The 144,179-nt window shown below is 41.0% G+C and overlaps 1 protein-coding gene and 1 pseudogene across 1 annotated transcript; one reads left to right on the top strand and one right to left on the bottom strand.

Annotated features, from left to right (window-relative positions):
• Nucleotides 1–934: 934 nt before the first annotated feature.
• On the bottom strand, nucleotides 935–120,825 carry LOC117488635 (cadherin-18-like). The gene is made up of 11 exons (XM_034137645.1): nucleotides 119,911–120,825; nucleotides 88,778–89,072; nucleotides 80,195–80,314; nucleotides 52,395–52,562; nucleotides 51,405–51,592; nucleotides 39,273–39,526; nucleotides 34,827–34,963; nucleotides 22,941–23,065; nucleotides 7,419–7,533; nucleotides 2,488–2,754; nucleotides 935–1,614 (listed from the first exon to the last, which is right to left on the bottom strand). The coding sequence occupies exons 1-11, from the start codon at nucleotides 120,823–120,825 to the stop codon at nucleotides 935–937; spliced, it is 3,264 nt and encodes a 1,087-aa protein (XP_033993536.1).
• Nucleotides 120,826–135,821: 14,996 nt separating this feature from the next.
• Nucleotides 135,822–137,966, top strand: LOC117488636 (annotated as a pseudogene).
• The last annotated feature ends 6,213 nt before the right edge of the window (nucleotides 137,967–144,179 follow it).

Here is a 144,179-nt window from a genome sequence, read left to right on the forward strand (position 1 = left end):
TGTTGATGTAGAAGAGACATGAAGAAGAGGGGACACATGTTGATGTAGAAGAAACATGAAGAAGAGGGGACACATGCTGATGTAGAAGAGACATGAAGAAGAGGGGACACATGTTGATGTAGAAGAGACATGAAGAAGAGGGGACACATGTTGATGAAGAAGAGACATGAAGAAGAGGGGACACATGTTGATGTAGAAGAGACATGAAGAAGAGGGGACACATGTTGATGTAGAAGAGACATGAAGAAGAGGGGACAACATGTTGATGTAGAAGAGACATGAAGAAGAGGGGACACATGTTGATGTAGAAGAGACATGAAGAAGAGGGGACACATGTTGATGTAGAAGAGACATGAAGAAGATGGGACACATGTTGATGTAGAAGAGACATGAAGAAGAGGGGACACATGTTGATGTAGAAGAGACATGAAGAAGAGGGGACACATGTTGATGTAGAAGAGACATGAAGAAGAGGGGACACATGTTGATGTAGAAGAGACATGAAGAAGAGGGGACACATGTTGATGTAGAAGAGACATGAACAAGTCGATCTTGCATAATAGGTGACCTTTAATGAATGTGAAATTAGTGAAACTTCCTGTTTCCATATTTCAAGCCAATGACACATGTCTGATAATCGGATCACTGGGCTCCTAGCTTATATAGTATTGATCTCCAGGGTAGCTGTGCAAGGGTTTTTAAACGTTTTGGTAACAGTGAAGATTAAGGCCAGAATCCTTTGTTCTTTGAACCTGTCACACATAGAAAATGGCTTTTCTTATTCTCGGGTTTCATATGACATCTCAATTCCTAATTGCCAGTTTTTTGTGGCAGTCTTTTGCTTCTTGGCCCTCAGGTTGAATACCACAAGTAGAAAGCATCTGGTTCAGAAAGTCTTGCCAACAGTAACAAAAAAAGAAAAAGACAAAACGTCTTAGTCAGTGTTAGCTTGATCTGTACCCAGCTGCTCTCCGACCATTTGTTCCAGTCTTTGCCTATCTGACTCCCATTCTTCCAGGAAGGCATAGTTTAGTTCGGGCATTGCACCGGTCAGGCCCAGAGAGCTGACGGACCCTGTCAAGGACCCCCGGCCCTCATAGGCGTACGTCTGTAGCGAGTCATAAGGTGGACCCCGTGTGTCTGCGTCTGCCTGGACAACCTTCTGCTCCAGGATCTGCTGAATGATGTCCTGACCCTGCAGCAGAAGGGAGGGTGCCGATTGGCTGATCTCTCGAGGAACGCAGTCAAGGACAAACCAGGACGTTTCTGGCCCTGCTTTGTAGTTCCCATAATCCACCTCCTGAGCTGTCCCCCTCCTCAGCACCATGACCCCGTCCTCGTCATACTCCATCTCGTCCTCCTCCAGCTCGTCCTCCTCCAGCTCGTCCTCTTCGTACGGGCTTGGTCTGTAGCCATGGTAACTGTGGAACTTCCTCCGGGTCTCTGAGTTTTTGGGATTTCGAAGTGCGGCAATGTCAAAGGCCTCCGTGTCTTCCTCTCCGCCTCCCTCGTCGTCATAGGTCACCACGTTTTCTCTGATGTCCTCTTCGGAAAGAATTAAGGGCTCTTTACTCGCTTTCTTATTTCGGAGCTGGGTGAATAGCATCACTATGGCTGGAGGGAACACAAGAAAGGGGAAAGACACGTAAATACAAATCAACAAAATCCTTTTTACCAAAACGTGAATGATTGGATAATAAACATTGACTGATTGATTGATTGGATGGTTGCATCAGATTCTTGTAAAAACGTAAGATGATTTGTGTCTAAGAAATAAAAAAGCTTTTATCCTTAGTTACTAAAACGTCATGTTATATTTATTGACAAAGACTGATTGAGAAACTTCTCAGAAAAACAGTTTCTGACGTTTAAATGCATCATGCACTGTGATTGAATCAAGGAGACATCCAACAGAACGGGACAAGACCTATCCAACTTCGGTGAACGAAAGGAAGCTACACCAATCTTCGTTAAAGCAAGGAAGTGCATTCTTGAACTCTGGGATTATAACCAAAGTATCAACAACATCTTTAAGTTGTTTATCTTTAGGAACTGTCCTGTTATAGTTTGGAACCAGTTGATAGGGTAAGAACACCAACGTAAACAGACTGGTACCTGTCGTCGACTTTTTACTTCTTATTGTACTAGTAACACTTGTTATTAACACAGTTTGGAAAAATCCAATGAATCCGTGATCTGATTGCCGGACAATCAAAGAAGGCACTAGTCTAGTATTCTGTCACTCGCAATCTACTGGTACGAAAAACTTCTGGTAAGAATCATGAAGTTGTGTATATGCCAATGAATGGTTTAAAATCCACACAACAGCAACACTTTTTCCCAATGTCTTTTTTCTATGCAATAGGAATAATTTACAAAATATATATTATATACAAAATTCTACACATAAAATCAGCACAACTTCCACTTCCAAGCATGTGAGATGTACAAGACAAGGATAGACCACATTTCCCCCCACATACTTACTTATTAATATGACGATACAAAGCATAATAGCCACAAAAGCCCCGGTGCTGAGACCAGCTGAGGACAGGAAGGCCTCGGCCTGACAGACGCTGTTGTGGCGCCCCCTGGTGTTCCTCTGACACACACACACCCTCAGGGAGAGCGTGGCAGTGCTGCTGAGAGGGGGCTCCCCCCCATCAGCCACCACCAGCACCAGGCTGAAGACCTCCTGGTCCCGGTCCTGACTGAAGCCCTCCCGCCGCTGAGAGATTATACTGGCAGTGTGGTCTGGAGAGGACAGACAAGGGAAGAAGGAGACACATCCGCACTTTAATAAAGTACAGTAACCTGTCCCAGTCACCTGACTCTCTTTCCACCCCCTGCAGCCCCTTTGCTTCAATGCCAGGCCCTTTAACCCTGTCAGATCTGCTTTGTGTCATTGCTTTGGAGCTTCTATCATCTGCTGAACCTACCACCTACTTTTACTGCCTACCTGTCTGCACTTTCCCATGCACTGTTCCTACTATCCTGTGGAATCAATAGTACATTGACAAGGTATAAGAATGAGTCATACATGACATTGGATGTTACTTGTTAGACGCTTTTATCCAAAGCGACTTACATACTCAATACTGTGGGCAATCCCCACAGGAGCAATTTGGGGTGAAGTGTCTCAGGGACACAACGACATGCTGACTGCAGTGGGGTTTGAACCTGTGCTCCCCTGATCCCAACACCAACGCACTAGTCCACTGCGTCCACTGCGCCACACGCCTCCCATTGTCATCAAACGACAATATGGTCCAATAACTTCAACAAAAGCTGCATTGTCTTTATATGTTTAAGCTTTTTAATGTATGTTTTTTGTGGTTCAAGGTTCAAGGTTCAAGGTTCTTTATTGTCAATCTGGCCACATTTAACTATATTTTGGTCTCCACCAACTCCCAAAGATCCACCTGTTTCTTTAGTTACCTAATGCTCCACCGTTCATCATCTAGTATGGAACTATGTCTGTCTGCGGCTTGCAGCTGGACAGCTACATTAGGTTCATCTGAGCCTTTGGAAAATAAATAAGAATTGGGTGTCCTTTTGAATTGGTTCATCAATTTGAGCGAACCCTTTTACATTACAGTCTTTTCTGCTAATGATGAATACTAATTGTTGAGACTCTTACAGTGGGGTGTTATCTTTGATTTCAGAAATACGGAGATCATACTTATCCATTATGAATATTAGGTTTTACGTGAAGTTTCTTTGAAATCACATAGTCATTTATTAATTTAACTATAAACATTTTTTGCAAACTTAAGCATGCTAAATTAAACAATATGTCTGTAAAAGCATGTCATAATTGGTCTTTTAATCTTTATTATTATTTTTCCCATTTTTCTTACATTGTTTTATGTGTATGATTGTTTTAATATTTTATTGTTTTTAATCTTTTTGTCTAACTTTGTGGGTAATCTGTTGTGAAATTGTGTATTATTATGTATTCAATTTGAACAGCCTATTTCACCTCCTTGTATTCGTTATACAGTATATATTACATATATTAAAATATATGTTAAAGCACGTTGAGCTGCACCCTGTGTATGAAAAGTGCTATAAATAAAGCTTTATTTTGACTCCCTAGGTGACCTAAGTGGTTCTACATTGTAGCTGCAGCCCTCTCTGATATTCAGGCATCGACTCTGGTTATATTGACCAACATAGTTAGCAAACACATGGAGGCAGTGTCTGAGAGAAGCTGACAGAGAAGCAGCTGATGAATATGTATGAGGAGGCATCTCCACATCAGTGAGAGTCCAACCTTCCCTGGGGATCTCTGAGCCACGATGAAGCACGTCAGCAGTGGCATGTGCATATATGTGTGGATTTGGTAATGTGTTCAGGGTATGCCAACAGGACTAGGCACGGCACAGAAGGATATCTTCATTTACATAGTGTGTTTCCTGTTGACATGCATGAGGCCTCTGGGTGTGCACACAACACAAATCCCAACACACGTAAACCGGCAACGTTACTCTCATCACCTGCGGAGGGAGGTAAACAGGAGTCAAGGATCGTTAAGTCATTACGCAACACAGCGTTGCACGACAGAATGCAGAGTGGTGCAGGGATGGCGTGCTTTTATAGGCCCAACAAAGAGCAATGGGATTTTTCCATTGGATTTCAGAATATTGCAGAAAATAGGCTTCCCACACGTTAATTGCATGTTTTGTTCAGCAGTATAATCTCAACATATTAACACCACTTTTAGGATTTTTGAAACATAAATGTAATAACCAGAAGCAAACGTTGGCCTGACCCTTGAGATCAGAAGTACCCGTATCTGGGCCCATAGGGTGCGCACTTGCATTTTGCTCTAGCCCCGCCTCCAATCTGAAGCGTCACAGCTGATCTTGACTCAGTTAAATGAAAGGAGAGGGAACATAACTCTGGATTCGGATTTTAGCGCTTTTTAAAAACGTTTCGACCCTAATGACTATAAAAGTGTTCATACTGGGTAGTTGATTTAGTTTTAAGAAAATGTTTGATTAAAGACTATTTCCCAATGAATATCAATGGGAAAGAGTATGTTTGGGCCTATTGACGACACAGATGTTGAAGTACCCATTGGGCTACTACGAAAATTAGTTTGGCGCACTTCCTGGGGGCTTAGATATGTGTGTTCCCTATCACGTACAATGTGTTGGAGCACTAGCCATTAGAAGCGCAAGTGTTGGAGGAGTTTCAGGCAGGGGGGAGGGTGTGTGGGAGTGAGAACTCCTTTGCACACTATTAACATGGACAAAAACCTATATAACACACTACAGGAAAGGGAAAAACCCCCAAAACATTATAGGGCCCCTTTAAATATGTTTTAAGCTAAATTCTATGTTTTAGTATATACATATATTCCAATATGTTCAAACATTAGACTTTATGTATACAGGGTATATGTAGGAATCCTGAAGTCAAATGTAATACCTTTTAAGACCTTTTTTAAGACCCTTTCCATACATTTTAAGACCTCATCGCCACTTGGAGTTTTAACCGGTTACATTGGCGACACACTTTACCTCACATTGACTATATACAGTATTGATTGTCCTCCTTATCTTCCAACCATTTGGACGCAAACTTGCATTTCCCCATAACGATGTTGTTTAACAACCGGCGTAAACTGACCTTTGCGCGCTATCAAGCAGTGAGCGTGCGATGTCCTGTTCAGATGACGTCAAATCCAACGGGATGCCATAAATAAACTACACAGAATCACACTACACACCTACGCAATGATTACATTCAGGCAAACTGTAGAATACAACCTCTTTGGACAATTTATATACTTATTGAAAACAAGCTACAACATGTAATACCTTGGAAAATGCCGTTTAATACTTTTTAATAGCCTTAATTTTCGCTAAATTGATTTATCAACTTTTAATACTTTTGAAGACCCCGCGGACACCCTGATATATTTTGGAATAAGACTGTCCTTTTCATTTTAAGAATAATTAAAGTAGGTTACATATCTCTCCTCATGTTGGATCATTTTCACACACCACATAGACGTGCAGAGCACCCCATATAGATTCAGATAAGAAATAAGGCTGGCCCAGTGTTCTCTGCCATGTAATGGCGCATTTCCATTGCAGGGCCTCGCTCAGCTTAGTACGGTATAGTTAGGCCTTGTTAGGCTTTGTTAGGCCAGGCTCACTTTATGCTGCGTTTCCATTACAGTTTAGTAGCTGGGGCAGTAACTATAGTAACGCAATGTAGGCGGAGCCGTGACGTCATCTTCAATGCGAACCACAGAAAAACAACATCAGCCGTTAGCTGTTAGCACTCAAGCTCACAGCTCCTCATATCTGTTCAGAAACTAGACAAAAGTTAAACAAGTACAAACCACAGACTGTCTGTGTCATGGCGAGTACAGTCGCTGCTTTATTTATGTCTGTATAGGCCGTTGTTGTGAGTGTGGACGGTCGGAGCATATACTGCGTTAGCTTAGCCGATCTCCATTCAGAAAACACGCATTTTAAAAGGTTTTTCGCCTGCCGTCTGTCTGCAGACTTGACAAAGCATTAATTCATGGTTTTTACTAACCGGTATCAGTATGTTGTTACTTCGGCATCATTTTGAAACGTGTATTACAATTAAATCACGGTCAAATATGTTCATCTTGTTGTAGTTGTAGCCCCCTTGCCAGCGATTCTCTCTAGTTTAGCATACTCAGCCCGACTCAGCCTGGTTGTTGGGCTGCTAAGAACCTCGATTTTATGGGGCCAGAAAAACTGTGAAATAGTACCCGCTAGCCGGAACTACACTAAGTGGAAACGCAACCAGAAACGGGCCGTGCACGGCACGGCACGCTTAAACCGCGCTGTAGTGGAAATGCGCCATTAGAGAGAGACACTGATCCTCACTGTATCTAGTATTGTGTATCATATATATATATATATATATATATATATATATCATGACACGTCACAAAGCGCTGATAATGATTTACCAATAAAATGTTAAATGACAGAGTAATCATCTGTTTCTAAAAATAAGAAATGGTCCTGGACACATTCACTGAGTACTTTGGACCCTGAAGGCCTGAATGAGAAATATGAAAGGAACCTTTTTTGTAACTTTACACTAATTATTATTTTGTCTTTGTTGTGTCCTTCATATTCTTGTTATGTTTGATTTACATATATTTCCCTTTTTGTGTTACATTTTCTGCCACAGTTCAATCGGCCTCTGGGGTCATGGTCTTTGAGAATCACTGGACTATAGACAGTGCATTTATATTTATTTTGTACCAATTTATAATATAATAGATTTAGCCACCCAGCATTATATACATGTATGGTAATTTAAAGGAACTTTACCAATTGCAGCATTATGTCTGTAGTATACCCTTGTGTGTTATATTTGTTGTCATGTTTAACGAATGATGTGTTCAGTATTTGTACCTCCATTGTCCTTCACAGTAAAATCTGGGTTGGTTGGAATCCCAGCAGGAAAGTAGAAGGAAAACTTTCCATTTGCAAAGTTGTCCAGATCTGCAGCTCGGAGGGTCTGAATCAGCTGATGGAGAACAACAGAAACAGAAGTGTGGGTCAGAGAAACGTACACAAGTTGAGAAACAAAAAGAAAAGTATGAAAAGTCATACAATGAATCAGGGGCGCCACCAGGGATTTTGGGCCCCATGAAAAGATAATCACATTGGTTACTTAAACATTTTTTTCTTAATGTTCTAAAATAGTTTGGGCCCCTGTCAGTCACGGGCCCTTAGAATCGTCCTAACTTTTCACCCCCTTACGGCGCCCCTGCATTGAATACTCGATTACTTGATTGACCAGTTTGATCATTCAAGGTGCACCGTGCAGCCATTATTATGTTCGTGGGGGTGATGGCACGCCTCTTAATTATTTTAAAACACAGGCACAGGCTTAGTGGATTCAATCTAGAAGAGCCCAAGTTTAGAGTTATATATGAATATATTTTACATTATATTACTTTTCTACAATTTCTTATAAAATGGGGGTCATTTCAAATAGCTTCTGTGACAGGAACTACTGTAGTATTGTCCTTTAGACAGGTCATCACAAAATCTGATTCATATTATATATATTTTTACAAGTGAGGTATGGCCTATATTGCTAATAACTGATGTTAGGAACTGTGAGCCAGGTAAACCATCGGCCAGTTAATCCTCCTTACTTTAAAATCTGTTAAAATAAAAGTTAACCTTTGCAGAAAACAAGGTATAAAAAAGAAAAACGATTTATTTTTATTTTCTATAATCTTAAGAAAAGTGAATATTAACTTTTTTGCTTCCCCCCCTCTCTTTTCTCCATGTTATGGCTATATTGCGTATTCAACAATACACTTTTTTGCTATTTGTCTCATTCAAGGTAGAAAGTGGCTTCCGACTCAAACTGAACATTTGGTGTATTTTAGGAGTTATGCATGACCGATAATTTGGTAAATTAACATTTTTCAAATCGCAAATACTCCCTGTAGTACTCCTAAATACCCCTAGGGGTCCTAGTACTCCTGTTTGAGAAACACAATTCTTACCTATTGAAAGCAAGAGGAAACTCCAAGTGTTGGAGTGTATTTTAAGCCCTCAGGGTTTGATCTGCCATTGTCTCCATGATGTTAACACAGCCCCACAACTTCATTTTGAAATCAATAGTTTAAATATACACACAATATACAACTCAATACATGAATGAGTCCTGTCAGAGTGTTTGGGTCAATTTGTTGCATTTCCAGCAAGATCAAAAATATTCTTCGCTTGATTTTAACTGTGCTGGTGATCAGGCTTGCGAAGTAACAGATTACATGTTACAGTATTAAGTAATCAGGATACAAAAAAAGGTAACTGTATTCCCTTACAGTCAGGGCCGGCCCTTGGCATAGGCAGTTTAGGCGAATGCTAAGGGCGCATCAAACTATGGGGGGGCGCCGACATTTTTTTTCCCATAACAACACAATTTCTCGATTTTGGATCAACAAAGTACATCTTATTATCTTATACTAACAGAACTACGCCTATATTGCGTACATATACCCCCCCCCCCCCCAAATCAAGTTGAACTGCCCCAGCCCCAGTAAAAACCAGAGGTTTATGTGAAATAGTTCTTTTTTTGAAATAATGGTTTTAGTGTGCAATTATAGGTTTTAATTTTGTATTTGTGTTAATTTAAAATAAATCAAACTCTCAAAAAACGTATACAGCTTTTATTAACATTGGAATTTACTGTGTAAGCGGCCGCGGGGGGGGGGGGCTCTGATAACCTCAGCTCAGTGAGGTAAAGGCACATCTTTATATGATCATTGTAGTTATAAAAAAATAAGAGAATAGATTTTCATCTATTCTCTTATAGTATAAAATACTATATGACAGTAAAACAAGTTGTTATTAATAAACAAGAATACAGTTTAAAAGGGGAGTGATTAGTAAAATATCCATAAATAAAAAGAAAATCTGTTTTCAGTTCTGTTTCATATCGTGTTGAGAGATGTATCCATAGATCTCTAATGTTGCTCTCAAAGTGCACCAGATTGATGCTTTTAACTTCAATATTTAAAAAAAAAAATCTTCCCGGGGGAGCATGCCCCCGGACGCCCCTAGAGGAGGTTAGCCCCCCCCCCCACTTAAATCATGTCCACATGGATAGGATACTAAATACAGTTGCACACATCTTGTGTCCATATCTTTCTGTTTTGGTGGTCATGCCACAACCGTGCACGTAAATGCATGCGCGAGTCATAGTGAGTGTCTGCATTTGGGGGGGGGGGCGCCAGCTAAAATCTTGCCTAGGGGAGCAAATTGGTCAGGGCCGGCCCTGCTTACAGTAGCATTAGTATCATAAATGGGGCGAAGCCTGCGAGCTAGTTCAGGCAGTCAACTCGAGCACCAATCAGTGTTGGGCAAGTTACTTCCAAAATGTAATACATTACATATTACTGTCTTTTTTAAGTAATAAGTTACATTACAATATTACTGTCTCTGAAATGTAATGAGTTACACTACTTTTATATTACTTTTGAGTTACTTTCACCAAAATAACCGCAAAATAATGGCTAGGTATTTTAAATGCTAAAATGTAGTTTAGTGCAGCAACTGTGTAGGCCCTTAATTTAATCGTTTATTTCGCAGGGACAATGCACTGTAATGAACACTTAAAACAGGGGTGGGGAACCTTTTTCCTCTCAAGGGCCATTTCAATTTTTACAACATCCTCCGAGGGCCGTACAAATTATTGGCCTCTGCTTAAAAATACTAAAATCACAGCATTCATTTGGCCTTTCTTTCATGCTGTGCAAAGAAAAAGCAACCTCTTAATCCAGATATCTTACCATGACTCGCGTATGCATGCACGTGCACAGTTGTTAAAAGCATCAATCTGGTGCACTTTGAGAGCAACATTAGGAGATCTATGGATACATCTCTCAACACGATGTGAAACAGAACTGAAAACAGATTTTCTTTTTATTTATGGATATTTTACTAATCACTCCCCTTTTAAACTGTATTCTTGTTTATTAATAACAACTTTTTTTCACTGTCATATAGTATTTTATACCAGTTTTTACTTTATTCTCCTGCTTTTTTTATAACTATAATGATCATATAAAGATGTGCCTTTACCTCACTGGTTGTAGAAAAAGCTTCTTATATTCGTTAGCATAGTTAGCTAACCAGATGCTAATAACAACCGGCCCACCGGGAAAACTCCCGGTATTCCCAATGGCCAGTCCGCCCCTGCTTACAACTAAAGACACAGCCACGCAAAAACTGCGCCATGTGTACAGTACGGCTCCTTATGGGTACTGCAATTTTTGAAGCACCCGAGCTGCGTTCCAATGCTCTCCGTCAGCACTACACCCCTTTCAGACGAGACATATACCACGTGATGACACGTAAAGGCCCGGACACACCAGCCCAATTTTGGGAGTCAGAGGCCGTCAGAGGCCGTCAGAGGCCGTCAGAGGCAGTCGGGGCATTCGCGGCGCCCTACTCAGGTTTGTGTGTCCCGCACCGTCGTCTCTTTACGGCACCTTTTCACACCTCCCGACGCCTCCCGACGCCGATTCAACATGTTGAATCGGCCGCGGGAGGTCAGAGAAAGTCGGCCCAAGCAATCACTCTGATTGGCTGTTCACACTACCGCTGCCTGCTGGTAAGGACAGTTATTGCCACTCGTCGACTGAAGTATTTGCGGTGTGTTTGTAGGCGGGCGGCGTAGCGGGCGACGTAGACGACGCAGCCGACGAAGCTGACGTAAAAGTCGGGACGCCTTCGGTACGCGTTCTTTGGTCTCAGGTGGGTGTGTAGCGGCCTTTAGGCTCGTGTTGTGTTCAAGGGCATAGAAACAGGCACTCGCTTTTTTCATTATTTTGCGGGCTAGATTTCTTTAAAAAAATGTTTTGCGTGTGTATAAATTACCTCGAGGGCCGTATACAATGGTCTCGCGGGCGGTATATGGCCCGGGGGCCGGAGGTTCCCCACCCCTGACTTAAAACATTAAAATGTGTCAAGCGTAACAGTGCCAGATTTAGCTTTCAGCTAATTTCCATCTGCAGTGCCTCACATAAAAACATTTAAGAAATTTACATTTTACAAACATTGTAAAAACAAAATACATGTTATGCAAAAAGTGCAAGAGAGCAAGAGCAGCATACACAAGTATTTATGACATGGTAATACAATATAGCAGCAACGACATGTAAAGTGCAAGAGAGGATACAAGTGCTACCTAAAGTGCAAGAGGAGATACCCCTGTGTTAATGTGCATTTAGCGGTGATTGCACGTCTGTTTGTTTCTCAACCATTCTTTGAGTTGACCTTTAAAACTATTGAGAGTGGAACAATCCCGTGTCTCAGTTGTTCCAGAAAGAGCTGCCTTTAATGGAGAGGACATTTTGTCCAAAAGTGGTCCGTCTATGGTGGACTTCACAGTCTCCTCTGGTTTCTGACCTAGTGCAGCGTCCAGTGTGTTTTCTGTGGATGAATTCCCCTAAGGGAGGGAGGGCCAGTCCATGTAAACATTTATAAATAAAACACATACTTTTAAAAGACTTAAAATGGTCAAAACCCAAGAAATTGTGTTTTTCAAGGATGGTACAGTGGTGGAATGAATGTGGCTTTCTGTCAAACACCTTGATATCTCTCTTGTACAGCTGTTCTATCGGTTTAAGGCACAAGCAAACGACCAGTTTGTAAAACAGTATTCAATGTGGGATAGAAGAATCATACAGTGGAGGTATGACTTTGCAGCATTGACAGTTAAGAAAGGTCTACTAACAACTTTTATTACAAGGCTTAGTTGAATACTCGATTCTGATTGGTCAATTCCGTTGCTAAGGAGGATCAAGAAAGAGAAAGCAAAAGAGGGTAAAAGACGGAGTGCTGGACGTCAGATAAATGAACAGAAGAAGACAGATAAGAAGTAAACACGAACAGGAACACCAGACCCGGCGCCAGAACAAATCTACAGAGAGGGCATATGATTTTCATGGGAGGGCACACAAAACCGTCATGTGCCACGGCCAGTAGTGGCGCCAGAGATTTTCTTTTGGGGGTGCTGTGGGGTAGCTTGACGTTTCATAGAGGCTGCTCAAACATGTAGGGTTTCCCATTAATGTACCGGGCGCTACAATTTTCTACTGCAACACTCCCCAAACGCACATACACAGTGTACCCGCGACTGTTACAATGAAGGCTCGATAATCAGCTCACGGCATATAGGTGTAAGCAGGGGTAAAGTGCTATTTTTGGGGTGGGTGGACCTAACATCCTCTAGGGGGGTCCGGGTGCATGCTGCCCCGGGAAGATTTTTTTTTAATATTGAAGTTAAAAGCATCAATCTGGTGCACTTTGAGAGCAACATTAAGAGATCTATGGATACCTCTCTCAACACCACCCATATGAAAAAGAACTGTAAACAGATTTTCTTTTTGGATATTTCTATTCTTTTTTTACTGTCATATAGTATTTCATACCTGTTTTTCATTTATTACTCTTATATTACGATCTGACATCACATACATCGTAGCCTTAAAGTTCACCGTTTATTTATAATTAAAAAAATAAAAATACTTTTTAAAGAAAATGTTATAAATAAAATAAAACATGTTTATTCGGGGAGGGCAGGAATGTTAAATGGGAGGTGCGCCATGGAACGGAATTGTTTTTTTTCTTAGCGGAAGAAATACGATCATTTTAAGTCAATAAAATCATTTCAATTAATATTGGGAGTCGATTCCTTAGTTTGTTTAGTATCTGGCCGTGTAATAAGTGGGATAATGTGCAGCGACTTGGTCATTATGGGGAAAAGAACACCCTTCAGGCTCATCAAGATCAGCCTGACTGATTACGTAAACACCAGGTTTACTAATCTACCGGCACAATTTTTCTCTGGTGTTGGAATGTCTCGCAATGTTAGTGAATTCTTAAAAAACAAAACACCATTTCATTTCGGGTTAAAATGAGTTGTAACTGAGTTACTGAGAATTGTAACGGGTAGTATATTACCCACATTTCATTAGTAATGCGTTACATTACTTCGTTACAGCAAAAAGTAATACATTACTGTAACTCCGCGTTACACCCAACACTGGCCCCAATGACACGTGACGCACCTCGTCCCTCTTACAACCAACCAATCACATTCTCCTAAATATGCTGCTCTATTTAAGATGCCAGATCGGCCTGCCTCTGCCTCGCTATTGCTGCTGCGTTCGTGCCCTGCTATTGCGTTCACATTGCTACTGCTGCTGTGTTTCATGTTGCTGCTGCCTGCCTGCCCCACCACCACCCCAGCTTCCATCCCAGCATCCACCTGTAGGCTCGGGGGGGTTAGTTATCTAATCATCACTCAATGTTCTTTGTAAATGTGTGGAGTGATGAGGCCCAAGCCTAGACGCCAAACTCAAACTATATGCTGCTTCTAATAAACATATAAAGAGTTGTCTGACTGAATTAGATTACTTTTACATTTCTAAAACTTGGGGATTACTATCAGGTTTACAATGTTCCTGAAAACTAAACGAACATATAGTGTTTGTTGTAAAGGATCAGATGTTATCTCTTCTCTGTAAGCTGTACTGTTCTGTAGGATCATACTTTAAGTGTGAATCAATACGCCTACTGCCTTAATCTGCTTTATGGTTTTCACTTTCTTTGGTTCATTTGTTCTGTTTTTAATTCAGTAGGTGAACCTATAAATACATAAAATAGTGTGTGTGAGCTTAAACTGTAGTATGTGCTCATGTGTTTCAGTGTTGGTGTAAAGGCTGCTGCCTGAATATGCTTCATGAAAGGCAGCTTTTCCTATCAATAAAATCTGTTTTGATGTTAAATATCTTGGTTTCTTCTTTTCTAAATTCACATTGCTATGATGTGTTATACATTTAAAGGTGGGGTAGGTAAGTTTGAGAAACCGGCTCGAGATACACTTTTTGTTATATTCCATGGAATGCTCTTAACATCCCGATAGCAATGAATATCTTAAGTGCTTTGACAATAAATCCATAAAGAAATGTCATCTGTGGAAGCCGTAGTACTGTAAAAAGCACGACCAATCATTTTAGCCGGCCCGGCTAAAATAACTGGATGGCCTACCTGCCTGTCAGCCTTCCATCTGTGCACAAACTTATCTCGTGCCCTCATTGGTCATGTGCGCGTTCGTGTGTGTTGGAGGAGGGGCTCTGTAAGGAAGTGGCAGATTTTTTCCGGCTGTGTATTTTCAAATTCTAGCGATCTCGAGCTGGTTTCTCCAAAATTACCTACCTCACCTTTAAGTAAAACACATCTTATTGATATTTCCTTTCTTTTGTTTTTATTTGTATTGCATTTGATATTGACTAGGGCTGTCAAGTTAACGCGTTAATGCAATTTTTTTTTAACGCCACTAATTATTTTTACGCGATTAACGCATGTGTATTTTTTGTCCTCGGCCGCCCCGCCCCATAGTTTAAAATACCATCTACAAGCTGATGCTGACAGCCCCGCTCCTGCCGCCCGCTTGTGGCAGACCACACTTCCACGCTCACCGGCAGGCCCGGACTGGCCATCGGGAGGACCGGGAGGGTGTGTGTATGTGTGGCGCGACTCGCGAGCGAGGCACACCTATGTATGAGGGGCCGTACAGGCCGTAATTCATACTGGTCCTCTCACGCACATACATTCTCCTTTTACATACATATATTTTCACTCTTACACCCATATATTCTCCTTTTACATACATACATTTTCACTCTTACACACATATATTCTCCTTTTACATACATACATTTTCACTCTTACATACATACATTCTCCTTTTACATACATACATTTTCACTCTCACACACGTATATATTTACACTCACACATTCATACATTCTGCTCTCATATTATCATATTTCAATGCACACATTCATACATTGTCACTCACACATTTATAAGTTTTTCACTCACACATTTTTACATTTTGTTCTCATATTCATATATTTTAATGCTCATATTTATACATTTTGCTCTCATGCACATTCATTCAAAGTTTACATTTAATATTATAAATAATATATGCATGTATGAAGACAATATATGTATGCAAGAGAAGAATGTATGTATGTGTGAAGACAATATATGTATGCAAGAGAAGAATACATGTATGTGTGAGAGAAAGTATAGTGGAAACGGAAGGAGTATGGTTGAAACGGAAGGCAGGTCATTATCGCGCTGTGATTGGCTCAGAAGGTCGAGCGGGGCGGGCTCATGTTCAGAACTTCTGATTCAAATCAACATGATGGAGGGAGGTGAATCCGTGTATCTACGGACCATTTGTTTTTCTTTATTGAACAAGTAAACGGAAGAGTGTCTGCGAGGCGTTTTTGCTTTTTGTTTTTTACCTTACTAAATGGTCTAATGGTCATTGTAGCGAGGGGGGAGGGGGAGGGGGAGGGGGGGGCGCGAAACTCGCGGAAGTGATTTCAAAACAAAAGCACTCCTTTGCTTGGAACGTTGATAATATTATAAACGAGGGGAAACAAGGTGAATTTAGCGATCACAACGAAAACGGCCAAGACACACATTGAGCCCAGAAAACTAATGTTATTAAGAGCTGTAAATATAATAAGCCTATGTCTAAAATGGACAACATTGTTAGGAGATTTAAACTATACAGCGATTCTGCACTGCGGTCACTCAGCCGTCTCTCCACGTTGTTTTTTCAAATCAGCTGCTCTTCATTTTTTTTTTACAAATATTTGTTACCACAAGTTCTTAATAAAACTGACACTGTTGGACTCGGTATTAGTTTGCCTGCTAATAACAATACATTGAAGTACTTTTACTGTGTATTTTTTGAGAAATACCCTGTCAAAGTCCCCTCCTGAGAACAAAAGCAAGCCACTTCTGCTAAATTTGATGAGGGAATTATTTTTTGTTGTCATTAGTTCTTCGTGAGATTGATCCTGTTGGACTCAGTACTAGTGAAACCCCCACAAGTACTATGAAGTACTTTTACTGTGTAGTTACTTTATAAACTCTGAATCTTGTGGTGCTTGAAGAAATACAGACTGGTTAAGCCGGCCAGGTTATATATATGCCCTTTTTTGCAATATTTATTAAAATGTCACTAGTTATTTAAACAAACCACTATCTGAGGATAATACAAGCAACCATAAAACGGCCTTTATCTAGAGAGCCATTGAAGCCCATGAAGAATTTATCCTTCCACAAATCTTTTCATCTGCTGTATTAATAAAGTTGCCACGTGTTTTCAAATTCAAGTTAAGGCACTATCTGTGCAGAACATGAACCTTTTAACTGCCAGACCAAGAAAAAAGCTATGGAACAATTATTTGTTTGCATTTTTTTATCAAATGGGCCACAACTAACCACAAACACATTTCTTTTTTTTGACTGACCACACAGTTGTTTTTTTTTGAGCCAGACTACCAACTGGTCGAGCTGGCCTTCTATGGTAAAAGTGCATTTTCAACAATCATCATACAGTACAGTATTTGTATGCATCAAACTCAAATAAAACACAAACTCAAATAAAAAATATTATTTTATGGAAAATTAGCAATATATAGATATATTCATAAAAGAAAATAAATTATAATTGTAAAAAAAGGAAAAAAGTAATGTGTTTTTCATAATAAAAAAAAGACTTGCTCATCTTACTGTATACGCTGAATTGGCCTAACAAGAAACCACTGGCCTAACAGCAAATGTCTATATCCTGTGTTGGCCTAACTTGCTCATCTGTGTGCAACTTCGGGCTGAATGCCATGCATGAAAGCTGCTTTATGAATTATTATCACTCTTTCACTCTGAGAATCATAAGGCAGTACTAGATGTAGTAATATTACCACAAATCTAGCCATTTATTTACCATATTTTATTGAAAAACATCTCTGAAACTCTGAAAAAGTCATATTGCTAGTTTACCATAAAAGGCCAATTCGACCGGTTAGTTGAGCATATTTTCAAAAAAATAATTACACCCTTGTTAAAACTTTGTTTGTGCATCAAGTTATCTGATTATGTTCACTCAGTGCTCTGACACTAAAATATGTCAAAAATGACATGGTTACCTTACAAAAGTTGACCAAAAAGAGTGATTTCGTCAGCAGTGATTTTTAGCATGCCAACTTTCTCAGTTGAAGCCATAGACTGTATATATAAATACAAGTTGAAGCCAGCTGAAGGGCTTTCTATTCGAACCACAGTGACATCTAGAGGTTGTTTTGTGCATAACATGTCAACCAAATTGTAGAGCTGGCTGAATCAGATGGAGTAAAACTTTTTTATTTATTTTTCAACAAGATATCAAGACACAAAATGAGCTCTACCAAATGGTGGCGCTGGCTGTTAAAGGGTTACAAATATTCTTCATTTGCAGTATTTTATTTTAAAAGTGTTCAGAAAGACTGCATCAATGATATGCTATATATATATATATATATATATATATATATATATATATATATATATATATATATATATAATATGAATATTTGTATTAACTTCAACCAAAGTCAATTTAAATAGCGGGCAAAAATGGGTTAATTACCATGGATGTGGTGTTTGATATAGTTTACGTTCAATTTAAACTATTTTAGGCAGAAAAACGTCTATTGACTACACGCTTTTTAATAATTTACTATTTAGAAAGGTTTTTGTGAGAAATCATTTCAAAAGTAAACTTTTTTTTCCTTTTGTATTTAAATTTGAAATGTTTGCACCAAACATTATTCATTTATACATTTTTATCAATTGTTTAAAATTATGAATCCATTTATTTTTATTGTATTTCCTTGAGGCTGGGGAAGATATCCAGCATGTAGTTCAACATGCAAATGTTCTAATCAGAGTTCATACACTTTTTCACCAATGCTTCTCCATGACTTCTCCATGACCTATACCTAATTTTCCATGACCAAAAACATTACTCTGTCTCAGCGGTACCACTGAAAATGGTTTATTTTAACATGGAACAGGAAAATAGGGTCTGAAACATGTTGTCCCTTTCTAAAACAAATCCAATAGTAGGCTTACTAGCTTCTACAGGCTAAAGCAACTAAAATCTCTCACCAGCAAAATACCTCGTCAGTTAAATGCCATTTTACGTTTCATTACTATACGATACAGTATTTATTATCATTATAGTATTACTATTTTGGCGATTAGATAAAATATAAATTATATTTGATGCAATTTTAGTCACATTTCCATGACTTTTCCAAAACTTTGGGGAAAATATTGTTTTCCATAACTTTTCCAGGGCCTGGAATTAGCATTTTGAATTTCCATGACTTTTCCAGGTTTTTAATGACCATAAGAACCCTGTCTAATACAAGTAAGTATAAGTATAATGGAAAAGTAAATAAAAAAAGTTTCATAGGAGGATGTGGAATTATTTTCTCTCACCGTACACAATCAAACAATCTATAATTTAGCTCTGGCCTTCACTCACAAAAAAACATTTAGTTGAATTGGACACATTTTTCGAAGCTCTGACATGCAATGACTGGGACTGGTGGAAGAATCTGCGAGGAATTAACTAGGAGCAGAGAAATAATCATATTTTAAAAGACAGCAGCCAACAAGAGTCACAAGGGTGTGTCACTTTGCTGAAGGATAGACCAGCTGTCCAGGCCAGACTCTAAAGACTTTGCATGGTGTAAAATGCTGCTGCTGCAGTACTAGTGCTGATATCATGTCTACCATCCTCTTAAAATACTCTGTCCAACAATATAAGTCTCATGAAGAAAGGTGTTTTAACGCTTATTCAAAATAGTAGAGAAACATGCATTCTAGTACTCAGGAGGGGACTTTGACAGAGGATTACTAAAAAAAAAGTACTTCATTTTATTGTTGGTAGCAGTCAAAATAATACCGAGTCCAACAGTGTCAGTTTTATTAAGAACTTGCGGTAAAAAATATTTGTAAAAAAAAAATGAAGAGCAGCTGATTTGAAAAAACAAAGTGGAGAGACGGCTGATACCCCTTTCACACCAACGGTGTTTCAGGGCCGGTTCGGTGCTGGTGCTTGAAAAGCACCGGGTTTTCCTGTTCACACCGCAGCGGAGCAGCGTCATAGCTCCGGAATCCGGTTCGTTTCGAGCACCAAAAAGTTGTCCGTCTAGAAGCAAGAACCGCATACGTCACGCTTACGTCGGAGGGGGGCGAGATTAACCTGAGCTAACACTTAAGGCGAGTACGGCAAATAAAAGTTGTAACAAGCAGTAGTGCTGAGCAAAGTGACTAGAACGCAACCACACACTTGTTAAAAAAAACACACTTTATAAAGTCAGGCAACACTAACCAGGCTTCGTGTGATTCTGTTTATTTGTACCTTACTTTGACCATCCGTTCGCTGTTATTGATCATTGTGGAGAGCAGGCAGACGTTTTGTTTGTTATTATAGCAGCTATCGGATGGAATCAATACATGGGCTGCACAGGTTGTCATGTCCGACTATCACAAGTAGAATCATAATGAAAAATACGTCGGTAAAATGTGCCTGTAGAAAACTGCTTAGCAAGTAGTCAGTTTAGCTTCGGTTGCTATGCTAACATCACCCATGTTATACCAGAGAAACTTTCATAACAGCGTTGTGATGCCAAACAGCGTCAATTCAGACTGACACCAAACAGCGTCAATTCAGACTGACACACATTCACTTAAGGGGAACTGGGGATATGTATCAGCTGCTTGTGTGACAGTCAGACAGTGAATACTTTAGAGCCGTGTGAGCTAACCCGGAGCTAACGGGAGAATACACTCCCGTTGAAGAGCAGCCAGCACTGCAGCGGTCGGTAAATGCCGCTGAAACACATTAATAAACAATGAACCACGGCACTCTGGAGAAAAGTATAAGGTTGGAGAAGTCGTTATTTAATTTAATCTGGCTTCGTATGATTAAAAGCAACGCAGTCCCCGGCCCGTTGTTATTGTGAGGTGAGCTCCGGCGTTGGGGAGAAACTCAGCGACGTAAACTGTGACGTCATGACGCAGCAGCGGCAGCACCAGTCGGGCTCTGAGCGGTGTAAAAAGAGCCGGCGCTAAACCGAAGAACCGGTTCTGAACCAGAAAAGCTCTAGCACGGAGCTTGAACCGGAGTTGCGTTGGTGTGAAAGGGGCATGAGTGACCGCAGTGCAGAATCGCTGTATAGTTTAAATCTCCTAACAATGTTGTCCATTTTAGACATAGACTTATTATATTTACAGCCCTTAATAACATTCATTTTCTGGGCTCAATGTGTGTCTTGGCCGTTTTCGTTGTGATCGCTAAATTCACCTTGTTTCTCCTCGTTTATAATATTATCAACGTTCCAAGCAAAGGAGTGCTTTTGTTTTGAAATCACTTCCGCGAGTTTCGCGCCCCCCCCCTCCCCCTCCCCCCTCGCTACAATGACCATTAGACCATTTAGTAAGGTAAAAAACAAAAAGCAAAAACGCCTCGCAGACACTCTTCCGTTTACTTGTTTAATAAAGAAAAACAAATGGTCCGTAGATACACGGATTCACCTCCCTCCATCATGTTGATTTGAATCAGAAGTTCTGAACATGAGCCCGCCCCGCTCGACCTTCTGAGCCAATCACAGCGCGATAATGACCTGCCTTCCGTTTCAACCATACTCCTTCCGTTTCCACTATACTTTCTCTCACACATACATACATTCTTCTCTTGCATACATATATTGTCTTCACACATACATACATTCTTCTCTTGCATACATATATTGTCTTCATACATGCATATATTATTTATAATATTAAATGTAAACATTGAATGAATGTGCATGAGAGCAAAATGTATAAATATGAGCATTAAAATATATGAATATGAGAACAAAATGTAAAAATGTGTGAGTGAAAAACTTATAAATGTGTGAGTGACAATGTATGAATGTGTGCATTGAAATATGATAATATGAGAGCAGAATGTATGAATGTGTGAGTGTAAATATATACGTGTGTGAGAGTGAAAATATATGTATGTAAAAAGAGAATATATGTGTGTAAGAGTGAAAATGTATGTATGTAAAAGGAGAATGTACGTGTGTAAGAGTGAAAATGTATGTATGTAAAAGGAGAATATATGTGTGTAAGAGTGAAAATGTATGTATGTAAAAGGAGAATGTACGTGTGTAAGAGTGAAAATGTATGTATGTAAAAGGAGAATATATGTGTGTAAGAGTGAAAATATATGTATGTAAAAGGAGAATGTATGTGCGTGAGAGGACCAGTATGAATTACGGCCTGTACGGCCCCTCATACCTATGGGCACACCTTACGTGTTGTTGTTGTTGTTAGCATCTGGTGCTAGCTAGCTGCGCTAACGGATATAAGGAGCTGTTTCAATGAAAACAGAGGAGCGACATTTCGCCGACAACTGCGCCGAGCACTTGTCTTTATGCAGGTAGCCAGACAGTGGGACATTGTACGAAAAGTCAGCACACTCAGCACGGATAGTGCGCGCAACATGATTGCAGCGTCCAGGCAGCTCCCGTTCGAGCATATATGCCTTGAGCTGCACATAGCTCCAACGATCCATCACAGTGTCTCCACACACACACACACACACACACACACACACACACACACACACACACACACACACACACACACACACACACACACACACACACACACACACACACTTTGTATTGTATTAATGTATGAGAGAGGTTCCAGGTTGAATTGAGGCGAATATTTGTAATGTTCAGGTTGTTGTGTTTAATATTCATGAGAATATTTGTCATTGTTCAAATGATAATAAACAAACATATAAAGCATATTTGTCCACTCATATGTTGATAAGAGTATTAAAAACTTGAAAAATATCCCTCTAAGGTACATTTAGAACAGATAAAAAATGTGCGATTAATTTGCGATTTATCGCGATTAACTATGGACAATCATGCGATTAATCGCGATTAAATATTTTAATCGACTGACAGCCCTAATATTGACGTAGTCCAACACTAACAGAAAGTAATCAGATTAAATTACTTTTATATTTTGAAACTCAGATTAGGTGACTGAATATCTTTGTTTTTACAATAGTAACGGAGTACCAAGTAACCCTCTCAAACCTGGTAGTGTTTTATGTGTTTCCTGTAGCTTGAAGCCAAGCTAAATGATTACACACTCATTCATGCTCACAGTGACATTTGCATAACAACTACAGAGGGATGTGTACAGATCATTAGAGAGAGCAACACCTACAGTAAGACAGAGGGAGTGTGTGTGATCTTTGTTTGTGAGTGTGTGTGAGGCGACAGCAGCTTCTCTGGAGCAGATCAGAGCCTTCCTGCTATCATAATTAATTAATTTGAATTATCTCAACATATGTAAAAACTACATTTATATGTTTTTGGTTGTTCCAAATGTAAGGCCATCACATCCACATCCAACCGAACACCAGCAGACTGTTTCTTTGTTCTCTAAGCTTGAGCATAAGGAAATACTCACCTGCCCATATTTGGTGCCCTCGCACACTATGACGGCACTGTTGCCCCCGGCGATGGCTGGAATGTTGTCATTGACGTCCAGGACCTGGATGGTGACAGGGACGTGAGTCACCATACCGGGGTTATCTGAAAACAAGAAACAGTTTAAGTTCTTCGAGGATCTTTGTATTTCCAAAAGAGGGAAACAGCTCTGTTTTTATATTTGCACTGTCCTTAAGAAAGATCAGATGCTGAACTGAACAAGTTTGATCAGGTTTATCATCTCACAATAGTTAACCTCCTTACAGAAAGAATTGCACGTCAGCACCAAACTTTTACATTTGATACAACCTGGCCCCTTTCATAATGAATCTGGGGACTCATTCCCCCCCCCCCCCCTACACACACACACACACACACACACACACACACACACACACACACACACACACACACACACACACACACACACACACACACACACACACACACACACACACACACACACACACACACACACACACACACACACACACACACACACACAGTATCATACACTTTAATGCACTCAATAATGCAGCACTCTCTAACACCATAGCCCAAGTTATATATGTATAAACTATTATTATTATTGTGTATATCTTTTAATTGTTCACCTTTTATTTTGTATTGCTTAATTATCCTGCTTTTTCCCTTATTTCCCCCCATATTTTGCTCCTTTGGGCAAATCAATTTCCTGTCTGTTTGTCCGTCCGTCCGTCTGTCTGTCTGTCTCTCTCTCAGATGGAGGGTGGGAGGGAGAGGGCGGTAAGCGTAGAAGGGCTATGAGCTACTTCACTTATCTCAGTAATTTGTACAAAACTTAGAAGACTAAAAAGAATAGTAAGATGACCAATGTCAATACTATTCCTATTCCAGTTTCAAACATAAACTGTTAATAATCATTGACATGGATCAGATGGAGACTCTACTTCCTGTGCGCAGAAACCTAGCCAGATTGAAGTGCACTGCTGTGTAACGCTAACCTGAGAAGCCAGATGGTTTGTTATCCAGAACCATCTGAGAAGCCATCATTAGAAACTGTTGCAAAATGGTAGGCACTTTGAAAAATGTTGCAGGTAATTGGATCAACCATCTGTGTATAACGTCTACTGCAAATAGGAGTTAAGTTTAATGTCTGAATTTCTCACCGAACACATTTTCCATTCAGAAAATACTCTGGGGCCGTTGTGTGCTCTTTACCTTGCGGTGAAAACAGGTTAAGTTTCATTTATATGGTTACTAGCCTGCTACATACAGCTCTCATCTGTTGGTTGCGCTTTGAAAGGTCAGTGGTAAACACGGTCAAAGTTGATATAATTCAAACTTATAGCGCTCTGGGACAGCTCAATCCGTTTCAGAACACAACAGCTTCGCAGGTTGCTATAAGGCACACTTTATAAAACCATAAATCTGTGGTTAAAGGTAACTCACCAGCAGAGTTGGGTGTAAGGCGTTAACGCGTTACTGTAATAATATTACTTTTGTCGGTAACGGAGTAGTGTAACGCGTTACTTTTATAATTCAGTAATCACACTACAGTTACTAACATTGCCCCGACACGCGTTACTTAGTTACTTTTATAAAATCAGTCATAATCACACTGACAGACAAGAGGGGTTTCCGCCGCAGGTTTATATGTACGTAATCTGCGCGACTTGCGCGTCCACATCTCCGCGTGCAGTGCTGCATAAACATGGCTGAGTCAGCGATAACTTTCGAGGGGTGGAGGTATGCCCATTATTTTGAGTTCGTCCGAAGAATAGACAGGAATGTGACGGTGAGGTGCAAACTGTGTCCAGGCCAGAAGCTGTTATCCACTGCTGTAAACACCACGTCAAACCTCAACAAACACCTGCAAAGAACACATGCTAAGGTGAAGCTAATAGCTAAGGACCTCGAACCGCCGACTCCGAAGCAGCACTAATTAGAATTTGGAGGACCGGTAACCAAAGCAGAGATGGACAGGCTTGTAGCATCCTTCATAGTAGAGGTAATGTTGCCCATTTGCACAGTGGAATCACCATCGCATCGTTCAGAGATATACTGCGCAAAATACAGATAGCAGGAGACAGAGGACAGCCATAGTCAGAGCTATCTGGATCAGTCTTATGCGACAATGGAAACTGAACTAAAGAGAACATTTGAAACTTTAGCAGTCTGCGTGATCTGCCTGTAGGGAGGGGCGGGCCGGCCCTGAGAGTAAAGTAATGAGTAAAGTAACGAGTTACTTTATGTAGTGTAATATATTACTTTTTTTTTAAAGTAATATGTAATATGTAATATATTACTTTTTTTTAGTAACGACCCCATCTCTGCTCACCAGCATACCTCCCACTTGGTTTGACCATCCTCACGATATCTTTAAACAGGGGCCAGTAAGATGTTAAAAGTCAATACATCAATAACTGTCTTTCCTCAACAGTAAAGTTACTGCTTCATCACCAACATCTCCTCTTTCTATTTTCTCTTGTGTTGTTTCGCACATTATGGATCAGATGGTAGTAATGGGACATCCATCTTTTCTGTTCCTTCATCTGTCACATTCAATATCTCACACTCCACTGAGCAGACCTTGATGGCACACAGTGGGGTAACACATTTTACTACAACACTGCCACAACAAGGACTTTAATATCAAATATTATTGATATGTGATACTTGGAAACTCAAGCCAAATGGAATTTTGAAAGCCAAGATTTAATATTTAATGTCACCATAAACTCAGGAGAGTGTAGGCACGTTCAATTTCTTTAAGAAAACATTGGAATTGAAATTGTAGTCTCCTAAGCCTGATGCCAAAAGCCAAATGAAAGAACTGATGTAGATGGATAACCCATAACACTAGAATTATCTTTGTAGTCTTGTGGATCAGGATTAGATTGTGTTTCCTCATGGTCAGATTAACGTGTTTTAGGGATGAAGATAGATGAACGTATGAAAATAGAAGGCTGGTTTCTGTGAACTTCCAAGTAGTGTTAGCTAGGAAGATATGGAACAGCGTCTTTAGATTTGATAGCCCTAACCCTAACACCATTGCATTGAAACTCTATATTAGTGCTGAAAAAGTTCCACTGGAGAACGAAAAAAAGGTAATACAAAAAACATCCAAGTTTCAGATAAAGGGTAAATGTACGGTGGCCCGGAAGTGCAACACACCACAGCATTTCACAAAACACTACACCATTTCAGAAAACACAACAGCATTTCAGAAAACGCTACACCATTTCAGAAAACACAACAGCATTTCACAAAACGCCACAGCATTTCAGAAAACACCACAGCATTTCACAAAACGCCACAGCATTTCAGAAAACACAACAGCATTTCACAAAACGCCACAGCATTTCAGAAAACACCACAGCATTTCACAAAACGCCGCAGCATTTCAGAAAACACAACAGCATTTCACAAAACGCCGCAGCATTTCACAAAACACAACAGCATTTCACAAAATGCCGCAGCATTTCACAAAACGCCGCAGCATTTCACAAAACACAACAGCATTTCAGAAAACACAACAGCATTTCAGAAAACGCCGCAGCATTTCACAAAACACAACAGCACTTCAGAAAACACCACAGCATTTCACATTGGACGGAAAGGGTATTCCTTTAGGGAGAACACTTCTTGTTTGTGATTGGACAGAGCCAGCCAGAGAAGCACTGCTGTGATTGGTTGTTTTTGCTGCCAGTCAAGAAATGACGCTTCGTGATCGGTCAGCACCCGACAGCCAACATGTCCCAACACATCAACCGTTAGCTGTGAGCACACACTCAGAGCTCACAGCTCCTCATATCTGTTCAGAAACTGGACAAAAGTTAAACAAGTACAAACCACAGACTGTCTATGTCATGGCGAATACAGTCGCTGCTTTATTTATGTCTGTATGACGCTGTTGTGAGTGTGGACGGAGCAGCTACAGGTTAGTTTAGCCTGATCGATCCGCCCCCTCTCCAGCATGTCTTGTTTGAATGACAGGAGTAAACACTGACAGCTGCGGTGAAACTCGAGCGATTCGAGCGATGCGAAAAAAACATTAATTAATGCTTTATTAATTCATGGTTTTTAAGGGGCTTATCTCCATGTAAATACTATGGTAGACTACCCAATATTCGCATCGCTCTAATCGCTCGAGTTTCACGGCGGCTGTCAGCTGTGTTTGCTCCTGTCATTCAAACAAGACGCGCTGGAGAGGGGGCGGGGCGTATCTCCATGTAAATCCTATGGGAGATACCAACTACAACAAAATGAACATATTGACCGTGATTTAATTGTAATACACGTTTCAAAGTGATGCCGAAGTAACTACATACTGATACCGGTTAGTAAAAACCATGAATTAATGCTTTGACAAGTCTGCAGACAAGACGGCAGGCGAAAAGCTTTTAAAATGCGTGTTTTCTGAATGGAATCGGATCGATCAGGCTAAACTAACCTGTAGCTGCTCCGTCCACACTCACAACAACATCATACAGACATAAATAAAGCAGCGACTGTATTCGCCATGACATATACAGTCTGTGGTTTGTACATGTTTAACTTTTGTCCAGTTTCTCAACAGATATGAGGAGCTGTGAGCTCTGAGTGTGTGCTAACAGCTATATGTCCCAACACATCAGCCGTTAGCTGTTAGCACACACTCAGAGCTCACAGCTCCTCATATCTGTTCAGAAACGGGACAAAAGTTAAACAAGTACAAACCATAGACTGTATATGTCATGGTGAATACAGTCGCTGCTTTATTTATGTCTGTATGACGTTGTTGTGAGTGTGGACGGAGCAGCTACAGGTTAGTTTAGCCTGATGGATCCGATTCCATTCAGAAAACACGCATTTTAAAAGCTTTTCGCCTGCCGTCTTGTCTGCAGACTTGTCAAAGCATTAATTCATGGTTTTTACTAACCGGTATCAGTATGTAGTTACTTCGGCATCACTTTGAAACGTGTATTACAATTAAATCACGGTCAATATGTTCATTTTGTTGTCGAGTTTCACCGCAGCTGTCAGTGTTTACTCCTGTCATTCAAACAAGACATGCTGGAGAGGGGGCGGATCGATCAGGCTAAACTAACCTGTAGCTGCTCCGTCCACACTCACAACAGCGTCATACAGACATAAATAAAGCAGCGACTGTATTCGCCATGACATAGACAGTCTGTGGTTTGTACTTGTTTAACTTTTGTCCAGTTTCTCAACAGATATGAGGAGCTGTGAGCTCTGAGTGTGTGCTAACAGCTAACGGTTGATGTGTTGGGACATGTTGCGCTCGGGTGCTGACCAATCACGAAGCGTCATTTCTTGACTGGCAGCAACAAAAACAACCAATCACAGCAGTGCTTCTCTGGCTGGCTCTGTCCAATCACAAACAAGAAGTGTTCTCCCTAAAGGAATACCCTTTCCGTCCAATGTGAAATGCTGCGGCGTTTTGTGAAATGCTGCGGCGTTTTGTGAAATGCTGTTGTGTTTTCTGAAATGCTGCGGCGTTTTCTGAAATGCTGTTGCGTTTTCTGAAATGGTGTAGCGTTTTCTGAAATGCTGTTGCGTTTTCTGAAATGCTGTAGCGTTTTCTGAAATGCTGTTGCGTTTTCTGAAATGCTGTAGCGTTTTCTGAAATGCTGTTGCGTTTTCTGAAATGCTGTTGCGTTTTCTGAAATGCTGTAGCGTTTTCTGAAATGCTGTTGCGTTTTCTGAAATGCTGTTGCGTTTTCTGAAATGCTGTAGTGTTTTCTGAAATGCTGTTGTGTTTTCTGAAATGCTGTGGTGTCTTGCACTTCCGGGCCACCGTATAAATGTAACAAACTAATATGTTTTGTTTTCTGATGTGTTTTAAATGTAAATCTTCAAAGATCACATGGGTTCGTGCTTGTGTCCTGGTGGATCTTTTCCAAACCAGACTAAGTTGACTTTAACCCAAGCCGTTCCTGTAAATAACCTTTAATTTATGATATTTACAGCTGTTTCAGCCAAATTCCGTTGCTAGGCTTGGGTCCATGTTTATTGCCTGCCAGCTGATGTCACTCACAATGATGAGAGCAGCGATACATCACTGACATGGACTGCCAGTGAAAACAAAGAATTGGCGACAAGCAGAAAATATTGTTTTATATAGCCTAAAAGCTGCCATGTCGTGTATTGCATGTCAAACAACAGAAAATATCCAAAATTATAATTTTCTTTACGGAAAAATAAGATATATGTGTCTTCAGGCCATCCAAAGAGAGGATGCGTAAACATGGGAAACACTTCCTCCCAGCTAAACTATGACACTAACGAAGCTAACATGAATCGTCAAAGTAATGTTGTAATGTTAAAAGTCAAGTAGTGAATGTAGATGCTGCATTGAAATATAAATCAATGACAAGCCAAGAAAATACCAGTTAAACTATTCGCTGACAGGACCTTGATCCTTTGTTGCTTTTAATGTTACTATAACGATGCCCATCATCTATCTCCAACAACATTATGTCATTGTTTGCCTGATTGACAATCATAATTGGGCTCCTTGTAGATAAACAAACGCACAGTAATCTTAATTTTATAATTGGTGAAAACTGCAGAATTTGCATTTACTGCCAGTCAAATGACAGCCGATATTTTCCCCCAAAAAGGGGAGCGGCCGTGGCGTGGCACATTAAGAATGTTTATGTTTACAATTGTGAAATAGTCTTTTCTCCAGACAGATCCAATTTTACCCATCCGGTTCTTGGACAGTAAACTTGGATTGAAGTCCTGCAGACCTAGCGTCTCGTTCTCTTTCCTGTCTTTATCTCTCTCATCTTTTCCCTCACTCTAATGCCCTAGCCACACGGAGACGAAACGGGTCGTATCCGCTACAGTTCTCTATCATATTATAGACGGTTTGGCCACACGAGGCCGACAGGGAAACGCAGATAACGATAACGATAACGATAACGATAACGGGTCCCAAGGTGGGTAGATCTGCGGCCGCAACGCTCTGGGGGGCCAAACGGCTCCGTGATTACGCCCTATAGGCTACGATCATTTCCTGATAACGAAAATACTGACGGGCTGTCAGGAGAGGGGGAGGAAAAGAGAGACTCCGTATATTATTCTTATATTATTATATGGAGTCGTTATTCATTTGTTTTAAAGCTCAATAAATAACAAAGAAGACCTTTGACCGGCACTTTTATAATTTTGTCCGGAAGATTTCAACTTTAACGGACATGTTGACCGACGAAAAGAAATTCTAACGGAAACTCTGCCGCACGGTTCCCTCACCTTTTGGTGTATTTTGTGGCAGAAGTACAACGCCACTTACAGGCCCGGCATATGTACTACAGCATCTCCAGCGGGTCGAGCGGTCTTGTGTGGACGGACACGTTCCTGGTGCCGATTGCGTGTGGACGGAAGACTTTTTTGATATCGAATTCGGTTCGTTTTCGTTACCGTCTCCGTGTGGCTATAGGGTCTAAATCTCTCTGAGTGCTTTGCTTCGCTGGGCTCCTCTCAGCTCATCCTATTAGGGGGGGCTTATAGAGCCTGGGAGAGAGGCATTCTGTGACCTGAGGGTAATAGGCAAGGTTGAGATACCACATCTGAAAATCTCTCTATTCACCATGGAGCTGAACTTTTTTTTTTCAGCCTCAAATGCAGACAGAATGTAGATGACTTTTGCTCCTGAGCTCCAGGCTATTAAACCCTGCACAGCAGGTATAACTCCCTGCTGACTCTAATATTGAGAGAGCAGAGGAGGAGATCTGCAGCTGTAGACTGAGGAATAGACAAATTTAGAAGAATGCTTCTGTTTCTTCTGACCAAACAGTCTCCTTTCCTACTGTCTTGTCTGAGTTCACCCTACAGAGCGGTGCAGTGATGAAGTATTTTTGTAGGCCGACCCAGAAGTTAGTATTGCAAGCGCTGCCTCGACAAAAACCAATGTAATTTCCCCATCGGTTTCCCTTATATATTGCAAATAAGCTCTGTGGCCAACACACGTTTATGATACTTAACATGTTTTGTTCAGCAGGATGATCTCCACGTATCAACAATACTTTATGATTTTGAAGGGTAAATACAATCGGCAAAAGCAAAAAAAACCTGAGTCAACAGGCATGGCTGATTTGTGTCTGCGTGATGAAATATAGTACTTAGTTTAGTCGTTTTACTAACACATAAGCTTCGAAAATTCACATGTGGAGTATTTACTGATATATTTCATTTCGTAAACGAAAACGTAAAAAAATCATAAGCTTGTGTTAACCACAAACCTTATATCAGGCTTCTAACCACAAACACACTGGAAAAACCATTGACATCGAGACGCGGGAGACTTAGAGTTGAGCATTATCAGGGGCACGTGGCTTCAAGGTGGGTTGCCGTCTCTTGTCTCTAGCTGCTCGATGTCTGCTATGCTGCAAGAGGCTCGGTCCGTCTACTATGACAAGCTCCTATGGCTCTACACATTACACCACTCGGGATAGAACATATTATTAAGACCAGAGATGGGGTCGTTACTAAAAAAAAGTAATATATTACATATTACATATTACTTTAAAAAAAAGTAATATATTACACTACTTCGTTACTCTCTACATAAAGTAACTCGTTACTTTACTCGTTACTTTACTCGTTACTTTACTCGTTACTTTACTCGTTACTTTACTCGCAGGGCCGGCCCGCCCCTCCCTGCAGGCAGATCACGCAGACTGCTAAAGTTTCAAATGTTCTCTTTAGTTCAGTTTCCATTGTCGCATAAGACTGATCCAGATAGCTCTGACCATGGCTGTCCTCTGTCTATCTGTATTTTGCGCAGTATATCTCTGAACGATGCGATGGTGATTCCACTGTGCAAATGGGCAACATTACCTCTACTATGAAGGATGCTACAAGCCTGTCCATCTCTGCTTTGGTTACCGGTCCTCCAAATTCTAATTTGTGCCGCTTCAGAGTCGGCGGCGGCGACTCACAACATCCTCACTCTGGGTTCGGGGGTCCTTAGCTATTAGCTTCACCTTAGCATGTGTTCTTTGCAGGTGTTTGTTGAGGTTTGACGTGGTGTTTACAGCAGTGGATAACAGCTTCTGGCCTGGACACAGTTTGCACCTCACCGTCACATTCCTGTCTATTCTTCGGACGAACTCAAAATAATGGGCATACCTCCACCCCTCGAAAGTTATCGCTGACTCAGCCATGTTTATGCAGCACTGTGGAGATGTGGACGCGCAAGTCGCGCAGATTACGTACATATAAACCTGCGGCGGAAACCCCTCTTGTCTGTCAGTGTGATTATGACTGATTTTATAAAAGTAACGAAGTAACGCGTGTCGGGGCAATGTTAGTAACTGTAGTGTGATTACTGAATTATAAAAGTAACGCGTTACACTACTCCGTTACCGACAAAAGTAATATTATTACAGTAACGCGTTACTTTGTAGTTGGGTGTAACGCGTTACTTTGTAACGCGTTACACCCAACTCTGATTAAGACAATACAGAATTATGTCACAATCAGTCTCTAGCCTACCGCATAGACAAACAGTTTGCTATGCATTTTTACTAAATGAACGGACAACGGTTTCCTCCGCTAGCTTGCAAAGTGAATGTAGCTACAGCTAATACCATCTGAAAGTGAAAATGAGGCCTTAGTTATGCCCTTGATTATAGTATACAGTATGTATAGTGCGTCATCTGAATCAAACCCTTTTACAAACTAAGATGATAACACAACAGCCACAAAACATTGTGCTATAAAATATTTCACCTAAATGATGCATATGGTTGTTTTCTGTCCTCACTACAATCAATGTTTCTTTTCTTTATCTCTGAAACCAACATGGCCACTGACAGAAAATAAGGAAGGATGTCCCATAGAGTAACCTCTACTGTCATTAAGAGAAAAATGTAGTGCTGAAATATTTCACAATGGTTCACAGCAGGAGAGACAGGAGAAGTGTCATCTCTGATTCTTAAATCCTATGGTAGGTGTGTCTCCTGCACAGTAGCTTCTGTTCTTAGATGAATACTCAGAGACTCAGCATCAGGGACTCTGAGCCGCCTGACATTTATCAATGTTCCAGTCAGTCCATTACTCACACTTTTGTGCTGCAAAGGGTAGAAAAAAAGGGACATTTTCATGATAACCATCGGATGGAGAGAATTGAAGGAAGAAGATCTAGAAGAAAGAACCGATGAACTATTCAACAGATGGATTGAGGATTATTTCTTCTACGCAGAGATACTGTCAGATCACAATATGTGTCTTAAAGGGTATTCTACAGAAATCCAGAGGAATAAGTAGCCTTGTACAAATGGCATTCATATTTCATGTCATTAGTTTTGAGGTCAAGCAAAGCTTCAAAGACAAATGGAAATGTAATCTGAGAAGCAATTAATCTGTGCTGGTTGAGTAGATTTCTAAGTGGGACATTGTAACAGGCTACAAAGTGGTGACTACAGTCAGAGAGGCGGAAGCATCAGATCCAATAGAGCACACTTTTAAATTAGTTATTTTATGTGCAATGAGTGGCAATAAGCTGGATACAGTAATAGCTGCCCACTGCTCCTCACATTAGGATGGCTTAAATAAAGAGACTATTTGACCGTGAGCAGCGCTGTGTGCATGTGTGAGATTTCTTTGGATTCTTCCATTTCCACTTCCAATATAATGAGTATCAGAACAGAAAATACAATGTTTGTCATGATACTCTACTCAAAATATGTCAAAATGCATTCCTGTGTCAATGCTTTAGTGTTAAATCAAAAAGTTACAAAATAAATTAAATATAGATATGTTTTGCTGCTCTATCTTCAAACTGCGCTTCATCTACCCTAGTATTACACCCACAGAGTTTTCTTTTGAAGATTACAACACTTTTTTGCAATCTAGCAAAGTAATGAATTATGATTGGTATCCAGTATTTGAAATATACACATACAGGCTATTAGTTAACCTTAATATCTAACATTGATTTAACAAAAGCATGTTTATATAATGCATTGTAATAAAAAATGTACTCTACTGTGTTTTGTTATAGTGTCTTGTTTTGTTCTCACAGACACCTGATGTATTTTTATGGAGTTGTAATAGGCTATTAAAAAAAGTTTCCAAAGAATGCAAATGTACACATGCAGTAAAAAACAGAGCATTATTAGCATTAGTTTGGAACTTTGTTTGTACACCTGATCAAAAGCAGTCCAATTCCAATTGAATTCAAGTTCACCAGCGAGTTTCTAACTGTGGGTCAGAGCCTTTTCACTGAAACAGCTGCTCCCTGAAACTAGGTTCACAAAGGAAAGTGGATCAAAACAGTGAAGTAATAATGAGTTGAAGTACGCAAAATGCTCCTCAGAGCAGAGGTAACTGCTGGCTTGGTGACAACTCTCTGTTGCTTTGTTACTATCAACAACCCCTTTTCCATTACACTTATTGAGCCATTGTTAACAATAACACTATTGATTATAACTTCTTCAACTTACTTTGTAGAGAAAAAAGGGTTATTGTGATACAATGTATTACTTTATTTATTTATAGAAACGTTTTAACTTAGAAGGAGTTAAGAAATTGACAGGTGTGAAATATTCCCTTAGGCTTTTTTTATTTTAGATTGAAAACATGAAAGGTTGAAGTATATGAAAATATACTGGTGGATTAATTATGCATGGGAAGCCGTCCTTTTCTAAGCATTAATTTCCCATAACATAAGCTACATTTGTCCAGATGATGCTATAGGTATAGTAGTCATTGGTCCTGTATCCACCCGTTAGTGTTTAGACATGACCTTAAGGACACGCACAGTGGCAGATGGATGGATGGATGGAATAGTACCTTAAGGGACACATAAATTAACATCACGGGATATTTTTTTAAAACATGTAGCAACAGTTTGCTGTTGCCGTGAACTTACCAACCTCTGCAGCCATCACAGTGATGTTATGCCACGCGGTCTCCTCCCGGTCCAGAACCTGAGAAGTCCTGATGATGCCACTGTTCACCCCGATATTGAAATACAAAGGTCTTTCCTCTTCATTTTCTATGAAGTACCTGCAATACAAAATGACATAAAGAGGAAACAAATCCATTAACAATATTTGAATATTTTAAATGTGGCCAATGATGATAAATGTGAATTTTTAGAGCACATTAAGTAAACCAGAAATGTATTGATGGTGGTTTGAAGCAGTGTATTTTTGAAGTGCAATGCACAAACTAGAAATGTACTTTCCCTTACAAAAGCTTTGACAATACAACAATATATTATAACAAAACTTCACTATATTTTTAAGCCTTTGAAACTACCTGAGAATACTATGAAAGGTTACATTCAATAGCCGCGTTCACACCAAGTACTTTCCTGTACTTAGTTCCGGCACTAAGAGCCCTGGCGCTTTTAACCCCAGGGTACTTAGTACAGATCGCGTTCACACCGGAGTACTTTTCCCTGAGGGAAGATTACAAGTACAGTAGGTGGCGGTAAGCACCTTAAAGTTGTTTGCAACCCGCTACAAAACAAGAGAAGAAGAAAAACTGATACAGGATCTGTTTAATCGCCATGTCGGTTTTCTTTATTGCACTCTCAAGACATAACATTAAATAGAAATATTTTAAATGTAACTAAAGTGTCAGTTGTACATGTCAGTAAACATTGTCAATATAAAATAAAGTGTCAGTTGTACTATATAATAACAGTAATAACAATATAAAATAAACTCCCAGCTGTAGGGAGTCTCAGCAGCAAACCCACCTTTATTATATATCTTCCTGAGACCCACTGCATCCGTCTGCCATAAACACTATGCAAACATACATGTTAGTTTTGGCCCATAGTGGACTCCATGTTGTGTTGTGTGAAATGGGGGGAATTAAAAGTTTAGGTCAAATAATATTTAAAATTATATAAATTGTCATATTTGTGTATGTGCCCCTGCCATTCCCCCACAAGGTTGCAACATTGATGATAAATAAATGACAAATAAAGCTTTGCCAGTTTATAACCGATGAAACATGATGGTATCAGAATAATCACTTACATGTGATGTATAGGATGCTACACAGGTCACAAAAGATAAAGTGTCAGGAGAAATAAGCTTAATCGCCATGTCGGTTTTCTTTATTGCACTCTCAAGACATAACATTAAATAGAACAATTTTAAATGTAAATAAAGTGTCAGTTGTACATGTCAGTAAACATTATATATAAAATAAAGTCATAACAGTAATAACAATATAAAATAAACTGTCCCAGGTGTAGGGATATTCCCAGCAGCATGCACACCTTAGTGCAACGTTGTGTGTCGTGTGTCAGTATTTACAAAAACTATACCAAATAAACTGTTATTAAATGCAGTTTGTCGCTCATCCTGCCGCTGCGCCGACGCTTCCTCATGGCGCAGCGCCCACACTTCATCCTGGTGCTGCTAGCGCTCCATCTGCTGCCTGGCGCTCCATCGAGGTGAGCATCTTGTCCTCCGTTTCCTGGGCCTTGGTGAACAGCACCATCTGATCTCCACGCAGCGACTCATTCACCACGGCACGCCGGTCCTCCAACGCCTGGGCGGTGTCAAAGAAATTCGCATCCCGTGTCCGCTTTCCTAAGAGGGGAAAATAAGCAATATACAATATACAAGTTTAGTCGCCATGTAGTTTTACAACATACTAGGAATGTGTTTTTTGTATTTTCACAAATAGAATTAAGGTTTCACAAATCTGAAACTGTGTTATAAAGAATCTTTTGACTCTCTGGGATAATCCAGTCCAGATTTGATGAGTCTAGGTATAGTGGTTTTAGATCAGGACCTGGTCTAATGTGGTCTACATGTAAAAAAAGCACTGAAATCTCCCTTTTTTGTATTTTCACAAATAGAATTAAGGTTTCACAAATCTGAAACTGTGTTATAAAGAATGTTTAGCCTCTCTGGGATAATCCAGTCCAAATAAATCGGCTATGCAGCGATTTAAGAGGTTCAAACACGGAGGATTGTTCCTTTTTGAAGAGTGCTTCATGTATGCTTGAACTTTGTTTAATGTTGTTGAGGCAAGTTAAACATAAAATATGATGAATATTATGAAATAAACATGATTGTGAACATCAGTTCGATGCGTAACGTTCTTTCAAGACAAAGTTACAGTGTGTGTACCTTTGCGTTTGGTTGCTGGTAAGGAGGACGACAAAGCGCTGTGATCTAGAATGCAAAGCTCACTTGTTTCCAATCCCGAGAGTTGTCCATCCTCGCCTGAAACAGACGATTAGTGCCATGAGTTAGTGAAGCAAATTACAGAAACACTGCACAGTTATTCACAAGTCAAAACGTTTTCATACAGCGGAGAATATCTAGCTAGCTAGATGTAGCTAGCCGGGGCCGGTGTTAGCCTATTATGGCTAGCATGGCTAGCTTGATCTACTGAGCAAATAAAAGTACATCTGAGACCATTATTGTGCAGATTAAAACCCCAGTGCATGTAGTTGATTTTACCTTCATCGTGGTAGTCATCGTTGGCCACTGAATCCGCCGTTTGTAGTCCTGAGTTTCTTTATATTTAGCCGGCTGTGCACAATTCCCAGGTCGAGTGAAAGCTACCGAACTGGCTTCAGTAGCATTCCCTGGGTCGCCTCCTCGGCGTAGATCTCCAGAAGCGCCGACACCTCCTCATCATTTCTTGATGCTTGCCATAACTGCTTTCAAAAACAAACACAACGCACGGAGCGTTGTGTTTTTGTAGCGAGGAAAAACAATGGCGTCTCCACACAACATTTTCAGAGTTGTACGGGCGTGGTTTGCAATTCGCCCAGCCAATCAGCACTGGGGAACTTTTGGAGCACTTTTCACCCACAGAAAAGTACGCTCTCTGAGCTGGCTCTAAAAATGGGGGTAAAAGTACCCGAGATTAAGTACGATTTTTGGTGTGAACGCGACATAAGGGGTACTCACGGAACTAAAACGCGAAAAGTACGGTGAAAGTACTCCGGTGTGAACGCGGCTAATATGTACTAGTTGCACAATTTTTTGTTCAATATAGTGATTTTCAAAGAAACTGCCAGAAAATGTATCAAAGAACTATACTGTAGAAAGTAAGACATGGAAATCAACAGAAACCTTGATTCCCTCCAGCATGTTTTCAGAAGTAAATTCTCTGCTTAGAAAATAATTAGTGTCTGATTTGTTTTTTTATCAACTCATTAAAAATGGCAGATTCTTCTTCTTCATTGAAAGACTTTGAAAAAGGGCCAACTGTGGAAATCAAAAAGCATACAGGCAGAAAGATCCATTAATTAACTTTATACTTCAACCCTTAAATTGGCAAGTAATCTGTTTCAATGTTGTTACTGCCTGATAGAAATGAATGGATGAATGGATGGATGGATGGATGAATGGCGTGTGACTGGGTTGATGGATGGATTGATGAAAAGATAGGAGGGCGGATGTTGTATGGACGAATCGATGAATGGATGTTGGATGGATGGAGTGTGGCTGGGGGGATAAATGGGGGATTGATGGATATATGATGGATAGATGGCTGGATGATTCGATGGCTGCGGAATGGATGGATGGATAACACGATGGATGGATGGATGGATTGGGATGGATGGATGTTGGATGGATGGATTGGGATGGATGGATGTTGGATGGATGGATTGGGATGGATGGATTGGGATGGATGGATTGGGATGGATGGATGTTGGATGGATGGATTGGGATGGATGGATGTTGGATGGATGGATTGGGATGGATGGATGTTGGATGGATGGATTGGGATGGATGGATGTTGGATGGATGGATTGGGATGGATGGATGTTGGATGGATGGATGTTGGATGGATGGATTGGGATGGATGGATGTTGGATGGATGGATTGGGATGGATGGATGTTGGATGGATGGATTGGGATGGATGGATGTTGGATGGATGGATTGGGATGGATGGATTGGGATGGATGGATGTTGGATGGATGGATGGATGTTGGATGGATGGATTGGGATGGATGGATGTTGGATGGATGGATTGGGATGGATGGATGTTGGATGGATGGATTGGGATGGATGGATGTTGGATGGACAAATCGATCAATGGATGGATGGATTGAGTGGGACTGGGTTGATAAATGGGGGATGGATAGATGTTGGATGGATGGATGGGTGGATCAATGGATGAGTTGATGGATAGATGGATGGTTGATGGATGGAGGGTGGATCCAGTGGCTCATCTGGATAGACATTTTGCAAAGCAGTTGAATTCCTCAGTGGATCTGCCGGTTGAGACAAAACTATAAAATCTATTCGCCTGTAGGGACACCTGAACGCCAAATACTTCCATGATAAACAACTACACACACACACAACACATCATTTCCTTTACCGGATAGCACTGTTGGTGCTATCAGGGTCCACAGCGGTGACAATGCCAACTTGGGTGCCGACAGCTGAGTTTTCATACGTGTCCATGATGTAGTAGTCCATGGAGAAGACAGGAGGCTCATCCACGTCACCCACAATGACTCGCAGCGTGGTGGAATCCTTAAATGGCCCCAGGTGGGAGAAACGGGCATCTGGATGAGTGTTGGAACCTTCGATGTTGAGTGTGTGAACTTTTCTCTTCTCATAGTTCAAAGGCTGGGGAGGAGACAGAAAGCACAATAAGCCGCATTTCAACGATGATCACCTTAATCCTGACAATGTCATATACTGTTAATGTCATAATAGTTATCATAGAGTAATGTGACCCACCCCTTTACTCAGGTGAAGTGAATGGGAAGCTAAAATAATTCTCACACAGGGCCTGCCAGGGAACATTAGAGGAAACGTTGACATCTGTTGAAAGGTTAAATAAACCGAGTTGATTGACTAATAAACAGTAAAAAGACCTCTGATCTTCAGAAGAATTGGGGTGGGGGTTTAGTGTGATAGTCAAAGTGAAATGAGATTCAGTCGCTCTGTTAGGAATGTGACACAATGACTGGGAATCAAATGCCAACAATTTGACACAAAAGTACAAAGACAAAAGTACTTTTACTATATATAGGAAAAAAAAGAAAAGAAAATCACTCTTGGCAAAGGCCAAAAACACAAGACTATGTAAACGTGACTTTTGGTACAAACAAAATAGAACGTGGCTCGAAAAACCGCGAAAAAAGACGAATGGAAGACGACGAACTGGCATAGGAATAAGAGAGACCAGGACTATTTATAGAAGAGTTATCTGGACACAAGTGGCAACAATCAAGGGTGTGACAGACAATCACACTGGTGAGAAAACACTTAATGGCAGGGAGTCAAGGGCTCTGAAACGATAAAGAAGGGTAAGTACAAAATAAAACAGGAAGTGCAATGACATACTCAAAGTGAAACAGACATGGCTCCTTTTAAATTAACCATTGAATCTATAAAGAGTGGCTATGAGATATATAGTAGATCATCCACCATCAGGGTCGTTGTATCCTTAGACAAGACACTGCACCTTAAATCACTCTTGATGGAGTGGCACGCACCTTGCAGGGTAGATAGCTGTCATCAGGATGTGTGTGTGTGTGTGTGGGTATGTGTGTGTGTGTGTGTGTGTGTGTGTGTGTGTGTGTGTGTATGTGTGTCTCTGTGTGTGTCTCTGTGTGTGTCTGTGTGAGTGTTTGTGTGTGTGTAAATGGGAGATTTAGAGGCAATTTACAGTTCATAGTCTTTGCGTTCATATAGAGTGGTGCAGGAATGAGTCCTTAAACCAGGAAATGAGTTAGCATTTTACCTCAACGTTTTTTTGAACGTGTTTGAAGGCCTGAAATACGGTCTGTGGTTAATACAAGCTGAAGAGACTTTCATGTTTTGTTCTACGACATAAAATACGTCAGCACCATTCTATTGGAGTACTACATGTTGTTGTAGTGCATTTTCCATTGAAATGTCCAGATGGCTACCCTACAATAACACTATCTCAGCAATAAATGCCTCAGAACACCAATTGATTATTCATAACAAAAAGGTTGGACACCCCCAGAATACAATGTGTTACAAAATGCTGACAAAAGACAACTTCAAACTGTGGGGGAACAAAGAACAATAATTATGGACCCCCCTTGTGTAGAGAGCTTTCCTCTGTTCTCGTGTTTCTAAGTGGCTGTAAAAGAGAAAAAATGAAAAATGAAAAACACTTTAAACTCTGACCCCAGTAATGCTCTCTCCTGCTGAGCACAGGCTTCCCTGCTGTAGATCAAAGGCTGCAGGGGGAAATTAGACACACTCGACCGTAGAATTTCAGCTTGGCTAAAGCTAGGAGTACTGGCCATGCATGCTGGACTTTTTTTAAGGATTATTTGTGCTTGGCTTTTCTGCCTTATTCTGATATATACAGAAAATGGCAAGGGTAAGAGAAAGGGGGTGACAAAGGGCCAGGGTCTGATTTGAATCCACGGCTGTAGCAGCAAGGACTCAGTCTTAATGATACACTCTATACCTGGTGAGCTAACAGGGAGCTCCTTTTCCTGAACAGTTCATTATGCAGGTTTCAAAAGATTAAGAAAAACCGTTGAGCTGTGAAGGGAATATCATTTTGTGCCGCTTTGCGCCTGATAAAGCTGGTGCTGGTGCCTCTAATGAAAGGGTTCTCAAAATGTCTCTGGGAGACAGCCTTGAACTGAGAAATATAAACCTTGACAGAGAGGTGCAGCTTCTTTTCTCACTATTATTCAATCAAGAGACGCAGAATAAAACTAAAACTCCTGATAGTAGTAAAGTTTATTTTGTTATATGAAATGTTGCTATGTGGAGCGCAGGACCTGTGAAAGTGGCGCATGAAGCCAAAAAATGGAACTTCCCAAAATAAAATGACCTGCACCTTGCAATGATCTGCCAACGTTAAGGGCCATAAAGCAAGCACACAAGGATATCAATCTGAATTCTGTTATCAGTGCATTTAATAACTTTTAGGACCTAATGGGGAAAAAAAGATGGGAAGTTGAAGGTTTTTCTGACTTAAACACCTGAGAGGACCCAATTATGTTTGTGTATTTCATAAATCACGCTGTTAAATAATAGTTCCGTGCAAAAGGTTACATCATATGTAAATGTTTTACTGTATACAGTATGTAATTAATTATTATTATTATCATTATTGTAGGTTTTCAGGAACTGTAGCAAAAACCAAGCCAACCATATTTATTATTTAGTTGTCCAAGAGATGTTCTAAACCAGGCATGGGCAAACTAAGGCCCGCGGGCCATATACAAATATTGCCCAAATTATAGTAAAGACTGCATTCATTTAGCCTTTTTCCTGCAATACCCGGCATTTCAGTTGATCCCACTAGATGGCACACTCTAGACACAATTGACCTTTGCTGGAGTCGGCAACCCGGCAAGATCTAAGAACCAAATACGTCACGCTTACATTGGAGGGCGGCGAGATTAACCTGAGCAATAAAAGTTCATGGCGAGTACAGCGAATACAAGTTGTAACAAGCAGTAGCGCTGAGCAAACGCGACCACACACTTATTAAAAACACTTATATAAAGTCAGGCAACACTAACCAGGCCTGGTTAGTGTGATTCTGTTTATTTTACCTTACTTTAATGACCATTCAATGTTATTGACCATTGTGAAGAGCAGGCAGACGTTTTCCTGTTGTTTTGTATTATTGCAGCTATCGGATGGAATCAATACATGGGCTACATGTGGCCATCACAAGTAAAATCATAACGAAAACTACGCCGGTAAAATATGCGTGTAGAAAATGGCTTATGCCACAATATGATAGCAACAAGTAGTCAAGATAGTCTGATTAGCTTTGGTTGCTATGCTAACATCACCTGTAGAATGCCAGAGAAACTTTCATAACAGCGTCAATTCAGACTGAAACACATTCACTGATGGGGATGGGGGATATTTATCAGCTGCTTGTGTGACAGTCAGACAGTGAAAACTTTACAGCGGCCGCTGCCACGAGTTAACAGTAGAATAAACTCCGGTGGACGAGCAGCACTCGGTAAATGCCGCTGAAACACATTAATAAACAATGCACCACGGCACTCTGGAGAAAAGTATAAGGTTGGAGAAGTCGTTCTTTAATTTAATCTGGCTTCGTATGATTAAAAACTACCCGACGGAGTCCTCTATTGATGTTGTTGTGAGTGGTGTTGCGGAGAAAATCAGCGACGCAAAACGCTGTGTGGGTCATAAGAAGGCACGTAAATGGTTACGTCATGACGCAAACGATGACGCAATGACGCAATAATTCACCTTTGAACCTAATTCACCTTTGAACCTGCATCTGTAACAATGAGTGGACCAAAGAAAAGAAAAGTCGACATTGAGTGCAGAGTGTTTAATGAGGAGTGGACAGCTAAATATTTTTTCCCCGATCTGCTAATGGCCGGCCCGAGCAAAAAAGTTTGCCCACCCCTGTTCTAAACCATGGCTAGGAAAAGTCATGTCAGTTCCTGTTTCAGCCAGAGAGAGGGGAGTTGGTCCTAAAGCTTGCCGCTGTATTTAAACCCTCCACCTGAAAGAAGGAGCCACATTCAGCAGAGAGTGAGACTACAGATGGAGTGTGTAGGGGTCGCTATGCAATCAAGTCTGATCCAACCAAACATTTCAAGACATAGGGTTCCATTCTGAAATCCCTTGAAAAATACACATTTGAGTCTTTGAAGGACATCAATGATAAATTGAAGAACCGGTCAAACTTGGCTGCCATTGTAAAATAATAAATTAAAGGGGACCTATTATGCAAAATGCACTTTTTGATGTCTTTTATACATAAATATGTGTCCCCGGTGTGTCAGGGAACCCACATCTCTAAAAAACAAAAAATACTTGGGTGCTAACGAGCAGATCCAGAATTTTCGCTCCTATTACGTCATTCGACATCCGGCACACGTGACACGTCCCAATTTATCGTCTCCGGCACACGTGACACGTCCCAACCTATCGTCTCTGTATACACTTAGAGTAAAGTTGTTATATATAATACACATAATGTCACTGTTCTAGCGGTAAACACTTAAGAAAGAACATGTCAAGCTATGTGCTGTATCAGAAACAATGCGCTGCGTGTTTTGGGAGTAATATGCTCTGTGTTTACAGTAGCAAGCATGCTAACACTCAGAGCTAACGATGTAGGCTACTGGAGAGAATATGTGTAACGTAATGCCCTTGTGGTAAACCCTGTGGGAGAGAAAGGTTTGAGCTCCATACTGTTTCAGAAATAATGGTTGAAGTGGTTGGGAACATAATATGGCGTTTCATCACGGCAGCTGAGTTTCTCCCGGTAGAAAACTCTCTTAGCAGGGGAAAGCGGCGTGACGCTACAAAGGGGCGTGGCTAGCAGCAGCCGTTCCATTTAAAGCAGAATCAGGCTTTTTGGAACAGGGCTGGGATCAGTGGTGGCGCCAGGGTATGGCTGGGGTAGGCTACAGCCATACCAAGAAATGGCTTAGCCCCACCTTAGCCCCACCTTAGCCCAGAGACGGGGCGTTACTAAAAAAAAGTAATATATTACATATTATATATTACTATAAAAAAAAGTAATATATTACACTACATAAAGTAACTCGTTACTTTACTCATTACTTTACTCGCAGGGCCGGCCCGCCCCTCCCTACAGGCAGATCACGCAGACTGCTAAAGTTTCAAATGTTCTCTTTAGTTCAGTTTCCATTGTCGCATAAGACTGATCCAGATAGCTCTGACTATGGCTGTCCTCTGTCTCCTGCTATCTGTATTTTGCGCAGTATATCTCTGAACGATGCGATGGTGATTCCACTGTGCAAATGGGCAACATTACCTCTACTATGAAGGATGCTACAAGCCTGTCCATCTCTGCTTTGGTTACCGGTCCTCCAAATTCTAATTTGTGCTGCTTCGGAGTCGGCGGCGGCGCACTCACAACATCCTCACTCTGGGTTCGGGGTCCTTAGCTATTAGCTTCACCTTAGCATGTGTTATTTGCAGGTGTTTGTTGAGGTTTGACATGGTGTTTACAGCAGTGGATAACAGCTTCTGGCCTGGACACAGTTTGCACCTCACCGTCACATTCCTGTCTATTCTTCGGACAAAGTCAAAATAATGGGCATACCTCCACCCCTCGAAAGTTATCGCTGACTCAGCCATGTTTATGCAGCACTGCACGTGGAGATGTGGACGCGCAAGTCGCGCAGATTACGTACATATAAACCTGCGGCGGAAACCCCTCTTGTCTGTCAGTGTGATAAGTAACGCGTTACACTACTCCGTTACCGACAAAAGTAATATTATTACACCCAACTCTGCCTTAGCCCCACCATGAAAAATGATGTTAAAGTAAGCAAAAACCCAAACAAAAATACTCTGGAGCCGCCACTGGCTGGGATAGAGGGGTATGAGCAGTATGAGGCATGGCTACCAACCTGCGAACCTTCGGGGACAGAGCCTTCAGTGTGGCAGCCCCCACCCTCTGGAACGCTCTCCCTGCGGAGATCCGCAACATCCCCACGCTCAGTGGCGGCTCCAGAGTATTTTTGTTGGGTAATCTATGGTAGGGCTAACCCATACAGTGGTGGGGCTCAAGTCAGTATTTGCAATGTAATTACATACACGCTATATCGCCCCCCCTTGACAGTGAAACGCCATGCGTGTCATGAGGTTTAGATTATTTCCCTGTCTCAATCCAAATTGAACTGTATGAAATAAAAAGGCCGAAAATGACGACCTGGAGCCAATCCTGCAATTTCCCCACAGGTGAAAGAGTTGGCATGCTGAAAACCCAACCCCTGCAGGGGGGTCTGGGGGATTTTTCCCCCAGGAGATTTTTTGAAATACTAACATAAAATACACATTCTGGTACTCTCTTGAGAAGAAAATAAAAAATCTATTACTACACGCCATTTTTGTGTTTTGTTACTTTGTTCTGAAAGCTGAACCTGCTGCTCCTCACAGAGAGAAGAGGGAATAGGCTGTGTGAATTACTTTACATTGTGGATAAGGGTGGATAGCCCCCATTGTTCTGTGTGTCAAAATGAAAGACAGCCCACACACCTATCAATCATCAAACCGTGGGGTCTTATTTCATTACCTGTTGATTTCTATCAACACGTAATGTTATGTATCCATGGATGTATAAAGAGAAGTTCTACTGCAAAAGTATTCTCCGTCGGGACTTCCTGCAACCACACCACGCCGTTATCGTGATTCTGATTGGCCAGAAGACATTAGCAAAGATGTTTTATTGAGAAGACGATCACTACGTGACAAAAGTTTTTCAAAACCGTTTCTAGTCTTCGGCATTTCCAGACAAGTGGCTACTGAAATCAATCTTACTAACTGCTGTCTGTGCAATTTAGTCGGCGCTAGTTGGCGGACTTTTTTTTGCTTTCTTTAACATAATTTGTCATGGTGGGGCTAACGTGGGGCTAAGCCATTTCTTGGTATGGCTGTAGCCTACCCCCGCCACTGCCCACGCTTGACGCCTTCAAAAGGGCCCTCAATTCCCATCTGTTTGCTAAGGCCTTTGGCCCCAAATCTATTTGTTGTTTAGTCTGTCTGACTCTTTGTCTGACTGCCTTTTGTTATGTTTGTTTCTACTCCTGTTTTTCTCTGTAAAGCAACCTTGGGTCTCATGAAAGGCGCTATATAAATCCAAGCTATTATTATTATTATTATTATTACAATGGGTGATCTGTTTGGTATTTTAAGCAAAAAACTTCACAGACATGTTTTGTATAGGTATGGCCCTACAATATATTTTTCAAATATAGCATAATAGGTCCACTTTAAGCAAAATCCAGAGAACAAAGCTTAAACCTGCACCTTCCCCCAGAAGTGTTCCTCACAGGCGCACTTGGAACTGATGAGGTTAAAATGTTAACATAGGTTCAGGAGCATGGCCACGCCTAAAACTCCGCCTCAAACCACAGCCACCCCTATTTATATCCTGCAAAGCTTCCGGCAAACGCTTGTCTCATCTTTCAAAGATCGACAGGCAGACTGTGATTCACGCTGCGCGTCGTCACAGTTCAATACAAGCTAAACGCTACCACAAGAACATTGCTACTCACCATGGATCCCGAAATCCTGATCAACTCGCCGGAGTCAGACGAAGATCTCTTCGACATCGGCTACCCGCCATCCTCAGGTCAGCAGACGGATCTAAGCCAAGCATCCGAACGGAGCCGCGTGCGCTCGGCAATCAGTGTCCCACACACCAGCCGCCACCGCTCCCACTCAAGCTCCCCCAACGAGATCCCTCCAACTCCAGACAGGTCCCAGACTTCGTCTACTCCGCCAGCGAGGGCAAACAGCCGAGGCCGCAACAGGTACAGCCAGCTCCAATCTCCCCACCACCGGCAGCCTGCCTCACTCGCAGCTCCCGGCCACTCGCAGCGGCGCTCTCGACGCTCCACAACAGAGCCCGAACGCACTCAACGCTCCACAACAGAGCCCGAACTACGGAGGTGGACAGTCATTCAACTCCAACGTTTCCTGAAGGACAACGGCATCCACTTTCACCGAAACGACAACAAGGCTAGACTGTTCAACCTCTACCAAGCCTACAGCAGCACAACGGCAAGAACAACAACACACACAGCTCTTCCCGCCCCAGAATCAACCACCGCGCGCGCGCACCACGGGTCGTGACGTCACAGGCCTCCGTCCTCCTCCACCACAGACACAGCTCGACTCACCAGCACCCCCTGGTGGGGGCCAGGCTGTATTGCCCTCTGTGCCCGCTCTCTCTGTGTCTGACATGTCGCAGCTCATTTCAACCTTTCTTTCATCCCTGTGCCCACAGGCTTCACAAAATCCCCCTGCACATACATCCCTTCATCCCTCCATCCCTTCTTCTTCTCTACCTTCAGCAGTCCACAGCTACCCAGCTTCTGCTTACTTTCCTCCTTTAGCAGCTAACCCCGTAGCAACAGCGTCCCACCTAGTAAACCAAGGGGCAGGGGCCATGCCACATGCTAACCTATCAGCCGACTCTTACCTAGTACCTTCCTTTCCAACTGCTCTACCTTTTCCCCCTCCCCCCATCCCTACCCCATCCCCAACACCCAAATGTTTTCACCACATTCAACTGAGAATTCTCAGGACGACTAGAGATCTCCACATAGTCCAGAACAGACTAGAGATCTCCACATAGTCCAGAACAGACCTGAATCCAGTAGACTTCTCAGGATGACTAGAGATCTCCACATAGTCCAGAACAGACTAGAGATCTCCACATAGTCCAGAACAGACCTGAATCCAGTAGACTTCTCAGGATGACTAGAGATCTCCACATAGTCCAGAGCAGACTAGAGATCTCCACATAGTCCAGAACAGACCTGAATCCAGTAGACTTCTCAGGATGACTAGAGATCTCCACATAGTCCAGAACAGACTAGAGATCTCCACATAGTCCAGAACAGACCTGAATCCAGTAGACTTCTCAGGATGACTAGAGATCTCCACATAGTCCAGAACAGACTAGAGATCTCCACATAGTCCAGAACAGACCTGAATCCAGTAGACTTCTCAGGATGACTAGAGATCTCCACATAGTCCAGAGCAGACTAGAGATCTCCACATAGTCCAGAACAGACCTGAATCCAGTAGACTTCTCAGGATGACTAGAGATCTCCACATAGTCCAGAGCAGACTAGAGATCTCCACATAGTCCAGAACAGACCTGAATCCAGTAGACTTCTCAGGATGACTAGAGATCTCCACATAGTCCAGAGCAGACTAGAGATCTCCACATAGTCCAGAACAGACCTGAATCCAGTAGACTTCTCAGGATGACTAGAGATCTCCACATAGTCCAGAACAGACTAGAGATCTCCACATAGTCCAGAACAGACCTGAATCCAGTAGACTTCTCAGGATGACTAGAGATCTCCACATAGTCCAGAGCAGACTAGAGATCTCCACATAGTCCAGAACAGACCTGAATCCAGTAGACTTCTCAGGATGACTAGAGATCTCCACATAGTCCAGAGCAGACTAGAGATCTCCACATACTCCAGAACAGACCTGAATCCAGTAGATTTATCAGGATGACTAGCGATCTCCTCATAGTCCAGAGCAGACTAGAGATCTCCACATAGTCCAGAACAGACCTGAATCCAGTAGACTTCTCAGGATGACTAGAGATCTCCACATAGTCCAGAACAGACTAGAGATCTCCACATAGTCCAGAACAGACCTGAATCCAGTAGACTTCTCAGGATGACTAGAGATCTCCACATAGTCCAGAGCAGACTAGAGATCTCCACATAGTCCAGAACAGACCTGAATCCAGTAGACTTCTCAGGATGACTAGAGATCTCCACATAGTCCAGAGCAGACTAGAGATCTCCACATAGTCCAGAACAGATCTGAATCCAGTAGATTTATCAGGATGACTAGAGATCTCCTCATAGTCCAGAGCAGACTAGAGATCTCCACATAGTCCAGAACAGACCTGAATCCAGTAGACTTCTCAGGATGACTAGAGATCTCCACATAGTCCAGAACAGACTAGAGATCTCCACATAGTCCAGAACAGACCTGAATCCAGTAGACTTCTCAGGATGACTAGAGATCTCCACATAGTCCAGAGCAGACTAGAGATCTCCACATAGTCCAGAACAGACCTGAATCCAGTAGACTTCTCAGGATGACTAGAGATCTCCACATAGTCCAGAGCAGACTAGAGATCTCCACATAGTCCAGAACAGACCTGAATCCAGTAGACTTCTCAGGATGACTAGAGATCTCCACATAGTCCAGAGCAGACTAGAGATCTCCACATAGTCCAGAACAGACCTGAATCCAGTAGACTTCTCAGGATGACTAGAGATCTCCACATAGTCCAGAGCAGACTAGAGATCTCCACATAGTCCAGAACAGACCTGAATCCAGTATACTTCTCAGGATGACTAGAGATCTCCACATAGTCCAGAGCAGACTAGAGATCTCCACATAGTCCAGAACAGACCTGAATCCAGTAGACTTCTCAGGATGACTAGAGATCTCCACATAGTCCAGAGCAGACTAGAGATCTCCACATAGTCCAGAACAGACCTGAATCCAGTAGACTTCTCAGGATGACTAGAGATCTCCTCATAGTCCAGAACAGTTAACAGGCACAGCAAGCCCTCTGACCCTCGCAGCGAGCAGACGCTCCGGTCTCTCTCTCTCCGACCCTCGCAACGAGCAGACGCTCCGGTCTCTCTCTCTCAATGTTTAGCCAGATTTAGAAGTGAAGATGTAGTCACTCGTTCCAGACACGTTATCTTCAAGCCACATGTTTCCGGTCCAGAAACACTTTCAGAACATCCTGCACATTTTGGGGGGCACTCTCAGAATTAGAGCCATTTCTCCCGCATCGGCGCAGCGTCCACAGCAGCTAGACCAGGCATCTCTTATCCAACCGCCTAGGCCCTCGGCCGCTCGTCATCCCAAGCGTACCACGCTTACATCCGCAACATCTAAACGACGTCTGACATGCACATGCTTAAGTCAGCTGCTTTTAATCCGACTCTTTTGGGGGACCGTAATCAGCCCACGCAGTTCATGCCGGAGACGGAACCCCCACTCTGAGTCTCCCACAGCACGGACCATAGCTCGTCCTCCCAGATCACCTCTTCACCCCCCCTCATATCCTTCACATGTTACTTCAATAAACGCACAAACATCACACTGTTGTGGCGTGGTTCTTGCTAGTGAAATGAGGTTAAAATGTTAACATAGGTTCAGGAGCATGGCCACGCCTAAAACTCCGCCTCAAACCACAGCCACCCCTATTTATATCCGGCAAAGCTTCCGGCAAACGCTTGTCTCATCTTTCAACCCACCCTCCCTCACCCTTCTACCCATAAACATCCTCTGCCCATCACCATTTATATCTAAACGGTGCATATCTATACTGCGTATACTAACATTAAACTCCAGGTATTGTCTGGGGGACCGTAATCAGCCCACGCAGTTCATGCCGGAGACGGAACCCCCACTCTGAGTCTCCCACAGCACGGACCATAGCTCGTCCTCCCAGATCACCTCTTCACCCCCCTCATATCCTTCACATGTTACTTCAATAAACGCACAAACATCACACTGTTGTGGCGTGGTTCTTGCTAGTGAAATGAGGTTAAAATGTTAACATAGGTTCAGGAGCATGGCCACGCCTAAAACTCCGCCTCAAACCACAGCCACCCCTATTTATATCCGGCAAAGCTTCCGGCAAACGCTTGTCTCATCTTTCAACCCACCCTCCCTCACCCTTCTACCCATAAACATCCTCTGCCCATCACCATTTATATCTAAACGGTGCATATCTATACTGCGTATACTAACATTAAACTCCAGGTATTGTCTGGGGGACCGTAATCAGCCCACGCAGTTCATGCCGGAGACGGAACCCCACTCTGAGTCTCCCACAGCACGGACCATAGCTCGTCCTCCCAGATCACCTCTTCACCCCCCTCATATCCTTCACATGTTACTTCAATAAACGCACAAACATCACACTGTTGTGGCGTGGTTCTTGCTAGTGAAATCCGTCTCGTACCTGCTTCAGGGAAACGATGCCCTCCCTGCGCTCAGCGTCAGTGGTGATGGTGAAGATGGCCGCTGCATCGGCATTAGTTATTCTGTAGGTCATCTCAGCGTTCTGCCCCTCATCTTGATCGCTGGCTCTGATCCGACCCACTGCCTTCCCTACCGGAGCCAGCTCTGGAACATACAGCTGGTAGCTTCCTGCAACAGCAACACCATGTTTATATTCTGCTCATTAAACCCCTGTAAGCACATGAGCACATCATGGAAACCTGATCAAGATGCTCCATGTTCTCTCCTTGGTTTTCTATGTGGAAATGTTGTGTGTGCTCACCATGTCTATGTATTACATTTTCTTTGGAAATGGGATACACATATCAGTTGTGTGATGGTGTATGACTGGGTTTCTTTTTCCTTTTGTCAGAGCACCGACATTTTGTTTGGCTACTATTTCTATATAATGGGAAAACATCACATCCCTTGACATGTTCACTACTTCATTAGCATAATACTGTGTTCATGCTGGCCTAAATTGTAAAACATGATATGTGTGTATTTATAGTCACAAAAAGAGCTGTCACATGGGAAGTGTGCCATTTAAAAAAAGTGGCTAAACATTAAACCTTATCAAAAGCTGTTTCAAACTCCAACAGCAGGACTCAACATAATGTCTTTCAGCAGAAGATGAAATCGAAGAACAATTAACAGAAAGAAATGACTCTTGAGGATTAGAAGCCTTTAAGTATGGAAACAGCTAGCCAAGGGAAAATATTAAAGCGAAGATATTAGTGTAGCCAGCTGTCGAGATAAGTTAAACCAGAAAAGAGATTATCCTAACCAGAAAATAACTTGTCAGAGCTTCATTCTGAAATAATACATTTACAATCTCAATACATTTATTAAATATAAGGCACATTTTCCTGGATTAATGATGACTACTCTCAGTCTGACAATGTTTCTGTTTCATGATGAAATCTGAAAGTATGTGATAGGGATCACTTACTCTGCAGGAACTTTGGAGGGTTGTCATTGACGTCCGTGAGGTTGACGTTGACTGTAGTAGATCCAGACAGTCCTCCAACCGAGCCCGCCATGTCTTTGGCCTGGACCACCACCGCATACTGAACACTGGACTCACGGTCCATGTTGGAGATGGCTGTTCGGATGATTCCTGAGGCAGAGACAAGACAAATAAATCAGTGTTTAAGCACAGTTGAATACTTGATTCTGATTGGTCAATTTGAACATTCCAGAAGTATACAATAGACTGCTGTTAAGGAAAGTAGATCGTTGCCTATCATGGGACTAAAGTATAGTCATATCAATCCGCAGAAAGAAGTCCGGTCAATATAATATCCGCTGTGGACAACAAACATTCTTATTTTACATCAGAAAAAAACATGGAATACCCTTTTCATTTTATATTTGTGAAGAGCACAGCACTTTGGATTAATGATGGCTAAACTGTTACCAGCAAAGAAAATAAATACGGACAAAGAGAAGGAAAGAGGTTAAAAGACTCAACGTAGGAGAAATCAACAAAGAGAAGACCGACAGGAAGTGAACACTAAAGGGAACAGTAAAAGAAGAAAGACAGGAAGTAAGGCAAGGCAAGGCGAGTTTATTTATATAGCACCTTTCAACACAAGGCAATTCAAAGTGCTTTACAAAAATGAAAGACATTAAGAAAATGGCATTTAAAAACAGTCATTAAAAAGCAAAGATAATAAAATAAACATTAAAAGAAAAAATACATGGTAGTAGTAAACACTAACAGGAACAGCAGAAGAGGACAGACGGGAAGTAAACACTAAAGGGAACAGCAGAAGAAGACAGACAGGAAGTAAACACTAAAGGGAACAGCAGAAGAAGACAGACAGGAAGTGAACACTAAAGGGAACAGCAGAAGAAGACAGACAGGAAGTGAACACTAAAGGGAACAGCAGAAGAAGACAGACAGGAAGTAACCCTAAGGGGAACACGGCATGGGCTCTGTCATTGAGTTACTTTACTTCAGGACACACACACACACACACACACACACACACACACACACACACACACACACACTCCCACATGAGAGTGCTTAGCCTGGAGGCTCTCCGCTGCATTACTCGCTTCAGAGGCTAACAAAGCGCACAGCCATCTGGCCTTATCGGCCCATGTAGACGGAGCAGAGCAGGGAGCAGGACACACAGCACACTGTGCACCTGTATCACAGAGAGGACAGGATAAAAGCAAAGGATTTCAAAATGAATGGAAGGAACTGGCGTGAGAGAAGGGAGTGGACGAATTCTGCGTCTCTGGGATGGAGGCATGGATTCATTGACATCATTCAGGACCGAAACTAGTTTCCACTTAGTTTCAGGTTTTTTAAATGCCAAAACCAATATTTCCGTGCCACTGTGAATTGGACTCAAAGGGATGTATTACATTCCATTATTATCGGTTTAGTTGAATACTGAACTCTAATTGGTCAATTTGGACATTTATGTTTCTCGCTAACAGACCGTTGCTAAGGATAATGCGCAGTAAGCCGGTCATCACAGAGAAAGAAACCCTGACAGGGTTTAGGTTCAATCACCCTGCAGGGGTCAGAGAAAGGAGCTAAGTGGAGACAGACCCTCACAGCTTCAGGGCCGGTGCTTTTTATCCAAATGATGATAACTCTTTAGTGGGCTACATCCTTTAACAATGCATGAAATGACTAAAACACTGAATGCATAAAAAAAACATGCAGACCTCCAGCATCTTATCGTAGTTAAGTGTGCACGCTAAGCTGTGTTACGGCAGTTTCACATTTTAATATATCTGTTAATATAATTACAAAAAACAAAAACATAACTTTAGCATAGTCAAACTTTATCAATATATATGAAAAGGGTGGTGGTTATAAATGTTGTAAATGTATTATCTTTTCAATTTACACACAGCATCTATTGCACGTCTGTCCGTCCTGGGAGAGGGATCCCTCCTCTGTTGCTCTCCCTGAGGTTTCTCCCATGTTCCCCTTTAAACTGTGGGGTTTCTCTGGAAGTTTTTCCTTGTACGAAGTGAGGGTCTAAGGACAGAGGGTGTCGTATTGTCATACTGATATTCTGTACAAACTGTGAAGTCCACTGAGACAAATGTAACATTTGTGATATTGGGCTATATAAATAAACATTGATTGATTGATTGATGGTTACAACCTCATGGAAAATGCATGCTGCAGTCTACTTACTGCATGTGAACTATAAGGGGGGATGAAGGACGGTGTTTCACAACACACAGAGCAGTTTGATCCTCCATACTGTACATGATGCAGCTGAGCTCATTCAACCATATGCCACTCAGGGGACAGGACATACATTTTCATATACATGGTTTCTGCACATGATCCAGCTTCAATCACACTGTTACTGTCACATGAACTCCTGTGTCACATGCAGTTGTGGATTTGTAATAATGAGTGAATTGCTTACATAAATAAATGTCTACTGGCAAGCTCAACCATTGATTGATATACAAGTGATATAACTCGTGGCTACTTTTTTAGTAGAAGTCATTAACATAAATGTCCTTATTAATTGGTTACAGTTTATGTCATCTTTCAAATAAATAATGAATGTTTAATTCTCCGTAGATAGATTTCTGGCCAATAGGGGCAGAAGAACTCCAAAACAAGCTGACACACATACAGGCCTTATATGTTGCATCAACAGAGAAACTTTGGAATTCAGAAGGACGTTTTGTTTGAGTCTAAATCTTCACTGAAGACACACTTCTTCTCTCTGGCCTTCTAGTCAGAGCTGAGCATGATACCTGACATTTCCCTGTTTTTTGTCTTTATATTTCTGTTGTACATTTCTTGTCTTTTTTCTTTCATATGTTATTGTAGTGTGCTTTTATTACATGTACAGCACTTTGGCTCGACCAAAAATCGTTTTTAAATGTGCTTTATAAATAAAACTTGATTTGATTTGATTTGAGTGCATCTGTTATATCTCTCACAGGCTCCGCCCTCTACTGGACTCTATGGGTACTACCTTATCATGCAAGCATTCACCTACTGAGATTTCTATAGACGTAACCGGCCCCGGGGCGGGCCTACCTGAATGCGTGCACAAGCCCACCGTATATAAGGCGGCCACGCCTCCCGTTCCCGTCATCCTTTTCTCTTCAGCGAGCGAGCAACAACTGAAGCAGAGAAAGTAAGACGTTTGAAGAAGAAAGTTATCATACCTCCATGGCAACCCTGTCTCCTAAAAATTACGTTCCCACAGAACTAAACTGCATTCTCAATTACGTTTAGCTAGAAACGTATTTTCTCCCACGTTACGTTGGTTATGAACGTATCTCAAATACGTTTATTTTCTACATATCTTCTAGAAACATATTTTCTCCCACGTTATGTTTGTTATGAACTTATCTGAAATACGTTTATTTTCTACATATCTTCTAGAAACATATTTTCTCCCACGTTACGTTTGTTATGAACTTATCTCAAATACGTTTATTTTCTACATATCTTTGCCATTTATTGTCTTGCTTATAATAATGATAATAGTCATTTATAAATATCATTTTAGAGCACACATTTGAAATCGACGATCGGGCTCGATATACTATGGTTAAATTAAAATCAGTAGGCGAGGCTGTAATTTTGCCAGCTGCGAGGCAGAAAATAATAGTTTTAACATGCCAAAAAGCTGCTGTGTCGTTTATTGCACCTCAAACATTAAAATAAATCCAGAGTTACGTGTTTCTGTACTTCCTCTAAGAAGAAAGGACAGTATACAACAGAAGAGCTCTGTGGCTTCAGGCTTGATCGCCGTTCAAATGACAGCTGGTTTCCCCAAAAGTGGGTGGGGCTGTAAAGTGACGTAGGAAAGATCCTCAGCTCGCTGATTGGATGTTTTAGCCGCAATGCACGTCGGGATATGGTGTTAATGCGATATGAAATCCGAAAAAAAATCAGAGTTTAGGATGGCCGAAGACACTACACTACCCATAATCCCCAGCTATCGTTTGGGACTACAGTCCTGTTGACAAACCCTGTGATTAATCTTCAAGCTCTGGGATTGGATGTTGGAGTGGCAGTGCGCCAAGGTTACGCCGAGCGCCAAACAGCTCTTTGAAATGGAACGAAACCACGGCAGACTTTCCAAAACTGGACTCGAACGCCCCCCCAGAACTACACATGCTGGCTATTGTGTTTCGCAACATGTTCTATGGCACGTCTCTACTGGGAATTGTAGTTTTAAAAGACGTTTTCGTTTTTCCCAAAATTAGAAGTTGACAGTATTAAACTGTGTACAGCCCTGGAGGTTTAGGGGATAGGAAACAAATTGGTGTGTACACATGTAAAACATGTAATTAATAAATGGGTGAAAATCGCTTGTGTCCATAATGGGAAGCATTAATATATACCCACATGCCAGCTCATTGTTACTTTGTAATTCTACTCCACTAATATTCAGAGGTTAACCTGGTATTTTTACTCCACTACATTTATTTTAGTTACTTTGCAGATTCTGATTAATGATGTGAAATATAAACAACCACCTGTTAAGCACCGAGCCTGTTTTTCATGTTTCAGGCTCGAAAATGACATTCCCAAAACAAATGACTACAACTTAACTTCTAAAAGGGTTATATGAATAATTTCTTTTATCAAAGCAAGGTTACATCTGTGAGTTGGATGTAGAAGTGTCAGAATCAATATAAATGTTTTTTATTTTAAAGAAAATTCAGATTTTACATAGTAAAAAACTGTAAATTATAGTGTCCGTCCAAAAATTATTTTTTACAGATAGTGAAAACTACCCTTGGATGATGGGTTAGTAGACTAAAAGCTTTAGGAATCCAAAGTACAACATATAATAAGTACCCTGTATCAAGATTGATGCAAAACAAGTGAAATTTGACATTTTTAGAGAGATTTAGCCAAAAACCCCCACTTCTGGGGTCATTTGGGTGGATTTGACCTATCTCTGGCCCCCCTTACTCGATTGGGATCGTTGACACACCTTTCTGACCGTTAGAGCCAATAGAATCGAAGGGGGAGGCCCACTCACACACTCATTGTAAAGAGAAAAGGTGGGGGCTAGTGATGGGAATTCCGGCTCTTCTTGGTGAGCCGGATCATTTGGCTCGGCTCACCAAGAAGAGCCGGCTCTTTCGGCTCCCAAACGGCTCTTCAGTTTACCACATATTATACCTTTTATAATTCAATCAAATGTAGCCCTGTTTTGACTAATGATTTATATGTGTACACATATCACTTAAATTATTCAATACATCCTTTGTACTGAAGTATTCAAAAGTAAAAATTACATGTTTAATATCAATTATTTGCTGTGGCCAATTGTTTTCATTGCATTTACAGACCCTTGTATCTCTCTGATACCACCCAATGAATGCACAGACTTGCTTGTTGAACCACGCTACACAAAGCAGATGGCAACACCTATAACAAAACCCGAGGTGACAGGGCTTTCAGTGTTGCAGCTCCTAGACTGTGGAACAGCCTCCCAGTACATATCCGGACTGCTGAGTCTATTGAACTTTTTAAATCTCAGCTAAAAACTCACCTCTTTGCACTGGCTTTTAATACTAGTTGAACATTACATTTTTACATTTGTATGTGTTTTTAAAAAAATATTTTTCTAGTTATTGTGCTTTTTATCATGTTTTTAATTATTGTTTTATTATTGTACTCCCATTGTGTTATTTAATATTTATTGCCTGTACAGCACTTTGGTCAACTGAAGGTTGTTTTAAATGTGCTATATAAATAAATAAAGATTGAGATTGAGATAAAAACTTAAGCATAGACATTTTAAAAAAGGGGCTACTGTATCGACATTTTAAAATTATATTTAAAGAAAAGGCCCTGACAAAACAGCAGGGCTCTATTTCAGTATTAACTATAGAAAAAAAGACAGCAACAGCTGACATCAAATCTTTGCTGAGCCCAAGGATAATCATAAATAAATAACATAGTGAAAATAAATATATTGCAATGCTCAAAACAGCAGCATCCAACCGTCTCTAATCATAAAAAAACATAATAAAAATAAATGTATTGCAATGCTCAAAACAGCAGCATCCAACAGTCTCTAATCCTTGGATATTACATGTCACTGCATGCATGCACGGAGCAGCTGTAGCGCGGAGATCATCATATCATTCTGTCTTGTATTACTTAACAACAACAAAATAACAAAAAAAAAAACGGCTCGTTCGCGGGCGCGAGCCGGCTCCCGTCGTTCACTTAAAAGAGCCGGCTCTTTGAGCCGGCTCGTTCGCGACCGACACATCACTAGTGGGGGCTAGAAAATGAAACTATTTTTGCAGATTTTGTCCTTCTGGAGTTTGGAAATTAAAAAGCCGTTTTATTGCTTATGGATTATCAGAAATAATTTCAAAGAAGGCACAGATACATAGGATGAACCTATGGATTAACTGCAGTATCGTTTTTTTATCGTTTGAATGCCATTGAAGACCAGTTTTGACCAAGGTAAGCCATGTTAGCGTTTCTAGCTACCTAGCTCCACATGTTATGATGTACGCTTTCGTTTATAGCGTCGCGAATGTTTATCACTGAGTGTTGAGGTGGGCACCCACAGATTCAGTGTCTCCAGGACACCAAAAACGAGTGGTTGGCTTTGCATCTAGGATAAGTAATAAGGGAGTTATGAGTGAGTTTAAGTGCCGTTTCAGGTTAATTTTTTTCGCTCGTGGCTAATTCAGAGGCTGAGTGCTAGCATTGTGGGGTTTTTTTTGGAAAAAAAAATTAAAAAGATCAGTTAGCTGAGTTTCTTCCCGTTACATGGATATAAAACATTCATAGTTTATTAAATATTAACATTCCTTAGACGTTGTTTCCTGCAAATAACGTGTTTTTCCGCCCGGTACCGGGCGGGCCGTGCGTAACATTAAAGCAGACTTTAGTTACACCTGAGTAAAATTCAGGGAAAGGTGATTGTCAAGTGCCAACAATCAGGAGAGATATTATGGCGCGTTTCCACTACAGCGCGCAGCCCGGTTTAAGAGGGCTGTGACGTCAGCGGCCCGTTTGTGGTTGCGTTTCCACTTGGCCTAGTACCGGCCGGCTGGTCCTAATTCTCAGTTTTTCTGGCCTCATAAAATCGTGGGGCCAGGGCCAGAGACAACGAGGCTGTGTTTGTGACGTCAACGCTCTCGGCTGCTGATTGGTCGGAGAGAATCGTCACAATCTGCGCGCGAGATAATCCATTTTTACAAACAGCATTTTTGTTAACGGAGGAGCTACAACAATGGCAAAGAAAAGCACACCATGGTCGGTCGAGGAAGTGACGACGTCCATTATATTGCAGATGATAAGGTCCAGCGGGTGCTCGACGGGACAACTCGCAATATCAAAGTCTTTCAGGAGGTCTCTACACAGACACTGGACTCTCCAACGGCGTTACTGGAGTCTGCATGGTACGTTTTTGCTAACGCTGTGTTATTTGCTTGAAAGCTTTGTGTCCCTGCTTTGTGTCCCTATCTGTTCTAAAGCTCACTTCTAACAAATAAGTCTATTTTATCCTTACATTTATGTTCGACAACCCCGATGGAGCCCCGAAGGCTAGCTAGGCAGATAGCATTAGCGAGAGCTATTGTTTGCTAACACCATATGTGCCATTGTTTACGTTCAGTTTGTCTTTTCTATAGTTGTTGTTGCTATTTATAGTATTGTGCTGCAGTAGTTTGTGGAATTTACAAGTCATGTTTCTGTTCTAGATGATTACATTGGGACTAGCGAGGAGGAACAGTTCCGAACAACGTCCTCTGCATCAACAGCACAAACCGAGGAGGAGACGATCTGGCCCTGCAGGAACGGCAACTGGCCCAGCAGAATCAATGCCATGTCTTATCTTATTGCTTGTTGATAAATAATTGCACCCACCAGCGATCGCACAGAAAGATGGCATCATCTAGGCGTCCCTCTGCAGTCAGAAATATCATAAACACCATCGTCCACAAAGCACTGTACAGGGGTTTATGGATTTAAGAGAATACTTATCACAGTGAAACCTTTATCATCTGTTGCAATTAAAGCAAATAAGAGAATAAATACTTGGTTAAATAATACATTTTAACTCTTTAGCAGGACAACTCTGCATACTGTTTGAAATTGAGTTTGCTAGCTTGAGGTCCTCCTCTAAAACATAACATTACATAATGGTATTAAGAATACATGATAAATACATGTAGAAAAATTACTCAATTGTAATACCCTCGTTGTGCTAGACTCAAACACATTGCTTATATATTTCAAAGAGAAGAGAACAAAAGAAAACACCTATACAAAGAGAGCGGTGCACAGCGCTTAATATTTACTTGCACTATATTTCTGTTGATCTGGGTTATTGTGTTGCACTGTTGGAGGAGCCTGTGACCTAAGATGTTCATTGTCATAACTACACTAGCTATGTTCGTATGACAAAATAAAAAACCTTGAACCTTGAGGCTGTGTCTTTCAGACAAACCATCATAATCATATTATTTTATGCTGTGGATACTTTAGCCTCCATCCATGTTAACAATTTTTTACACTTGCATTTATGAATATAGTTCTGTTGTGTTTTACACTTTTGCATTTATGTTTATAGTTTGCTTTGATATTTGCTTAATTTATTAGATTATTATTATGGGGGCAGTACTGGTGAAATTCAAATATTTACTAAATAGTCAATTCTGATAACATTTTTTTGGTTTAAATAATTTGACAAACACATGTATGTGAAAAAGAAAAGATGTATTTATGTTCAATACAATACAATGAATATTTAGGTATTACACGTAGGTTTTCCTCAGGCATCCTGAAGTTCTCCACCCACTGAGTGTGTGAAAGATGGAACAATCACATTCCACCACTCGGTAGCTCGGTCGGTAACTTCTGAAATACACAAACAAAAGCATACATATTTTAATACGTAAAAGTGGTAGCTACAATTAATTAAATACTTGAAATACTTTGGTCGTATAGGGAGAGTGAGCCTAAACACATTGCTAGTTAGCGAACGTTAGCTTACCAAGTAGCATTGTAGTTAGTAGTGATTCGAGTCGTCCTGTAGTCTCTGCGGCGTAGGAGGACTGCCCGAACTCTCGCGTCAGCTTCTTCTATACCTCGTCTTGCTATACGTCGCCTCTTTCGAAACAACTCTTGTCTATTTCTTGTGATAATAAACCACACAGCAAAAAACAAGCAAACGATCGCTTTCACATCTCCATTGTTGTGTCGCATTGAAGATGACGTCACGGCAGTTTTAAGCAGCGTCGCTCCGCCTACACTGTTACTATAGATACTGACCCGGTTCCTAAACTGTAATGGAAACGCGCCACAAAGTGAGCTGGTCCTAACGAGGCCGGGCGCGGCCAAAGGAGGCCGAGCGGGGCCGAGCGAGGCTGTGTAGTGGAAACGCGGCATATGTTGGTGCTTGAGAAGACTAAACATTTATCTGCAGATCTCTATAAAGTATATTCATTACTCGTTATTCTCTACTAATAGTTAATTAAAAACGGTATATAATAGCTATTTTGCACATCCCTTTCAAGATTTTCTAAGGTTTATTGACATATCATATACACAACTATGTTGAAGTTATGCAATTAATGAAAAACTTGGGTCACAGGTTCCTCAACAGTGCATTACAAGACATCTATCAATATGTGTGTATACCTCCACCATTAAACTCAAATTCTGCACATGTCTTATACTATCTACATACATAAGAGTATAATTAATATATATATATATATATCAGTTAAAATAAGTGCTTCAACACAGTTAACATTGCAGGAAAGCAATATATTAGACGTTAAGTACTTTGTCAGGCTTAATATTTATCTGTAGATAGATACCCCCAAAGCTTTTTTCTTATTTGAAAGAAGACCTTAACCTAAAGTATTCTTTAATGTGTTAATAAAGGTTAATTAGTTTGTCTGTTTTGCACATCCTCATATTAATATCTTTGTACATCAGGCACTAAACTGTTTTATTGTAGAGATCACTTACAGTATCTTCTTGATTTTTTATATTCTATATTTCTATCATTGACCTTCTACTTTCCCCCTATGAAAGTATGTACTCTTAATATTTTATTCATCAAATAACATTATTCAACAAAAATAACATTATTCAACAAAAATAATTAAATAACGTGCTTTAACCACTAGGCGGTGCACACAAGGTACACACAGTATACTAATAATAACTTTGTGTTATTAGTGTAGGACACTGATGTATGTATAACATCTGAACATGTGTAGTTTTATTCATGTTTTTACATAATTGTACAGGATATTGCTATATTATTTCTCATGTTTTACTTCTACACATTAATATCTGATTTGTAAAACATCACAGACAGAAAGGTATATCCGTCATTTAATGGTAAGCTATTGAAATTGTGATTCCATAGATGTGTCTCCCATCACCCAAATCCCCTGACTATTCTCTCAACTCAGTATTTACATTCTTATATTCAAAGAAAATCAGTAATATCTTTAAAAACTACAAGTCCTTTTCTATCAGCTGTGCACCGTTATGGTGTAAATACAGCCTATCTACCAATTGGATCAAATATAAAGGTCAGCCGAATTACTATTGATACTGCAAGGAGACGTATTTTGTGAAAAGAAATGTAAGATATTGTTTAATTGTTGATATATTTATGATCCACGTCACGTATTCAGTTTCGGCGGCAGTTCTTCCTGTTTGTCCAGAAGTCTTCTCATCAGGGCTCTATAAATAAAGAACTACGGCAGATGTGTAATATTTAATGCAGCCGCACCGTGTATTACAATGCCGTTATGTGATGACTTTCAAAAAGAAAAGCAAGAACACTCGGAATAAAGTATTATTATTATCTTTTTTAATGTTTTCGGATTTCACATCGCATAAACACCATATCCCAACGTGCATTGCGGCTAAAACATCCAATCAGCGAGCTGAGGATCTTTCCTACATCTGTTTCCGGTATTGTTCCTGTAATGAGAGTTCACATTTATGCTACAATGAAGGGTGGAATTGACTACACATCTTCAGAAACATAATTTGCTTCAGATATAACTCATAGCAATATTGTAACCATTAAGAAAAGCCAACTGCATTAAAAACCCAGTTAACAAACACTAGGTAAAGTATTTTTCCTTCAGTAATGAAGATGTAATTCCAATGTAGACACACCTGGGGTCGCTGTTCAGTCTGTTACGCTGAGCCATGCATTGTCTGGAACGTAAAAGGGACGAAGAAGACAAAGTGAAGTGACGTACTTCCGGTTCAATGTGAAAACATTCCCAGTTAAACAACAGAAACAAATCGCTTAATAAAAAGATAAAACACTGGCATGTAATTTACGTTAGAATAAATAGAATGGTTTTGAATAATAGATGAGAGTAAAATCTACGTCACTTTACAGCCCCACCCACTTTTGGGGAAACCAACGCTGTCATTTGAACGGCGATCAAGCCTGAAGCCACAGAGCTCTTCTGCTGTCCTTAGAGGAAGTTTGAGGTGTTTGAGGTGCAATAAACGACACAGCAGCTTTTTGGCATGTTAAAACTATTATTTTCTGCCTCGCAGCTGGCGAAATTACAGCCTCGCCTACTGATTTTAATTTAACCATAGGATATCGAGCCCGATCGTCGATTTCAAATGTGTGCTCTAAAATGATATTTATAAATGACTATTATCATTATTATAAGCAAGACAATAAATGGCAAAGATATGTAGAAAATAAACGTATTTGAGATAAGTTCATAACAAACGTAACGTGGGAGAAAATATGTTTCGAGAAGATATGTAGAAAATAAACGTATTTCAGATAAGTTCATAACAAACGTAACGTGGGAGAAAATATGTTTCTAGAAGATATGTAGAAAATAAACGTATTTGAGATAAGTTCATAACAAACGTAACGTGGAAGAAAATATGTTTCTAGAAGATATGTAGAAAATAAACGTATTTGAGATAAGTTCATAACAAACGTAACGTGGGAGAAAATACGTTTCTAGCTAAACGTAATTGAGAATGCAGTTTAGTTCTGTGGGAACGTAATTTTTAGGAGACAGGGTTGTCCATGGAGTCGCCACTTCTAGAGACCTGTCCTTCGTGCCCTGGCTTAATAGCGGGCGCCGATCCCCACCACCTCTGCTTCGAGTGTTTGGGGGACCAGGATATGGCCGAGGCGGTGCCATTCACGTTCGCCATTCACGTTCGCCATTCACGTTCGCCATTCACGTTCGCCATTCCAGCGGGGCAGATGGCTCTGTTTGCCGTTGTCGGGCACTTCCGGGTCCGGCGTCCATGGAAGTCCACCGCCCAGGGCTGTAGTTCCCCCTAGGTGATGACCATGGCGGCGGAGCGCAGCTGCTCCCAGCGGGCAGCAGGCAGAGAGCTCAAAAGAGCTCTGCCCTGCTGCCGCGTGACAGGGCGGCTGCAAATAAACACGGGTGTGTTGGGCATCTCGCTCATTGCTAGAGATGCCCCCACCTCACCAGATCAGAGCGATTATTTGGCAAGGCCGAATTAGTAGCTTGGTCTACGGTGTGGCCGCCGCTGCTGCCTGCCGTGTGATGTCCCGGGGGGGTCACGCCGCATGGCACTTTCCAAAAGGACCGTGTTGATCTCCTGGGAGCCCCCGTGTTTACGGAAGGGCTCTTTGGATCGATCTCCTTGGTCACGTGGGTGAGGAGTAGTCGCAGGATGGCTGCTTCTTGCCCATCCCCAGAGGAAAGAACACTGTCCCACACTCCCCGCCCCGCTGTAAACTCCAGTATAGGAGCCAGCAGGTGGGCGCGTGCACGTGAGTGGAATAAACCGAAGTACTGTCAAAGCACTGTGCGGGTTCAAGAGACGCTATTGCCCGCGGGGCTGTTGTCAGAAAACACACCTTGCCTGGTATAATAGCTCCGATTAATGCGTTTCACCGTGCGGGAAATATAAATGTGTGATTGGATGAGACCAGGGTAGGTGGAAGTTTTCTGTAGGTTCATCCTTGTTGATGTAATTGAATTGAGGATTGGAGCTTTAAACACATGTATTATTTTTTATGTTATCAACAAATATAGAAAAAGAACAATGAATGTATTGTGTTTGTGAAATAGAAACTTTGAAAAAAGCATTAAAAGAGATCTACATGGAAAATCATGAAAGCCCCACTCGGACTCTGACCCCATTCCACTGTTCCCGGCTGACGGACTGCAGGAACAAACTGAACAAACGAGTTGAGAAGCCCCCAGAGGACGATTGATATTTATATATAAATCGGTCAATTTGGACATTCCAGAGGCCTGCTATTCTTTTGCCGGCAGACTCCTGCTAAAGACAGCAGACCATTGCTAAGTCTGATCCAGGGACTATGTGCAATCATATCAATCCGCAGAAAGAAATCTGGTCATTTTAACGTCAGCTGTGCACAACAAACAAACCATTTTTCTCCATCAGAAAATACCATCAAATACTTTTATATTTGTGGAGAAAAAAAGACAGACAATTACAACATGAGGAGGAAAGATATTAAAAGAAAGAAAGCAGGAAAAGACAGACAGGAAGTCAACTCTAAAGGGAACAGCAGACGGAGAGAGCAGGAGAACCAAGTGACTATGTGCAGTCATATCAATCCGCAGAAAGAAGTCTGGTAAATTGAACTCAACTGTGAATAACAAACATTAGTTTTCTCCATCAGAAGAAGACAGACAGGAAATAAACACTAACATGAACACGTTATGGCGGTGTTTGAAGACTGGTTACTTGAAAAAAAAATGTGAACACATTTTGACAGTTACAGAAAACTTAATTCAGTGCTGCCATCATGTAAGGGATAATGTGCAGCGACGCGGTCATTATGGGGAAAAGAACACCGACAGGCTGATCAGGAGCCCGACGTGAAGCGGAGGGATCTAGATCAGCATGAAGGTGTTCTTTTCCCCACAATGACCAAGTCGCTGCACATTATCCCGCTTATTACATGGCCACATTCTCAGCAAAGTAATGATATGACTCCCACTATTAATTGAAATGCTTTTATGGATTTAGAAAATGATTTTATTGATTTAAAAAATAGTTGTATGTATTGATTTAAATTGACATGCATCCGCTAAGGAAAATAGTCCGTTGTTACCGTTTGAAAAAAAAAACGTAGCAACACAACGGCAGGAAGGCGGAGCTTTTTGATTACAGATTTGAAAACATCGTTGCTTGCTTTAAAAGTAGCACAATTCATTATGTCAAACCTTGGAAAGTATCTAGATATCCCTGCCCTAATGCCAAAGTAACTGGCAACTGAATATGTGTCGCCGTTTGATGTCTATGTCTGGACCGCTGCGTAAAAAGGAGGGTTTCTGCCCGTTACTTCTCCGCTGTTTTCTTGTCGCTCTTGTCTTGTCAGTTAGAAAAGCAAACTGCATGCAGTTTGCTTTTCGGCCAAACTGTATACAGTTCAATCGACCGGACTTGTTTGTGCAGATGTGAGCGTCCTTAACAACGGTCAATAAATCCTTGACAGCGGTCTGTCTGTTCTGGATTAACAACGTGTCACGTGTTCTGAATTGACCAATCAGAATCGAGTATTCAACTAAGCCATGTAATAAATTTAGTTACGTTTCTGTGCCGCAGTTTCAGACGAAAACAGTATTTATATAAATATACACTGTATATTTCTCTATATGCTGACAGTAGTGCACGAGACAGACAACCGGAAAAGTATCCTGTGTAAATCTAACGTATAAATCAATATAAGCTTCTGAAATATAACGTCTGAGTGCCTCAACATCATACTTTCCATCTTCAAATGTCTCTCAGCTCAACAGTACACAGCATCTACTAACCATATTGCACAATCTGTTTCTTCCAGAGAGATTTCAGACTAAAAGGATGCCCTACACACACGGACACACCACCTTTTGTCACTCTGAATGTTTGGCTTTCATCCACTTCAGGAAATCCAAGGTTGGCCATCCTTTTCTCTCCTGATAATTCATATGCTCACACAAGCATGAAGGCACGGAGCCGGCGCCTCTTTGCAAGGCCAGAGAGCTGCACGGAGAGGAAATGACTGTGTGATATCAGCGGGGCGCAGATAAGAGCCGGGCTGTTTGGTGCAGCTTATGAGAACCATATTCATGGGGTCTTTCTTTGTTTCATACAGAGGGAGAAGCACTGGGTCTGCACCTGCTACGGGCTTGGCTTTTTGTATCCAATTATTAAATTAAATACTGAAAGAAAGAAAGAAATATGTCCCGTGATCTGCTCCAAAACTGAAGGACTTCTTCCCTGGCTAATGCTACGGAAACCACGTTTCATAGAGAAATGGGGAAGGTAGTTTTTGTCTAATTCTGCAGACAAGGAAACCAACAAATAAAGAAAGTAACAAACTGAACAGGAAACATAGCCTCATTGGATCATAAAGGTGTTTTAGCAAATACCATAAACCAACAATCAATTCTATGTGTCAGGGCTTTATTTTTCTCCTTACTATTCAAGCCTGTCTTTTTCTATATTCTCCATTTTAAGCAATAGCCGTTAGCGGTTTGAAAACATGACAAGTAAAGCCTCAGAGCCGATGTCTACACTGATTCAGATTCAGTGGTTACGACATAGAAGAGCTCATGGTTCTAAAACAGAATGGCTTTAAAGGTCCCATGTCATGCTTTTCCGATTATTACCCGTCCCCTTGTGTGTTATGAAGGTTTTTCTGCATGTAAATGGTCTGCAGAGTCACAAACCCTCAAAGTACACCCTGTAGCGAGTACAACTCTAAAGGCCCTGACACACCAGGCCGATATCGGCCGTCTTCGGTTGTCTGGCGACAAAGCGTGCCCTGTCGCCCAAAGTCAATTTGGTGTGTCCCGAACCCTCGGCCGTGACACGCCTTATTTGGCTTTTCACGGTCGACACATGGCCGATTCAACATGTTGAATCGGCCATTTGTCGGACACAAGCTATCGGGCCAAGAAACCACTCTGATCAGCTGTTCAGCTAGCAAATGAGAAGCGAAACGGAAGTGAGGGACGTAAACAAACGATTTAAGAAGGCACAGGACAGCAGCTAAACCCCAGCAGGTGATACTTAAAGACATCAAACATAGCCCTTAAATGTCCTCTCTTACCTCCCACACATAGCAGGGACATCTCTGATATCGGCGGGAGCGTCCCCGGCTGTCCTCTGCTGAGAGCTCCGTGATTTGTTTGGTCAAGTCCGGTTTTTCATCTCATCGGTTTATTTGTCAGTATAAAGTTGCAGGATTAGTCTCAAGTACCTCAACATTGTCCTTAAGTACAGTGTCTAAGTAAATGAGATACTGTCTACTGCTGTTCATTTACCTATTGTGAGTCGCCTCGGATAAAAGCATCACATGGAAATGTAAATTTAGCAAGAAGTGGCCATTATTACATTACATACATTACTACATTGCTGACTCAATAAACTACACACCCGCCAGAACACTGCGATCATCAGATGCAGGTCTATTAACTGTGATTTTATAGTATGTCTGCACTTTATGTGCTCATTTCATCATTCATGTATTTTTATATTCTAAAACATGTTTTCGATGGACGAGAGTGAAAATGGAACGCACACGCTATTTGTTTGTTTATATCACAGTCTGTTCTTCTTCTCTGTCTTCCGGTTGTTGCCTATTTTGAATGACGAATACACACTACCGCCGCCTGCTGGTAAGGAGAGTTATTGCCACTCACGCATGCGCAGTTCGTACGTGCTCGGCTGAAGTCTTTGTGGTGTGTTCGAGTGCGACACATGGCCAAGACGCAGGAGAACTCGCCGATGCAACAGTCGATGTCGGTGTCGGCGAGTTCTCTGGTGACTGCCTGGTGTGTCAGGGCCTTTACACAGAAAAGACCTCCCCAAAACGCCTCGTTGGAGATTTCTCATTTTCCATTGTTTACTTCCTGGGTACTCTGGCGTGGGGATACCCAGAGGCCACACCCTCTGCCAGCCTTTCACGTAACAAAGCTTCCCAAAACCTTTCAGGATTCATGCCGGATATGTACAGCGTAGGGCACTGAAGAACGATGCTGTTCCTACTTTGTTTGGACCAGCGGGAGATTCGGGTACACAACCTGTAAGTATTCATTGTTGTTTGTGTATTTATGATGTTTAAAACAAACAAGGTATCTACCACGACTGTTTAAATGGGTAAACGTTTTTCGGGCTATTACGTTGGGATCGCGGAGAAATGCTCTCCGCAGACCCATTCTCACAGTCTTACAAACCTTTTTCTTACTCAATATCAAGCCACACTTATAGTTTTTACTTCGGCTGTGAGTGTTTGTGTGTGCTCAGGATGAGTTTCGCTTGTTCTCGCTGTATCACCGACACGGAAGCCTGTCCGCTCCTCGCAGCAGCTGCTGCAACGAGCCTCTCAACGTCGCGACCAATCAGAGCACACTGGGCTCACAGGGAGGGGGGGCAGGAGCTCCAACAAGCCGTTTAGGACAGAGAGTGAATACACATACTTTACAGAGATGCTGTATGAGAAACCAATGTGAGTTTGGAAAATTGAACAATATAAATCTATTCTAGTAGACCTCAACAATGGAATTATGATCAGTAGAAATGGCCATGACATGGGACCTTTAATATATGGTAAATCGGAAGCATCATTTTGTTTTGTTTGCCTTTCTTTTTGAATTCCCTTTTAATTATGCAAGGTGGTAGTTGGCTAGGTGAAAATGATTACTGCCGTAACCTGCAGGTGAACATCTTAAACTCCTGAAATGATTGCAACCTTGGTGGTGTACCTAATATGATAACTTGTGGGAAGGTGTTGGTATCTTAGGGTCTTCTTCTCAAGGGAGGGTACAATGTAGTGGGAGATGGGCTAGGGAATCGGAGCAGCTGGAGAGGTATTGCAGTTGCTTTACTGCACCATAGTCATGAAGAGAGAGCTGAGCCAGAAGGCAAAGCTCTCTGTCTACCAGTCCGTCTTCGTTTCTTACTCTCAACTTTGGTCATGAAGGATGGGTTATGACCAAAAGAACGAGATTGCGGCTGTAAGCAACCGAAATGTGTTTTCTCCGGAGGTTAGCAGGCATCTCCCTAAGGGATAAGGTGAGAAGTTCAGTCATTCGGGAGGAGCTCGGAGTAGAACAGCTGGTCCTTTGAGAAGAAAGGAACCAGGTGAGGTGGTTCAGGCACCTGGTAAGGATGCCACCTGGCCGCCTCCCTAGAGAGGAGTTCCAGGCACGTCCAGCTGGGAGGAGACCGAGGGGCAGACCCAGGACCAGGTGGAGAGATCAGATCTCCAGGCTGACCTGGGACCAGCTTGGAATCCCCCAGTCAGAGCCGGTTGATGTGGACAGGGAAAGGGAGGTTTGGGGCCCGCTGCTGGAACTGGCTCCACCGCAACCAGACCCCTGATAAACAGACAATGGATGGATGGATGGATGGTGTTGGTTGTTGGTTCAGTTCATCTTCTCACAGTTATTCCTGTTCAGTCCCTTATATATATATATATATATATATATATATATATATATATATATATATATATATATATATATATCACAGAACAGTCTCTTCCTCTCGTCTACTTTCCATGTCTCTTTCCATTCCTCTTCTCCTCTCACAGGTTCCGGCCCCTCACTTCGTTCTCCTCTTCTCATTTCCTTTCCTCCCTCACATCCCCTCTTCTCCAACCGATGTCAGGTGAATTCCAGCGAACACGTTGCGTTTCTTTCCCACCTGCCTTCATCACTCAGTTCATCTGTCAGCACTCTGACATGCCCTACCAGATGTTAAACAAGCCTTCAGCATTCAGCAGCTACCCCCCAGACACACTGGAGCCTGTGTGTGTGTGTGTGTGTGTGTGTGTGTGTGTGTGTGTGTGTGTGTGTGTGTGTGTGTGTGTGTGTGTGTGTGTGTGTGTGTGTGTGTGTGTGTGTGTGTGTGTGTGTGTGTGTGTGTGTGTGTGTGTGTGTGTGTGTGTGTGTGTGTGTGTGTGTGTGTGTGTGTGTGTGTGTGTGTGTGTGTGTGTGTGTGTGTGTGTGTGTGTGTGTGTGTGTGTGTGTGTGTGTGTGTGTGTGTGTGTGTGTGTGTGTGTAATATAAAGGGGGGACTGTCATGCTAATCACATTTATCCAGATGAACAGCAAGGGAGAGTCCTATGTGGGCAATAGTATAATATAACATTCCACTTGTCCTCCCACCGGAGGTTTCTGCAGGAGAGGAGAGTGTTCCATTCTTAATAATTAATCAGCAACCAATCTCTCTGTGGGCACAGATTACATTAGAATGTCTGTGTGGTGCCAAACAGAAGATCAGCTCCACACAAGATGAATGAGTCGGCCTTGTGGTTTTATTGTTTGCCGGAATACTTAAGGATAACAACTTTTTTGCACAGCACAGAAATCACAAGAATATGAAATACCCAAGAAAACCTACACCTGGGTAGTGTCTCTATATTTGTAGCTCTTTCTCAATTACCCTCAGTCATTAGGTCTATATATGATCTGACCTGATTTATTAAAAATAGAATAAAGAGACTACAATGCTTTTCCACAGTTTTATTAATTCATGTATTTTCTTATTGTTATTTATAATTTTTTATTTTGTAATTATTATTTATTAATTCTTTATTTATTTTCCACAGAAACATTTCCTGCTGTTTTGAGTCACCTAACATACTCCTTACTTACCTCACCAGTGCCGGTCGGCGTGTGTGGGCTACAGGCGGGGGGGCTCCTGACTTGTTGGAGAAATACTAAGGCCCCAAAAATGTGTTTATGCCATAGCCATAGAATATGTCTGGACATGTCCAGTCCTGCACATCAGAGGCCATGCCCAGTTTCCACAAATATGGGTATGGAGGAGGTGTCTTTAGGTTTTTCTGTCCTGTTTTGAGCATAAAAACACTGGCTGAGAGGGAGCAAACTCGAGAGAGGGGGGGTTTTCCCCTGGTAAGCTCTCTCCCCTGGTAAGCTCTCTCCCTGGTAAGCTCTCTCCCTGGAGAGCTGGGTTTTTCCTCGGTAAGGTTCTCTCAAACTTGGTAAGATCTCTCGAATGTATTTGTTGAAGGCTGTGTGAATTGTTTGTTGAATGTTGGAATGTTTAGCACCCAGTCACCTATGAGGACGTTCCTCTGAATTCATGCAGGATATAGGTGTGTATGAGAATTGGTTTGTTGAATGAAAGTTTGAATGTGCTTTTTATTATCACCGGCCATTTATGAGGAGATGCCTCTAAATTCTGTCGGACGATTTTAAAGGTCACAACTGAATTGGGCAGTTGAAGTTACAATTTAGGGTAATAAATGTAAAACTGTGAATTGAGGTTCTATATTAGCAAATGATCACAGCATGATATGTTTTGTAATGATTGTCATATTGTAACGAGAGAAGGTAAAAACCCTGTACAAGTGTGGACCATTTTTCTTCAAATAAACTGATCCCACCTTTTGGATTGGGACAACTTAAAAATAAATCTCTCCTGCTTGAAAGGTAAGATTGCACAACTGCCACACTCACACTAACGGACCATCCACACAGCAGCGTTAAAAAAATCTTGGAGGTTGGCGTATCTGAAGCTTGGGGATTTTTTGCGAGCAAGGCACCAACAACCAATCACATGAATCTCCCGCCCCCGACATACGAAGCAAAAAAGCCCGAAGTAAACTGGATATAAACTCCCCAAACAGGCGAAAACATACCACTGTCTCTGCCACCTCCCTCCATGCCTGGCTCCTCCGGTTTATATCCCGGTAGGTAAATAGGGACTGGTCATAAAGCACCGGGTGATTCCCTACCGCTAATTTCTCCTCCATTTTTTGGAATATGAGGAAATGACCTGCGGTATGTCTCTCCCAGCATACACGCGGTTTGATTGGCTAGCGCTTGAACTGTCAGATTTGTATACACGGGGTTTGATTGGCTGACACTTCCACCTCAGCTTCAAAAGTTGAACATTGCTCAACTTTGAATCCTGAAAATCCTGAAAATCTCCGCTCTGCTTCCCACAATGCAGTTCGGCGAAAAGTGAGGCAAAGTGACGTCACCCCATTCAAAGTGAATGGGCAGAAGCGTTCCAAGATTTTTTTAACGCTGCTGTGTGGACGCTCCGTTAGGTAGGGCCACATCTCATTACTGATATCAAAAATCCTTCGGGATCGCTTAAACAGATTTAGAGGGTCGTCTGAATTGAAACAGCAGTTAATGGAACCTGGTTCTTCAGGAGTTAGTAGAGGTGAGATCTTGCTGACGTTGGTGGATCTGAGCCAAGCAGTAAACTTACATAGACTCAATAACTTCTGTTAGGTCAATTAGTAGGTCTGTAATTTGCCGGAATAAGTTAACAGGCCTCCCGACTCCAACAGCTGGAGTCATCTTGATTTCTAAATGTGTGTGTGCATGTACTCTCGCAGTTGACTTAGCAAAGGGGGCTCTCTGTGAACCCCCCCCCCCCCAATTCAGGACAGTAAGTGTGTCTGACTTTGTTCTCCACTCCTAATGGATCCTCTCTCTACATCACTCTTTTACCCCTTAATAGCCCTACTTCTTCAAAAGAGAGCAAATCACAAATCCCTGCAGGTGGTTAGCAATCCTCTGCTAACAAGGAGACAGGAGAGGTGGTTAGCAATCCTCTGCTAACAAGGAGACAGGAGAGGTGGTTAGCAATCCTCTGCTAACAAGGAGACAGGAGAGGTGGTTAGCAATCCTCTGCTAACAAGGAGACAGGAGAGGTGGTTAGCAATCCTCTGCTAACAAGGAGACAGGAGAGAACAATGGATGATGGTTGTTTTTTTGGGGGGGGGGGGGGGGGGGGCAGATGGAGATTGGACAAATGGTGTATTAGGAAAAATTGCCTAGCCCCTTCAATGTGATTGTCGTGGAACATGTTAAATTCACCTTGTCATTGTTGTTCTTTTCTTTTCTTTTTAGATCTTTACATATGCGTTACATTTGTTTTATTTATTACAAGGCTTAGTTTAATACTCAATGCTGATGGTCAATTTCTAGCATTATGATGTCTGCTCTTTTTCATAAAGAAAAATTAGCATAGTATCCCTTACATGTTTTACATGTTGTCTTTGTTTTTAGCTCTTTATCAATTCTTGTGTACCTGAAAGCTGTTTTCACCAACCCTGCATTGTGTTGTTGCTGCTGTTTGTATTGTGTTCCTGTGGATGGTTAAATATAGATTTATTTCCAGCACAGCTGCGGCAGCTAATACAGAACAACAAGAATCAGAGGCAATCTTTGCAGTTCTTGTTCACACAGGTTCTGCCTTCTAACAGCCACTTTAGGCATTAGGATGGTATTATAATGACTCTTCTTCTGGCAGAAATTAACGTTTTTTTTGCTGTTTTACTAAAAATAGGCTGAAAATAAAACTAGATGAGAAAGGGCTACTAACAGCTACAAATAATAGCTTATAGAGCTCTATATTGGGGCCATTTATTTGTGACACTTCTTAGAGCGGGATAGGGATTGTATTCAAATGACCCCGTAAGCATGACAGTGAGCCAACATGCCGCCCAATACCAGGACCTAGAAACTGAAGCAGCAAAATGGGACTCAGCCATCATTCATGTGTATTATTTACCACTGTGCTCATCCCACTGTAACATGTACAAATGTCTTCTAGACCTGCAGAGGTTCAAGGTTCAAGGCTTTTATTGGTCATATGTGCACAGTGTAGTTATGACGATGAAAATCTTAGGAGAGAGTAATATGCAACAACATCTATGTATACACAAAATGAGAGTTCCATTTTGTTTACGGTCACATGACTGTATGTGTGCCAGCCACACATGAGGAATTGACAGCAACATCCTCTAGATAAAAAATCATTTTGATGACCTTGGCCAAACGAGCCCTCTCCTGCCTGATTGTTATTGAAGTGTATGGAAATATACAATATGACCACAACAAAGAACTGTGCTGGGTGTGAAGGTGCCATATCATCATCATTTATAATGCCAGAGGTAGAAATTGAGAACACAATAACACCTGCATGGCTATTTGTGAAATTATGCAGAACTTAGCATTCATCTTAAAAAAAAGCCCTATTATGCTTTTTGGGGGTTTTCCCTTTTCCTGTGGGATGCAAAGGCTAACATTCCTAAGTTCAATCCAGAGGGAGTTTGTCTCCCAAACCCCCCCAGTGCATGAAAAGCCTCGATTGGACTCCTTTGATTACTTTAGTAACATAGTGACATCACTATGTAACACTCGCACTTTTGGTTAAGGTGTCGGATATCTCTAAGCGGTTGGCCAATCACAACAGAGCCGGCCAGCTAACCAATCAGAGCAGACTGGGCTCTGGTTTCAGACAGAGGGTGAAAAGAGGTGCTGCAGCACAGGCAGTATGAGACAAATGAAGAGCTTTTGGAACATCAAAGCATGGAGACATGTCACAGGAGAGACACTACATACTGATCGGAAAATGTGCAGAATATCCTCATCCGGAAACACACATGAACACCAACACACACACACACACACACACACACACACACACACACACACACACACACACACACACACACACACACACACACACACACACACACACACAGGTAAACACAGGTTGGTGTAGCTTGTGTACTGAAACCTCTTCTCTGTCACTAGTTACATCCTTATTGTCTGCATACTGTCTGTGCAGGGCCTTTCATGTGACTTTAATAGATAAGTCTCATGTCTGGAGAAGCTTTTGTTTCAGAGACAGACAGTTGGGTGGGGGGGGTTTATACAGAGACATGTCTTTGGCAGCATTTATTTTACAATGCATTTAGTTCACTGCTGTGTCACAAATCACTCAGAGAAAGTGACATTTAAAGGCTATTATTGATAAGACCAGGGAGAAATATCAATTTCATCTTTAATTAAAAGACGTGCAACGCTTCCTTCTCTTCACATGTCCCAATGTGTGGGGATTTAGCTGTGAAATTGTACAGCATATAATTCAATTTGATTTGAGGAGAAGTGGAAAGCTTCCTCTGATGAGACAGAGCAGTAGGTATAGGGAGGCGAGTGGCGCAGTGGATTAATGCGTTGGTGTTGGGATCAGGGGGTCACAGGTTCAAACCCCACTGCAGTCAGCATGTCGTTGTGTCCCTGAGACACTTCACCCCAAATTGCTCCTGTGGGGATTGCCCACAGTATTGAGTATGTAAGTCACTTTGGATAAAAGCGTCTAACATGTACAGTAATGTAATGTATGAGAAGTGCTAATCCAGTTTCTAATAGAATGATAGTGTAGAGAGTTGTACCTGGACCACCATACCCACAGAACTAAGGAAACTAACCTCTATCAGCTCTTTTTCCAAATCTGTCAAACAGTGGTTATTGGACAATCAACCATGCTGTGATGAGGGTGATATCATATCATATATTTCATACTGCCTGTGCCTATTAGCTCTAACTTTGCTAATGTATGTGCTTTTGTGTCGTTCTGTGTGTTTATGGGTTTGCATACATTGTCTTATTTTAATAGGACATATGTGCTTGAATGTGTGCTCTAATTGTACTTCTGTGTTTTAATTGTTCTCATGTGGTTTTGTCCGTGCTTATGTGCTCTTTGTGTTTCAATGCCATTACCCTGCCAGGAACCGCAGAAGAAAATTAGCCTCTGTGGCTTAATGTGGCCCGTTTACATTATAGACTCATGTTAATTAATGTGCATTACCCATTCTTAAATACAAAGTACATGTACAAACAGACTCACTTGACCAAGACCAAGTTAGCTACATAATACACTATTTTTGGGGGAATAATGTAAAAATAATTCCTTGAATACATGAATGAATACAGATGAATACATCTGTGCCCTAAAATGTCAATGCAATATAAAGAAGACTGTCATTAAAACCAGGCCATTGTTCCTGGGGGGCAGATTGCCAAATCGACAAATGTAATTTTAAGAAGACATTAAACTGGTTTTGTGGAATCAAATGTGTATGATACATCTTTCCTGCAGTAGGGTGGTTATATAACAGCCTCTGTACAACAATTAAACCGAGGATTAGTGACAGTGTTATGACTTCAAAGGTCCAAAGTTCAATGTATTCATCCATAAAATCATGCAGATTATAGTGCTACCGTGCCAATAAAACGACGCTCATCATGTGCTTCACATCATCCACACAACCATGTAGCATCAACTCCTGGATGGGTGGGTAATTAACGGTACAGTTCAATGTAAAGAAGCAGCACCTACAACCTGGCTGCACCTCTGTTTACTGATGAATCTCAACATCACATGTGTAAAAGTCAAATACAAGTGCTTTGATTCAAGTATGTGACACTTTCCCCTGTGTGTCGATAGTGACACTAGAGAGAGGACACAACATGAGGGGTTAAAGAGAATGGTGTCGTGCAGAAAACCAGGTTATGAGTCAGCATGTGAGCTCAAAGTCAATGGCTTTTTGAAAATGCTTTTGGTTAGAAGCCTGAAATAAGGTCTGTGGTTTACAAAAGCTGAAGAGATTTTCCCGGTCTGTTCCATGACATCAAATTGACAGTAAATACCCCACTTGTGACTGTCTGAAGCTCATATGTGTCATAAAAATGGCGGTTTCTAACAAGTGACTAAATGTCTACTCAACGCCATCCCGCCAAAAATGTGCCGCCTTTAGCTTAGCGGTGGTGATGTGCAGCCATGTGACCATGCTGTAGTGTGTTTATAGCCTAACGTTAGCTTTTTACTCCTGAAAATTGTATTTACTCTTCAAAGATTATAAAAGTGGCATTAAAGGTCCCCTATTATTCTGTTTTTCATCATTATATTACAGGTCTCAGATATATACAAAACATGTATCTGAAGTGTTTGGCTCCAAACACCAAACAGATCATTGTAGCATCCCATAATCCCCTCTGTTTCAGCCCTGTTTCAAAAGTGCTGATTCTCTGTCTGTTACTTTAGATGAAAATAAGGAGCCCCTCCCCACGCCCCTCTGAGAGATATTTGGTTAAAAAGAACACAATGGTGCTAGGTGAGATTCAGGTGATAAGGTGGGGGTACATGTGAGTACCATAAACCTGTTGTTGCCTTAGATTTTATTTGATGTTATATTTCCAAATCCAATGTAAAAATTCCATTCCTTTTTGATGAAGTAACCATTGCAATACTAACATCCCGGTCAGCCTGCAAAAATACGTCATCATTGCACCACTCTATTGAAGACATCCAAAAAAAGTCCCTTGAGGGCCACCAACCTGGGACACAGCGTTTCATGTGTCTTGACATCTAGTCATGTAAGATGTCCCCGTGGACAAAGGTGAAGACACTGCACTATAAACACCTGCAACACTAAGGAATTCCCACTGCTGATATCACATATCACATTAGACGGCTCAAGTCATTATCAAATTCAATCTGTGCTGTAATTCATGCTACTCATTAGTGACTAGTTTCAATCCATGCTCAACAATATAACATTACATAACCTGTGCAGCTGGTTTTATTTGAGCAGCGTATCCACTTATGAGAAGGTCGCCGGTTTTCCTTGCCCCTGCTGTCTACATGAAAAAGCCATCTGCGAAGCTTTGAAAAACTAAAAAGTTAGCGCTGAGCTTCAGTCTGCAATGTTCAAAACAACAGATGAAGCCAGAAATCTAGGTGTAGTCATGGACTCTGAGCTGTGTTTCAACAGTCACATTAAAACAATTACTAAATCAGCCTACTATCACCTAAAGAACATAGCTAGGATTAAAAGACTAATGTCACAGCAGGATTTGGAAAAACTTGTCCATGCTTTTATCCTCAGTAGACTGGACTACTGCAATGGTGTCTTTACGAGTTAATCATTTAGCAGGAGATCAGAAATGTATTTTGGGCCTAAACCATTCAAAGCTTTATAAACCAGCAACAATATTTTGAAATCAATTATTTGACACACAGGAAGCCAGTGTAAAGACTTCAGAACTGGACTGATCCACTTCCTTAGTGTTAGTGAGGACTCGAGCAGCAGCGTTCTGAATCAGCTGCAGCTTTCTAATAGATTTTTGAGTGAGACCATCCAGAACGCTCAGGTCTTCAGGGACTGGTCAGCTTTCTGTCCCCAGAGTCAGAACTAAACATGGAGAAGTTCAGTTATTATGCTCCAAATATCTGGAACAAACTCCCAGAAACCTGCAGGTCCGCTGCAACTCTTACTACTTTTAAATCCAGGCTGAAGACTTTTCTTTTTGCTGCTTTTAATTGAACTATTCACATCTTAAACTGCACTGTAACTTGTATCCATGTATTTCATATCTGTATCATATGTCAGCTTGTTTTATGTTTATTTTCTTCTGTTTGCTTTTTAATGACTGTTTTTGAATGCCATTTTATAATATGTTTCCGCTGCACTACTTCTTAATGCTCTTAATGTCTTGAATGTTTGTAAAGCCCTTTGAATTGCCTCGTGTTGAAAGGAGCTTTATAAATAAAATTGCCTTGCCTTGCCTAAAGCTGCATTCACCTGACCAGCGGTAAACCGGCTCTGCGATGACGTTAATGTTGTAATTCTATGGAGAGAATCAGTCTTTACAAAGTACAAAATATTTCCTTCTACAAAAAATATGACCAGGGATCCTGATATTTACTGAGTTATATAATGTAAACAACCCTTAGTGCACCTGCCATGTATAATAATAGTGCAGCTGGAGGCTGTGACCCTAACATGCCTGGCTCCACCTGCATCATCACACACTATCTGGAGAGCTCCTCCATAACAGTTTTCCTAAACAGAATATTGCTGGCTTTTGGCATCACCAGCGTGTTTACAGCACTGCTCAGATGTCAGAACTTCTCCTCCACAGCAGTTAGAAAGCAGAAGCAGGTCCTACCTGTGTTGGGGTCCACAGAGAAGAAGGGCTGTCCCTGCAGGACGCTGTAAACGATCTTGGCGCTGTTCCCGTAGGTCGGATCGTCTGCATCTGAGGCGCTCACCTGAAAGACTGACGTTCCTGCACAGAGAAGAGAGCACACAGTCAGTCAGACAGGGATATAGCCAAAGCAACAACCACCAAAAAGATAAATGACAGTTTGTGAATATTACTATTATGACTTACTTGAATCATTTTAGATTCTGAAAAGCTTTTTTTTACGCCTAACAAAAGTGTCATTGTCACACGGGTGTATTAGCACAGGTACATGCTCGAGAAGTAGTAACAAACAATAGAATATTTCTTTACATCATTTTGTTCTACAAAATCTAAAGACTTGACTTTGGTTGGTTAACTTAAGTAACTCAACAATGCAGGCTATCACCGATGAATAGCTAGCTTGTTAGTAAGAAAACAAACTGATAAGCTGCCCTGTAGATTGCATAACATTGTGACAATATTTTTATAAAAACAGTGAGTTAAGACAGAGTTAAGTTCATATTCAAACAAATATTGAAGATCATGATTTGCAAATCAAAACTGCGGAAAAAGACTAGCAAGTCCCCATTGAGTTGAGATAATTTTGTTAGACATCATTCTTTCCTGCTTACTTTAATTAAATCTGTATTTTCGCTTCTTGAGACAGAATGTTTCCTAAACACTAAACATAATGTTACTGTTACTGCTGCACTAGCCTAGGAAACAGAGCAACATCTTGTTATGACACTCTTTACTCTGAGCTGCAGTGAAACACAGTGCGTGCGTGTGTGTGTGTGTGTGTGTGTGTGTGTGTGTGTGTGTGTGTGTGTGTGTGTGTGTGTGTGTGTGTGTGTGTGTGTGTGTGTGTGTGTGTGTGTGTGTGTGTGTGTGTGTGTGTGTGTGTGTGTGTGTGTGTGTGTGTGTGTGTGTGTGTGTGTGTGTGTGTGTGTGTGTGTGTGTGTGTGTGTGTGTGTGTGTGTGTGTGTGTGTGTGTGTGTGTGTGTGTGCAGAGATTCTGTGAGCAGCCATTAGCCTGTCAAGTAGCTGCAGACTGGAGGGTAATTCTCCCTCATCATCATGGACCTGCGTTGGATTTGTTTTCATGGCAAAGAAATGTTCACTTTAAAGGTCCCATGTCATGGCCATTTCTACTGATCATAATTCCATTATTGAGTTCTACTAGAATAGATTTACATTGTTCAATGTTCCAAAATCACATTGGTTTTCTCATACAGCATCTCTGTAAAGTATGTGTATTCACTCTGTGTCCTAAACGCCTTGTTGGAGCTCCTGCCCCCCCCCTCCCTATGAGTCCACTGTGCTCTGATGTGTGTTTATGTTTTACAATGGCGTTTGTTAGCAACCAGAAAATGACACCAATAATGACAAACAGATGAGAATGCTGCGTGGGGTCTGGGTGCCGTGTTGGCGGGACGTTGCGGGGCTCGCTGCTCCGCCCTTTGAGACTCGAGGAGCCGACTGTGTGAGCTGTATTACTGGTGTCGTTTCCTGGTTGCTGCGTGGGGTCTGCGAGACAGCGAGACACCGCGGAACTCAGCCTGAGCACGCACACACACTCACAGTCAGGCACAGTGTGGCGAACTGTGAGTGGAGATCCACGGAGCCGCGGCTGAGAAAATATAAGGCTGAGTGAGTGTGTGTGTGTGAGGAGCTCCACGGATTGGTCCAGTTGGACCTGTGTATCGTTACGTCACTTTACTCAGGAAGAAAAAAATTGAAAAAGAAAAATCTCCAACGAGGCGTTCTGGGGCAGCATAGACAGGTCTTTTCTGTGTTAGAGTTTTACTCGCTACAGGGTGTACTTTGAGGGTTTGTGACTGCAGACCGTTTACATGCAGAAAAAGCAACATAACACACAAGGGGACGGGTAATAACCAGAAAAGCATATGATGGGACCTTTAAGTCAAATTGAGGTTTGAAGTGTCTAAAATCCTTCACTAACACATATATTTTTGTATTATTATCATTTCCTTTTGTTGTATTATTGGTTTTAGTGGAACCACACTCTTCCATTTGATAGACGACCACATTACATTACATGGTATTACATGGCTAGGGGAGCAATTTTGCATTAGCTTTAATTGGTAGATCAGCACATCAGGGCCCTGAGCCAACAGCTCACATACAGACGCTTATAGACAGTCCATACCATTGACATACCATTGAATGGAGGACATGACAAAAGTGAAACAAAAACATTTTGTCGACAGAAAATACTGCCTGAATCTGGAGGGGTGGGTACTATTTCTTATTTCTTCCTCTGTAAATCTGGATCCACCACTGACCAAATAACATTATGTACATTTGGCTGTTAATTCTTACTCAAGTAGGTTTGGGGATGTTGGGCTATTTCCTCCATCAGCAGTTAATCCTTCTGCTCCTGCTGCAGCTTGTTATTTCAAAGGTCTAGCTTGAGAAACAGCTGCCTCTGTTAATTAAACAGCCTTCATGTCTAATACTGCTGCGTCTCATCTCAAATAATGCTTGACAGAAATGCCAGGTTCGGATATCAAAATGTCATTGGCTTGTTAAATGTTGTTTACCAAACTCCCAAAATGTATTTTCCGTTTTATAAACACACATATGAGTATATGACAATTCTATGGCCGCTTCCATCATATTGACTACGGTGGCCGACAGGTGAAAACGCTGTACAATGGCCCAAAATACATCCATAGGGAGGAACATGCTGCAATTTAAAAACAATGCAATTATAAAAACACATGCGCAACATTCGGAAAACAGTCACCAAACTGACAAATCCTGCAGCATTTACTGAAAGCCCTGAATAAACCAGTTAAAATACATGCTGCAACTAGCTCACAACAGAAACAAGGGGGACACTGACAGGTGACGCACACGGCTGGAGCGGAGCGCTTGTTGACGTTCAGGGATTATAAAGCAGGCCAACTGTCACTGGAAACTCACTTACAACTTATCTAAAATGTTAGTTTTCTTCTTATTTTATCAATGTGATCACATGATTCCTTCTGATATTATTGCATATCTGCTTTAAGCTAGCTAGCTAACCTAGTTTACCTAGTCTTATTAAATATATTAGAATCCACTTCAAGACACTGGTACTTGCGTACCATGATCTGGCCCTTCCTACACCCAGGACATGGTTAAACCATACACCCCAGCACGTGCACTCCACTCTGCATCAGCCGGCTCGCTGCACCCGCACTGCGAGGGGGACCCAAGTTCCCATCAGCAAAAACACGTCGGTTTGCTATCCTGGCTCCAAAATGGTGGAATGAGCTCCCCATTGACATCAGGACAGCAGAAAGCCTACACATCTTCCGGCGCAGACTAAAAACTCATCTCTTTCGACTCCACTTCGAGCAATAAAATGACTAACAAAGCACTTAGACCAGAGACCCACCCATTCATTTTTGTCCTCTGTGGACTTTGAGGTTATACATGCCACAGCATTAAGTCCAAGTGTACTCCACAGAGGACATCCTGGACTTTTCAAACATATGACATATGTGGGGGTGTGGCTTTGAAAAAGATAATTTCATTGTATTTCAAAATGGCGTCCATCAACACAAGCACTATTTATAGAAAGAGAAATGGTAAGTTTGTAATTTTGTAATTACCAGTGTTGTGAGTTCAATATTTTAATTAATTATAGTAAGGGAAATCTTAGGAGTTAGTGTAGTGAGCAGTGTAATACTTATTTGACCTACTGTACAACTAAATGTTTTTATGAATGTCCTCTGAGGAGGACATGGGGATTTGCTAACTTTTTATTTCCCCCATTTTACACAACACAAATGAAGTCCACTATGGGCCAAAACTAACACCTAGGTTTCTGTAGGTTTCATGGCAGACGGATGCAGTGGGAAAACATACATCAAGTGCCTCAAGTGTCAGATGTATCTCTGCATTTCAAAAAAGGATGGAGTTCTACAAATAAGGGCTCAATATTTGTTGTATTGAGTTGTTGTGCTCTAATGTTGTCTAAATGTACTTGTATGTTAATGTTGTTTGTATACTATGCTTCGCATAACTAACACCCGATGTCCTCTACAAAGGATACACAATAAAACAAAAATAAAAATATATTTTTTTAGTTTTTGTTAGTCATTATGTTAATACCACCCTAGAGACTTGTGTGATCAAAAAAAAAAGGAAATTTGAAACATTTTTCTTTCTGGGTCTCAGGAGGATACTAACAAAGGACTGGCTTATCTAAAGCTAGTTAAGTAGCACTTGAAATGTTTTGGCTCTATGAAACCTGATGCCTGTACTACGAAGCCGGATTTTCGCTTAGCCGGCTGACTTCAGGGAAATCTCGGGCTTTCCGGTCCTACGACGCTGGTTCTCTTTTTAGCGGGCTAGATCTCCATGGTAACTTATGCTGAGCGGCTAACCTCCTCGGGAGGAGGTTAGGTTGCAGGCTAAGAGATCAACTCAGTGAAAGCACCGCCTGCTGACCAATCAGAGCTCCGTGTGCGGAGTTTAAAGCTATCAAGTCATATTACAGGATAGAGGAAATACAGAAAAACTGCCGTTGCAGGAAAGACGGCCGGCAAAAATCAACTGACTGTGTGAACGTGAAAATTAATAGAATATCCCCTCCCATCTTCAGAGCAATCTGACTATTATAACATTAGCGTTAAGAAAGCTTACTTAAATATCTGCCACAACATAAGTAACCGGATCAGAGTAACATTAAGTACAGTCCGCGGCACTGTGAGTGCAGACGTCGATGTGTCCCATTATCATTCATATCACATCATATCACATAATAATGTATCATATATTTCCTTATCTGAGTCAGCTTCTTGAGCCGTATCTGGCCGTGCAACACTCACAGTGTCACATACTGTATGCAGAAGTATTATTTTAAGCAACACATTAAGTTGACGAAACACTCGAGTCAAATTTAATTAAAGTCAGATCCACTCGTGTCTTAGACGGGCAGTGATATCATAAACCTGTTAATGTACGCATTCAAACGCTTTTTCTTTTACCAGCTGTATTCACCTTGCAGGTGCAACTATGTGGCTTTTATCCTGGATAAAGTGTTTAAGTCATGGATGTTTAAAGTTTAACTTCTTCATATTTGACTAATATTAAAGTTCACTTTTCATTCAGGAAGTATGACGCTGCGCTGTCAGTACGCTTGTCCATGTTTGAGATTGGTCGAATGCTCCAAATACCACCCCTTTCATGTGAACGCGCACCTAACTAGATAGGACACGGCTGGCTTGAGCGATCCACTTGATATCCAGTGTCGTAGTACCGCTTAGCGAGAGCGCGTATGTTTTGGATTGGGCCAACCGGCTAACTCAAACATATCCAGGTTAGGTTGAACCAGCTTCGTAGTACAGGCCTCTGATGTACTTATATGATTCTGTTTTCTTCAAGTTTGTATCTTCTTGGTCGAATGCACTTATTAAGTAAGTCGCTTTGGATAAAAGCGTCAGCTAAATGCAATGTAATGTAATATACTGACAGATACTTACAATTATTAAACAGACTAACTCTGCTAACAGTGACAGTTGTCCAACTTTATAATCCCCGAACGTCAACAAGCGCTCTGCTCCCAGCTGTTTCATCACATATCAGTGTCCCCTGGTTTCTGTTGTGTTTTCAGCTTCTTGCAGTGTTTTGTATTTACAGAAATATGTATATCCAGGGTTTTATGTATGCAGTGGTTTAGTAAACCCTGCTCATGGGTTGTCTAGTTAGTGAGGATGTTTCTTTATTTGCATGTGTCTTTGCCCATTTGCGTTTTTATAATTGCATCACATCTGAGGCTGCAGCGCAGTTAGGCCTAACTACAGATATACACAAACCGGCATCCGATCAGTTCACAAGTCCCTACAGACTGATCTACTGCCGCCCCGATTAAGAATTGACATAGTCAAAGTGAATGGTCAAGTCTTGACTGATCGTCAATTATAATTTGTTTTGCTCATTGATCCACCTGTTAATAAAAAGCTAAACTAACCAGATGATTGCTGGAGATGAATGTGACATCGCTTAGCTGTTGTTTTAGAGATCAGCAGACAGTGAGACTTCTTAGCCTGCTTACTTTTCTTGGTTGTTAAAAAATCTTTGGCCCTAATTCCATTTCCCCACATTAAAGCAATCCACAGAGAGAAGGGGGCAGACAAGAAGAGAGAAGATGGAGAGACGAAGGAAAGATTCACAGACAGGTTCATAAATGAGACCGAGTTGGGAGCTGCATGTGATGAAGAGCAGAGTGGGTGGGATGGAGAGGGATAAAAGACCCAGAGATAATGATCAATGTAGAGGGAGACAAAGACAGGGCCTGAGCAGCAGGAGCTAAAGACACACAGTGACAGTCCTGCTGGTCTTTATGTTCTGTTAGCTGTCTGCTTTTACAAGGTCATGTTGTTTGATTGATGATGGAAATGAGTGGGAAGCTGGGCGACTAATCTCTGAGGTAGGAGAAACCTTTGGAAGCATTTCACAGTAAAAATCCTTAACAAAACAAAGACATTCAACAGAAATGTCCAAATAAAATAAAATGCTACACAGCCCCAGTCACGCTTTTGTTTGCCAACCACTTTTGGCTTCAAGAGCATAAAGTATACTTTCATACTTTGAGAGGTTTTTAAAAAAGTGTTTTGTCATTTGCAGTTGTTTTTTGAAGCACACTGCTCTTGTTTGTGGCTATGAAGGTAGATATGGTGCAAAATGCGAGAGCTTGTAAAACCTGATGAGAGCACTTGCAGAAAATAAATCAGAGCTTGTGTGCACACATTTACACTTGTATAAAAATATCCACGCATCTGTGAACCAAATTTGAAGTCACAGGAAAACATAAAAGTTTTGTAGCTTGTAGAAAAAAATGAACTCAGTGATGAAATGTTCACTTGCAGAAAAATACATATTTTTAAAATATATTTTCCATTACAACTGCAACTTGGTTATTACAACCTCTCAAATCAGTCATTACAACTTCACGAATCTGCTCTGTGGCAGTATAAATCGACAAATCTGCGGCCTTGACTTTTGCTACACTTCTTGCGATGAATGTGTCGCTAAAGTAATTTTCACCTGTAGATGTGGGGGGAGGGAGGGGGGTTGGAGCGAAGGGGCGGAGCTATCAGAACGACGAGGCGCAAGCTTGGGTCAGTCACACACAAGTCACAGCCATAGTCTGCTGTTGCCCCTTTCACACCAACGCAGCTCCCGTTCTAGCTCCGTGTGAAAGGGGCAACAACAACAATGGGGGACTGCGTCGGGTCGATGATCGTGTTACTTTTAATATATAAGCCAGATTAAATTAAATAACTACTTCTCCAACCTTATACTTTTCTCCAGAGTGCCGTGGTTCATTGTTTAATAATGTGTTTCAGCGGCATTTACCGACCGCTGTAAAGTATTCACTGTCTGACTGTCACACAAGCAGCTGATACATATCCCCAGTTCCCCTTAAGTGAATGTGTGTCAGTCTGAATTGACGCTGTTTGGCATCACAACGCTGTTATGAAAGTTTCTCTGGTATAACATGGGTGATGTTAGCATAGCAACCAAAGCTAAACTGACTATATTGACTACTAGGCCATCTGGTCGTGCTTTTTACATCGCTACAGCTTCCATAGATGAATTTTTTTTATGTATTTATTGTCAAAGCATTTAATATATTCATTGCTATCGGGAGCATTCCATGGAATATAACAAAAAGTGTTTCTGAAATAAATTACATACCCCACCTTTAACTGTGTGTATTAAACTGAAACGGAGCATTTTCTGTCAGCTCAGATTTTACTTCAGCTTTTTTAAACTGTAGTATGTGCTCATGTGTTTCAGTGTTGCTGAATGAAAGGCAGCTTTTCCTATCAATACAATTTCTGATCCTAAATATCTTGGTTTCTTCTTGTCTAAGGTCACATTGTTCTGTTGTGTTACCTAATACACTGAAGTAAAAGATAGTTGATTCAAAAGTAACAGAAAAGTAATAAGGATACATTACAGTCATATAATTATACTAACTCGAGACGACACACACACACACACACACACACACACACACACACACACACACACACACACACACACACACACACACACACACACACACACACACACACACACACACACACACACACACACACACACACACACACACACGTTTCATTCCATACCCCGCAGTGTTGATGTGAAGAGACTTTGATAGCCATTGTTTTACTGCTTTTCCTAATTAATTATGTATTATTTCACCCATCCGCCATCCTTCCGATATTACTCTGATGATCTTATGACCCCGTCTGGTCTGTGGATTAAACCTGCGGTTATGACTGCAATCTACGCATCACTAGTGAGAGCAATGGAAAAAGTCAAGGTCCTTGTATGTGTGCACCAAAAAAGCTAATTTGGAATCTTGTTGATATTTATTTTGTCTTGTATTTACTTGCATTTGTCATTGAGGTAATCCAAAAGTAACGGAAAGTAACTTTTACATTTATATTGTGATTATGTTACTGATTACATTTTTTACAGTTAATTAGTAATTGTAATGGGTTACATTTTTAAAGTAACCCTCCCAACCCTGCTTACCAACTTCCGACCTCTCAGGCACAGTTGCATTGAAGGGTCCTTCAGGGAACGTGGGGGCGTTGTCGTTGACATCCTGGACCTTGATGATGAACTCTGACTCCGCCTCCAGGGAGTGGTTGTTCTGCCGCTCCACGGCCCTGGCATGGAGCACATACTGAGGCTTCCTCTCCCGGTCCAGGCTCCTCGCTGCGTGGATGTCACCCGTTGTCTCGTCAATGATGAAGATGGACCCAGCCCCCTCCCCCGACAGGATGTAGCGCACAGAACCATCAGCCTTGTCGGAGTTGGAGTGGAGCTGGAGATGAAAGGAGGAGAAAAAGGAAGAGAGGGAGGGGGGTGTTAAGTGTCTGACAAGTATGATTCAGAGTAATAGCCAAGTGTCAGGCTGAGTGGTCAGTTAATGGTGAGGGGCAGGAAAGGAGGAGCACAGCCATCCAATCAGGGAAGGAAAAATTAAAGTCACTGTCAAAGTATACGGGAAAAAGGAGAACGTTTCAAACATGCAGTCCTTCCTCAGCGGGAATTTTCACCGAAAAAATTGTAGACGGAGAGAGAGAGATAATTACCACGAAGGGGAAAGTGAGAGACCCTAATAAAGTTAAAGAGCCTGTGACACGGGTTTCCCCCATCATCCAAACCCATCAATTTTAGTAAATATTGTCCCCTTGAAACCGTTACTGAACTGATTTGGGATATTTGTACTTTGATAACCATTAATCTCCCCTTCAATGTTGACCATATTCTGGATCTTCTCGGGGATTCTTCAAATCCCGCCAAATTATGTGTGACGTAATTGCGGGCCAAGAGCTCCAGCTGCACCGTTCCAGATCCCAGTATCTGCATGTAAACACACGATGGCGCACACAGCAGCAAGCTCAGACAGCGATGACAGTTTAATTTTGAACGTGTCTGAGAGCTCATATGAGGCTGAAGGATCGGAAAGTGATAGTCATGACATCGTAGACGATATTGGCTATATGCCCTACAGATTCGAACCATATGCCTCTGAGTCTGAATCGGATGAAACGAACTCCGAGTCGGACAGTGGAGACGACAACCCGCCCGACGATCGTGAGATACCTCTCGATCTACAACGCTTGAACAATGTGGAATGGTTTGTAAACTATTTTATTTACGGAGTTTGACTAAATAACGATTCTAACTAATCAGTTTATGTTTTATCTGTTAGAAGTTTAGGAATTAAGTGCGTCAATATGGGCGATAATACGGTCATGTAGCCAGTGGCGGACTGGGACTAAAAATCAGCCCAGGACTCTCGACCGGCCAACTTTGGTACCGCTAGTAAATTGTCAACGGGGGGAGTGGGGGATGTGCTAGTGACTTATCCGACCGGCCCACTTCGGTACCGGCCCATCGGGATTCGTCCCGATGGCCAGTCCGCCACTGCACCCAGCCCAGCCCACGTAAACTGTCAACGGGGGGAGCCTCGCTGCGGGGAAACGGTGGACCTATGTGTCCCGATCGGAGTGGGAATAATAATAATAATCATGATCATAAATCATAATCCGTGCATTTTATCCATTAATTTCCCCAACATTGTGGTAAAAAAAACACACGTTTAATCCACGTTGGTGTACTACAACTACAAAAAGCATCGGTTTGTTTTTTCATCAGGAAATGCAGACCGGCTCAAACAAACGATTTTTGATCATCATCCTCACGATCATTTAATGTATCATATGTTTGCCGAATTGACATGAAAGCACGAATAAATGTAGTTTAATCCACTTGAGTTTACAACTACAAAAATAATCGGTTTGTTTTTATATCACGGGAGGAAATTCAGCAGCTCTCACTACCGATTTTTAATCCTAATTTAATCATCATCTTCACCACGATCATTTATGTTTATGTTCGCCGAATTGACATGAAAAGCACTAACAAATATGAATATACTGTAGTCAACTTCATTAAAACGTTATTAACGTGCCTAAACTCAGTAATTCACCATTTCTACGCATGACAACACACTTTGTCCGTGTTTGGCTCTCTCGCCGCACAGTGAAGCATTCCCGCATTAACGTCACTTCCGGCTTCCCCCAAAACTTCAGAATGAGTTGAAGGAATTTCCCCGCGATGTTCGAAATTATTGATATTTATCGGAACGGTATCGCACCTTCTTTTTTAAGCTGACGGTTCGAGATTACTAGTAGCCCAATATTTCATTGCACAACAGTTGTTGGGAGGCTGTCACAGGCTCTTTAAAGTCAGACTGTGTTTGCTCTGGGTTTCATTAAAAAGGCCTTTCATTTCATTTCAAACCTTTATTTAACCAGATTGTCCCTTGAGATCATAGATCTCTTTTTCAAGGGAGACCTGCAGCCTCGCCTGTAGTGTGTTATATAGGTATTTTTGTGTGTAAATGGTCTGCAGAGGCTAACATCCCTGTGTTTCCTTCCGAGGGAGGTTCTCTCCCACACACTCCCCCCCTGCCTGAAACGCCTCCCTTGTAATCCTTTGTTAACTTGTGTTACATAAGGACATCACTATGTAATACATGCGCTTCTATTGGCTACCGCTCAAACACATTGTAGACAGGCGGTATGAGAAAAATAAAGAGCTTTTTGAACATTAAAGCATGTAAAAATGTCACAGAAGAAGCACATAATAACATAATACAAATATAAACCAGAACTTGAGAATAACCCTAAAAGGAACCTTTTTGCCAAATCTATGGCAGAGAATCCAATTCTAGGGGACATAGCAATTTACAGACAGAAGACAAATGACAGACAGCCGCCCTCTATGATTTTGATGGATCATTTCTATTTTATTTAGCATTGTGATAGTGCCCGATTCTTATGTGAGTAGCCTTATGTTGTATGTCTGTTGCCTCCTTAGTCTTATTCTAGACTAGAGACAGCAATTAAATATTTGCTAAAATAAATGATAAAAGTAAAGGTAAATAGATGTAAAATGTATAAATAAGAATAAATACATACAGCACACAACAACACTAGGCAGTGTGGGACAGCGTGGGGTTCATTGACAGCAGTCAGACTGCTGAAGGGAAGAAGCTGTGCGTAGTCCTGTATTTCATACCTGTTTTTCATTTATTCTCTTATTTTTTTATAACTATAATGATCATATAAATGTGTGCCTCGGAAATAATTGTTTACATTAATCGTGACCAAACCGTTTGAGACCCACTGAGATAACTTAGACTAAAGTTAAAGGGGACCTATCATGCAAAATGCACTTTTGTACGTCTTTTATACATGAATATGTGTCCCCGGTGTTCCAGGGAACTCACCAAGTGTCAGAAAACACAACCCTCTCTATTTTCCTCCATACCCAAATCTCTAAAAAAGGGGCTGCAACGGATCTGATAAAAACTGATCCAGATTTGAACACTGTCCTGACGTCAGGACGGTGGCGCTACGGCTATTGGGCCAACTCCACCAATCAGGAGGAGACAGCTACGGCCATTGCCATTCGAAAGCGCTGGAGACGCTGTAGTACATATGCCAGGCCTGTAGATGGTGCTGTTCTCACAGAATCAGCCCTTGCAAAAACAGGGCTAAAAAAGTGCAAATTGAGCTAAATGAGGCATGGCTAAAATGCATGATGTTTGATATTTTGGGGGAAAAAAAGTATAAATATGCCTTATATAGGTATGGTCCTACACTATATTATTATAATATAGCATGATAGGTCCACTTTAACTATCTAAACACTCAGAGAGTCCTTTAGTTCACTGAGCCTCTCAGTCTGACAGGAGAGGACTCTCCTCCACCTTGTTGTGGAAAAAGCTCCTTATATCCGTTAGCGTAGCTCGCTAGCACCAGAAGCTAACAACAACGATCTCCGGTTCTCTCTCTCTCTCTCTCTCTCTCTCTCTCTCTCTCTCTCTCTCTCTCTAGAGCCAGGCTCAAATGAAACACAGAGACCCAGACGTACGTATGATGTACTGTATCATATTATTTTCGAATCAATAATTTTCCAAATTTTCATAACCATTTTTCCTGCTGGTCTCTCGCCTGTCACACCCCCCACTTTGAGAAACACTGGTCTAGGGTCTTATCTCCTCTTGTGGGACAGGAGACATGTTGGTGGAATTGGGAGAACAGTCTTTAGGTTGGAGTGATTGAAATCTACAGCAATGATGAAGACATACTCCGGGTGTAATGTCTGTTGTGTGCTAATGGCTATATGCAGCTCCTTCATAGCTAGCATAGCATTAGCATCCGGTGATATAGGCTGCAATTGTGATGGATGTGAATTCTCTGGGCAGATAGAAGGCTCTGCTTTTAACCATGAGAAATTCTAGGTCGGCAGAACAGTGCCTGGCAATGGTGCTGTTGTCTGTACACTGTTGTAGCAAAACACCTAGGTGGTGGCTGAGAGGCCCCCCCTCCGCTACGCGCCGTTCGTTAGATGAGGCTGATCTCTATTTAATAAAGAAAGGAATTGAAAACACCGGAATTAAAAGTTATAACAATTATCTGAGTTTACTGGTAAGAAACAAAACACGTATACAAGTTTTACAGAGTACTCCGGACTTCAGGTTTCTACTGCGGTGCGATACAGGTATCGGGACCAGCCAGTCAGCAAACAAGAAGCATTTTACATGCAAAAACAACAGTATTCATATTCATATTTTGGGGCGGAGATGTGTTGACTTCTTCCTTCCCATTTTACTCCGAAGCGAATCAGAGAGTCCGTGGGGAGGAGCTGTGTGAGCTGCTCACTCCCCCAGGTGTTTTTACTGGTTGGATTCACTTCTGGTCGGGTCCAATACAGCGAATCAGAGTTCTGAGCAGAACGTGAGATTCTGAAGTTCACAAGGGCAGAGTCAATCTTATCTCTGCACCTATATTCACTCCCTTACTTTCCCATGGAATATTTCACATAAACTATTCTTTCTCAGACAATTAAACATTGTGCACAGATATAATGATGCCCAGAAAGAACCTTGAAAAGAATATGTGTGTGTGTGCTGGTGGGAGGAGGTGCATTTGTGTGTAACAGGATCTCTGGGTCAGTGAGTTGTAAGTGAGAATACAATATCTATATATGTGATTACTTAAAACAGTTCAAACAATACATGTTCACTAAAATACAATTCAAAATAATACATGTTTACTTCAATACAGTTTAGAACCATATCTGTTTACTTCAACACCAGGAGTTGTTGACATAAATGCACAGTCCTCCTCCGCGCATCTTACCACAGTCAGCTGTCCTGTCCGAACGGGTGCAGTGAAGGCCTTGTAACGCGATTGCGCTGTCAAGAACGCCCTCATGCAGCCATGTCTCTGTGAAGATCAGAATGTTTATGTCCATAATCCGTTTGTTGTTTATAATCCACAGTCGTAGATCGTCCATTTTGTGCACCAGAGATCGCACATTAGAAAGGAGAAAGCTGGGGAGAGGGGCGCGGTGTGGAGCCTGGGTTAGCTTCTCTCGAGCGCCTCCTCTACAGCCTCACTTTTGCCTGCGATCTCTTCGTCGTCTACGGAGCCTCCTTGTCCGGGGAGGCAATGTAAACAAACCCAGTGAACCCGTTGCCAGCCTGACGATGTCGTCGCGAGCGTTGATAGGGATATCCAGTGATCCGACATGTAATTCAATGTCCAGAATGTCTTGTCTGCTGTACAGTGGGTTAGTACAGCTGTTCTGGATGAACAGACTAAAGATAAGTGTGCAAATAATAACTAATTTGCCGAAACTGGCGAGTCCAAAAGCTGCAGCATATACATGCGCCGCCATTTTGCCATCCATTAACTGGTAAATATACGTAAATATAAGATTTAACCAGGATAAGTCTCATTCAAGAGATTCCTGGTCAATATAGGCAGCAGCAGTTACCCACAACAAATTGAAATTTAAGGAGAGAACTTATCATAGTCACAATCAGAAATGTTATCATCCAAAGCATCTACAGAGTCGATTGCTTGTCCATCATTTAGAAATACTTGAATCTGTTAAGAGATCAGAGTTTCAGATCATAACCCAGCTGATTCCAAGCAAATGGAGCAGCAGAACTTAAAGCCCTTTTCCCGAGCTCAGTGTGGACTTTTGGGACATTTAGGAAAAACAAGTAATTGGAGCCGTACTGTTCTAAATACGCTTAAAGACATTGTTGCCAGCCTACCGTTCTGTGAAGTGATCATCCCTTCCAAATGTATGTAGCACTTAACAAATGTTGCTAATTGAAAGCTAATGTACTTGCAGTATACTACTGTAGTTGTTCTGAGGTTAAAAGCATCAGCTAAATGAAATGTAATGTAATAAATGTAATTGTGTTTTCCCTTAATGGAGAACTCCTCACCATTCCCTTGTTTGAGAGTCCTGGTCTCTAAAAATGTCTTCCCTACCCAAATATTACTTTATTTATGATGGCCCTGGTATTCACATTCATTGCTACAGTGGCAAATCAAACCTGAACAAATAAGGCTCTACAGTCTTGGTGTGTAATGACCCTGCAAATCCATGGTTCAGTCCATATGTGCAGCTTCAACAATGATTGGTTGTCTGATTGCTGAACATTGTCTAAGCCATGGGGAACATGGTGAATTTGCCATCAATCGACATTACTCCTCACACACTGCTTTCCAAAACATGGTTGGAGAGGAGAAATAGTCAAGGGAGGCAAATCTTGACACGGTCGGAAAATGGAACAGAAACAGACAACACAATGAGCCGAAGAGGAAGACAGAACAGAAATACACGCCGCAGTGTAAAGACAAAGAGAACCAGTCTCCCTGGCACAGAATAAAACATTTAAAAGAAAAAGAGGAGACAGGAGAAGACAATAGGGGAGGAGGATAAAAATACAGATGCATGGTTGTGTGTTACTAAGCAGCAGCTGGTGAAGAAGGAGCGGCAACTGACATTTTGAGGCTGAAGCATTTCCCCATGTGCACGTCCCTCCAGCTAGACGAACAAAGGCATGTGAGGGTGTGAAATATTCATCAAGAAGCACGAGGGCGGGCAGGAAGCAACGGTTATTCATGTAAACAGGTTAATTCCCTTCCGCTGGGATTTAAAGGACATGTGGGAGCAGAGACACAATGAGGGGGGTTCACTCTGATATCATTTATCCAGTTTATATTACACCAGTGCATCATTTTGTCAACTAAATTGAGCAAGTATGAGGAGGTGTTCAAGTGTGGAGTTCCAGGTTGTGTGGCCCTGAGAACAGGACTGCTCTTTGGGCTGCACTCTGATCTGAGGAGTTATGGGGTGGGTCTAATGTGAGGGACTGTGGGAAAGATAACATGAAACGGGTCATACATTTTTCTGTGAAAAACGAGCAAGAATTGTTTTAATTACAGTTAATAGTTCCCGTGTGATGTATCCTCATAACTTTGTATTACCCAGGGCTCAACAGCCTTTACTCTAAAAAAAGCCAATAAATCCACAAAACATATTCGATAACAGTGTATAAAGGTTATATATAGCTATACATACAAAACTATGGCTGGTTTAAGAAATATTAGAACAACAATAAAGAAAACTGTTGACATTTTATTGCTTTTGTATATTGTTATGACAAAGGAAAACGTCAAACTCTTATGAAGAGGAGAAATAAATACACTGGCATGTGTAGGCATACTTCGAAAGGAATAATAATAGTCCAGTTTGAATTGATTTGTGGCTTGTATCTGTTTCAGTGGGTCCTCTTCCCCTCTGTTTTGTTCCTCAGCTACGTACAGCAATCATCTGAATAACAGCGCTGTCTGGTCAATATTGTCTATTACTGGTGACTGAGTATGCATGAGCTGAATGAATGTCCTCCATGAGTTTCCATTTGAATGATGCTGTCCTTTACGGTCTTCGCCGAAAGAGACATATCTCTAATTTCTGAACAATTTCACGTTTGTTTGTGAGGTCCAAAAAAAGATGCTCTGATTGAATGATTCATTTGTGTATTCTCTGACAGTAAATGGCTGTCAATGCTATCTGAAATAGCAGCAGTGGTGGAGTTGATTAACTTCTTGAAGACATATTTGCTATGCTCAGCTTTCCTGACAGCTTTTGAAATCACTCTTTATTGATGCATGATGAGTTTACAGAGGGCGGGGGCTGGATACTCAGGACTAGCTCCCTGCAGGAAGATGCTCCGAGGCATAGCAGTCTCAGCATGTGATGCATTTCAGTTGACGAAACATTAAACTTTTCACAATGTAACCTCAAACTACATTAGCCATGTTCCCTCCCAAAATGTAAAGCGTCTTTGGGTTCAAGAAAAGCGCTATAGAAATATAATTTATTATTATTATTATTAAAGATTGCATGTTAACAAGCTAAACGGTGACCATGGTTACCATGATAACTGCTAAACATCAGAATGTTCGCACTGTGCTTTCTGCACATGTTATTATGGTGAGCATATAACTCAAAGCATTGCATGACTGGAGACACCACAACCCCCCCTCATGTACTGATGCACTTGGAACAGTGTTTTTACACCCGGAAGTCTGTTGATGGTTTGTGTATTTGTCACATGGTAATTATTTGTTATAACACATAATTTTCACATAACAATTATGCTGTAACAGGGGTCAGACACTCAGGACCCAAATGCAGTAGAAAAAAGGAGAGGCAGGTATAAAGAACCAAAACAAGCTTTATTAATAATAAATAATAATAATAAACTTTATTTATATAGCACCTTTCATGCTTGACGCAGCCCAAAGTGCTTTACAAAGTATGACAGAAAATGACAATAACAAATGAGGAACATCATTAAAATATGTAAAAACAATAAAACATGAACAGTGATACTACTACAAATTATAAGCCAAATAAATCTTTAAAAAGATAGGTCTTTAATTTACTTTAAAAAAGTCCAATTGAGGTTGCCGTTCTATTAATTTAAAGCTGCTAATTTAAAGCTAGCACAAAACTAATAAATCAGGCATGGTTTAACAAAATAAAAGTAACAAAACAAAACGAGGGAAAAACCAGGATGACACCAGGAATCTTCCAGATACAAGAAACATGGGAAGCTGTACCAAACCGGGGAAGACAATGAATGACACACAGGAGGAAAGAATTAGGGTAGGGCAGACAACTACAAAGGTGGAAAAGTAAAAGAAGACAAGAAAAAAATCATGCTTTCACACTAGAACCTAGAAACCTCTGCTCTGTACAGAACTCAGCCAGCACAGTGCAGGTTGTGTCTTCTGGGTGTAGATGTTGTATACACAGACTGTCCATTCAAGTCAAGTTGATAAAATACCACCAGCATAGTGAACGCTACCAGCTAGTGAAATACATTTTTCATTTTGCCTCTGAGTCATACTGTACGGTCTCTGCCAACGTTTACAGGCTGTGAAAATATTGGATTTATTTTATCACAGCATCTCACAGTAAAGAAACTCCCAGACCTTCACAGCATACCTCTTTCACTGCTTTATGTTGCTAAAAGTTGTTGAAAAAGACTGTATTAAACGGTAATATATTCAAGCTTTTCATGTTATTATTAAGTGTTTATTTATAGGCAAGAATCTAACAAAAATGTGTCCTTTTTTTTGGTTTAGTGTGGGATAGAAAACTCCCACTGGAGGGAACACAGGGATTTGAGCCATTCCAGACCATTTACATTCAAAAGAAGAAGAGAAGCTAGAAAATGCATAATAGGGCCTCTTAATATACAATTAGAAACAGAAGCTTTATAAAAACAACTAAACAGGATTTTTTTCTTTTAAATGTCAAATTGTTTCTTGGTTGGGCTACAATAGGGCTATTGATATTGATATTCTTGGTGGAGCTAAAGCTGATGCTCACACAGAATATGAATGCAATATTCCAGAAATTCTTCCTTTTCTGCCCAAGCTGATACAAGTCGATCATGCCTACAATGCTGAGATACAACAAAAGCTCACTGACGGGGACATTTGGAAGGTCTTATTATAGACATGTCTGTCCATCGTAAATTCAATCCAAATACTATCAACACATTTCTGAGAAAGTGCAAGAGACAGAAAAAAGAGAGAAAGTAGGTCCCAGATGTGAATATGTATTTTTGTCAATATGAAATGCTAAACGAATGAATATATTAAATATATATCAGCCTACAGCAGCCTGTCAGACTCAGAATGTTTGAATGATGGTGCCACGCTTTTAGAGGAACCTTAACATAAACAGGATGAAGAACACACACACACACACACACACACACACACACACACACACACACACACACACACACACACACACACACACACACACACACACACACACACACACACACACACACACACACACACACACACACACACACACACACACACACACACACACACACACACACACACACACACACACACACACACACACACACACACACACACACACACACACACACACACACACACACACACACACACAGAGAGACAGGCACACAGACAGGCACAAACACACACTTACTCCAGCTCTCTTTCATTCTTGGCAGCACATGTTTTCCACAACATGAGAGTGATTAGTTAAAGGGCCCATGTCATGGGGAGGCAGTTCCAGCAGAGGGCCCAAAACGTCCCTTTCCCTGGCCACATCAACCAGCTCTGACTGGGGGATTCCAAGCTGGTCCCAGGTCAGCGTAGAGGTACAATCCCTCAACCTGGTCCTAGGACTGCCCCTCGGCCTCCTCCCAGCTGGACGTGCCTGGAACACCGACCTCTTACTAGGTGCTGGAAACACCTGAACTGGTTCCTTTCAGTGGCTTTATTTCGGGTCCCTCCCTGATGACTGAACTTTGTACCACAATCTCGTTCTGTCCGTCATGACCCATCCGTCATGACCGCAGGTGAGAGTGGAAACGAAGATGGTACCCTGGTATTTTTTAGTCCCACCTCACCACCTGTGTAAAACAAGCTGAGCTTATATTGAAAGGTGGAGTTAAAAAACTGCAGACCCCTGGTTTGTCGGAGAGAATTATCAGTAGCACGACATGGGACATCCGGCAATACAAAATCATTTTTTTGCAAAATACAAAAAATATTTGGATGGACTAAATTGTTTGTTGCACTTATCTCATTGTTTTATCAGAAAATAGGAGAATATAAAGGAGAACAATGTAGCATGAGGCCAAATGTCTAAATGCTGTTAATGACCATAACACCCTGATAGACCTAACCCACGTTGAAAAAGTCTGGACCTTACCAACTCTACCACTTACTGATGCCTTTTAGATCTCCTCTCTTCTGTATAGTGAAATAGCAGATAAAGATAAGGTAATGTTCAGTGAGTGTACAGATCGGTTACAGTTAAACGGTTTTATGATTGCTTCAGACCAACGCTATTATAGCAATAGTTCTAATGTATCTCACCTCAGTCTCAGTCTCTGAGCAGGCTTTCCTACACGATCTGGCGGAGGTTAAATGGCACTTCACAGCGTTAATTCCATCTGTTGATGTTGCCGTCCAATTTTTTTATTGATCACTTTTTATCGATTATTAATAGACATGCCCCCCTTAGAAAATTCAGAGTTAAGAATAGGAACACTCCATGGTTTACTAGAGAACTATCTGATCTCATTCATGATCGAAATAAGCAATGGTCCTTAGCTAGAAAGTCTAACACTAGTGATGACTGGCTTCTTTTTCGTGTCCTCAGAAATAAATGTTCTGCCCTTATTAAAAAAGCTAAAGCTGATTACTATCTGAGCTTAACCACTGATTGTTTTAATGACCATTCCAAATTCTGGAAAACAATTAAATCACTTCAGAACAAGAAGGTTTCTAGTTTCCCACAAAAACTGAAGGTCAATGATTATTTTATTTCAGATTCAGATGGTATGTCTAATGCCTTTAATGCTCACTTCAAAAAGGCTGGTCACATTTTTGATGAGCAAAGTCATGACTCTCTAAATGGTCGTACTCACAGCCATAGTCAAGAGTTGAACTCCCCTGTTTTTGATTTAGCTTATTTCTCGGTCTCTGAAGTCTTACAGGGTTTGCACTCGATTGATCCTAAAAAGTCTGCCGGGCCTGACGGCCTTGACCCGTTCTTTTTAAAAATTGCAGCTCAGATGATAGCACAACCAGTAACTGATATTTTTAATCTCTCCCTGTCCACTCACACACTGCCAGCTGTGTGGAAGCAAGCTCTGGTATCGCCCCTCTTGAAAGCTGGTGATCCCACGGAGTTGAATAACTATCGTCCTATCTCAAATCTTTCTGTGTTATCAAAGATTCTTGAGTCCCTTGTTTCTACTCAGCTAAAACTTTTTTTAAATTCACACAACATCCTTAACCCTATGCAATCTGGATTCAGATCAAAGCACAGTACTGTGACTGCCAGTCTGAAAGTTTTAGACGATATTAAGGCTGCTTTGGATAAGAAATCAGTTTGTGTTGCATTGTTTATTGACCTAGCCAAAGCATTTGACACTGTAGATCACCACATTATGTCTAATGTTATGTTGGTGTCTCGTTTCGGTCACAATGCCATTTGCTGGTTTCAGAGTTATCTAACCGACCGCACTCAATGCGTCAGGTTGGGTAGTACTGTCTCTGACCCTGTCACCTTGGAGAAGGGAGTTCCACAGGGCTCTATCTTGGGGCCCTTGCTCTTTTCATTATATGTAAACACTATTTGTAATCAGATGCAATTTTCTACCTATCATATGTATGCTGATGACACTATTGTATACTCGTGTGCTCCTTCTCTGGATATGGCCGTTTCCAATTTAAAATCAGATTTTATCACGCTGCAGCATGCGCTTCTTGATTCTAAACTGCTATTGAACAGTAAGAAAACCAAAGCAATGCTTTTTGCTCCCAAGTCAGCGTCCTCCTCTTGCCTCTCCATTGACACCCTTGATGGCGTTTCTGTTGAATTTGTTGATACCTACAAATATCTGGGCTTTTGGTTGGACAGTAATCTGAACTTTAAACACCATATTGAAGTTTTAACAAAGAAATTGAAATTCACTCTTGGCTTCCTTTTCAGATTTAAATGTTGTTTTTCAATTTCATCCCGTAAAAGGTTGGTCTCTGGCTTATTCCTGTCCCAGCTGGACTACGGTGATACCATTTATAGATTTGCCTGTCCCACTGTTTTGGCCAAACTTGACCCACTTTACCATGCTGCACTGCGTTATATATCAAATGCACCCTATAGGACTCATCATTGCACATTGTATAGCCTAACTGGATGGTCCTCACTTACTATGCGTAGGATGCAGCACTGGTTTTTATTAATGTATAAAGCCATTTTAGGTAAGCTTCCACTCTACATATGTGTCAGATTTGCTCCAGTTTGTGACTCTTACAACCTCAGATCCAGTGCCTGGATACGGTTCCAGGTTCCTACTGTACGGACTGAGGCTGGAAAAAGGAGTCTTTCTTATTATGGTCCTTGGTCTTGGAATGACCTTCAATCACGCCTTAAACTGAGGGCACTTGTCTCTATTTCATGTTTTAAATTGAAGTTGTCTGAAGTCCTCACCACCAGCTGCTCTTGCAGTAACAAGTAGTGTACTTTTTTTATTGTCCTAATGTGCACAATGTAGTGACTGCTTTTTCGTCTTTTGTTTTCTTTATGTTCTCTGTATTTTATATGTTTGTGTTATGTGTTATGTGTAACGTTGCTGCCTTCTTGGCCAGGTCAGCATTGAAAATGAGATTTTATCTCAATGTTTTTTATCTGGTTAAATAAAGGTTAAATAAAAAAATAAATAAAAGTCATGGTGACATAGTTCAGAACATTGAGACAATAAGAACATTGGGAAAGAGGCTATGATAGAAACCTTCAAATACAACATAAATAAGCAGAACATCAAGTTTTAACTGACCAGTGTGTTTGTGTTGGAGAGGTTTAATTAATAGTGGTTACATATCTTTCAATCACACTTCATTTGGTCACCAGTCCAAAATACTCCGTATCTGTCTATCATTTGGGTGTGACAATATAACCTCTCTAACTCGTAAAGCTGTCCTGACAGAGAGAAGCCCAGGCCTACTAATTCAAACATTATATCCAGTCCTGATGAAATTCCACTTCCAGCAAGGTGGCTCATGGGAAATCCCATCTCACTGTGAGGTGATAAATCAAAGTATTTTACACAGCAGGCAAGTCAAGAGACAAGAGGAACACTTACAGTTTACTGATGAGTTTAAAGAAATACTACAGCCAACACCACCGACTGCACTCTATGAGAACTGTCTGCTAAACTCCTGAAGTTTGCAGGATGGATTCTGAATACCAACAGGATGTTGAACAGCCTGGTGCCCTCAGAACAACCTGGAGCTCTTACAATTGTGGAGATGCCACCAGGAAGTGCCCTTCAATAGTGGCCCACTTCAGAGTTCAGAAGATCACTGTGTGCTGAGCAGACTGTCAGGTGTCTGGAATCCACCATCTACCAGGAGCTAGTCGACTTTAGACATAGACGCCTTTTACTCGAACATTACAAAATATCAAATATTCAATAAAAACCCATTTGTTATTACACCTTCCCTTATTGCAGTAATTATTTACACAAAATAAAATAATTGTGTATCTTATATTCCCAACATTTCCCAAACAAAAGTTATACATTGCCTCACATTACAAATATCTCAAGTGACTGTTATACATCTTTCTTTTGCATTTGTTCTAATCGTTTTTTTAGTACATTTGCAAGTACCTCTTGAACGTCTATAATTATTTTTCAGGCATGACCATTACCTTTTTTTTATAGTGAGCACTTCTTTGTAGTATTTTTCTTTTTTACTATATTAATAATGTGTCTCTATGTTTTTGTAGACCATACGCCTGCCTTATCATGACTCTGAACATAGACGCCATCAGAAGACGTCCCAGCAGAAGATGATTGTCCTCTGGAAGTTCAACCTGCATCAGGAGCTTTGACCTACCCAATAATCCAATCTGTCTCTAAACAGGACAGGGACAGACTATAACAGAAGTTTAGCACTTCAGAAAAACATTGGTGTCAACTAGTGTTAATTTCGTCAGCTATTTTTTTATTTAGTTTTAGTCTTAGTCCTGTGTTAAATTTCTTTTTTCGTTTTAGTCATATTTATGGCGCGTTTCCACTACACGGCCTCGCTCGGCCTTGCTCGGTATGGCTAGGCCTCGTTAGGACTGGCTCACTTTATGGCGCATTTCCATTACAGTTTAGGAACTGGGGTAGTATCTATAGCAGGGGTCGGCAACCTTTTTGATATGAAGTGCCATTCTAAAAAAAAATTGTTATCAGCGTGCCGACGATCGTGAATTATCAACGGGGGGGGGGGGGGGGGGGGGGGGGGGGGTTGAAGAGCTCGGCGAAAACACTCGTGAAAAGTGATGTTTAAAACTCAGTTAATGGGGCTCATTCACTGGCAGTAGCGTGGCGTGGGGAAAAATGTAGGGGAAGCCCATTTTTTTGGGTTGGTTGGGGGGGGGGTGGTCAATAACGTAACCAGATGAGTGATTACAGCGCCCGGTATCATTTTACACACATTTGTATCACACAGATGCAGGACTTGCACACGCCTGTTATCTAACCGACAGGTCCGCACGCACTCTCCAGACGAAACTCTCGTTTTATTAATTTAAGCATTTTCTTATTAATTTATGCAGACACACCCCCCCCCCAAATGCAATACCAGCCGCTCAATGCGCAGTGCATTCATTCACAAAGTAAATCACATCACACACATCAAAGTATCAGTAGGCGTGTATGAAACACATTAATTCAAAAACAATTATGTACAGAAACATTTGCATGCGATAGTCCACCTTCTCTTCCCTTCCCCTTCTAACACACGGCAAGTGCAGCAACAGTCCTCGTCTCTGTAATTAGCTCAGTCCGTAGTCCAAAAGTAACTAAAAAATATAAACAATCTCATCTATTCAGGTGAAATCGCCAGCCGCCTCTGAAGGGAATCCAGAGAAAGCTGGCTTCCCTTGGCATGGCCCTGACCAATCACAGGTTGGCAGGGGCATCACGTGGGCCTCATCTGATTGGTCAATCCCTCAATTCTTTTCACCAAGGGAAACCCAAACTGACTGGCCTCCTCTCGCAACAGTGAATGCAATCTACTGTTTCACCATAACATCTAGAGGGGCGCTGATTGTTTCACTCTTTGTAAAATACTCAATGAGAGTGGGGGAGAGACGGGCCGGCAGCAACACACAGCAAAGGAGAATTATCGAAACAAAACAAAGTGTTTTTATTTATTTATTTAAATTATAACTACAATCCGAAAAAACAGGGGAAGCCTGGCTTCCCTTGGCCTCCGGGAGAAAACGCCACTGTTCACTGGCGCTTCCACAAACAACCAACATAATTGTTACATTCAAATGAAGTACATTATTCAAGTTTACATTAACTTTGGATAATAACACGGGAGAAATGAGCGGAAGCGCTCTCTTTTCCTCTCTCCCCCTCTCTCTCTCTCCTGACAGCCTGTCAGAGATCTCATGCAGCTCACTGATCCAGTAATGAGTGACAGAGAAGAATAAATATATTTATAAGTTCCAAAGGTAGATAAAATAGCTAAGTGTGTTAGGTCTAACTTGTGTGTTTTGCTCCGCTCACCGGTCCGTCACAGCGGGTGGAGCTGCAGGATTTCTGCTTCACACACACGTTGCACCGCTATTTTATTGTCATTTTCGGACACCTTAAAATACTGCCAGACTGGTGAAGCGATTTTGGCGAGCTTGTTTTGCAGCACACAGAGAAAAGTGTCATGTATGTTACGTCTCGCGATTGGCCTTTTTAGAGAGCACCTCAGATCGGCAGAGAGTGAGTATCGGCCGATATTGATCGCCACGCAAAAACTGCGGCATTTTTACAGCTCCTTATGGGTACTGCAATTTGTGAAGTGCTTTCCTCTGTGGTGAAACTATCAGCACTGCATTACGGAGGAAAGCGGCAGAAAGTCGCCTGGAGTTAAAGAGAGTGGGGCTGCGTTGCGTGCATGGCTTCCTTCTGCAGGTAACGGGGAGACGCGCTCTGGCGGCGGTCTCGTTCAGGATCCAAAAATAAAATAAATATTTTGTACACTTATTCCTAGTGTGCCACTGGTTACGGTGCCGCATGCCATTGGTGGCACGCGTGCCAGGGGTTGCCGACCCCTGATCTATAGTAACGCAGTGTAGGCGGAGCCGTGACGTCATCTTCAATGAGAACCCCAGAAAAACAACACAGCCGTTAGCTGTTAGCACTCAGAGCTCACAGCTCCTCATATCTGTTCAGAAACTAGACAAAAGTTAAACAAGTACAAACCACAGACTGTCTGTGTCATGGCGAATACAGTCACTGCTTTATTTATGTCTGTATAGGCCGTTGTTGTGAGTGTGGACGGTCGGAGCATATACTGCGTTAGCTTAGCCACTCTCCATTTAGAAAACACGCATTTTAAAAGGTTTTTCGCCTGCCGTCTGTCTGCAGACTTGACAAAGCATTAATTCATGGTTTTTACTAACCGGTATCAGTATGTTGTTACTTCGGCATCATTTTGAAACGTGTATTACAATTAAATCACGGTCAAATATGTCCATCTTGTTGTAGTTGTAGCCCCCTTGCCAGCGATGCTCTCTCTAGTTTAGCATACTCAGCCCGACTCAGCCTGGTTGTCTCTGGCCCTAGACCCGCGATTTTATGAGGCCAGAAAAACTGTGAATTAGGACCCGCTAGCCGGTACTAGGCCAAGTGGAAACGCAACCAAAGACGGGCGTCAAAGACGTCACAGCTCTCTTAAACCGTGCTCCGCGCTGTAGTGGAAACGCGCCATTAGTCACCTTCATCCTGTTTTTATTTAGTCAAGTTTTAGTCGACTAAAAGTCTGAGCATTTTAGTCTTATTTTAGTCGAAGAAAACTAATTAAAAAAACTAATTATTTATTTATCTACTTTTTGTCAATGAAAACTGTTGAGTCTTTTTTAGTCATCAGATTATATTGAACATTTCAGTCAAACTAGTCTAGCCAAAACCAATAATTTGTCATTTTAGTCAAACTTATTTCACAATAAGATTATATCTTGTCCTTATTTGATGAAAAACACAGGTTGAATGATTAAGAATGCAGCTTTGCAGAGAGTATCTGGTCAGGTTTGTGTTGTTTTTACCAGCTGTGTTATGGCCACATTGCTTCCCTTCTGATAAAACAATGCATTCGCTTTTTTTCTCAGCCTCATTGTAGCGAAAATGGGCCCAAATATCACATCGTTTCTTTCTCCCAAGCAGTGGTGGCTTTATACTTTTTCGTTGTCAGTAATTTTGACAGACAAGATCGTAACATTTCCGTCATAATCCATTATTACCCGTCGAGTGCACAATGTATCACTCACTCGCGCTGACGGGGGGGTATTCGGTTAACGCGAGTGCGACCACTGCTCCCAATCCCTGTTGTTGCCATTTTATTTTCTGTTAAATAAGGTTAGTTAGACCATGAGTTAGACCCGAGTCTTCCTGACAGTTCACAGTGTGCCGCTGTCCGGTGTATTTCAAATGTACCGCCGCGTGCGGCACAGACACACAGTTGCTGCACCCAGCCGCAGCACCGGAAATTGAACTGCTGGGAGAAAAACTGACTATCAGAGATGTAACGTTATCTTTGATAATATTTCGTCTCCTCATTTTTCGTCAACGAAAGTAAAGAGAGATTTTGGCATAGTTTTTATTTAGTAAACTACATTTTCGTCTCGTCACTTTTCGTCAACGATATTGCATGATGATTTCGTTACAGTTATTGTTTACTGCCGTCTCGTCATCGTCTCGTTTTCGTCATGGAAAAAAAGGTCGTTGACGAACATATTTCGTCATAGTTTTAGTCAACGAAATTAACACTAGTGTCAACCCCCCCTTCATCCAGGATGCATGCATCAGTCAGGAAACGTCACCACACTACTCTGAACAAAACCTGTTCTCTCCCCTCTGATAATCAATACAGAGCGCCCGTACACTCAATATAACACCAACATATACACTGCTATCAGTAGACCATATGTTTACAGTGCAACAAAGCAAAACATGTACATATCATCATTCACTGTCACTGTCTATGGCATTCCTTCATACTGTATACTTTATATAGACATGTTTAAGCACATACAGTACATAAGCATCCACATCCCGTAAAGTATATCCTTTCAGTATTCTTTTCTTTGCACTTAATATAGAAATGTAATTTTTGTTGTCAGTCATTCGTGCATTTTTTTAAATATGTAAATACAACTTAGATATTTACATCTATTTTCAGGCTACTTGTGTATATAAAAGTATTGTGTATTATTTACCTTTATTTGCAATGTGTACATTGAGTACATTGAAAAGACAAATGCAAATGTTTTGTATGTGTTCACAAACTTGGCCTGATTCTGATCATTTCAGTTCCTGTTTGCACTGTACAGTATGTATTGCTTCCCTGACAACCATATCCCTTAATGCTGTTAAAGCAATATATTACTTATGCTAAGGAGTGAATATCTTAGGTTATAATAATTTGATTTGTACAAAGTCCTGCTAATTCCTGAAATATGTTAAATTCCTATTGTGTACAGTGGCCAATACAATGTATATATGGCCACTGTTCGGAGTATTATATCCAGTTCCATATATAATTGTATGAGTTTTTCATTTAAATGATGGAGATTGACAGTCAATGAGTGCATTTCATTTACGAGTTATGCTCTTATTTCCTATCGGATCACAACAGCAGTGACAGTGGGATGAGAAACACAGGTACATAATTAGTTGCCGAAATATAACTTTACCTAGCCATAGTTATTTGCCTGGATCACCAACCTTTCGTAACCTTAACCCTTCCATAGATGCAATGCATAGATATTTCAAAATGCTGCCACAGATCTCAGAAACGTCCAATACTAGCCTTATTTTCTAGTGATAGGGTTGCATTTAGAGGCAACACTACAACATTGATAATGCAATTTAAACTGAGCTCTCTAAAATGCAGCAAGCTGACTTTTCCTCCCCCTCCTCCAAAACCAGCTTCTGCAAACACGTGACACTGTGACACTGTGACTGCAGATCCTGATGAGAAGAAACCGTCTGCTGCACTAACCCCAAATTACAGCGCAGTGCATGATGGAAAGGTCCATTTTACAGCAGTGCTGCAGCCATCTGACACCTTCACTCCCAGGGGGTGGGTGGGTGTGTGTGTGTGTGTGTGTGTGTGTGTGTGTGTGTGTGTGTGTGTGTGTGTGTGTGTGTGTGTGTGTGTGTGTGTGTGTGTGTGTGTGTGTGTCTCACACTCAGTGTTTAAGAACACCGCTGTTGGTGAGGATGTTCTGACATTTACCATCAAAGCAAGACTGCAGGTATTACCTACTAAGTACAATCTGTCCACCTGGTACCCTCACATTCACACTTTATTCTGTTTAAACCATCAGGATTCACAACAACACCTAGAATCCATTGCACACATAACAAATGGATGTAATGCATACAAACGCCTGTACATAGCCCGTCATGACCGTGTTGTGGACATTGTGTCTGATGCAGTACAAAACATCTTACCATCTAGTGCAGCAATGTACAAGCACACTAGAGTGCTACCAGAATGGTTTGGTTTTACCAATGATGTATTTGCTAATACCCTAAATACATCTGATGTTGTTTTTGTTGACACCAACCACAAGGAGGTGCTAATATTAGAAGTAGGCTGTGCCTTTGACCTGTACATGGACCAGGCTTTCCAGGACAAGTATATCAAATACCAACCACTGCTCAATGTGATAACCAGCTTTGGGTGCAAGTGTAGATATAGCATACTCATATTCGGAAGTATTGGCCATGTATATAAATGCACCATGATTGGTCTGAGATTTGCTGGAATGTCAAAGAGAAAAGCCAAACAAATTGCCAAATATTGCTCTGTTTCAGCTATTATTGGCTGCTCAGACATCTGGAGAAGGAGATGCTATGTGTTCCCCTAAGTGTTCTGTGCTGCTTAGCCCCGATATATTTGATTCCCTGTCTTATATAATATAATTTGTGGAACCAAATAAAGCATTCAAGTGTGTGTGTGTGTGTGTGTGTGTGTGTGTGTGTGTGTGTGTGTGTGTGTGTGTGTGTGTGTGTGTGTGTGTGTGTGTGTGTGTGTGTGTGTGTGTGTGTGTGTGTGTGTGTGTGTGTGTGTGAGTGTGAGACACAGTAAAGCAGTGTGGGGGTAATAGCTAGTAGTTAATGTAGTAAGGATGATTGCATCAGTGGTTGTGTTTCCTTATATGGAGTAACCCTGTTGTACATCATTTCTCATGTTAATGGATTAACATGAACCTGCAACATATAATACATCTCCCTGTTATCACTAATAAACCAGGTAACAGAACAATATTGCCTCTTTATAGACCAATAGAGTGGTGCAGTGAGGATGTATTTTTGTTAGCACTAGTAGCAGTTGAAGTGTTAAGAAGAGGATTAGGACCTAATGAAAGAAATGATTTGGGGATGTGAAAAAAGTCAGAATTCTGAGATTAAAGTCAGAATTCTGACTTTTTTCTACAAAAAAATATTGTTTTTGTTAGTTCTGAGAAAAAAGTCAGAATTCTGAGATTAAAGTCAGAATTCTGCCATTTTCATGACACATAGAAGCTTCGGACAACAAAACGTGAAAATGTCTTCAGCTTGTGTACACCACAGATTTATATACACGCTTCTTAACCAAAGAAACGTTAAAAAAACATTTACTATAGAGAAGGGAACCAAAAGTGGTAAAAGGCTAAATAATTTTCCGTGTTTTAGGACTCATTCCTGCACCACTCTTTTACAGCTAGCTATAAAAAAACGGGAAATAAATTATGATCCACGTTGCCACAGTCTTTAAAGTTTGACAAGACAGTGCTACTCCAAGTGAAGCAGGAGGATATTTCCATGCCAAAGTAACATATTTATATATATGGGAGTGAGCCTGAAATCTTAACCAGGATTCTCATTAAATGTGAATGAGCTTACACAAGTTTTTCTTATTCATTTATGATGTAAACATGTCAACCCCAAACCAGATTACGGAGGAGTGATGTTAGGGGTGTCCTGCGGGGTTGACTGGGGGTTCTCATGACTAATGAAGGCCTGCCAGTGTGAGGACAGAACCAAGAGAGCAATTCATTCACAATGAATGCTCTTTAACTATAATGGATGACACAGGATGCAGTTTGAGGTGGAATGATACCCTGAGGTGAAGTAGAAGTCATACACTGCAATACAAAATGAAAAAAAAGAAAACACTATCACATTGTTTTGGTGTCCAGCTGAATGACTTGTATACTTAATGTGTTCTGACTCTGCAAAAATAATAAGGGGTCATGCCATTTTTTATTGGAAACACAGTAGCTTAGGGGAGAACCAGAATCAGCCAAGCTTAGATCAGTGCGCAACCTTTACTTTTTTAATAACAATATATGTTTTACAGATATAACTGCGCTCTAATTGTAAGGGACAGTGTTATGTTTAAAAGGCTCCAAAGAGCCCCAGAGGGATTATTCTCCATTGGTCTGTAACTAGAAATAAACCCTTTCACATAGTATTCAGTCATTTGATTAACTATTAACTTATAACACTGATGAAAGCACATACACACCAATGGTGTTAATACGGTTGGTAATGTCCCTTAAAAGTAACCAGTAATCGGGATACAAAAAAAAGTGTCTGTAAAGCGTAATACGATTACTGCAACAGTTCTAAAAAATGGGGATTAATTGCCGGATTACAAGGTTAAAATATATTTTAAAATACAGATCTGTATATAGGTAGACGTACTGCATGAATTTTCTTTATGGTATTCATTTAAGCTGCTTTCATTCTTCTTATTTTAAATGGAGTAGGTGGACAACTGATTTATTAAACCAAAATACTGTGTTTGCCGTAGGCCTAGCCAAAAAAAAAAGACAATTTTTTTATCCTAAATATCTTGGTTTCTGCTTTTCTATGGTTACATGTTTCTGTACCCTTACATAAAACACTTAAAGGACACCTATCATGCTATATTTGAATAATATATTGTAGGGCCATACCTATATAAGGTATATTTATACGTTTTCTTTTTCAAAATACCAAACAGATCATGCATTTTAGCCATGCCTCATTTCGCTCTATATTGCTTTCCTCCACCCTGTCTTTGCATGCGCTGCAGCTGACCACGCCCCCCTGCAAAGGAGGGGGCCGAGTTACGAGCGTCGTGTTACCATGCTGTTACCATGCCACGGCAACCTCTCATTCCCCTGATAGGTCAGCTCCTCCGTCCTGACGTCAGAGGAGTGTTCAAATCTGGATCAGTTTTTATCAGATCCGTTGCAGCCCCGTTTTTAGAGATTTGGGTATGGAGGAAAAGAGAGATGGTTGTGTTTTCTGACACTTGGTGAGTTCCCTGGAACACCGGGGACACATATTCATGTATAAAAGACGTACAAAAGTGCATTTTGCATGATAGGTCCCCTTTAAAGTAAAAACAATCTTTGAAAATACCTATTTATATTTATTCTCTCTTGTATTTATTTGCATTGCATTTGATATTCACGTTCTCCTAAAGTAACACAGTAATCAGGTTACTTTTATATTGTTAAGGTTACTTATTACTGAATTGATTTAATACATTATTGAAGTAACCCTCTAAACCCTGGACAAAGGTTCATTCAATACCCCACAGTGTTTGATGTTAATACGCTTTGATAGCTATTGTTTTATTACTTATATACCGACAAACACTTACAGTTATGAAATGTTTTATTTGCAGCGTTTTTCTTTATTAAGCGCTTTACTCTTTGAGTAACAATGTGCATGTTTTGTCAAGTTGGTGAATATCTTTCTTCATTTGCATGTGTTTGGCACATATGAAACAAAACAAAAAATGCAATGCTATATTGTGCGTTTCTCCTAATGGGAATGTATTGGGCCGTTAAATCGGCCACTGTGGGTCAGTATTCCTACCCATGGATCCATAATACTGACCAGCCCTACTGCATGGGAACCATTTTTTACCTAAAGCAACACTCTATAACATTGCATATATGTTATTCTTTTACTGTAACAAAGAGCTATTTTTAAGTGTAGGAGCTCTAAAAAAGAGAAGGCAAAGGAAAGAGAGGTGATAAATTATGAAGGGAGTAGACGTGGAGACAAGGAGAGGAAAGGGAGTGTTGGGCAGATGATGAGAAGGTGAGAGAGCAGAATGAAAGAGAAGCTGGGAAGATGAAAGGCAAAGGAGGAGAGTGAAGGTGAAGTGAGAGGAGAGGGGAGAAGGGATGATGAAAGGAGAGGAGATGGAGTAAGGCGAGAGCAGGGCAGGAAGGTAGAGAATTAAAAAAAGATTTGCAGGAGTTAGTAATTGTGACAGTTTTCTTCTGAGGTTGGACACTGTGCTGAAGTACACCGTCATCACTCACTCTACTGGTACTCTCTATTTCATCATTCTATCCCTCTTACTCCAGGGCCAGCATATCAGCCAAGTGAAGAAGCGAAACATGACAATGTGCAGCGAGGCTGTCATTACAAATGTTAAAATGTAATTTAAAAATGATCTTATTGCTTCCACTAAGAGAAAAAGATGCCGTTCCACTGTGTACCAACAGCTGGAACTGCAGCGACAGCATTGTAACTTAAAATGACGGCAGCACTGATCAAGGTTTTCTGTAACTTTCCAAGTCTGTTCACATTTTATTTTCCATTAACCAGTCTTTAAACACTGCAGAGCCCATTCTGTGTTCCTGTTAGTGTTTACTTCCTGTCTGTCTTCTTCTCCTGTTCCGTTTAGTATTGACTTCCTGTCTGTCTTCTTCTGCTGTTCCGTTTAGTATTGACTTCCTGTCTTTTTCTGCTGTTCCCTTCAGTGTTTACATCATGCCTGTCTTCCTCTGCTGTGTCTTTTAACCTATTTCCTTCTCTTGTTCTCTTTTTCTTTCCTTTACTGGGGACAGTTTAGCCATCAAAATCCAAAGTTCTGTACTCTCCAGAAATTTAAAAATGTATATTCAAAAAGTATTCCATGGTGTTTTCTGCTTGAGAAAACTAATGTTTGTTGTTCATAGCTGAAGTTAAATTGACCGGACTTCTTTCTGTGGATCCGAACGACTTCACGTCCAACACTCTGTTGTCTTTTAACCTCTTTCCTCCTCTCCCTTGATCTTCTTTAGCAAAGATCATTATTTCGCTTAGCAGCGGTAACCTGTGAAGCTCGACAGACTCAAGTATTCATCTAAGCCGTGTAATAAATGAAGATAAATTATCCAGGTAGACCATCCCATTTAGTTATTTCCTTTATAACCTTCCATGTTCTGTCTATCGAGGTCTTCCACGCACATTATAGAGCCTGGTACCCCCCTGGATTTCTTCTGTTACCAGTTAGCCCCTATAATAAATAAGAGCACCTTAAAATATTCCTCTTTTTTCACCCAAGTCCTTGATTTCATTATTGCTTCCGAGGGCCTAAGGTAAGGCCGACCTGTTTTTGAGTCTTTGATGGGCGATAAGAAGCAGAGGCTTCAGTTTCTGTGTGGTTGTCTAACTGAATCCTCCCACAGACACCCAGAGGCAGGCAGGCCACAGCAGTATATTTTAACAGGCTGATAAATGCTAACCTTCAGTGGTGTTTTTATATGTACAAAAGTGGTGGGGCATGAACAACTTAGATGTGTATATATAAGCTTCTGGTGCTTTTTTAAACACGTAAACAAATAGCTGTAGGCTATCCATGGTCCCGATAGAGAGGGGGGGGGGGGGGGGGGGCAGAGCAATAGCCTATAGGCAAAACACAGTAGATCAACAAAAGATATGACATAAAATGAACCTACCAAAGCTGCAGTAGATGGTCAACTTCATTCATTTTCTTTCCGTTTTACTGATTTGAATCGCTATACGCTGCTCTCTCTCGTCTCCTCTAAACTACTAAAACTACTACTTTTCGCGGCACACATACTTATAGCCAATCAGCTCTCTGAATTATGAGATGACGTTTGGTAGGTATGTCAGCACAGTGCCCCTATGGTGATTTTTTTTTGCCGCACACATTGAATAGAAAAAATACTCTGAGCATGCGCGGTGTAGTTTTTACAGCAACCATTCACTTTGACAGTGAGAGACAGGGGCTAGATCGGGGCTTGACCCACGTCGCTCAAAACGGCTCAATAGGCACACTGTGGACACTAATTAGAAGAACACAGACTAAAACAGCAATGTACAGACGAGTCAGATGATTAAACATGATCTTAACATATATTTTAAGATGTCTTTTCTTTGCATTTCTTTGCATTTTTTGGAATTATTATTTGAATTACATTCTGCTGACACTAGGTTGGGCTGTGCCCCACCTGCCCCTAATGACCAGTCGCAACTGCTAACCGTTACACTCAAAGACCCCAGGATGTAATTTGTATTCATACATTTTAATTCTCTCATTTAGCTCTAAAGAGGAAAACTTAGAGTCACTGTGGTACCTGTAAGGGTAGGGAGGGTTAACAGTAGAACAGTACAGCTTACAGAGAAGAGAACACATCTGATCCTTTTACAACAAACACTACATGCTCTTTTTGTTTTTTACTAACATTGTAATCCTGTTTGTAATCCCCAATTTCAGAATTGTAAAAGCTGTCTAATTACGTCTAATTTAATGTAACTGTAAGAGAATACAGTTTACATGACATTTTTTGTATCCAGATTTTTTAAACAATCCCACTTGTGAAGAATTAAATAAAGCTGTGAAATGACTCTTAATATAGCGTTCATAAAATAAAATGTAGGTGCTAAATTACATTTAGCTGCTGCCCCCGTCACCAGCACTTGATATGCTGATGATCCATAATCCTGTCTGTATCTCCAAACTGAGGGGGGGGGGGGGGCTTCCATCATACTATACTGTAATACTCTGAATATTGATAACCTTATGAAAACCTCATAACACTTTTACAGATACTGCTGGCAGTTTAAACACAGTTTAGCTTAGTCTGTAGAGGTTGCCGGTTGAAGTCCCTATCAGACCAAAAATACGAAGTGTGGCCTGGTAGATGCAGAGGTTCTAGTTCACCTCCTGGGGACTGAACAAGGTGTCCTTGAACAAGGCACCGAACCCCAAGGGACTGGAACACTGGCAGCCTCTTCACTCCGACGCCACTCCGTAAGTGCATTTCTATAGGTCCTGTAAGTGCATTGGTATGTGTGTCGGGCCTATTTGTGTAATTGTAAAATAACACCAGAGTGATGAACTGAATTTCCCCTTGAGGATAAATAAAGGTGATTTTAATCTTTTATCTTGTTTTTTATTCATCCTCTGCCCAGAAATCGAGGAGAGTATGATAGTTTGACTGTCGGTTGTTGTACATTTCTATTTTTACATCATTCTTCAGTGAATGAGAAATTGCTTCACCATTCTCCCTGCCTTAAACCAGTTTAGCACGGATTAAGACCTTTGACTCCGCCTCAAGCCACCTCTAGCCTTTTACTTTGCCCATGGGCAATCGGTTGGCCATTAGCACCTGGAAAGTGGCCCAGGGACAGCCCCACTGAGGTGTGATATATAACCCCATGCAACAATTTGAAAAGTCACTGGGCTTGGCACGCACTAGCTCACCCACTTTTTATCAATAGGAAGTGGCTATTGAGTTTGCCTCAAAAGTCATTGTCGTTGTCAGGTGGGGCAAGAATTTGGAAGTGAAGGGATTTGTTTTGTGCACTGAAAAAACTGAAACATTGCATTTAATTAATTGTACTCTGTCAACAAATTACACATAATTGTATTAGTTAACTTAATATGTTTGCTTTGAGCTAACCTCCAGTTATGTGTGATTTTTTGACATAATACATGTCAACGTTTACATTGTTTCAGAGTAGTCATCATTTTCTTAGAAGGTTTATGTGTCATTAGATGCAATCTGTTGTTCTAATTTGATGCCATAGTTATAGATATTTAGCTGGCTTATTGTTAGGGTTATGGTAAGGGCTTGGGTTCAAATACTTTCCTTCATCTTGCTCCCCTTTTCTCCCAAATTTGCTTCAAATGTTATCTCTAAGTCCTATTTTTACATTGGCATTTCTTTATTACCTCACCTGTGCTTTTCTACCGCCGAGCAGAACAGGTCTCTCCCTCCGTCAGCGCCGATGCACAGTATATGAGTTTCTGTGTGCGTGTGCATCTGTTCTCAGAGTGTGCACTCCCACCTCCCTGTTGTTCTGCTCAGAGCGATCAATAGAAAGCGAGGCTTCATCACAGAGAGAAAAAGCTGGGCTGTCACAGGACCCTGCAGAGACTCAGTGCCCCCCCCCCCGGGGAGCTCCGAGTGTGTGTGCTCACCAGCGCTGTCTCCATGTGTGCTTTTTTGCACCTTAAGCACATCAGTGAGCCAGCCACATAACATAACCCTCACACACTAACACACACATACTCCCTAAAAGCCCCCAGGGTCAAGTCCTTACCTTCATGCAGAGTGCTGTGTCAATGTCACAAAAAGTGTCTGTCAGAGCACATTACATCAGCCTCATCGCACTCATGCATCCCCACTGGACACTGGACTGGTCGACCACTTTAGGCCCCGCACTGTTAAGACACACACAGAGGTGAGGCCGTTCTGTGATAGTAGCATGATGATAATTCTCCTGCACCTGATCTTCTCCATGTAAGTGAACTATCTTCTTCTGCCCGCACAACCTTGGGCTCTAGCTTCTTATACAGCAACTTAAAACCTAATTCAAACCTCACGTTAGGATCCTGCTCACCCTGTTGGATTTCCAGCTTAAAACAGCTACATACTAAATAAGAAGTGCTGCAGCACAGGCAGTATTGTGTAATGTTTGTTCAGCCACAGCTGACGTTAAATTGTTTTTATGTTTATAAGGGTTGAGGATAAACCACATTATTTTTATATTCATACATTTCCAACTGAAATCCCAAACTCCAGATGTAGAATGTGTACTTCTGTATTATTTATGCTTTCACTTTTCAAGGAAAACTCAATAGTTGCTTGGCAGGCTGCCAACTCCCTTACATCTATTCCAAACAGGAAGTGCATTATTAAACAGCAGCTAGTGGACAGGCAGCAGGTAGAAAGGAGGGAATCCTCACTGACAGAGCACTCACATGCACTTAGTTAAAGTCCACAGAGAATCGTGTTCATCATGAATACATGCAGCCGACCTCCTTTAGGAAGCTTCTTCATGCTACACAGACATACAGGCACACATCTGTACATTTAAACTGACCTCTTCAGACCTCTAAAGGCTACAATGTGTTAGTTAAAGTCGATTAAATATTTCAAAAAGAGGAGGGGACTGCTCTGTGTAATAACCTCTCTTTCTTTCCGTCTGCTCCGCTGTTACTTCCCCTGTCTACACACAGAAGATTTATTTTTAAATGTTGAAGTTAAAACCATCAATCTGGTGCACTTTGAGAGCAAAATGAAGAGATCTACTGTATGGATACATCTCTCAACATCCATATGAAACAGAACTGCAAGCAGATTTCTTTTTCTTTATGGATATTTTAAAAATCACTCCCCTTTTAAACTGTATTCTTGTTCATTAACCTGTTAAGCCCTGAGCCTGTTTTTCAGGTCTCAGGCTCGAAAATGACATTCCCAGAACAAATGACCATATCTTCCCTTCTAAAAGGGGTAAATTAATAATCTTTTTTCTCAAAGTAATGATAAACCTGTGAGTTGGATGTAGAAAAGTCAGAATCAATATAGATTTTTTTTATTTTAAAGTAAATTCAGATTGAACATAGTAAAAAAATGTAAATGATAGTGTCCGTCCAAAAATAAAACATTACTTATAGTGAAAACCACCCTTGAATGATGGGATAGTAGACTAAAAGCTTTATGAATCCAAACTATAACATATAATAAGTACCCTGTATCAAGATTGATGCAAACAAGGGACATTTGACCTTTCTAGAGAGGTTTACCAAAAAAAAAACACCTCTGGGGTCATTTGGGTGGAAATGGGTGTATTTGCCTTTTCTCTGGAACCCATTGGCCGATTTTGATGATTGACATCTCTTTTGAACCGTTAGAGCAGGGGTGGGGAACCTTTTTCCTCTCAAGGGCCATTTCAATTTTTACAACATCCTCCGAGGGCCGTACAAATGATTGAACTCAACCTCTGCTTAAAAATACTAAAATCACAGCCCATTCATTTTGCCTTTCTTTCATGCTGTGCAAAGAAAAAGTAACCTCTTAATCCAGATATTTTACCATGACTCGTGCATGCATGCACGTGCACGGTTGTGGCATCACCACCAAAACAGAAATATATGGACACAAGATGTGTGCAAATGTATTTAGTGTCCTATCCATGTGAACATGATTTAAGCAGGGGGTGGACCTAACCTCCTCTAGGGGGTCCGGGGGCATGCTCCCCCGGGAAGATTTTTGTTTAAATGTTGAAGTTAAAAGCATCAATCTGGTGCACTTTGAGAGCAACATGAAGAGATCTATGGATACATCTCTCAACACCCATTTGAAACTGAACTGTAAACAGATTTCTTTTTCTTTATGGATATTTTACAAATCACTCCCCTTTTAAACTGTATTCTTGTTTATTAATAAGTGTTCAAGGACTCTGACCTTGGCCAGGAAAAACCGGCACTCGCTTGTTTAATTATTTTGCGGTCTAGATTTCTTTCATTTTTTTTGTTTGCGTGTGTTTATAAATTACCTCGAGGGCCGTATCAAATGGTCTCGCGGGCCATATACGGCCCGGGGGCCGGAGGTTCCCCACCCCTGATCTAACATCACAAAACAGAAAACTTCTAGCATTTCTGGAAATCTCTAGAAATGCTGTTTATAATTCTGAGAAACAAGAGAGAACAGTGTTAGGTTGCAAATTAATGTCCGGTTGCTTGGCTGTGAGGATTTGAAATGTCTGTGTTTGGGGACTCCACCCGAAAAGCACAGTGAGAGAAATAAAAATAAAAAAGCGCATTTAAACAAATGTCCTTTCAACAACTGCATTTTGAATGCTGCAAAAAGCTCATTGCAGGGTCACAGAAAAGCTAGGGCTTAACACGATTGTAAATGCACACACAGACAGAAGAGTTTGCATTTTGTTCCCAGGTTATTAATTATTTCAAGACATGAAAAAGCAAGTTCAGGTCATCGATCAAGTAGTTACTCCATCAAAAAATACATTAAACAAGGACCAACTTTAGGGAAGAGGTTTGGGAACACAAAGTGGATTTTGTGGATATTTTAACTGAATTGGAAGAACAACTTTAAAGACTTCTTACCTTTCCAACGTACTGAGGTTCAGGTCCGATGTGTTCTTCCAGAACAAAAAACTGGTTCCAGATCCAGCTTTTCTTCGGCCGATGTTTGGAATCCTTGTCGTTCTCCAACACCTTGGTCTCGTTCTTCTTTACTCTGATTGATCCTCTTGAGTTTGTGAATGAGACCTTGGGGTCGGATTTGGCATTTGTATATACTTGTGAACGTCGAAATTCCGATTTAGGATTGGACAATGAAGCTGTACTGGCATTGTAGTAGGTTCTCGGGTTCATTGTACCAGACAAGTCAGACTTTTGATTAAGACTAGACAATAAAGTAGTGTTGAGAAATGACTGAGAATTCTTAGTTACTACCTTAAAGTTGGAGAATGCTTTTGGCGTTGACTGCGACAGTAATCCAAGCCTTCGTTTTGTATTGGTTTTAGGAATGAATTTTGAAGATTTCTTGGGAACGTTTAAATAATTTCTTTCCAATTGATTAGAATTTGAATTGTCTACCAACCCCTGCCTCGAATTAGAACTCTGTTCTCTGGATGCATCCTGTAGCGTGGGTCTACTGTTTGACGTTGATGTGTCCGGGGAGATTGCAAGTGGAACGTTTGTGTTGGCCCTATGGTTGTCACCGAGAAAGGACATGGTGTCAAGCCTTGGCTTTACCTGTGACTTGCTCTGGAGATCTTTGAGTGAGCTCAAGAGCGGACGGGGATTCAGTGGAGAAATGCTTTTTTCAGAACTGGAGCTAGGCAAAAGGGTTGGTTCAGGTGTTGACTTTAGCCGTGGATAAGGGAACAGGCTTGGGTTGGGGTTAGTGTTAGGGCTCAAATCAACACGGGTCCCATAAGAACTCTGTGCGACAACACAGAGGAAGACCAGAGGACAAAGACAGGAAATTGCAGACCAACCGACTGGAACTCTCATTGTAAAGAAAGAACGATCAGGAAAATTGTCCCCTCTCACTTTCAATGCGTCAAACCACTGTGCACTGTGGGCGCAAAAAAAGCACACCCACAATACACTCAAATGCACAGGTGTACAGTCCGTTTGAAAGTGTGGAGTAGCCTGGAGTGTCCATGTGGTCCGCTCAAAAGATTCATTTTGTACAGTTCCCTCCAAAAAAATAAATCCATAACCTTGATCTTGATGTTTAACTTTGTAAGGAAAAGAGATGTTTCTTAAGATGTTGTATTTTTCTTCCCTCCACCATTGATCCAACAGGTGAGAACCAATGTTTAAAGGGTTAGGGTTAGTAGATACACCCAGTCCATATACTTGTAGTAAAGTCCATGGTAATCCTCAACAACTTAATATCCACTCTTTCCAAAAGCTGAAGTCCTTTTTTTTCATATTAAAAGCAACATTTCAAAAGCTGGTTGTTGTATTGAAGGCTCATCAAAGGTGTGCACTTCCTGAAACAGAGAAAAGGAAATCCATGAACAAAGGCCTTCAAGTACCAGAAAACAGCAAAGTTTCTTTAAATAAACAATCGGTTGGGTATAAGACAATTTGTTGACATTCTTAGGCATGTTATTCTTTTAGCTTAATGCTGGTTGGCAGCTTGAAAAGGATGACATCTTTGACAAGCAAAACGTTTCGCTTGTCAAAGTACATTTCAACATGTCTGGTATAATTACTGTTTTGTCAAAGCAAATGTATCCAGGTCTGAAAATATGTATCAAACATGTTGGTTATTTAGCAAGGTGTAAAACCATGTGAAGCATTTAGCTAAAGATTAGCAGGAATGACTAAGCTGGACAGTTTTTATTCCAAAAAGTGGCTGTGGGGAAAAGTGAGCCACATGCTGATGGGTAAATTGAGCCAGTGGTTCAACTTAACCCCCATGAGGCACTGAAGTTAAAGGGGACCTATCATGCAAAATACACTTTTGTACGTCTTTTATACATGAATATGTGTCCCCGGTGTTCCAGGGAACTCACCAAGTGTCAGAAAACACAACCCTCTCTATTTTCCTCCATACCCAAATCTCTAAAAAAGGGGCTGCAACGGATCTGATAAAAACTGATCCAGATTTGAACACTGTCCTGACGTCAGGACGGTGGCTCTACGGCTATTGGGCCAACTCCACCAATCAGGAGGAGACAGCCACGGCCATTGCCGTTCGAAAGCGCTGGAGACGATGTAGTACATATGTGACCCGCTCTATCGAAATCAGTCGGAAGTCGCAACGGCTCATTTCAAAATAAACCAGGATTTGCGTAAAAAAATAGTTTTTCGGGGTTCGGGTGTTTTGTTTGATTTTAAATAAACAAAGTCTTGGCTTTCAGAATATGAAACTTTTATTTCCAAAATCACACGATAAATACATTTTTGAAGCTTGTAAAGGGAAGATGACAGCTCTCCTTCGCCACTCTGCTGTTCCGTAGCGCAGCTTCCCCTCCCTCCGGCTGACATTATGAATGTAAGGCGTATAGTAATCATAGATAACACGGCAGGGTCCGTTACAGTTTGTTTTCATCTGATTTCAATTAAACAAGGTCTTGGCTTTCAGAATATTAAACTTGTTTCAGCAAATTCAGATGATAAATACAACTTTGAAGCTTGTAACGGCATAGTTACAAGCGGAGAACGGAGTAACTTAAAGTCACAGCAGGCATAACAACAGCCGGTGTTTCTCCTGAGTGTTTTCCCCGGGAATCAAACAATACACAGAAACGCAAAATTACACAAACACACACACACGTATACACACACACACTCGCGAGCTTCCCGCAGAGCAGCAATCCAAACGAAAATATCTTCCCTCCGTAGTATTTTGATCATTTGCTCCGCTAATAATCAATCAGATCGATGGATTCCAGAGAAGAGGAAACTTTGAAGGCCTTTTTCTCAACATGATGACTCGGTGACAGTCATTATATAATGTGACGTATTTTGCTTAATATTTGGAGTACAAAAACAATCCTGATATCATTAGAAAGCTAGGAATCTCCTCTTTCCAACAGTGTATACAACTCAAAATGTGTCTTTGGGTCAATGCGACTGATTTCGATGGAGCAGGTCACATATGCCAGGCCTGTAGGTGGTGCTGTTCTCACAGAATCAGCCATTGCAAAAACAGGGCTAAAAAAGTGCAAATTGAGCGAAATGAGGCATGGCTAAAATGCATGATCTGTTTGGTATTTTGAAAAAAAAAAAGTATAAATATGCCTTATATAGGTATGGTCCTACACTATATTATTAAAATATAGCATGATAGGTCCACTTTAAGTTAAGTCTCTGTAGTATAAAAGTGTATTTTAATGTAGTTTTACACAACTGATTGTTTCTTGTGTTTTAAACAGTGTAGAAACAACAACATTCCTGTACTAAACAACTGGAGAGAGAATGGTTTAGCAGGTAGGGTGTGAAGAGGTCACATGATCCAGTAGTTCAGCTAAGGGTAACTGGCCTTGTGTAAATATACAATCTTGTTAGAATGAATTCTATTCTGTTAGGTCTAGATTGGTTAAATAATTTTAAGGAATGCCACCATCTTTCCTGCCGTATGCCTGAAGCAACATCTGGAGAAAGGGCTACAGCCTTCAATACAACTACAGTGATAGAGAGATGAGAGAATAACCACGATTGATAACATGAATAATTATCAATGACTAGCCTATTTAAATCAGTAACGTTTTTTTTTACTTAAAGTGGACCTATCATGCTATATTTGAAAAATATATTGTAGGGCCATACCTATATAAAACATGTCTGTGAAGTCTTTTTTTCAAAATACCAAACAGATCACACATTGTAGCCATCCCTCATACTGCTCAAACCCCTCTTTTGCAGCCCTGTTAGAGAAACGCAGATTTTGGGTCCTTAGCTTGAAAAAAATAAATAAGAGGAGGCGGAGCTAATGCTTGATCAGAATTCTACCAGAGATAAAGTTAAATTCGGTTGTGATAAAACGCCATCCTGTTTAAACCACGTCAAGGATTATTTCTGAAATAGTATGGAGCTCAAATGCTTTTTCTCTTGCAGGTTTATCACAAGGTGAGTTCTTTTTTTATTTCCTGCTTTTTAAACACATGTGCTCTTCAATACAGGTTAGCTCTGAGTGTTAGCGAGGCTTGCTAATGTAAACAAAGACGTCCAAAACACGTCAGGCATTGTTTCTGATAGCAACTTTCTGTGGGTCTGCCGACGTCACCACGGATGGACACGTCAGTTCGGATGGAAATCTGTATCCGCTCGTTGTACACCCGTTTTTAAAAGATTTAGGTACGGAGGAAAAGAGAGAGGGTTTTATTTTCTGACGCTGTGTGAGTTCCCCGACGCACCGGGGACACATATTTATGTATAAAAGACATCACAAAGTGCATTTTGCACTTTGTGATGTCTTGATAGGCTGCAACGGATCTGATAAAAACTGATCCAGATTTGAACACTGTCCTGACGTCAGGACGGTGGCGCTACGGCTATTGGGCCAACTCCACCAATCAGGAGGAGATAGCCACGGCCATTGCCGTTCGAAAGCGCTGGAGACGCTGTAGTACATATGCCAGGCCTGTAAGTGGCGCTGTAGTCTGCCACAAAAGCAGTGAAGAAGACTTGGTTACCATGGTTACCCTTCTGTTTATTCTCCGCTGTGGCTTTCTTTCTCCCTCCCCGAGGCAAGCGTTTGCTCCCGCTGCTTTAATTCAATGCAATCCCTCCCCGTCGAGGCAAGCACTGTAATTCTCTCCGGTTAGTCCACCAGCAGATGACAAACACGCACCTCTCCGCCTCTTCCAAGGACAGAGGGGACCGTGCGGCAGAGTTTCAGTTTCAGTTTGTTTCGCCGGTCAAGATGTCCGTTAAAGTTGAAATCTTCCGGACAAAATTAGAAAAGTGCCGGTCAAAGGTCTTCTTTGATATTTTATGAGCTTTAAAACAAATGAATAACGACTCTATATAATAAAACACGGAGGACAGAGATCTCTTTTTCTCCCCCTCTTCTGACAGCCCAGCAGCTGATCAGAGCACGGCTCACCTCTCCTGCAGGGGGGCGTGGTCAGCAGAATCAGACCCGTAGACAGCAAACAGCACATAGAGCGAAATGAGGCATGGCTAAAATGCATGATCTGTTTGGTATTTTGAAAACAGAAACGTATAAATATATCTTATATAGGTATGGCCCTACAATATATCATTTCAATATAGCATGATAGGTTTCCTTTAAGCTCAGGTTTAAGCTTGAAAAAGTAAATTGGACAATGTAGCCCTTGATGTGGATCAACTTACCCCTTAGATGGGGCAAGTTAAGCCACAAGACAACTTTTTTTTTAGAGGTCATATTTCCATGGCCCTTTGTGATAGATGCATTGTTTTCATTTTGATTGAAAGAAGACAAAAGGTAAAGGTTGTTGTTGTCATTTGACTTCTATCTCACTTTTCCTTGCAGGACAACATCAGTAAACATTGGCTCATCTTGCCCCACTATTCCCTACATGCTTTAAAATGCTATTTCAACAGATGGCCCACCACAGTTGTTTAGAGTTAAGCTTTACATTGTGATCAAGAAGCAGAGGCAAAATACCAATAGAAGAAATAAAAGTCTACTGTTGCATTTCTCATGAAAATGATGTGTTTCTTAGCATTTGTACCATTTGAGAGTACTTAGGGTTAGGGTCATGGTTAGGGTTAGTCTCAAGGGTTGGGGTTGACCCAAGTCTTGAGGAGTTACATGGACTACAAACTGATGCAATCAGGTCATAGTGTTACATTCAAGCAGATTATAATTTGGCAGCCAGTGTCAAAACCTTTTCTACTAGAACCAGGAAAGGTATAAAGATTATAGGAAATGTATTCTGAATTGGTGTTCAGCAAAATCATTAAGATTCACCCTTGAAGACATTCAATGTTCGCGAAATTTGACTTCTTGGTGTTGCTTTAGAAAAAGTCAGAAGATCGCCTAAGTCCTTAGGATACATCGTCTTGAAAACATGAATGTCTGAACACAATTGTTATGGGGTATATGAGTCCCAAAGGTGTATTGAAAGAATGACCATTCCAATTCCTGGAGCCATGCTGCTAGTGTTGCTAAATGTCTTATTGCAAATTAAAAAGGTTCACGTTAGCAAAGCCATTCTCATGTCACAACCCACTTTATTCCTACAGCCACAGAGTTTTCACCATGGGCCTGTCTAGCAGCCACTGTCTCAACAATGCAGCCCAGAAGTGATTCACCACAGCAAAAGTTTGAACGGAGAGGGTAGACAAACAGCCATCCAATGTGAAAGATGACAGGAACTAACAAAAAGCTTCAAATTCTCCTGTCAAAGATTGTGCGGGCATGACAGCTGAACAATGCTGCTTTAACAACCAAGCCATCATTCCTTTTGTCTGGCAAGTTTGGTATTTCCGGTCCTTATTGACTGTATGTGCTGCGAATAAGCCTGCAGGATTCATATGCTTTACCTTGGTTCTGAATCACTCTACCTGCCAGCTGGACCAACCTCATCTACAAGAAAGCATATGCCCATGATTAATGTTCTGTGCTGAAATTATTCCTTTTCCTTCTGTTTTGTTGGAAGATTGTGAAGGATTCAAAATGAAATATTTATAAGAAAAGAGAGAAAATATATAACTTGGCACCATGTATGAGATTAAGGGAGCATCTCTTTTTGCTTGAGGACATTGTTCATGATATAATAACATGCAGTTTGTTGTTTATTTGCTCCCTTCCATGTAAATAGACACACAGGTTAATGTTACGATGGATGTGGAGAGTCAGGATTTGGATATTAATTCAATTCTTCTTGCAAATATTATAAGCTCAAACTATAAATGGTACCTCAAGGCCAAGAAAAGAAAAGTCCATAGTGGTGAAGATAAAAAATAATTGCTACACTGTAGCAAGGGCCTTCATTGTATCTAACACTTTAATTTGGAGCATACAGTATAACAACATTAATAATATAATTAATTGAATTATTAATGCATGCTATCCTGTCTGTCTGAGTGCTGTTGAGACCACTTAACTACTGCAAATACATGAATGAATTGGACAGTTCCGGGGCCACACGGCCATTTCTGTACATGAAGTTCAATTTGAAGCTTTAAGAATCTAATGTGCACTAATAAGAGAACAAGTCGTGTGCACTTAGTGTCCATGTAATACTACATTTCTATGAGAGGAGAAAGGGCGATATAAAAAACGTGTAAGTCACATTTATAACTCTGTCAGAGGAAGGGCTCTGCGATTTTAGCCCAGTGAATTGTAAATATTAGACAATTCAGCACTTCATGGTTTACTTCCAGTTTTAACCTTTACTGACAGGAAGAAGCAGGCCTCTACCTGACCATAACCACACCTTTCAATAGCTAAAGTTATGAGAACTTTCCAGTCTTTGAAAAAAAAGGAAATACATTTACTGTTGATGGGGGCATACGGTTTCTGAGGCCTATACTACAAAACAAGTTCAACACTCCGCTTCGATAAACATAATGGAGGTTGTCAACTCGGAGAGTCAACCCAGGGTCTAGCTACAGTATGAGCGTGTTAACATAAAAAGGTATTGTTTGCAGCATATGACGAACAAAGAAAACAATATATATCTAACAGAATATAATATCTAGCTGCCAAGTGCTTGAAGGACAGCTATTAAAAAATCTCAGACTGTTTAAATGAGAAAATGTTATCGTCAGGGCACACGAGATCTGACCTTGCAATTATATTTTAGTATTCAATAAAAATATTCTGTTGCTTGGATGTTCCTATTAAATATAATGGAAAAGAATGCAATAGAATATCTTTGAAACTCTTTATTCATCCCCATGGGGAAATTAACGTCTCTGAAAATGTTTGCCTAATTTCTTTGAGTTTTGTAGACATGGACTTGGGCGAAAATCAAAAACATAACATAAAAACATAATTCACAGAGGTAGGAGGGCCTACGCCACACCAAAAGCATATGTAGCAAAGCAGCCTGGGACTGTTAGGACTCCAATGTCTTACAAGGCAAAATGCAACTCAACAAGCTGACACAGAAAAGTGAATATATGATTTGAATATGTTCATTTTTGCAAGGGAATGGTAAAACCCATTTCCCAGTGAGAATACGTTTAATAGTGTCTGTCTGCAATAACAGATACATAGTCACAGTTAGAGAAATTAAATTGTAAGAAAAAAATAAAATAAAGAACTAGTTTAAAGCTATTTTAATAACTATTAAAACATAAAAAATATAAACTGATATTTACTCCAAAAATATATCTGAAAAAAGATATATATATATTTTTTTATAATCAAAAAATATATATGAAAAAAACAGTGGAGTAAAATATGACAAACATACTCTCAAAAATAAATTAACATCTGTGCAGTAATGGAACTGCAGGCCCTATTACGTTACATAACATTTTATTTAAAAAAACAACACTTAAGACATGCCCACGGGATCATTTGAGGGTTAAGTATGTTGCCCAAGGACACTCAGACATGTTGACTGCAGATTACGGGAATCGAACCGTTGAACCTCTGATTGGATATCGCCCAACTGTCCCTTATGGCACATCATTTGATACCTTCTGTGCTTCTAACAAAGCCGGATGTTATTTAATATATCACTGAAAGGGAATAACTAATGACATTGAGTGTAATCAAATAGAACTGTTTTAAATAAAAAGTAACGTATTTGAGTTTTACTTTACTTCAAAGAACAAAGGTCTTCTGAAGGGATGTGTTCCACTGATGAAATACTACAGTCAGATATAATGGATGTAACTAGCTGCCTCCATGCTCTAGTCCAAGGGCAGAGGCTGTAGCTACAATTTATTTTGGTTCTGGATATCTATCAAACCAATTAGCCATGGATTAGCATCCAATGTTGCTAATTATGATGCTAATTGGAGGGGAATACACTGCAGACGCAGAAGGAAGGCATAGGCTGTGACTTGAATACTGACTTGCCATTATCTTTAGTCCATCACATTTTTTTCTCTTTCTTGCTCTCATTATTTTTCTCGATGATTTACATAATTTACAGAAATAATTATATGCTATTGTGCAAATGTTTGTTATAGTCCATGTCAATCTATTGATGATGTTGGTGATATCTGGATATTATCAGACTCACTCTAATGATTTTCTCCCATCGAAGTGGGCTGAACTTCGGATGTGCTTGTAGTTTTTGTCCCCCTTATATGTGGAACATACTGTACAGTGTACAGTGAACTCAATACATTCCCATCCATTGGTCTGTTTAAATTCTTAATAACCAATCATTTCACCACACCTGCAACTTGTAATCCCTGTAATGCTACTGTATGATGTCCTTTTGTTGTTCTGTTTATGTTTTTAATGTTTCATGTGGAACCTACTTGAGCAGGTCTCCCTTGAAAAAGAGGTCAATGATCTCAATGGGATACAACCTGAATAAATAAAGGTTTGAACTGTCACGGGGTATGAAAATCAGGACCAAAACGCAGAATGATGAGGAGGCAAGAATAAAGTATAAACAAAAGGCGAGCTTTAATAATAACGAGTATCATACCGCAAAGACTTGGACGACACAGACGAGGGGAATCCAGAATAATACAGACAGGAAACCAGGAATCAAACCGAGGAAACTACGACGAAGAACTGACAGAGAACACACAAGACTAATCACAGAGAGAATACACAGCTGGGAAGGGCATGCCAGACTAAAGGGGTAGCAGGTGTAAAAAGTTGGACAATCAAACAGGAGGGAAACACAGAGAAAGGAAGTAAAACAAGACACAAGGGTTGCGGTCGAATACTCCAAAAAAACAGCTCCTAAGTTCTAACCCTATCGTCTATTCCCTGACCTCTGAGTGAAACGTCACGGGGTTAAGGGACAGTGGATAGGAGAATTCAAAAGGACTTAGGAGAAGAGACTGCGGTACTTTAGAGAATCCGACTGCACTTCCACTATCCAACGTGTTTATGATGCGCCAGCGGAGGTCATAATTGTGCGCCTGCTGCTGCTGTGGGGAAACTATGGAAACTACAGTTTTCTATACAGCGGACTACAACATGGATGTTTAATAAGAACGACGGACTACTGTAAACTCATCTAGAGACTCTGCACCGCGCTCTGATGCTGTTGCTTTATGCTTTATGAACGGGGACAACAGAGAAACATATTCTTCATGACCAAAGTTGGAATTGAAATAAAAAAGGAAAGTGAAACTTATGCTCGTCACCCTCTCCCTCCGGTCCACATTAATACAAATGATCCCAATACGTATGATTGCATGAAAAGATCTTAAAATCAATACAAATGTATTTATTATAAACGTTAGTCCTTAACATCTATCACTGTGTATATCACCATTCAAACATCTTTTAAAAGTTGAACAAACCCCACACAGCTCAGCAACCAAGGGTTGCAGTCGAATAGTCCATTTAGCTTAGGAACCTTCCTAACGGAGTGAAATGACCCGGAAGTACCTCAGTGACAACTTAAAGTGGACCTATCATGCTATATTTAAATGATATATTGTAGGGCCATACCTATATAAGGTATATTTATACGTTTCTGTTTTCAAAATACCAAACAGATCATGCATTTTAGCCATGCCTCATTTCGCTCTATGTGCTGTTTGCTGTCTACGGGTCTGATTCTGCTGACCACGCCCCCCTGCAGGAGAGGGGAGACGTGCTCTGATCAGCTGCTGGGCTGTCAGAAGAGGGGGAGAAAAAGAGATCTCCGTCCTCCGTGTTTTATTATATAGAGTCGTTATTCATTTGTTTTAAAGCTCAATAAATAACAAAGAAGACGTTTGACCGGCACTTTTCTAATTTTGTCCGGAAGATTTCAACTTTAACGGACATCTTGACCGGCGAAATAAACTGAAACTGAAACTCTGCCGCACGGTCCCCTCGTTCCTTGGAAGAGGCGGAGAGGTGGGTGTTTGTCATCTGCTGGTGGAGAGAATTACAGTGCTTGCCTCGACGGGGAGGGATTGCATTGAATTAAAGCAGAAGGAGCAAACGCTTGCCTCGGGGAGGGAGAAAGAAAGCCACAGCGGAGAATAAACAGAAGGGTAACCATGGTAACCAAGTCTTCTTCGCTGCTTTTGTGGCAGACTACAGTGCCACTTACAGGCCTGGCATATGTACTACAGCGTCTCCAGCGCTTTCGAGCGGCAATGGCCGGCCGTGGCCCAACCCCACATTCCCCTGATAGGTGGAGAGTTGGCCCAATAGCCGTAGCGCCACTTCTGTGACGTCATAGAAGTGTTCAAATCTGGATCGGTTTTTATCAGATCCGTTGCAGCCCCTTTTTTAGAGATTTGGGTATGGAGGAAAATAGAGAGGGTTGTGTTTTCTGACACTTGGTGAGTTCCCTGGAACACCGGGGACACATATTCATGTATAAAAGACGTACAAAAGTGCATTTTGCATGATAGGTCCCCTTTAAGTGCCGTTCGAATTCTCTAGATGATAGCAAAGGAGGTTTCAAACTTCCTTTATAACCTCCTTTAGCTTAGCCACTGGACCTCCCTTTACGAAAGGAGAGGAGAAAATGCTGCCCCACAATGCCTTGCAGACGCAGCATTTGCCGTCACACAACATTCGGCCGTTCACGGAAACAACCGATTATGACCGAGAAATTATATCATGAAAGTTACGGTGCTTATTAAGCTTTTTAAACTTGCCAAAGTGCTTTGTTTTGAACGTTCATCAGTATTATAATCAAATAGAGAAATATGCACGTTAGTTTTTACTGAAATGATCAAATAAAGTCAACATTTCACAGTCTTTACTGAGCTGTGTGGGGTTTGTTGCATAAAACAACAGCATCAGAGCGCGGTGCAGAGTCTCTAGATGAGTTTACAGTAGTCCGTCGTTCTTATTATACATCCATGTTGTAGTCCGCTGTATAGAAAACTGTAGTTTCCATAGTTTCCCCACAGCAGCAGACGCACATTTATGACGTCCGCTGGCGCATCATAAACACGTCGGATAGTGGAAGTGCAGTCGGATTCTCTAAAGTACCGCAGTCTCTTCTCCTAAGTCCTTTTGAATTCTCCTATCCACTATCCCTTAACCCCGTGACGTTTCACTCAGAGGTCAGGGGATAGACGATAGGGTTAGAACTTAGGAGCTGATTTTTGGACTATTCGACTGCAACCAAGGACAAAATACATTTCAAAATAAAACATAAACCAAAACTGAGATCATGACAGCAGTAACTTTTCAATTGCATTTAATTGTTATTTATTGACTTTTCCTGTATTTCTTTTGTAATAATGATGTGCTCTCAACACCATTGTCACTGATATTACTTGAAACTTTCCAATTATCTGTTTTTGGTTATTTATTCATTTGAACATTGAGTCGCTCAGGCCTATTATGAACAATTAGATCAGAATCAGGAATACTTTAAGGTAGACAATTGTTTTCGTGACAATTGTTCCATTTTAGAACGAATAAAACAAAAGATAAAGTAACATTTTGTGCAATATACAAACATAAAAAGTTATAATGTGCAATGAAAAAATAAATAAATATTCATAAGAAATTAAAGTACAAGTAAAAGGTATAATAAAATTAAATGAATACAATATTATAAAACCTAATAACAGCATGTTATTAGGTTTTATAATATTTTATTCATTTAATTTTGAATAAATTAAATGAATTGATGCACTTCACGAATTATATATTTTAGTAAAAAAACGTTTACTTTGTACTCCCTCTATTATGAAATATAGCCTTTTTATTGTACTTTTTTTATTATCTTCTTTCTCATACATTGTAATTTTATGTATTCACCTCGTCAATGTCTATGTATCCATATCTTTCTGCTGCTTATGCTCGTGAAGGAACATTGTGCAGCACACTGACTGGAAAGCGTACGATTCTAATTCAAAGCTGACAGCTAACCCATGTCTTTAATTTACACATTTTACACATGGGTTAACTTCTCAGCACAAGTCATGTCAAGTTCATATTTAAAGAGTATTTTGAAAAAGCATTTTTTATATTTAAGAATTGCTATACTTCCACAGTTTTTTGTTTCTAACATTTTTAAGTCTTCCAGGCATTTCATGGATGTCTTAACTCTCTGATACATGTAATGTATGGATAGAGTATCTAGCTTCAGTTCCCTTCCTTTGATGTTTAGGGGTTTTAAAACTCCTGTTACAGATTGTCCCTCTATATAAGGGCTGCATTACCCCTTTACAGCCAATGTTATTATCTAAGGGCCTGCTGCTCATTGCACAGCTACACCAAAATAGTCCTCATTGCTTCTGCGCTACTTAACCTTTATCTGATTCCAACAGAAGGCTTATAGTAAGCAGTGGTCTTTAAGCCCCTAAGCTCTTAGTTAGTTAAAATGCAAAGTGTCTATACAATCTTACAGAGGAAATACTGGCTGTTTCGGGCTGGTGGCCCTTTAACAAAAAATCTTGTGACATAGAATGCATTTGTACTTTTTTTCCATCACATTTCACAATATCTTTCATTCATCAAGACAATAAAATGACCACTTGAGGCCTTTAAAGAAAAATATAAAACAAGGGGTATTCATTCAGTGTATTCAGTGTAAACATTTAACTTTTTAATGTTACGTAGACTTGCTAAATAAAAAAGTATCCTAGCAATGTTCCTTATAAAAAACAATAGGCCATTAGAGGAAGTATAAAGTTGGCTATGACAATTTCCTTGAGCAATTACTGAGTGTAAATGTGTCTCTTGCTACATTTAATGCACCCTGACATTTTGTAATTTCTCAATGTAGCAGTAGACTGTACTTATTCTTAATTTACATACGAGTATATTTCTCTCGCAAGGCAATGTAAAGCATCAAAGGCCTTCCTTAAGAAGACACTGGTTGATGGGGGGATGGCTAGAATGGTTGTGGGATTTAGGGTTAGATGGTAGCCAACCAAAGCAGGAGGACTCTCAGAAACTGTCTGATTTTGATCTGATGCAGAATAGTGCATACATATCCACATTATTTATTCCACAGTTGTACTTTCTTTCACAATTTGTATAGAATAAAAGTGATGCTGGGTTTGACAGCACATATAGGTCATGAGACAGATTTAAAATTCTGATGATGCCCAATGTAGCAAAACAACCAGTAGAACAGGAATGTGTGACAGTCAGTTCTAGAGAAATCACTGCAAATGCCAAGTCTCAGTCTTAGCAGCACAGGGGATTAGATGTCTTGCTGGGGGGAACACTACTTCACGTTGCAGAAGTGCAAGGGCACACCCTGATAGTCGGTCTGCCAACTGAGTTTTGTGAACTTTCAGTCATAACCTTACTCTTCTATGCAGAAATCTGTTGCAGTCTTTACTTCAGAGAAGGAAACCTAGAGGGGCCACTAATGCACACTGTTCCAGGAGTGAACATCTCCACCATCTCTATTGGCTTTTAAGTCGTCCCCAGATACGACACATGCATTTGAGCAGAAGTCATTGTAAAAAGGTTTTTTCCTACCCATACACACACCAGTGATATAGTGACAAACGAGTCGGACTCGAGTGCCGATTTTCGGGACTCGTGACTCGACTCGGACTCGCGCACTGATTGATGCGGACTCGACTCGGACTCGTGAATTCTCGCGCACGATGACTCTGACTCATGAATTTGTAGCCCATGATGACACTGTCTGACTCGGACTCGTGAATTTTTCACCCACGATAACTCGGACTCGACTTGTACATTGACGCTCCGACTTGGACTCGGATTCGAGAAGTTTTGTCTCGAGTCAGATGTACTCTGTCCTGGCGTGTGCACCTGCGAGGCGAGTTCACGGGCGCGCCCCCGCTATTCCAGTCTAGAGATATCCAGAGACACACCCCGCATTGTGCTATAATGCTGTATGCTTTCACACATTTTGCTTCCACATTGGGAAAGAGCAGCACAAAATGCTTGTTATGTGGAAAAAAGATTGAAGAGAAAGCTCCATAACACATTACTCTAAGGATCGAGTTCAGACATATAGGCTGTCTTGAACACTATCATCCGAGTAATGTGATCTAATCAATAAATAAAGATTCAGATAACACGAAAGCACATGGCTACTTAACATGCAGAATGTCGTTATTTTGCATGTTAAGTAGCCATGTGTTTCTGGGGCTTAATCTTTATTGATATTATTTAAACATTCACTACAATAATTGTAGCGTCCCCGGCTGAATGATGGTCAGACTCTGATGGTATCTGTTTATTGCACACCCTTGCTTTTATACAATCATTACCAACGTAAGAGCGCGTGCCCTTATCAGCCAGGTGCTAAAAACCGAATGCAACTATTTATTATATGTTAATTTATTCGTCATCTATCCGTCTATACACATAGATATATATATAAAGGCTAGATGGCTCAAGGGGGAGTCGCCAGAGTAGCTCACCGGTGGCCATCTTGCCACAATCACCAACTACTCTGGTACGCTAGCTGTTGTAAGGTAAGTGATCTGCACAAAAATACTCTTAACTCGCTGAAATATTGACTGATTTACAAACGGTTTGGTTTATTATAAACGTTATTAGCATGGCTATGATACAGGATGCTTGGACATGTTGAAATTGCAGCTTTTCTTTTCGAAAAACGACTTAATAGTGCAGCATAGTTGTGTGTCACGGCTACTTGCGCAAGTTATCAAAGCTGAGACCACAATCGAGATTTTCAATTATTATATAGGTTTTCCTGAGACCAATAACGATTTTTATGACAACCTAATCTTTTGTCTAAATGACAATCTTTGTGGATGTGGTTGTATTTATTAGCTGGCTAATAATAAGAGGCTGTGAGTGAGACCTAGTATTACAAAGTTGACCCAGCAACTTTACACCAGTGGGAGAGGCAGAACTGCTCTTTCTTTTCAACATAACTTAAGTTGCAAATGATTTCTTCCAAGTGGTTTGGCTTGTTAAAAACATCTTACATTTAGATACATTATGATACAGGAAATTGCTGGCTTTGTGTTTACAGAAGTACCTGACTATGCCTGACTTTTGTGCAGCCTACGGATGCTCTAATCGCCATAGTCTCGAAACAAGAACCCGTAAGATATACAATAGACAATATTATGACTATAATTAGGATAATCGTTAGTTACTTAGTGGATGTATGTACAATACAAGTCCTGCTACACAGAAACAGCAGAGCTATGTGAGATAATTGTATTGCAAGATTGTTGTTGACCCAGGCTTTTTAGAATATGTTGCTACCATTTGTTTACACAATTATTGAATGTTTCTTTTGGACACCTTTTTTATAACTCTTAGTGTGGTTGTCTTATTCTTAAAGTTTGCATAAATACATAAATAAATACATACAATTACCCCAAAAATATGATCATTTAGGTGTGTATTTTTGTCCTTACCCTTAATGTTAAAGGAAAGAAGGGTGGAAAATGTTGACAATAATTTATATATCTGGCTACCTTTCTCATGTTTTTAAGGTTTCCCAAAACCGGAGAGAGGAGGAGGCAGTGGGAACTTGCCGGTGTCGTTTCCTCTGGCAGGACACTGCTCTGCAGTGAGCACTTCAGGAGTGAGAACTTTGACAGGACGGGGCAGACTGTCCGGCTTAAAGATGGTGTTGTGCCAACAATATTCAACTTCCCAGCTCATCTTCAAAGGGTATGTGTATCATTGGCCAACAAGAATTCAAGGTGTATAAGATTGATATATAAATATGTGATTAAATGTCACACTTTAGTTTTTCTTTCTGCAAGTTTAGGAATAAATAATGTGTTGTGTATTACAGCACATTTTAGACACTCAAAATTTCTTTAATTATGTTTATTTTAGCCGGTAGCAATAAGAAGCACAACCACTTCTAGAAGAGCGGAAGATAACCTGCCAATGGACTTGTCTCAGGATGAACCTCAGCCTAATGTTGTGAGTATTTGCATGTGGAATGTCACTAACAAATGAGAGCATCATATGGCTTGTCATATTAAATCCTTTATCTCGGTGGTACCCAGGAAGGTCTATGATGGTGTTACTAGAAGAGCCCAATATTATTTGAGGTGGTACTCTGTGTAAAAAGTTTGAGAACCACTGGCTATCTCAATTGCTCTATGTCACTCATACACTTTGATGAATAAAAATGTGCAAACAACAAACAGGGGTTGGCAACCTTTACAATCAAAAGAGCCATTTTTGTCCAGAGCCTCAAAACATATGTTTGCCTTATAAGGGGACAAGGTTCAAGGTTCAAGGTTCAAGGTTCAAGGTTCAAGGTTCTTTATTGTCAATCTGACATAGCTACAGAGTAATTATGCAGTTGGAAATCTTATGTCACAGGCTTCTCCAACAATGCAACATAATAACATAACATAATAACAATAAGAGCATGAGCAATACAAAAATAATAATAGTTATAAAAATGAAATAAAGTTATGATGTGGAATAGTGCAGTATGAGTCTATATACAAGTTATTGGAATGATATATATATATTAGGTATTAGATACATACTACTGAGTAGCAGTTGAATGTTTGAAGTTGTTTCAACAGTTCAATTTTTTAACAGTCTCACTGCCCGCGGGAAGAAACTGTCTCCGAATCTTCTTGTCCTTGCCAGGATAGGACAAGCCTATTAAGATCAATTTCTTAAAAGTACGCTGAGTTGTGTTTTCTGTTGGAGAATTGGAGAACGTAAAAAATAAATTAGGCTCACAGCATTGATAAGTATGAATTGTTAAAAAAGTTACTGTTATTAATTTCCATATTACTATTATTTATATATTCGTATATTTTGCCAAAGCAACAGGGAGCCACTGGAGAGAGGCGAAAGAGCCGCAAGCGGCAGGGCACTGACCACCCATACGCATTGCCTGCTTGCCCCAAGGCTATAAAGGCCAAACTCAACGGAGCCTCAGCGAGTGTGAGGAAACTGCAGCGAGAGAAGACCAATGCCTTGGCGAGAGAAAGGAGGGCCAAGAAAAAACATGCGGGCTCTTCTGGAGGAACTGAAGCAGAAAAATCTCATCAACGAAGAGCTGAAAGACAAGCTTGAATGCTACTCAGGTAAAATAAAAAATATTACATTGAATATTTTGTGTATTTTATGTTCTTTGTTAGACTTCCTAGTTACTATTAAAAGGAGAGCCACCGGAATGTTTCAAGAGAAAACTTGATGAGTACAGATCCTCACAAGAGATGATGCGAAAAGCCTCCACAACATCAGCCAAAGCACTGGAGGCATCGGACCTAAAACTCCTAAATAGTGTAATTGCAGTGTTATTACATAGTTTGTTTATAATTCAGAAACAATGTTTTTTTAAACCCTTTCATGCATTGTGGTCACTACATTAGAGACTGCTAATTTAATGCTGTTTTCTTGTATATGCATGGGGTTTTGGATGGTATAGTTGCCATCAGACACCAGAGTGGATTTTTATTATAATATTTGTGCATTGTATTTTATAGTTTTTGCATAATATAGAATTGTGTTCATTGGTTTGTTAAACATATACTTAAAAATCAGTTTTAAAAAAATGTCTCATGCATAAAGATGAAAATATCCTTAGTTTGTTGTAATTCATGCATGAAGGAGTTAATAAATCACACACTGATGCATTACTATATTGTAATTATATATATATAGGCTTTTTCTATCAAAAATGTTCGGGGTAGTCAGGGGGTACTTGGCTGAGAAAATGTTTCAAAGGGGGTACATAACTGAAAAAAGTTTGAGAAGCACTGGTCTATCCCTATCGTCTATTCCTTGACCTCTGTGTGAAACGTCACGGGGTTAAGGGATAGTGGATAGGAGAGTTCAAAAGGACTTAGGAGAAGAGACTGCGGTGCTTTGAGAATCCGACTGCACTTTCACTATCCGACGTGTTTATGATGCGCCAGCGGACGTTATAAATGTGCGTCTGCTGCTGTGGGGAAACTACAGTTTTTTTATACAGCGGACTACATGGATGTATAATAAGAACGGCGGACTACTGTAAACGCATCTAGATACTCTGCACCGTGCTCTGATGCTGTTGTTTTATGCTTTATGAACGTGGACAACAGAGAAACAAATATTTTTCATGACCAAAGTTGGAATTGAAATAAAAAAGGAAAGTGAAACTTATGCTTGTCACCCTCTCCCTCCGGTCCGCATTAATACAAATGATCCCAATACGTATGATTGTATGAAAAGATCTTAAAATAAATACAAATGTATTTATTATAAACTTGTTAGTCCTTAACATCTATCACTGTGTATATAACCATTAAACATGTTTTTTAAAGTTTAAGAAACCCCACACAGCTCAGTAAAGACTGTGAAATGTTGACTTTATTTGATCATTTCAGTAAAAACTAACGTTCATATTTCTCTTTTTGATTATAATACTGATGAATAGAGATGTCCCGATCCGATCACGTGATCGGGGATCGGAGCCGATCACGTGATTTTCAAAAGATCGGAATCGGGAGAAAAAAATTGGGGATCGCGAATTTTTTTTTCTTTTTTCTTTTTTTTTTATAAAATATTTTTATTATTTTATTTAATGTTACAATACAAAAATGACCATGTTCATGTCTTAAAGTCATCCTGAGGCCTTAGTTTTGGTTTAAAATTACACAACATCATGTATGTGTTGCTTCTTTTGGGCTTGTTTTCATAGACCTGGTTGCTTATTTCTCTCAAATCTGGCAACAGAGTGGGCGCAGTGTCTAATAGTAGCAGTAAGCTAACGAGAGGCTACGTTCAGCTGGTGACTCGGGAGTCGGGACAGAGAAAATGTCAGGAGTTTGGAAGTATTATAAAATTGAAAGCAAAGGCAGTGTAACAGCCAGATGCAATGTTTGCAAGGCGGAGGTTCCGCGTGGTGGAAAGAACAGAGCTACGTTCAACACGACCAATCTAATACGCCACCTGAGAAACAAACACCAACAACAACACAACGAGTACACAGCGGCCACTCAGGTAACGGCACTGAAACAACCAACACTTTCAGAGACTTTTAAAAGGAAAGAGAAACTGCCCCAGAACAGTGAAAAGGCCAAAAACATAACAGCCAAGATAGCTGAATTCATCGCGTTGGGTGACCAGCCGTTATCTGTGGTGGAGAACGTGGGGTTTAAGGGACAACTTGAATGCTTTTTTCCTTTTTTTTCTCTTAATGCATTGCATAAAATCGGTATCGGTTTCGGCAGATTGTCAAAATCAAATGATCGGAATCGGATCGGGAGCAAAAAAAGGTGATCGGGACATCCCTACTGATGAACGTTCAAAACAAAGCACTTTGGCAAGTTACCACATACGTTTTAAAATGCTTAAGAAGCACCGTAACTTTCATGATATAATTTCTCGGTCATAATCGGTTGTTTCCGTTAACGGCCGAATGTTGTGTGACTGTAAATGTTGCGGCCGCAAGGCATTGTGGGACAGCATTTTCTCCTTTCCTTTCGTAAAGGAAGGTCCAGTGTTTCCTAAGCTAAAGGAGGTTAAAAAGGAAGTTTCAAACCTCCTTTCCTATCATCTAGAGAATTTGAACGGCTCTTATCATGGCTGCCACTGAGGTACTTCCGGGTCATTTCACTCCGTTAGGAAGGTTCCTAAGCTAAAATGACTATTCGACCGCAGCCTCCGTCTCTGTCTAACTCTCTCTCATTCAAACGTCAATCCCTCACTCTGGCGCTCCTGCTGCCACCTAGTTGTTGGAGGTGTCAACAGCTGCTTTGAGCGCAGTTTGGTGCGCCCCGAGCTGCTCCTATCTGTTGCATTGAAGAGCTGCTCCTATCTGTTGTATTGAAGAGCTGCTCCTATCTGTTGTATTGAAGAGCTGCTCCTATCTGTTGTATTAAAGAGCTACTCCTCTGTTGTATTGAAGAGCTGCTCCTATCTGTTGTATTAAAGAGCTGCTCCTCTGTTGTATTGAAGAGCTGCTCCTCTGTTGTATTGAAGAGCTATTCCTCTGTTGTATTGAAGGGCTGCTCCTATCTGTTGTATTGAAGAGCTGCTCCTATCTGTTGTATTGAAGAGCTGCTCCTATCTGTTGTATTGAAGAGCTGCTCCTATCTGTTGCATTGAAGAGCTGCTCCTATCTGTTGCATTGAAGAGCTGCTCCTATCTGTTGCATTGAAGAGCTGCTCCTATCTGTTGTATTGAAGAGCTGCTCCTATCTGTTGTATTGAAGAGCTGCTCCTATCTGTTGTATTGAAGAGCTGCTCCTATCTGTTGTATTGAAGAGCTGCTCCTCTGTTGTATTGAAGAGCTGCTCCTCTGTTGTATTGAAGAGCTGCTCCTATCTGTTGTATTGAAGAGCTGCTCCTATCTGTTGTATTGAAGAGCTGCTCCTATCTGTTGCATTGAAGAGCTGCTCCTATCTGTTGCATTGAAGAGCTGCTCCTATCTGTTGCATTGAAGAGCTGCTCCTATCTGTTGTATTGAAGAGCTGCTCCTATCTGTTGTATTGAAGAGCTGCTCCTATCTGTTGTATTGAAGAGCTGCTCCTATCTGTTGTATTGAAGAGCTGCTCCTATCTGTTGTATTGAAGAGCTGCTCCTCTGTTGTATTGAAGAGCTGCTCCTCTGTTGTATTGAAGAGCTGCTCCTATCTGTTGTATTGAAGAGCTGCTCCTATCTGTTGTATTGAAGAGCTACTCCTATCTGTTGTATTGAAGAGCTACTCCTATCTGTTGTATTGAAGAGCTGCTCCTATCTGTTGTATTGAAGAGCTACTCCTATCTGTTGTATTGAAGAGCTACTCCTCTGTTGTATTGAAGAGCTGCTCCTATCTGTTGTATTGAAGAGCTACTCCTATCTGTTGTATTGAAGAGCTACTCCTATCTGTTGTATTGAAGAGCTGCTCCTATCTGTTGTATTGAAGAGCTACTCCTATCTGTTGTATTGAAGAGCTACTCCTCTGTTGTATTGAAGAGCTGCTCCTATCTGTTGTATTGAAGAGCTACTCCTCTGTTGTATTGAAGAGCTGCTCCTATCTGTTGTATTGAAGAGCTACTCCTCTGTTGTATTGAAGAGCTGCTCCTATCTGTTGTATTGAAGAGCTGCTCCTATCTGTTGTATTGAAGAGCTGCTCCTATCTGTTGTATTGAAGAGCTACTCCTATCTGTTGTATTGAAGAGCTACTCCTATCTGTTGTATTGAAGAGCTGCTCCTATCTGTTGTATTGAAGAGCTGCTCCTATCTGTTGTATTGAAGAGCTACTCCTCTGTTGTATTGAAGAGCTACTCCTCTGTTGCATTGAAGAGCTGCTCCTATCTGTTGCATTGAAGAGCTGCTCCTATCTGTTGTATTGAAGAGCTGCTCCTATCTATTGCATTGAAGAGCTGCTCCTCTGTTGTATTGAAGAGCTGCTCCTATCTGTTGTATTGAAGAGCTACTCCTATCTGTTGTATTGAAGAGCTGCTCCTCTGTTGTATTGAAGAGCTACTCCTATCTGTTGTATTGAAGAGCTGCTCCTATCTGTTGTATTGAAGAGCTGCTCCTATCTGTTGTATTGAAGAGCTACTCCTATCTGTTGCATTGAAGAGCTGCTCCTATCTGTTGTATTGAAGAGCTGCTCCTATCTGTTGTATTGAAGAGCTGCTGCTATCTGTTGCATTGAAGAGCTGCTCCTCTGTTGTATTGAAGAGCTGCTCATATCTGTTGCATTGAAGAGCTGCTCCTATCTGTTGCATTGAAGAGCTACTCCTCTGTTGTATTGAAGAGCTACTCCTATCTGTTGTATTGAAGAGCTGCTGCTATCTGTTGTATTGAAGAGCTGCTCCTATCTGTTGCATTGAAGAGCTGCTCCTCTGTTGTATTGAAGAGCTGCTCCTCTGTTGTATTGAAGAGCTGCTCCTATCTGTTGTATTGAAGAGCTGCTCCTCTGTTGCATTGAAGAGCTGCTCCTATCTGTTGCATTGAAGAGCTGCTCCTATCTGTTGTATTGAAGAGCTGCTCCTATCTGTTGTATTGAAGAGCTACTCCTATCTGTTGTATTTAAGAGCTACTCCTATCTGTTGTATTGAAGAGCTGCTCCTATCTGTTGCATTGAAGAGCTGCTCCTATCTGTTGTATTGAAGAGCTGCTCCTATCTGTTGTATTGAAGAGCTACTCCTCTGTTGTATTGAAGAGCTGCTCCTATCTGTTGTATTGAAGGGCTACTCCTCTGTTGTATTGAAGAGCTGCTCCTATCTGTTGTATTGAAGAGCTGCTCCTATCTGTTGTATTGAAGAGCTGCTCCTATCTGTTGCATTGAAGAGCTGCTCCTATCTGTTGTATTGAAGAGCTGCTCCTCTGTTGTATTGAAGAGCTGCTCCTATCTGTTGTATTGAAGAGCTACTCCTCTGTTGTATTGAAGAGCTGCTCCTATCTGTTGTATTGAAGAGCTACTCCTATCTGTTGTATTGAAGAGCTACTCCTATCTGTTGTATTGAAGAGCTACTCCTCTGTTGTATTGAAGAGCTGCTCCTATCTGTTGTATTGAAGAGCTGCTCCTATCTGTTGTATTGAAGAGCTGCTCCTATCTGTTGTATTGAAGAGCTGCTCCTATCTGTTGTATTGAAGAGCTGCTCCTATCTGTTGTATTGAAGAGCTGCTCCTATCTGTTGTATTGAAGAGCTACTCCTATCTGTTGCATTGAAGAGCTGCTCCTCTGTTGCATTGAAGAGCTACTCCTCTGTTGTATTGAAGAGCTGCTCCTATCTGTTGTATTGAAGAGCTGCTCCTATCTGTTGTATTGAAGAGCTGCTCCTATCTGTTGCATTGAAGAGCTGCTCCTATCACTTGTATTGAAGAGGTGCGGACTGCGCATGCACCACTTATAACGTCAATGGGCAAAGATTTCTGCGCCCCAAGCAGGAAACACTTGACTTATCAGTAACTTTAGACATCGTTAAACAATTGATATCGATATTTTATCTTAGATTAAACATTTACCTGACACCAACTATATAATATGTACCTTGCTCATTAAAATTGTTTTTTTATGAAATAAAAATATCTTTTAATTACAATCTAGAATGTGGGAAGAGGTGGGGCGGCGCCCCTAGCGCTCCTTTGGGCCGGCCACCACTGCTAGCCACCAAATGACATGTGCATCATTTCAATAATTACTTCTCAACAAACTCTCTGCATGAATTATGGGTAAATGGCTTATGAAAATATGCTAAAATGAGCCTTCAACGTGAGGCAGTAGCAGCTCAAATGAAGCCTCTATGTATTTTCTTTTGGTACTTGCTGATCATTTCGCATTGAAAAACTAAATGTGTCCCTGATATCAGCAGTGCTTTATAAATAAGAATCAAAGTATTATTTGTCACCCGATATCCCTAATGAAAAAAATCCCTGTTTAAGTTCACCCGGAAATGGGTTAGCACATGATGGCACTCTCGTTTAGAATT

This window comes from Trematomus bernacchii, unplaced genomic scaffold (assembly GCF_902827165.1).
Source record: "Trematomus bernacchii unplaced genomic scaffold, fTreBer1.1, whole genome shotgun sequence".
Classification (NCBI taxonomy): Eukaryota; Metazoa; Chordata; class Actinopteri; order Perciformes; family Nototheniidae; genus Trematomus; species Trematomus bernacchii.

Coding starts and splice junctions, on each gene's coding strand:
- LOC117488635 (XM_034137645.1), bottom strand. CDS start 120,825: ATGAGAGTTCCAGTCGGTTGGTCTGCAATTTCCTGTCTTTGTCCTCTG. Junction 39,527..51,404: donor GCATCGTTTCCCTGAAGCAG/GTACGAGACGGA, acceptor TCTCCTCCCCAG/CCTTTGAACTATGAGAAGAG. Junction 1,615..2,487: donor TTGTATCGTCATATTAATAA/GTAAGTATGTGG, acceptor TGTTCCCTCCAG/CCATAGTGATGCTATTCACC.